Source organism: Saccoglossus kowalevskii, chromosome 11, assembly GCF_978046115.1.
Source record: "Saccoglossus kowalevskii chromosome 11, keSacKowa6.1, whole genome shotgun sequence".
NCBI lineage: Eukaryota > Metazoa > Hemichordata > Enteropneusta > Harrimaniidae > Saccoglossus > Saccoglossus kowalevskii.
In genome coordinates, this window is record NC_140651.1 from 12,010,955 (window position 1) to 12,132,190 (window position 121,236).

The 121,236-nt window shown below is 35.1% G+C and overlaps 2 protein-coding genes and 1 long non-coding RNA gene across 4 annotated transcripts; 1 reads left to right on the forward strand and 2 right to left on the reverse strand.

Moving 5' to 3' along the window:
* Positions 1-6,436: 6,436 nt before the first annotated feature.
* Positions 6,437-82,825, reverse strand: LOC100369360 (protein quaking-B-like). Of its 2 annotated transcripts, XM_085505764.1 has the most exons (8): positions 82,522-82,825; positions 56,782-56,915; positions 39,221-39,337; positions 33,317-33,460; positions 16,917-17,010; positions 15,857-16,108; positions 14,118-14,183; positions 6,437-10,762 (listed from the first exon to the last, which is right to left on the reverse strand). In XM_085505764.1, exons 1-8 carry the CDS (start codon positions 82,658-82,660, stop codon positions 10,746-10,748), a joined length of 963 nt encoding a protein of 320 aa, XP_085361890.1. In that variant the 5' UTR covers positions 82,661-82,825; the 3' UTR covers positions 6,437-10,745. The 2 variants fall into 2 exon arrangements, with proteins under 2 accessions (XP_085361890.1, XP_085361891.1); XM_085505765.1 differs by lacking the exon at positions 14,118-14,183.
* On the forward strand, positions 45,404-45,949 carry LOC144346733 (uncharacterized). Its single transcript, XR_013419566.1, has 3 exons — positions 45,404-45,449; positions 45,608-45,658; positions 45,824-45,949. It is a non-coding gene; the product is annotated as an uncharacterized LOC144346733 (long non-coding RNA).
* A 29,722-nt stretch (positions 82,826-112,547) lies between the features above and the next one.
* Positions 112,548-113,744, reverse strand: LOC144359219 (cell adhesion molecule 2-like). The gene has a single exon (XM_078012454.2). The coding sequence runs from the start codon at positions 113,742-113,744 to the stop codon at positions 112,548-112,550; it is 1,197 nt and encodes a 398-aa protein (XP_077868580.1).
* Positions 113,745-121,236: the final 7,492 nt, after the last annotated feature.

The following is a 121,236-nucleotide window of genomic DNA, read 5'->3' on the forward strand; positions in this document are numbered from 1 at the left end:
TTATGTAATTATGAAATTCTAAGATATCAACAATTTTTACTTTCTTTATTGTTCATTATGGTTATCTGGCACTAAACATACTAACAATTTCATTGATGTTTGATGGACATTTACACACAACATTAATATTTTTATTTTGAATTGTGACAAATAGATAAAAGTAATGTTGAATTTAATTTAATTTAATTAATGTGAGCATTTAAATTTAAAATATGATTATACATTGATTGGCCAATTTAATAGTTTACCTGCTATGTGCAATGAAGTATATCGCTTCAAAATAAAAGGATGCACGGTGACAATACAGCGGAAGTATCGACCGACGCGCAGCCAGTTTACAATTCTTGTAATGAGACAAGAACCAAGGACGTCAAGTCGTAAAAATAAGACTTGTTGCTTTTCATTTTTTTTCAGTGTTACACAAGATACCGATTGCGTTGAGCCAGGAGAAAATTCTATGTACATGAATATACTATATTCATCATAATTAATATGTAGTCACATAATTATTATGTAGTCCACCATCTTGATTCTAATTCCCAATAATATAATTATATGCACACCGAAAATTTGAACTAATTTGCCTTACTACAAATTATAGATGAAATCGTTTTCTCAATTTTTCACAACAGTAACTATGGTGTCATACTTTACCCACAATGCTTTGCTGAAGAATCAAGGTGGTGGACTACATAATACTGGTGAAAAGTTGAATATATCTAAAGAATGAAAAGTGAAATAGAAAAAGTTTAAATTACATTTTCCTACATTTTTAGATCTCTTTCATACAGGGACATTGTGTTGTTTGCCTTGACTACTATTTTAAACTATTTTGTGTCGGTGTTATCTCAATGGTTATCGAATGTTTATAATATATCAATAAAATATAGTTTAAAATAAAATGTATTTACTAAATGTGTATATTTTCGCTTTTGCAATTGGTGTCGTTTTCACGCATTAAATATGATGTAAATTTCAAGGTATAGAACGCCCCTCGATATTGTGGCCATAATTCGAAATGATTGACAGCATACCTCATCATTATAAGAGTGTATAATCTGCGAAACTAGTTATTCCGTGAAAAGGTTGTAGACCGTCTGGTAAATACGGAAAAATTCTGAAAACTGTCATCAGCAGTGAATGCTAACCTGATCAAGATGGCAAATAAATTTATGCAAGATTTATTCGTTAAACAGCTTCAATCATTATGCAAATTAAATATATTGTCTTTGGTCCGTAGCTCAGCCGGGTAACGTGAACGTGCGGCACAACGTTAGCTGTGTTTTTTGAGAATAATTTATCTTTTATTTAAAGCGGGAGTGTCGACACCTGCGCGCGCGCGGGAATTGAGTCCCAAGCGACGATAACAACACACACTAAAAACCCAAAGGCTCATGGGTAGCCGCTTGTTTGTAAACAATGACACGCTATGGCCATCTGACGCATGCGCAGGTGACGACTCCCCCGCTTTAACATTAAATACAAGGTTCCATAAGCATAAATAAATTTAACTTTTTTCCTGTTTCTTGTTACTACTTCCAATAATTGTTGTTGGAAATTTCACTTGCGGTAGATGAAAATCCGACTGGTGGCATTTTACTGGCGACATACTTCAGCCCGTTGGCATCGCCCTTAAGTTTGTAGGATATGAAAGTTATATTCACACATGAATTTAAATTGTTTTTATTTTATAACCATATAACTAACAGTTATATCTTCCCGGATACTGTACTAAGTAATCATAGTTAACGTACTGGCTGTTGTTCCATGCGCGTGTTCGAATTTCATGTAAATAAACAATGTATTTTACACGCGTTGTATACGTCGCTATGAGTCCCATATCGAACAGGACGCGGCACGACGACCGCCGCACTTTAAAAGCTTAGCCCGTACTACATTCGGTAGCCTAAATACGACTAAATGGTGATACTGGCGGAGACGAGACTCGTAGTAAGCATGAATCTTCGTATGTGTAAGATTTACTGGTGTGCATCCTGTTTCTAATTATATGTGCATATAATTGTATTGACCTATATTGGTTTCCTGTTGCTGTTGTTTATTACCATATTGCAACACGGCCTAAGTATTTTTCTAATTTTATAACTAACAATAATTGTATAACTAACAATAGTCCATCATATCCTGAAATAAACTTGGCACTGCGACTATTCCATACGTTAAAAGCTGATACGAATATAATCCCCGATGTGCATTTATTCTCAACAATTCATTACTCGTATCTATCAGTTCCATCTGTTGATATGCCTGTGTAGGCTGGCGCAGTCTGGGCGATTATTTTTTTTTTGTAGTTTCAATAAAATAAAAAAAAATCGCGAAATGGAGGTAATTATAATTATAAAATAGTGGTAATTATTATGTCGTGAACCGGTGCCGCATTGTCATTCGCATCGACTGCTGGTACTGCTTGTATGGGTGGCCCTGGGTCTGTTAATCCCTCAAATACTTCGTGTACCCTTTGACCGGCACAATGTAAGAACAACGTTTGTTTTGTGTAACCTTTTCCTACTGCTTTTGCTGCCACATATAACTCGAATCTTTTCCTCCATCGGCGTCATTTTGAAACGAGTGACGTTTCACTCCGGTCCAATCAAATGTGTCTTGCTTGAATTTTTACTTGTACTGCTGCCATAGGGAACTAGTGGGGGTATTTCTGCTTAATTGCCTGACTGATGGAGAAAGAAGAAACTGCAGTCAGCAAACTGGAGACCGTTTACCACGCATGCACAGTAATTACAAATGCTTGTGATATACATAACATTATGGTTTAATAATTTGAATATCAATATAACCATGAAGGTTTATTAATTTGCATACGAACAATGATCTGATCAAATGTCATATTCTGTTCAAACTTCTTCAAACGCCTTTGTGATTGTGACCAAACGTTATGAGCTCGGCTGCCGTTATATTATCTGGTCATTCGTTGTCGAGGGAGGGCGCGATGTTACATCCGTTATGCGCCCGCATGTAATTTCTCAGCAAGAAAATTCCCGGAAGACGGAGTCTGTTTATTCTAATATTTAGAATATTTAAATGAGGTTGAAACTAGGCAACCTGATTCAGCGTTTCAGGGATGAAAAAGTGAAGCCATCAATCGTACCAGTGTGAAGGACTTGGGGTGAAGCTTAAAGCGTGGCAGTCGTCGTGCCGCGTCTTGTTCAATATGGGACTCATAGCGACGTATACAACACGTGCAAAATATGTTTATTTACATGAAATTCGAACACGCGCTGCGCGACGACCACCGCGCTTTAAGCGACTGCTAGTATATCGAACGCTATTTCAGCGAACGCTGGAGAAGCTAGTGAACGCTATTTCAAATTCGACATAATACTCCGAAATTACAGTCAATTAAAACAATACATTGCTAATCTGGTTTATGAATATATAAAGATCAAAATATAAAGATAGCTGGTCAGAATAGAAAGACGATAGTGGATCCAAGACAATTACGTATTTCCATATAGATTTGGTCAAAGTTACTGTGTGAAAAGAGCACCATAATTACAGTCATTTACTTCGACTTGTTAACAATATTTTAGAATGTCGTAAATTTCATTCTATTTGAATCTTCGCAACAGGTATATTTAAAAAGTGATAAAATTGTATGCTAACATGTAAATGGTCTTTGTATCACATACGTCATCGGGATTCCAGGACACGACAGGTAATACATCCTCCGTGTACACAGATTTCAGAGTAAATTTGGGACCAAACACGCCGACAAACAGTGCATGCACCTCCCAATATTATTTTAGTAAAGGTACGTTACTGTTTAGGGACACTGACTACTTCGAGGGCACAAAAACAAATTATTTTGTAGATTAGAAACGTTACATACACGATATGCCGATGAGGGCAGGAGTTACTCTTCGTTTTATTAAGAGGGCGCTATCATATAACATTGTAAAATACCCTCCCCACAATAAACTAACCATCGGGGGGTTTGATGTTTGTTTAAATCAGTCAGATTCCGTTTATAATTGAGATCTGGGAGCTATTACTAAGTTCTACATACGAGAACTTCATGGCATTCACAATCCGCAGTGAAGAGCTTGATTTTGTTCCTGATAATCCTACACTTCACATCCCCCCCTCCGGTGGTAATCATGGACGGGTTCAAATAATCAACGCACCCAGAACTCCCTCTCTCACACATACCATCAAATCTTACACAGATAGCTGTACCCCCGGGGGCTACTCCTGCAATTTACCTTACGCGGATGTGGCGCCCTTTGGTGTGTGTTTTTTTCAGTCATCTGGTCTTAAATGGGATCCACAAAATTTAGGGATTTGGTCTAACATGGGTCTAAAAAGGGGGTTTATTTTTTCAAATACCATTTTAATTTTGTTTTGTGCATTTCGTGTTATTTTTCGGACTTTTCAAATGTTTTTGATAAACATATTATGCCGTGTGTGTCCCCTTTGACCTTACATTGCGTTCAGTATCTCCCATTTAGGCAACTGGAGACTTCCCTGTATTCAGCTACATTGTATCTATAGTTTTGATGGAATGTACCCAGAATGCAATACTTTTAATATGCCAAGACCAAAATGGGGTCTGCTGGACAAATGGCGGGTCTAAAATGGAGTCTACCAGACAACATTAGGGCTCATACCACTAATTGAATTTCCATAGACGACAATGTTAACATATGACGAGATTGCTATATGAAAATGACGAAGAAAGTTGAAAATATGGCTCAAAAATGGGAAATCAACATGCCAGTAATCAACCATATGAAAAAAACTAACATGTTGGCCAGCTCAAACTCTTGCAAATCTCAGGTAAACAAGACACACCTACTGTATTTGGATTGCACCACAGTCCCTCTAGATAGAGGGACTGTGATTGCACCAAGAGAAATCACTGGAAAAACACCAAGATTAGAACATCCATTAACACACAGAATAAACCCACAGGTACACAGCCGCTAAGTAGTAAACAAAAGACCACATGTTGGTCTCACCTCTGACCCAGGTGATTACGCCCTCAAACAGGGAGCACCTGAGAAAAATAATATTTAAAAAATTTCATTGGTTCTTGCTGGCCATTGGTTAATTAGTGGCATGAGACCATTATGGTCCAAGATGGGGGTATACATTTTGGTCCAATTTGGTCTTTTTTTTAGTAAATGCCCTCATCGTCAGGTTGTGTAAGTAAGGTATACCAACAAATATACCCATCAACATTTTTTTAGTAGTACTATAGTAACCACTAATTTCAGCTGACATTGATATTACAGATGTGGCGCACCCGTCATGCTATGAAGAAACAAACAAGGAGAGTGAAAATGCGCCCTCTAGTGATCAAATACTGCAACACAACAATGTTATTTTTCAAATTATCTTACGTTACTACTCCGAAATAGATATTTTATGTATACACATTCTCTCTACAGGAACTGGTTATTTGTATTCAAGGCACTATACACCGGGAAACATGATTTTTTTTTACACATACTAGATTGAAGCAGTCAAGCCTCTCCAATCTTGGCGAATTGCATTTCTGCTCTATATACCCAGGTCTGCAGCCTTTGTTAATAGCTATTCAGCACCAACAATATTACACACATCCCTCTTAATATGCATACATTTCTTGTTCGCAACTAAAAATAACTGTCGGCAACAGACTGCCAATGTATTTGCACAATCACTACTTTAACCAAATATTATTTTAGGGGTTCTCAAAAATATTGGTTTCGCAAAAAAAATGTGCGAGATCTTGTCAGGTCTGTCTGAAATTAGAGAAACTATTGTTATAAATAACTCAGCATGGTTCAAGGAGTAGTTTTCACTGCAATGTAACTATTTTTTACTATCCTATCCTACTCTCTATACACAATAACCCCTTATGGAATATCAAAATATTCAAGGGTTAACCAGAATTGAAAAGAAAATCATAGCATAAATTTACACACAATAAATGTATAAGGATACTCTTTGTGAATGACTATAAACTTACCTTGTAATGACCTGAATTAGTCTAATTTTTGTTATTCGAGCGGGGGTGGGGGGTGGGGGGTGGTCGGTGGGGGGTGGGTTGGGTTCAACATGAATTGTTCAGAATCTTGAATTGAAGCCATTTTGATCTGATCATACGAGTGGACGCACATTATATCCATTTAAACACTGAAAAACACTAAAAAAACTTTGAACACTATTAGGGGTAAAGTGACTTTTCTCAATCAGACATTGGTCTATCAGCGAAATTTTTAAGCAGGTGGTCACTAATCCAATTTTATTATTTCATTTAACGATCAGGCAACCTAAATCACCCAAATCTCGGACCTACTTTCATCCAGAAAATACATGCAGTCACCACCAATTTGAATATTCAAATTACAACTAATTTGAATTTAGCTGAAGACTGCACCTGAAGTAAATCAGAGCACCTGGGGTAAATAAAGACAACTTGTATATTCCTATCAAATCAATCAGATTTAATAATTGTATAAAAAACTACATGACTTACTACTTAGGAAAATAATACATGTACAATTTAATTTAATACAATGTTTTTGTTTTTTTCGTTTTGGTTTTGGAAGAACTCTAGAAATTATTAAGTACATATTTTTTTCAAGAAAAAGAAATTAAATGCATAAGATCAAACTCTGTATTGCAATGATTACCTTTTGTCAAATTTGAGACAAACTATTCATTTTTCGCTGATATTACAGACAAATTACGGGAATGCGTAGCAACGAAATAAAATGTACAAACAGCGGAGCTGAATGTAAAATGCGAAGGAAAACAGAATTCCCAGAATATCCAAATTCCACGAAATTGAATAGTCTGTGCCAATGTAGAGATCACTACAATATGTTGATATTATTGACATTTTGAAAATATCTTATCTTATTTATTGCTTGATTTTGAGAATTGTAAGAACCCAAGATTTGAGAGAAAATCTCTAATTTGTAAACCTGTAGTTTTTTCCCCAAGCTGTTTGGCTGCAAACCACAAAAAAAGTCATGGTAATTCTTGGAGGGGTGTTCCTCCCCTCCCACACTGGATAGCACCTCTGGTAACAGCCCATACATTTGCTGTAGACCACACATACCTACCCCATATGGTGCCCATTAGGAGACCACAACACAGGGCACGATATCAGCCATTTTATTGCTAAATATGATACACAAGAAAGTTGTAATAATTCATTACTATATCTACAAGAAACAACCGCCTCTGCCACTACAGAAATATACCTGCTCCAAAGACCACCCGCTAAACTACAATGTTCCCCCTCCCCCTAAGTAATATACAATTGTAAGAAATTCAGCCTAGTTTTCGTTGAATTCCAAAGCCAGAAAAATGTAGGCAGCAGTTTAATAACCAACAAAAAAAACTTAAGTAAAATGCACTCTTAAACTACCCAATTACGCAAACTACTGTTTCTACGGTAACATGGCTAAAATGCAGCCTGCAGCAAGCTGTATGTAGAATGGTTAATACATAAAGTTGATGGTAATATTGTAAGAATTATACAAAAATACAATATCGTTGCGTATTCAAAACTTTGCACTTCGTAAAGTGCATTCATTCAAAATTGCTATAGTAATTTCCAATGAAAGGCTGACATGACCTCACTATCAACAAAACTTAATACTGTTTATAATCAAAAAATATATATATATTTGAAAAAAAAAGTACTTCTACAAGCAAATTAAGTAACTGTCGCAGGATTTGGAAGTACATCAAATTGTCACCTTTTGGTGGCACTTTCATAATTCACCACTGGTGGAGCTCTTCACTGTACAAGTGGTGTTTGGGGTGTTAGGCTAATAGCAAAGAGTCTGACAACATCAAATTCTAGTACAACCACTAACTTCAAATAAAGCAAAAGTTGCTTGCACGGTGAAATAAATATCTAAAACAAATGCATAATACGTAAACAATTTGGAAATGCACGAAAATATATAAATAGGAGAGAAAAAAACCCCACAGGTTTTGACAGGAACAGGAAACAAGAATACACCAATTGTCATTAATTTATTATAGGATTAATTAACCGGAAGGCACAATTGTTCAGGCAATATATTGGCAGTTTAATGTTTACAATGCTCTGTGTACTGCCATGCACGATAATCCCAAAGTTGGCAAATAAATATTTCGAAGGCAAGACCAATATTTTCTCAGCACTTGCATCAAATGTATTCGCGAATATTTGGAGAAGTTTTTTGAGAAGAATTTCACTACAAACTCATTACCGAGAAAGCTGACGGCAGTTGACCTAAGTTAGTTAACGGGCCTCTTAATAGATGAAACACTGTACAACTTGTATTGAACGAGACGAGACTGACATATCCCCCGCAATGAGCGTGTGGTTCACAACATCTATTCATAATAGCACAGCTGACCTGGACCTATCCTATCATGTTGTCATGATAAACCTAATGTCAGGAAATTCTTGGTGTAATGGTTGATGCAGGGCTTTTGTACAAAATGGTGCTCTTTCCAATAGATAGCAAGGACAATTAACTTTATGAATTTCGCAAGTCAGGAAAATGTAGCAGTGAATATTTCACTGCGGCTTTTGAGACAACGAGTCCTTCGTACATTAATATCTTGTGCCCAAATTAAAGTATTGACTGTTAATATACTGCCGTAAATCTATGCTCAGAAGTTTGCTTCAATGAATTTCATTATAGAATGCATGCACAAAATCTGCCTGCTCTTGCCTACTGATCGTGTGGATAGGAGCACGGAATCAATCATTTGTCATGGGGGTTACGAAATGTACATAGAATATTAGGGTTTTCATGTAAATCGTCTAGCAACGTTGTACCCCTGTAAAATGGTTTGGCCCACAGAGCACATCCAATCAGAACAGTATTTTGCATAGCCTCAGCATTTTGTCCTAATTTGCATAAATTATGCTTAAATACCATCAGATAATAAAGACTTGGTGTGATATTGTGAAAAACGATTTGAGTGATGCTGTCATGGCAATGATGCAAAATAAAAACAATTGTAAATAGTAAAATAAACTAAAAATATGCTGCAGAGATTTAATATTTTGAAGAAATAGTTTGTCCGCATAAATATACTTGTAAGGGCGGGCAAAAACCACCATGTCTTTGAATTATCTGAAAGAATTTATGCAAAGAAGCACCTGCATGACCATATTTGGTAATCTCTACCATATTTGTGAAAGATAATTTGCATAGATAAATAAGACTTCCCCTGGGAAACAAGTGACCCCTCTGCCTAAACATCGGCAATCACTGGACAAAACCATTGACTGCAAGGTCAAGAAAAACGAAAGAAACAAGCATTAACAAATCAGCCTCAATTCCTACATCCACCTTAAATGGAAGTGTCTGTCAATAACAAAAAAAACAATATAGCGAGATTAAATACAAGAAGTGGCAAGAACTGTCACGAAACATACATTCTGATGTATTTGACAGTGAGCTTCAAACATGAAAAGTTGAAACAAAAATTACAATGCAATTATATTAGTGAAAATCTCATTAGGAATACGAAACAATCCATAAAGCAATCCAATTTCAGCAAAGTCAACCAGAAAATTATCACCTTTTTTATTTTATTTTTTTTTTACAGTGAAATATTGGCATCACATCCGGCACCAAAAAATGCATTTTCCTCTTCATAAGAAAATCACCTCTTGTCAGCCATTGTCATCACGGTCGTGAACATCTTAATGTTGTCATGGTAACTGCATCCACTAACCTTATTGCTGTTGGAATTCTTTCCCTGAGAGCTTCGTTGTCACTGCACAAGACGTACACACGTTGAGAAAAAAAATTTTCTTTCTCATAATACTTCAAAGTACCCTTTTTCTTTTCCTTGTGATGTCCAGAAGGCAGGGGGCAAGGACAGTCTAAACGTTTTGGCTGCTTATGATTTGCTGGCCAAATACAGTTTGGAGTTAACCAAACACTATGACCAGATTTTGGCACTTAATACACTTTCATTGAAGTCCAGATGTAAAAAAAAAAAGGGGCGGGGTGCAAATATGTTATAACATTCATACCTGCACAGTTTTGAGTTGAAGGGCATGGGGATTTTCTCTCTAATAATTACTCTGGTTTGAAAAATACCAAAATATGAAATCTGTTCTTTTTCATGTTTTTACAGCACAGTAAATAGTGTTGCCGATGCTTGACATTTCAAACCATCTTGAGAAAATAATCATGCCCATCTATCTCAGAGAGAGAAAAAAAATATTACATGAAGTTTTTAATGATGCTATTACATTAGCTATAAGCTCAAAGAGGGGTGGGACCATTTGTCAGTGGATTACAATAACAAAAGCCACAGGCTGGGCTAATTCTGTTACAAGTTAGTAAATGATAACATTTCACTGGATACATTGTTGAGAAGTTTACTTAGTTCTTAAGACATTCAATGAGGTAGTGTTTTTAATGATTTCTATAAACAAATGCAACAAGAACAACAACTCTTCACCCCCAGCCTCATCAGCAGCATCCAAAGGAGATATGTACAAGGAAGCCCATCACCTTACACAAGCATTCAATCCGTTGATCTGTTAGTACCACAGTGTTGAGATAGACATCTGCAGGGCGTCTAGGTATGAGTGGAGGAAGGTAGGCAAAAACTATGGAGATGGAGCTCACTCACGTGTAATGGAACGTACTGAGATGCATACCTCGCAGAGCGTTGATTACAATACATGGACTTTGACAGTAACATACGTGGAGAGTACTTGTGCAGTGATGCTTAGGTTAGTGGCTTTACTAGTTGCCAGTGGCAGCTGGGTTAATTAAACAAAAAAATCAGAGGAAAAAAAGAAAGAAAAAAATCTTGGTTAGTACCGACATAATGGCAAAATGAAAGACTTTGTAACAAGTCTGCTGGTAATATTGACTACTTTTATCCACTTGTAGATACACTTACTATAAAGCATGCAAGATGATGATCATGTGATAAATATGAACCAATCATGGCAGAGTATAGTAGAAGATATGAAGCTTTTATATGAAATGATTTTGCAAGCACACACGTTTTGCTATAATGGTGACCTTGTTGATAATATTGCATGTTGCAACAATAATGACATCAATGTTTTCACACGTTTTGCAATAATGACCTCAGTGTTGTCACATGTTGCAACAATAATCACCTCAGTGTTGATACATGCTGCAACAATAACGACCTCGAAGATATTGCACATTTTGCAATAACAATGACTTTGATGTTGTCACTAGATTTGCATGCAGTTTATTCACAATGCTGATGTATTGGTTTGAAGACAAGATCTAAAGAGATCTATCAGGTTGAACTGCTGCTGGTAGAAACTGTTCATCAGCTTTATCTGTGTTGGAGATATAGGCCATTAACATTGAAAGGTTGCTGGTGAAATCCACCAACAGTATACTGTTGAAAGCTGATGAAACCCATAAACAGCATGAAGTACTGTTCAGAGCCATATGGTTTCAGGAATGACAGAAATGTTCGATTCTAATGCACTCTTAACATTAAAATGGCCGCCATACAGCTATCCTGAATCCGACCATCGAATGAACACATGTGTATATGTGCGATGTAATGTAATGTATGCATGAAGTATAAATGCGATTGTCCAAGATACGAATCTGAAACCATTCATTAAAAAAAAAAAAAAATGACCACCAGCCAGCCCTTTTGTATTGGATCATGAAACAAATAAATGTGCATATTTGTATGTGAAGTTCAAATATGAACAGGCCAGGCATGTTCAAGATACAGGCAGAGACGCATGGATGGAGTTCACTCCACAAGTCCCGGTTTTCAGATTTCATCCAATTGGCAACTAATAAAAAATTGTGTTGAGTCCCATGTAGACAGCCAGAAACAAATTTGTTTTGTTTGATGTTGAAAAAATCTCTAACAGCATCAAACATAGTCAAGTGTTGTAGGTTTCACCCCCATAAAAGGTTGTACATCATGGGGGGAGAACAATTCACTAACAATGAAAAACTCAAAGTTGTGTACCTCAGAAAATATTATTTTTTATAATGGAAAAAATTGAGGTATAACATAATTGTAAATTAATGCGGCATATACTGGACAATACCATATAAGGGAATTATCATATAAGGGAATTACAGAGCCAACATTGTCAGAATCAACATTGAGCAAAACATGTGTGACACAAAATATTATTATAATCATTATACAAAGCAACTAATGATAAAACTACCTTAACACCCACACAAAATAAGACAGGAAAACATTTCTTTAAAAATATTAATTTGCTGAAGCAAGAGCAACAAACATTTTGAAAACACTGCCATGAAGGTTAATCGTACACAAAACTAATGAAATGTTAGTTTAATTAATATTAATAACCATACTAATTAATTATGACATGATACTATTACTTGGTTGTTGTTATTATTATTATTATTAAATATCAGTTTTAGAAGATTTTTGGTTAGCTTAATTAACATTTTTAGACACTGATCGAAACAAACTGAAATGAGACCTCAACATTTGTATACATTTTTTTTTCTTCTGGATACTTTATTCATTCAATTGGACCACAAAATACACAGAAAGTTCAAAAATATACATACATTTCATTCTCTTTTTTTTTTTTTTGCACCTTTTTCTTTTAAAAAAAAATTGATACTAATGGCTAGAAAAATGCCTACATTTCTTTTCAACATACCATTTACTAATTATGGAAATTACTTTCAGAATTATTGTGAAAGTTCATTGTCAACTTATTTTGCTTTCATTCAATTTGGTTTCAGGGGTGCAAAAAAATGACAAGGAGACTTCACACTTTAAAAGGATATCAAATTCATATACTAAACTGGCCTTTTAAAATAATGATTCAAATCACCATTGAACTTTGACCCACTAAATATTGAAAATTCTTTCTTTTTTCCCCAGCAACACAAAAAAGCGAAAGTTGTCTAAAATACTATTTATGAATATTGCTACACCCTGAAAAGCTTGATTGAAGTTTTGTTTTTGTTTTTAAAAAAAACAAAAAAACACACAAATGCTTTGATTTAATTTCTTTTCAATAGAAAGCAAATTTCCCTTAAGTTTTCCCCACTTTTGAATAAGAAAAATACAGAAACAAGACTTTAATAATAACCACAGTCATACACTAGATACTACATCAAAATAATTGCAATATACAACATGAATACAATCAATAACAGATAATCAATACTTCAATTGTAGTTCAACAAGAGCATATGTCCAAACAAGCCCAATAGTCATGACAACAAAACACTACCAACTACACAGTACAGTACACTACACGTATAATATCCTTTTTCTTCTATTTTTTTTATCATCTTCGTTTTGTTTGTTTTTAAATAAATTCCCTGCAATATATATTTCTTCTTTAAATAAGCTTGAAAAAAATCTTCTCTTTAAATATAGAGTAGATTGAAGTATAAAAAAAAGTTCCTTACAATATATATAGGTATGTCTATAAAAGTATTCACACTTATTGACACTGCTACAACTAAAACTACTTGGGCTTGCCTTGGACACTATGCTTAATCTGTATTCAATTTCAAAGGGAGGAAAAAAAAAATAACAAAAAAAAGAATGTAGAAAACAAAATACAACACAATGTGGAAGTGATTGTCCCTAGTCGTGAAGAGACAAGAAAAATTAGTTTTTGTTTGTTGTTGTTGCGAGGAATGAAATATGAGGATTAAGAAAGATTGACAGTTTTTTTAGATTTGGTAACACTACTTAAGTCCAAGCATTTCCACACAGTGCTAAATGTTATGATGTTGTTAAATGCAGAATAATGTATGGTGAGATGTTAATATACAAGATTTGAGGACTTGCGATATTTTGGTATGAACTGTATTTTAAGATATTGGTGATTTGTTTCCTTTTCAAAAAAAACAAACAAAAAAACTTAGATTAGTAATTTGTCAGTCAGCTTTAAAACTTATGGTGTTAACTCTATTAGAGTCTATCTAAGCAAATAAACGGCAATAACATTCAGAATATATATATAAAAAAAAAAATTCCCAGATCTCAATATTGCACGTCCGTTTGTTTGGGGCACCAAATAATCGCAAGCCTCATAGTCAGCAGTATATGTAAATGGATTTCCAAATAAGGTATGGTGAGAGAAGTTAACTAACCTCGTTCAAGGACTGCCCTCTGGTAAGGGTGGTCCCTGACAAAGCGCCTCGATTTTGGAACAGCACCTATAGAATATCGTCATGCCAACGATTAATGATAACGGTAAGAAACGAAAGCCCCATACGTCTCTCTCAGTGCAACCAAAAAGCCTAACAATGCCACAGTTTACAAGTTAGTTTTACCCACATATGGTGGAAGGGAATTGAATTTAAACATTTCCGAACTTTTTTTTCCAGAACATTTACAAGCAGCTAGCAGATCAAACCCAATCAGCCTTGCAAAAGATAAATGCTTACATAGAAGACCACTAAGGTATTATACATTTCTGATTGTTTTTTGTCTTTTCATATATAATAAAAGCCATTCTGGAATTAGTGTTATGATCCAAGATAAACTTTTCTTTATATATCGATTTCATCCGATTAGACAAAAAATCCTTTTATACAAGCTAACATGTAGAACAACTTTAGGAACTGATCTGCTTTAACAGGAATAAATAAAATGCACTTTTATGTTATTTCATATCAACATGTCATGGCCAATAAAAAAAAAAAAATCTAAAGCGATCAGCATAAGGTGGTCAAATGATGACATTTAAGACTGTCTATTGATTAACTCGTGCTAAGCTACCAATCAACATCTTCACCCTGTACACACATGCAAGCTCCTCAATTGGCCACTGTCAGTCACGTGACAAAATACAAGTCCATGATTGGTTATATTACCTGTCAGTCACCGGAATTCCCGAGAGGCTTGACTTTCAGAACAAAGCAAAGAAATTAATTTTGACAAGCACACAATTGAGTAAAAAACATGTATACTTGAAAAAAATAAGCGTAAAATTAAGCATGAACAGTTTCTACGCAAAAAAAAAAAGATGGGGGATGGGACAAAATTCAGAAAAAAAAAAAAAAAAGGCTGGAAAAAAAATACCAACAACAAGACAGAATGAAATGACAAGTGATAATTGCAATTATTTAAAAAAAAAAAAAGCAAAACATGAAATTAAAACTGTAAACTGTGTATTGTTAGGCTTGATTGATTGTACGACTTGTTATTCAAAACTGAAGAGAAAATTGCCACGTTAATCACGAGTGGGACGATAAAAAAATTGTTAGTTAGATATCACATGCGTTGGTTTGACGAGCAAGAGATGACAGGTAGCACAAATACTGAATAATTATTATTGCGTGATTGAAATTATAGAACCATTGAAGGTCTGACATGCAAAATGGCAGCAACAATCTGCTCCACTTAAAACCAGCGAGATAATGTTGTTGTTGTTGTTGTTTTTTTCGGAAAAAGTTAAAAACTCTCGCAGCAACATTCTTGTCCAAATAATAAGAACAAAAAAACCTGTTTCCCAAAACACAGCTTTCCCAGTATGTGGTCAAACTGTCAATAGCAACTTACGATTGAGCTTTTTTTTTCACACAAAATTGAATAACAATTGTAAATGTACAACTTTTTTTTTTTTTTTTTAAACTGATTACACAAATCACTGATTGTTGTTGCAAAATTGTACGTGGTCTCCTGAATCAGGAAGAGTACATGATCTGTGAGTTTGACCACTAGAGGGGGCTGTACAAAGTCCCTGATATAAAGTAAAAAAAAAAACAAAAAAAAAAAACACTGGTTTTGATTGTTCATTTGGTTTCACTGGTTGGCATCTCCTTCATTGGTGGCATGCAAGCAGAGAGAATTTCACTGCAGGATCAGCTGGTTGCCCAGTACTTACCAATGGTAGCTGCAGTTTCGACTGGATATTCAAGTAGCGCAGGCGACATTGCATAGGGATACGACTCGTAGTGCGGATAAGCAAGAGGAGAATCGTGTGGTAATAACGTCTGATGCAAACCATTAGCAATTAAGGCTTGACCGTTCATCATACGCGGCAGGAGTGCTGACGAAATCATATGTGGATGCATTGCCGGCGTTGGAGAGCGTAGGGCTTGTGGCATCATCGGCGTCTGTGGCATCATTGCAGGGACTAAAAGTATTGAAGAATACATTGGATATTAATAAACTTCATTGCAGTAATTCTAAATACATGTACCATATTTGTTCTATTAGATGCGTATACATTAACAGAAGTATGTCAGTGATAAAATTTGAATAATCTACCATGAAATAAACCAGTTTATTATTCTCAAAAAGACGTACACACTGTATCATTCATCCAGTCTCGTATACACGATTCTGTATTAGAATTTTTAACACTCAAATCCCCAGTCAACACTGGTTACGAGGGTCAAAAGAAACTTTCCAGCTTTCTCACATAGACACTTTTATTGGAGATAGGCAAGCTTCTAATAAATCAAACAAGGTATAGAGTGAAAAGTATAACCTGGTTGCCTCAAGGCACATTGATTTCAAAAGATTTTACCTCAATCCAGTAAATTTATAAGCTACACAACTGACATCTTCTACCGACTATTTAACAAAGTGTTTGGTTAGGAGGTCAAAGTAGCAGCAGTAAGCTTCGGGACATTTTCTCGATTCTAACCTTTACCCGAGAAAAAGCAGAAAACAAATTTTCCAAAGAGACATAGATCATTAACTTATTTGGGTTAGTATTTTTAAAGATGTTTATCCAATACTATGCCGAGCGCGACACCTCGTTACACAAACACAGCTAGACTACCAATTTTAAAATAAAGAAAGCAATATATGCATTTTGTTTATTTAATGGCAACCAATCAGAAAGCATTGCACATGTGCAACTGTTCCGCCCAAAAGACAAGGGATCTAATTGGTTGCAGAATAAGCAGAGTGAGGAAAATATTAAAAATACTCACCACCAGTTTGTACTGCGCCATTATCTCGAAATGTTCCGTTGAGTATCGCCAATTCCATAAGTTGTCCTTTCTTTAGAGGATCATCACCTTCTGCCTGTGATAAAATTAAGAAGAAAAAATATTTAAAATGTATGCATATTTAAAATGCAATGTAAACTAAAAAGACAAATAGTTATAAATGCGAGAATGGATTTAGTAAGGACAGGATCCACTTTTGAAACTTGGTATCTTGGAACACACGATAGCATGAAGCAGAAGTTTGATGGATCAATCAGACCTGATAATTCTGAGACAACATGCAGTGCGTGCAATTTTAAATTATTTCTAATTATGATAATTGAAAGCAAGCATGTAAAAAGGCAGAACCAATCATAACGTGTTTGTGCGCCTTGTAACAACACAAGGGACATACATATGTAAACAAAACAAAAGAGCTACTGAGGGCGCTATACCAATTGTAAAGCAAGCTAACAATTTCTTGTTTACTATTGCCACTCATTTTTTAAATCTTTACTCGGGGGGGGGGGGGGGGGGGGGCGCCAAAATTTATAATTCATCCTGTTAATATATACAGTGAAACTTACAAATAAGCAAGGTTTTTATTTTCGCTAATTGACCACAAAAGTGGCTTTCAAAACACGACCACTCTGTTAAGTGATATGTTAGTCACATGACCAAACATTTTAGCAATAAAGAGAGTTTACAAGAATCTTGAAATGTAAATTACGACTTCAAAAAAATAAGTAGTAATGAGTTTGTCAAACTAGAACGTCTTAAAGGTTTCACTACCGGATGGATAAAATCAATTACCAAGCACAACAGTCACATCACTCTTGGCTACAGAATTTTACAAAATTGAAAAGTGGGGAGTACCAGAACTGCAAGAATTGTGACTTATCGCAGGTTAAATGGCCTTGTTTTGGAACATCGCTCAGCCTGGGATGTTCATCATTTAAAAAAAAACAAAAAAAAACAAACAACCAACTATCCGTTGGGGTGCTCGATGGCATTTCATTGTAGGAAACGTTCCCATGGAGAAATGGGATGATAGAGCCCGGGACAAAAACTGAAAATAGGGGCAAATACATCATGATAAATCAACGCAGAGAATTAATGGCTCTCCCTACCCAGTCTCACATGACCAGTCGTCAAAAGAAGTCCCCTATTCGCCTTCATTGTTATGCATGCTTGTTTTGCCGACTTCCACTTTAACAACCGCAAAGCTTATGATCAGTATGACAATGCTGCCTGGTTTGTCCCACTTGTCTTGCGAGTGCAAAGCAGGTATAAAATAACACGCTATGGCTTTAGTTGTTCTATCTATTCAATACTGAATATGATCCCTGTGTATCCCCAAGTCTGCTAACTTTTGTTCAGGGTGTTATTCGACTAGGTAAAGTCCACAACTTGTTGTTCAGGTCGTTCCTTCAATCAGATCAATCACGCACAAGATAAAGCTTCTTTAACTCAGTGACAGACATGGAGCCAAAACATTGTCTCTTTTTGAGTGTTATCGCTCTCAATGGAGCCAAGCAAACTTGGGTAACATTGCCAATGTCTTGTGGGGGTACCATGACTGATAATTACAAATCTTTCACTTGCCGGGTGTCAGCAATGAAAAAAGAAATTCTAATGCAGGGTCTAAAATGTACTGTAACCAGCTTTAATTTTGTGAGAAATGTTTGCGAATCAGCGAAAATCACGTAATTATGCAGCGGCGAGAATCTCATAATGACACGCAGTGTCAGCGACTGTCGTGAAACTGCCTTCATGAATGTGATGAAAGCATCAAATCATGAGCATTTGCAGCAGTGAAAAATAAGCACTTTACAGTATTAGCATATGGTTTATCAAGGAAGATTGAAGGCAAGGCTGGCAATCCATGGGACCACAGCATAGAAACGTCTGTATTTTGCATTGTACTGAATTGATACGAGATTACGCTGGTTATGACAAAGTCATCATCGAGAAGCACTATCTATGGATAAATATACTCCAGGATCAAAGTTATAGTGATCGAGATTAATGGTGTAAATAATAACGTCTTAGAATTTATCATTGTTTAATAATAAATGTGACCCCACCCTGCCCTCATACAGTTTATCTAAATTGTCATTTAAAGACTATGTACTGTTTTATATATTTCAAAAGCGTACAACTTCCTTACACTACAAATGAAAGAGCTCAATCTTACCAGGGCATGAGATTTTTCTATTTTCAACTGCAAAATATGCTCTATTACTATTACTATTAGAACAGCATATGAGCTCATTTAATACTAAAAGAAAATACAGCAATGCATAAATCAAAATCAAGCGGCAGCGATTTTCAATGCAATTCCCTAGCATCTAGATTATTTTTTAGTTTTAGTTTAGACTCAAAATCAGTTTCAGTCTGATAAGTATTATGGGGTAGACAATTAAGGATACAATATTTTGCATACTATGCAAAAAAAAAAACATTCTTGAAAATCAATAGAGCTTGTCAAGATATGTCAAGGTGGTTGTCAACAAGAGATAATCTCAGGAGGAAGGAAGACAAATCCTGTCTTGCTTCGCTTCAATACAGCGTAATTTAGCCAAGGAATCTTAATGACCCACAGCAGCGTTCCAACTCAAGAAATAATCATGTAACCCAGTTTATACTGGAACGCAAGATTGGATTTAACACGTGTAACATAGACAGATCCAGGGGTGTTACTGGGTTTATATGGACCCCTACAATCTTTTATATGATTTTTTTTTTTTTAGAAATAAACATACCAGGAAAATACAATTGTATCCACCTCTTTCTTGATGTGGCAAATGCTAGAGACAATTTCTCGTTCATCAGCGAGTCTTCCAACAACAATAACCTCATTTTGAGTTTAGCTAACATTGAAGATACTGAGGACAATTCTGTACCTTGGCATTATCACTACATACGCACTGCTCCTGAACAAATCTGAGAGAGGTCCACATGTAGTACCTATATATGTAGTATCAAAGCAATTGCACTTGCGGTTTTTAACAAGAAGTCGAAAATATCAGTTTTTACCAAAAATGACAAAAATATTCACCATAATTAGAGAATTAAAGATATCAACATGAAATGAACAAACCTAAGAGAGGTCTACCCAAGGTACATATACACCAAGTATCAAAGCATTTAGGCTTGTAGTTTTCAAGAAGAAGTCGAAAAAGTAAAACATTGACACGGACGACGACGGACAATCACTCATATGATAAGCTCCGCTCGACAAAGTCGACAGCGGAGCTAAAAACTTGGGTATTTGTTTGCACACAAGAAAAAAAACAGTTTACTTGTACAAGATATTATTTTTTCAATAAAATAAATACACTAACGTATGTGGCATGCCTTATGGAGCTATGCTTGTGATTTTAAAAAAAAAATGTAAAAAGTGCCCAAAAAACTATTCCGCTACCTTAAATTTAGTTTCGCTGATTCATCCCTTTGGTACACAGTAAGAAAGGGGAACTTTACAATATTCCGATTATGTAAATTACTTTGATTCTTGACATCAGGGTGTGGATACTGTACTGGACAGGAACCATTGCAGATTAGACCACATTACATAGAGACTGCCCATATCAAATGACGACTTAGACCGGCCGCCCCACAACAGTTTTCATAAAGTTTAAACATAAAAACCACCTAAAGTCTATAAAGTTTTATATCTTCAAAAAGAGATTGAATTTAATCCAATTTTAATGAGAAGTAACTATAAATTGTACAGGGACATTCTCTTTAAGTGATTGAATAGAAAAACACTTCAGACAGGGCATAAAAAATGCGCGATTGTAATTTGTGTTTGAATGGTCCCTGTTCAATTTCATGTCTATTGTACCCTCATCAAACCTTTACGCCAAAAAGAAATGCACATCAGTGTTTCGAAATCATTGAAACTTAACGTATCCACTCGCTTATAATTAGATGTGATTTTTTACAATACTGCAAACTTAGTTATTTTTCAAGAAACAAACATTCAACAATTTTGCGAGTCTGGGAAAACCGTGAAAACATCTGCAGTAGGCATCATATCATTTTTTAGAAGTTTCACGGACGCTTTCAAATTATCGAACAGAGACAGTTTAGTGTGCCTGTTTGAAGATATGTTAAGGCTTGAAACTGGAGAAATTCCAGATGACACACTTTCACTGAAGTGTGATAATTATGCTAAAGCTATGGCAAACTGTTTATATAGTCAATGTCCCACCTGAGAATAACCTTTTGGATAACGCTTAAGTTATGCAGATGTCAGAAGCACATCTCAAACAGAAACGCATAGGTAAGCTGATAGGCTACCATGGCTATATCAGCAGCATATTTTTGCTGAGGAAAGTGATGAGCAAAAACAGTTCTATGACAAGTATGGTATGATTGGCATACTGTTAAAATGGCCAGTTAAGCTACCCTGTGATATTGACGATTCAAGATGCAGCCAATTCAATGGTAATCTAATTCTTATAATTCTAATTTCACTTATCCAGCTGATTTTTCAAAAATGACATATTGCTATTTCAACGAGTTTTATCATGACACCAGCAAAAATATTTTTGGCTGACAAGACTTGTCATCCTAATACAGGAAATGCATTATGTTTATTTAATGTGTGCATCCGGTAAAACTTCATAATACCATAGACGATTCATTTTTTCAGAAATGCTTACAGTTGTAGTTTTATTTATTTATTTCTACGACAGAAGTACAGAGCATTTGGACATCACAGATCAACACAGCAGTAGTCATGAAATTGCTTTCTAAGTTGTTGACTGAACTGAATTGGAAACCCTCTTTTTTTTTGGTTACATTGCCACCGGCTATTGTCATTAATGTACGCCATCATTCTTTTCTCCCCATTGTTATCACCGTGTACAAAAGACACCATCCCCTGTTGAATATGTGCAAACATGTGCAGTGCTGCATGAACCAATTTTATAATAGCTTCGTGAATGGATACTGCCGTTTACGCTAGTATAGCAGAAAAAAATAGAAGGTAGAGAAAAAGAATATTTTTTTTATAGTGTTTCTCACTCTGACTGAATGAACTTCAAATGAACACTGATAATGAGTACAGTCAGGTTTTCTTTTATTTTTGACTCTACTGTTGACTTTGCAGTTCCTTTGAAAGACGCGCTGCCGGGGTATGGTGGGAGGGGGGGGGGGGCAATCCCACAAATATCAAAAACGGTAATTTTACAACAAGATATCAGGGTCATGGACCTTGTTCACTGCAACAACATAGAAAAGCAGAAAAATAAGAAGTTGTTATTGAAACAATACGGGGTAGGATGAGATTCAACAGATAGACACATCTAGCTGAACTACAGCGCCTGAAGTACAGTGCTCTCGTTGTACTTGTGCTAGTTTTTAAACAAATTACAATAGACAAACCCCCGCAAAAAAAAAAAACTTTGGCTATGGCATTCTTGCTCCCAGAACCCATCAGTCAAACTTAAAACATCTAAAAAATGCATTCTGGTCACTGATTTGGCTCATGGCCAACCCACAACTTTTAACTACCACTGAAAGCCACCCCCAACTGACGTGCATTCCATGTGACGTTACCATGGGGTTTGTTTAAATGATCCCTACCTAAGATCTTCAGGTCTAGCAGCTCCTACTAAATCTACATTCATATATATTAATTAAGGTAGTGTAAGGCATTCTGGGAAATATTCTGTGACTTGGATACTACAAGTTAGCTACACTAGCACAAGGGATACATGCACTATAAAAGGGTACATGTACTATAAATGTGCAGGCAGGTGTATCGTTCCCCCACCCAAAAGCAGACTGCTTTAAATTATGTAATATAATAATTAATAAAGACCAAGGACAAGCAAAAAAATTACTACATAGAAAACATTTTTCAGGCCACACGATTATAAAAAGTACAATGACAGCAGCGTAAATCCATTAATCAATGCATAAGAGATCTCAGTGTTGCCACGGCACTTCCGACAACATCTAGCACTTGCAGTGCCGATATTCACATCAAGCATAATCGATGCATGTCGCCTAAGATGGCTGATGCATACACACACCTTAGGCAGATTGACTCACAAACTGACACAAAAATGTTAACCTGAGTGGTGTTAACGCAAATTTGAAATTGAATATTATATAAATGAGCAAACTGGTTAAGCCAGTCTTCACATCTACAGACAATATATATATATATATATATATATATATATATATATATATATATATATATATATATATATATATGATATAGCCTAACAAATATAGTTGTATGTGTAGATTGTGAAACCTATTGTAAACTGCTTTAATTTTGCACATGAAAAATATACACTAAGTTCATGAACCAGTGAAAATCATCCAATTTTGTAGCAGTGAATATTTCTCTGGGATCCCCCACGTATGACACAGCATCTGCAACTTTCATGAAATCATCAAATTGGAAAAATTAAGTGGTTTACACTACATGACACCAATGCTTAGATTCTTGTTGTTTCAAGCAGTCTCATTTTCAACATCAATCTAGGGCAATTAGGTTAGTGAAATTATATCTTTATTTTATTTCTGTGATCCACATAAATAGTATTATTGTGTCTTATCAAAATGTTGTTAAAACAGTAGAAAACAAAATCAGTATGCTGAACCTAATTAGTCTACGAGTCAATATGTTTTTTTTTTTAATTTACTGCATATCTTAAGATGATCGGTGGAAAAAAAAACTTGCGTTGTATTTAGGGAATGGTTGCTACTCACACTCAGGGTGCATCCAATATAATGCTGTGTCAGCAGTTACGAACACAACCCACGAACATTCAGATATTGTGATTTGTCATGAGCACTATTATAATACAAGAGTCAACAGCCATTCAACATAACATACGAGCCACTCGAAACAGTAAAAAAAAAATCTCTTCAATGTATATAATCTGTGCTTAGAAAAAGACTTGAAATCGGTTGGAAAACTTCACAAGAGTCATCCAGATACAGAGAGCTGAATAGACAATGATACTAAAGGGATTGGTAGGACGAAATACAAACGCACCCATTCATGCTGGAGAGTCCTTGCTGAGAGGTAGTCTTATTCAGCGACAATATAGTCATATTAATCACTGCGAAATCTATAATTAATGAATTTATAAACAAAACCCAGTGACACAGTGACCGAGTGTATCAAAGAACTCGTGCCCCATTAACAGACTTTAAGTCAAATTTCCGGCACTCTTATTAATGGCTGATGAATGGATGAAACAATTGCCTATTATGCTCGAAGTTTTTTTTAAAGAGGGGAAGAGGAGGTGGTGATATCGAATACATAGAATGGAGTTTTGTAATTTTATGACCACACCCTCTGGCCATTTTTTGGATAGGAGATGCACAACACATAGGAGAGAAGGTTAGAATATTGAGTGGTATTTTTAGTGTGCAGAGGAATCGGCATTATTAGACTGCAAATTCCGTTACCACAACTCCTAATATTACAACCAAGCGAATCATGGATTGGAGGATTGTCACCAAGTATCACGACGCATCAAAATGCCATCACAATGGTGGCTGAAGAACTGTCAGCGTGCCAGGCTCACAATGAACCTCCTCTGAACAAGCAATCACCTTGTTTCTTCTTTTTAATGAAACCAAGACTGCCATTGTGGTTTATGAAACAATTCCCCGTATCATTCTGCCCATGCCCACCAGTGACGAGCTGCATGTGGGTGGTGTATAACAGGTGCCAAAGCCGACTAGAATATTCCAATATACGAATAGCTACAATCATCTTTTCATTAGCTAGACCTATTATTCTAACAATTGCACCACCTCTAAATAATAATTATTAATATTATTAATATACATCTGTCACCGTACCGACATAAGTTACAGCGTGCCGTAATTTTGCGGGTATTTTCATCCTACCATATTAGGAAATTCCAAATATGGAATGATTACACGCACAAGTATCCTCTAATAATAAAAACAAACATGGCTGCCACCAGGGTTTGACCACACTCCACACAAAGAAGTTCACTGATTCTATTTTAAACTTTGGATTTCGGCAAAGATGTATAATAAGATAATTACGAGGATACCTCAAAGTATGAACGAGGAAGGTACGCATTGCGTGCCGGTCTATACTCCCTCTGTACTTTCTTCATGCATACTTTAAGGTATCCTCGTAATAATCTCATAAGTTTATGGTACAATTAATATAATGACTATTGATTATAATAGTTACAGTCCACAAGAAGTTTAACAACATCGTGCTAAACAATATAGAGGGTATTGATATTGTTTCACTAACAGTTGACACATGGTACATTATTTCTTGTAAACATAGCAATTACTCTTGTTGTCTCACTATGTATACAATATGTTTCCTTGCCTGGCCACCCAGCAGTCCAATTCCCAAAGATAATTTGGACATTCAAAGATTAATTATCATGATAATGTGATACTATACTTAGGGAGAAAATTAAGTCCATTGTGATAGTAAAAGTTTCAGCACTGACAGATAGTTCCTTCGGCTCAATAAAAAGTAACTGGTACAGGAGTTGGAATTCCCAATACAAATTTCACTTCATTACCAGTACATTTGTAACAGATCGATTATGAAGATACAAAAAAAAAGTAGCACATTTACAATTCAAATATGACAATATTCTGTGCAAATAAACAGACTTAAGCTTTGGAATTTCACTAACTAATAGTAAGGAGTGTATTTCACAATGGATGTTAACATGTTTTGATAAATTACGTTGTTGTTTTTTATGTTTTGAGCCAAATTGACTAAAATGGCATGTGTAACTATTACTTCTTGAAGTGTAATGACCCTTTTGAAGGATTTTAACTTTCACAATACAAGTCCACAAAACGTTTTTTCAACGAACTTGAAAACTGTAGCAGATTGTTAATAATATCTATTTGGTTCAAAATTTGAGAAGAAATTAAAGATAATATATAAAATGTTGCACCAACAATCTGGTGAGAAAAAAATGTTGAGTTAAACATGGTTCAAAGGCTCCGTCCAACAAGTACAAACCTGATGAACTTTATTACCTCGACTGTACACTTGGGGATAGTGCAACAAGACTAACTTAACCTTTTGTAATTACTAGACTACACAGAAACTAATACAGTGAAGATTCCCTCTGGCAAGAATTCAGCTATAGAGACAGCCTATAGTTGTGAGTCCATAGGAATGGTATTCACTCGTATTGCAACTTGATTACTTGTTGGTGATAGCACCACCTATCTGTTTCATACACCCAGAGTAAGGTCTCTGTCGCATGGTTTATATCACTGAACCCTCAGATGTTATGTGAGAATCCCTAGAAAGAGCTCATTGCATGAACAAGCATAAGGAGGCGAGGTTTCCTGTGTCTGGCGCAATTGTACTATGAACACATTTATTACTCACTAGATTTTAAGGTCAGAGTTCACTAATGACATCACAAATGATTAGGTCATATGAAGTGTGCAAGCACCAATGTCAATTTTTGGCACCAACTACAAAATGATTTTGTAGTGTCTGCTTCTCCCCTAACGGAATGTTGATAACAATTTATAAATCTTTTGATCAAAAACTAAAAGCAATATCTGAAACTCTCTGTATGGTCCAAAACGCTGATAAAATCTACTGAAAATTTTACAAAATGTGGAAACATTTGCACTGAATTTTATGCGAGAAAAATATCTGTCACTCGAAAGAATAACAGTCCCAAGCGGAGAAGGCTACACTATGGTTATCTTGAAATGTAAGCAACAGTTCAGGATCTCCATTAGTCCACTTATCTGAGGATACTCAAGTGGGTCTATCATCTAACTCCGATTTAATGTGTACATCTGGATTTTCAACGATCTTGGAAAGAGTTAAAAAACACCATCTCACCCTCTTGTATAATACTTTATTTGAGCTGGACGTGATGTTGTCTACAGCATGTATTTGGCGATTAGAGCAAAATTATGTATAGCACACGTTTAAACAAGGTTGTAAGCAGCGAAAAATTTCACACAAGAACTCTGGATAGTTGAGAAGAATTTGGATGAAATTTGGTTAAATTATAAGTCCCGTAAATTATGAAATCACAAGCACTGCCCAGTAGTGGGAATTTCAATCACCTTTCAACATTCCACAACGCAAGGTTGAGCTATTGATGAGAAAAGGAAGAAGCAATAATGCAATAACATACATACAGCTAGCTGTGTAGAACGAATATAAAGGAAACAATGCAACCAAAGTGATAATAACAGTATTCTATAAAGCACTAGAGACAATCAGATTATATTCTTTTTAAAAACTAGATCAAAAGGTGGAATGTACAGCTTCAAATCAATCGGGGGAGGGGGGGGGGGGAAAGAAGCCAAAGGTCATAGGGTCAAGACTGTACTTTCTAGTGATCAGAATGGAGTGGTTTTCTTGTGACCCAGTTCTGCATAGAGCTTTGCAATAACCGAATATTTGCAATGAATTAAAAGTTGTTTTTGTTTTTGGACGGGAGGTATTATACAAGTCCTGTTTATTTGGATCTGTTATGGTATGATAAAAAGCATGGTGTTTTTTTTTTAAATAATTTTACAAAGTACGTACATGACACAAAAGACTGGCACAGTTAACACCGACTAACTGCATTAACCAATCAGATTAACAAGACTCTAGCCATAGAAACACAGCAGGTTACACCAAATGACTGACTAAGACAAAGTCTTGTACGTGCATCTAGGAACGTGGGAAAACTGCCATAAATGGGGCGAGAGAAGTTATTTGAATTAATACTTCAAACTGGTCAGTTTTATGATTTTTATCGTCTTTCAAAAACGTGTCTTTTGTAAAATTTGAGTCAATTTTCTGTTTTGTCTCAATAAATTTGGCTATTTTTGTCTCAATCTTCTGAAGGATAGTGCCGACTATAAATGGGATTATTTTGTGAATCAAAGCAAGTAAATAAACAAAATTATTTTGTGGGTAGAACATGTCTAATTTGCATAAAACTAAAGTTCCAACAAAAATAAAGGTAAGTAAGATTTTTTTTTCCCCTCGACATTGTCTTTTCGGTTCTAATAAAATGTTTACCGATACAAAATTACGTAATTTCCCTGTAATTAAAACTGTGCCAAATATAATTTCAGTGAATGTATCTAAATTAAAATCATCCAGGAGTTCGCTAGCGAGACCAAGGCACATTAACATTCTATTTATTTGAAGGTAATGATGAGTAGAGAAAATAATAATAACATTTTATTTAGAATAAGTATTGTAAATTAACAATCAAGCACCCTGATCCAATTAAAATAAACACTTGTCATGAGACAGCATGTCAGATGTCTCTTACATAAACAATGATACAGCTATAGAATTACCATTGCTCAGCAATCAATAATTTATTCAGTGGCCATAGCAAGTTAACAGTTTGTTTAACATCAACTTAGAATTTGAAAATGTGTTTGATGAGCAGTAAATTCGAATGCCACATTTTCGTTCCTGCTGAATTTGAAAAACTAACATTTCGCTATAATATTAATGAAGATACTTTTTCCATTCATGTGCGTTAATTTTGTAAAAGATGACTAAGCTTACTTTGAGGGGAGGCAAGGGGGGTAGCTGGTACGGTTTTACGAGAAATAAAAAAGGCTTTTTACAATTTACAGTGTTAAAAAAAGGAACATTGAATGGTCCGAAGAGCTCTCCGGCTCAAATTCTCCGCCATTGCTGCGCCGTGTGTATAGATGCACGCGCATATTACCCTTGTAATGCTCTTCATTCGGTTAGAGGGCCTTTTACGTCTTGACATTCAATTTTGTAGTAAATTGTATCATCTAGTAGTTTTACAGTTTCTATAATGCAATCTCCCTGGATTATTCTTTACGATTTTTTTATTTGGATGTAAATTCTTGTACACACCGAGAAAAATTACAGTGTACGAAAAAAATATTTGATCGATTACGTTGTACGTCTAGCCTGTGATTACAGAATTACGGAATTTATTTTTTCAATTTACGTAGTACGAACAAAAAAATATTGCAATTACGTTGAACGAAAATAACCCTTGACCCCCCCTCTACTTTCATTTTTAACATGAAATCCACCAACTCTAATCTTGTTGCATTGGTTAATTAAGGTGTTTGGATTGTCCATGTGTTGTTTTCAGCTAAGTACCGAATATTTTAAGACACTACAAATGGTAACAGATAGAATCAGCCCCAAAATATAATGCTTTTATTTCTTGCCCTAAAAAAATTTGCATAACTAATAGTTAATTTAGTACGGGTCGAACAGCTGAGAATCACAATGGGATCAGAGACAAGTAGTAATTCTATCCACTAGGGGCAGCTCGGATTCAAGGATGATCGCTATGGTATGTTAGTTATTTCCTTTAATATGCCTACCATCTCAGATATGCAGTTACCCTTCTATCACCACAGCATATATATGGCAGGCAGCTGCCTAGCTATCATTTACTCCTCTGGCAAATTTGTAAATGTTTGCATCTTCTTCCATAAACATGTCTGTCTTTGCCATAACAAACGCCTACAGTAGTGGGCCCACTATATACGAGATGGTGTAAATCACTGACAATTGCAAGAGGAATGGACAGCTGCCTCCTGATACATTAAGTTAATGCAGATCAAGTAACAGGCCAGAGAGGACTAATAAACAGATCAGACACCAAGACCTGGTTTAGATTAGCTGTGGGGTCAGGAATAAGAGATGGGCTGGGAAAAGATATCAACCTGGATGCCAGGGATGGTTTTGAAAAGTAAAAGACGATTGCATGTTTTCATGAAAATTTCCCAAAATATTCATGAATATGGCTGTTGAAAGTGACAAGATGGAAAATTGATAAATCCTTCAAATTGAAATAATAAATTGAACAATTCTGAAATTTAGAGGTCAACTAATTGGTAGGAATCGTGTGAAACTTAAAACTTTGGATCATATCAAGTGATAATACCTACTAATTAACTAAATTTAAAGTTGATAATATTACATCCTGCAAACTGTGTATTGGTTCTAAGAGTTACTGGCTATACCAAAAATCCAGACAGACAGACAGACAGACAGACAGACAGACAGACAGACAGACAGACAGACAGACAGACAGACAGACAGACAGACAGACAGACAGACAGACAGACAGACAGACAGACAGACAGACAGACAGACAGACAGACAGACAGACAGACAGACAGACAGACAGACAGACAGACAGACAGACAGACAGACAGACAGACAGACAGACAGACAGACAGACAGACAGACAGACAGAAAACAAGGATTGTAAGGAAAGACGTCAAAAGATCGATGTCGGATAAAAAACTTATTTGCTTTAGTTTGGGAGTGGAGGGTTTTTGACCTCAAAAAGTTTGGAAAAAAAATAAAGAAATAAGTTTTTTATCAGACATCATTCTTTTGACGTTGTCTCTAACCTACTAGACAAATTACTGACTGTCAGGCTGAAGAAGTCTTACTTTATGATGTTAGTTTTTATTAATCACAGCTATTCAAATGACAATTACCTGATCAGCAGTCTACTTCCGTCAAAATGATTTTTTTTTTTTCAATTTTAAAATAAAAATGTTTATGTCATCATACCATCGATTGGAAATTATGTTCAATTGATCCAAAATTTAATGAAAAAGAAAAATATGTGAAATTAATAAAATGTGCAAAATGTTGCAACCAAACACTTTTTTTGGCGAAAAAAATTATGGCATTGGAATACTCAACAAAAATTACACAAATAGTAAAAAAAACTGGTTAAAATGGTTTGGCTTTTTATGTTTTTGTTATGCAATGATTCATTATTTAGTTTGCATCAAGTGAAACACCATTATTGTTGCCTTTGAAAAAGAAGAAAAGTTCCCCAGCAAATCCTGAATCTTATACATTGCCCTAACAAAGGCTGGCCTTGTAATGGAAGACTATCACACAGCAAGACTGGGCCAACAACTGTATTGCACCATGAATGAATGTAGAAATGTGTGGTGGCTACAGACAGCATGGGACTGCATGCAGAGAGCCACAAGGCCAATTTATACTGAATCTTATTTTCATAAATGAATAATACTGCAAACTGACAGAGCTAAGATTAGATTCCTGTAATTTGTCTGTTATTTTAAGGGGTTGGCCATTAGAATATCGGGGGTGGGGGGTGGGGAGAAGCACTGCCCAAGAAAAACAAAATATCATAATAAGCAATTTTTTCTTTCAGAGTTTCTAATGCTCCAACAAATTATGGTTCAACAGATCAGTAAGTGCAGTCGTTCTCACCCTCTTTTTATCACAAATTCAGAAATTAATCCTGTTTTTAGTCTGCACTTTTTGTCAGAAGATTGAGACCAAAATAGCCAAATTTTTTGAGTAAAAGCTGAAAAATGTACTCAAATTTTGACTGTTGGCTCCAAAATTAGGGTTCATTTCCAGAAATATTGGAGTATACAAGAAAAAAATTGAAAACACATTTTGGCGAGAAAGTCTGGTGTTGAAAACTAAGGATAAAGAGAGAAATGCATCAATTGAGGATAAAACAGAGGGTGTTTGTCAACATTTTATATCTGAACTCAGAATGAACTTTCTTGCATCCCAGGTCAAGTTCTCTCTTGTACACTGTAATAACACAGTTGGCAGTAGATGTTCACACTTGTCACTCTTTAAAAACCACCATATGGCATTAGATCTAAAGAAGACCGCACAGAGAATGCTCAGAATTCAGCATACTTCAGAAATATGCAAAATATGCTCAGAATGTGGTCAATTCAGTGAAATTTAGTTGCCTGTCTAGAAGCCAAATGATTAATGACTGACAGGTGAATGTCTGATGAAAGTAGCAGACAATAAACAATTTCTTGGAGCAGGAAGAGATTTAGTAGGTATATAGTAAGAACAGCCATATGTCTTTGACTAATTTGTTCCAGCAGAAATAAAAACAAGCAGCCTCTCGGCTGAGATAGCTCTGCTGTTAGCAATGCACATTTCAATTAAAGAACAGAAGATATCATTAAAAAATGAACAATATGCATAGTATCAATGCACGGGGACTTGCTGTTTTCAACAAGAATTCAAAAATATAATTTTTCACCATAAATGATTGTGGTTTTTAACAAGAATTCAAAAATATCACTTTTTACCAAAAATGACAAAAATATTCACCAAAATTAGAGAATTAAAGATATCATTACAAAATGAACAAATCTGAGAGAGGTCCACATGTAGTACCTATATATGTTATAATGTAATATCAAAGCAATTGGACTTGCGATTTTTAACAAGAAGTCAAAAATATCAGTTTTTACCAAAAATGACAAAAATATTCACCAAAATTAGAGAATTAAAGATATCATTACAAAATGAACAAATCTGAGAGAGGTCTACCCAAGGTACATATACACCAAGTATCAAAGCATTCAGGCTTGTAGTTTTCAAGAAGAAGTCAAAAATATCAAACATTGACATGGACGACGACTGACAATCACTCATATGATAAGCTCCGCTCGACAAACGGAGCTAACAGAGCTAAAAATAGCACACACAAAGATAAAATTGAAATTTCTCAAAAATCTTATCTGACACAAAAAGTGATAATTCTCCTTAAAATGTTGTAGGTTAGGGTGATCAAGCTGTTTGTAATATAGGTTCCAAACCATCATTACAAATTATAGCAATGTGTGAGGTCACATTGGCACATTTATTTTTTTCCGAGGGACCTCCAAACTTTTAAACGTTTTGTACTACTAAATATAATACCTGATTTTCCAGTGAAATTTTACTGAAATCCCACTATAATTTCAACATGCAAGAGTAATGCGTCTACAGGGCAGTGTTCACTGTTGAAAACAGTTTGATCTACGTCCATGGATCACACGAGATTTAACCTCTGCTCTGCTCTGATGTTTTTTTTATTCGTTAATTCTAACTTGACCTGGGTTAATTTAAAATTAAATAAACTCTCGGAAGCACAGACTGCCCTTGGCTATAGAGAGTGGCAAGGCAGCCAGTTAAAAAACAAATATCAGTAGACGTGTATGGAACATTAGCTTCAGCTTTTAAACTGATTTAAATTATAATTATATTGCAGAAGCACTAAGTGAGTACCCTAGCTATTCCATTCAAGACTCTAATATGATGAAAGTTCTTGTTACTCAATTCCTGAAATCATATGCAAATACAGTTACTATCGTTGTGCAGGAAATACTTGTAAGGATTTTGATTTTCTATTCTATAATATGAATGATCTTAGCTTATGCTTAGAGCAGGTGTTGTAAAACTAATGAGATTGTATTGACAGTGGCGAGGAGCACACAGGAAGAGAGGAACAAGATTAAATCAGCCGGATAAATGGAAAATACTCTCCAAGTTAAGAAGAAACTACAGCAGAACTAGGGGCAAATAAAGGATGGGGAGAAACTACCATGACATGTTTACTTACGGCTGGCACGAGCAACTTTCTAATTTCTTCAACCGCTCGCTTTAGTTTCATCTCAGCGCGATCTTTTGAATCTTCTACAACAATGAGTACATGAAGCTCATCATTCAAATGTTCCCAGTTTGGTTTTCCCCTGTTTTGTTCTTCCTAATAAGTGAAAAGACAGCAAGAAAAAAAAACAATGAATTAATAAGCTTTCAAGTTAATCACAAAATAATATTTATTTTTAATATTCACATCTTACTACAGCTGGGCCTGTCTGAAATGAAAGCTGTAAACTGAACCACATTTTCGTACTTGCATGACACAATTACATTTAACAAATTCACTATATTAGAGGCACATCTCCAATAGAAGCACATAAAACCCAAACATTACATCTATTGTGTCATTATTTTGACTATGGGCACACCTCTATTATTTACGTCAGCATATGTGCTAATATATGCAGATGCATGTGAGCATGAATAGATAATTATTACAAGGCTAAGTGGACTTGCTTGGTGACTTGCATATACCATGCCCTTAGCTGAAGAATAAATAGCTCAGTTTTCGTTGTTTTGTGATCGAGCAAGTTATCAACCCCCCCTCTCTTCACCAAAATATCAATGAAGGATGCAAGGAACTGACTTCAATATACAAATAGCATTAATGGCTGTGCCAATCTGTGTCTGTACATTTGATGAAGCTTTATTTTCCAACAGTGAAATCAAACTGCTTTAGATGAACTGAAATGGATATGATAATGTAATTCACTATCTCATGAGATACATTCAATATTTTGCTGTAATCACAAAACATGAAATAAGATATGTATATCAAAAACAAAAAATATGTATTATTCAGTGTCTCTCAAGTGATAACAAGAATGCCAAAGGGTCATCATTTCACAATACTTAACAAGAAAAGTCGGTGCATCCAAGATGTACATGATGGGAAACCTGTCTAAACTGAACCCTGTGTAGATTGGGAACCTGTCTAAACTGAACCCTGTGTAGACTAGAAACCTGTCTAAACTAAACCCTGTGTAGACTAGAAACCTGTCTAAACTAAACCCTGTGTAGACTAGAAACCTGTCTAAACTGAACCCTGTGTAGATTGGAAACCTGTCGAAACTAAACCCTGTGTAGACTAGAAACCTGTCTAAACTAAACCCTGTGTAGACTAGAAACCTGTCTAAACTGAACCCTGTGTAGATTGGGAACCTGTCTAAACTGAACCCTGTGTAGATTGGGAACCTGTCTAAACTAAACCCTGTGTAGACTAGAAACCTGTCTAAACTAAACCCTGTGTAGACTAGAAACCTGTCTAAACTGAACCCTGTGTAGACTAGAAACCTGTCTAAACTAAACCCTGTATAGACTAGAAACCTGTCTAAACTAAACCCTGTGTAGACTAGAAACCTGTCTAAACTGAACCCTGTGTAGATTGGGAACCTGTCTAAACTGAACCCTGTGTAGATTGGGAACCTGTCTAAACTAAACCCTGTGTAGATTGGGAACCTGTCTAAACTGAACCCTGTGAAGACTGGAAACCTGTCTAAACTGAACCCTGTGTAGATTGGGAACCTGTCTAAACTGAACCCTGTGTAGACTAGAAACCTGTCTAAACTAAACCCTGTGTAGACTAGAAACCTGTCTAAACTAAACCCTGTGTAGACTAGAAACCTGTCTAAACTGAACCCTGTGTAGATTGGGAACCTGTCTAAACTAAACCCTGTGTAGACTAGAAACCTGTCTAAACTAAACCCTGTGTAGATTGGGAACCTGTCTAAACTGAACCCTGTGAAGACTAGAAACCTGTCTAAACTGAACCCTGTGTAGATTGGGAACCTGTCTAAACTGAACCCTGTGTAGACTAGAAACCTGTCTAAACTGAACCATGTGTAGACTGGGAACCTGTCTAAACTGAACCCTGTGTAGACTAGAAACCTGTCTAAACTGAACCATGTGTAGACTGGGAACCTGTCTAAACTGAACCCTGTGTAGATTGGGAACCTGTCTAAACTGAACCCTGTGTAGACTAGAAACCTGTCTAAACTAAACCCTGTGTAGACTAGAAACCTGTCTAAACTAAACCCTGTGTAGACTAGAAACCTGTCTAAACTGAACCCTGTGTAGATTGGGAACCTGTCTAAACTAAACCCTGTGTAGACTAGAAACCTGTCTAAACTAAACCCTGTGTAGATTGGGAACCTGTCTAAACTGAACCCTGTGAAGACTAGAAACCTGTCTAAACTGAACCCTGTGTAGATTGGGAACCTGTCTAAACTGAACCCTGTGTAGATTGGGAACCTGTCTAAACTGAACCCTGTGTAGACTAGAAACCTGTCTAAACTAAACCCTGTGTAGACTAGAAACCTGTCTAAACTGAACCCTGTGTAGATTGGGAACCTGTCTAAACTGAACCCTGTGTAGATTGGGAACCTGTCTAAACTAAACCCTGTGTAGATTGGGAACCTGTCTAAACTAAACCCTGTGTAGATTGGGAACCTGTCTAAACTGAACCCTGTGTAGACTAGAAACCTGTCTAAACTAAACCCTGTATAGACTAGAAACCTGTCTAAACTAAACCCTGTGTAGATTGGGAACCTGTCTAAACTAAACCATGTGTAGATTGGGAACCTGTCTAAACTGAACCCTGTGAAGACTGGAAACCTGTCTAAACTGAATCCTGTGTAGATTGGGAACCTGTCTAAACTGAACCCTGTGAAGACTGGAAACCTGTCTAAACTAAACCCTGTGTAGATTGGGAACCTGTCTAAACTGAACCCTGTGAAGACTAGAAACCTGTCTAAACTGAACCCTGTGTAGATTGGGAACCTGTCTAAACTGAACCCTGTGTAGATTGGGAACCTGTCTAAACTGAACCCTGTGTAGACTAGAAACCTGTCTAAACTAAACCCTGTGTAGACTAGAAACCTGTCTAAACTGAACCCTGTGTAGATTGGGAACCTGTCTAAACTAAACCCTGTGTAGATTGGGAACCTGTCTAAACTAAACCCTGTGTAGATTGGGAACCTGTCTAAACTAAACCCTGTGTAGATTGGGAACCTGTCTAAACTGAACCCTGTGTAGACTAGAAACCTGTCTAAACTAAACCCTGTATAGACTAGAAACCTGTCTAAACTAAACCCTGTGTAGATTGGGAACCTGTCTAAACTAAACCATGTGTAGATTGGGAACCTGTCTAAACTGAACCCTGTGAAGACTGGAAACCTGTCTAAACTGAATCCTGTGTAGATTGGGAACCTGTCTAAACTGAACCCTGTGAAGACTGGAAACCTGTCTAAACTGAATCCTGTGTAGATTGGGAACCTGTCTAAACTGAACCCTGTGAAGACTGGAAACCTGTCTAAACTGAACCCTGAGCAAATAATGGTGATCATTTTTTGTGAGTAAAAAATTCACTACAAGAATAAAATGAGAATATTCAATTAATCTTTAAATTTTAATTTGACTGATGACCTAAAGACTTCAGTTAGTCACACAGGGTCTCACGATATCGTAATCAGCAATTCCAGAAAAGAAACTGAGCACTCCAGAAGATTGACAATTACTTTGACATCAGTACGGAATCAACCATTTTGTAACAACAGTGGGAGGGAAAGGGGAGAATTTGGCAGAAATCCATAAAGACAGGATTCTTTATAGCATGTGTAATAAATACAAACTAAAATCGTAAGTATCATTAATTTATTGTCACGAGACAGAAACATCAGCCCCCAGGGTTCTCCACGAGGGGTTTTTACAGGGCGCCGCGCCCTGTTATCTGAAATTGGCGCCCTGTTTAAATTGTCAGCGCCCTGTTATATTTCCTGTGCGCCCTGCATGGTCCCATACAAAGAATTGTTTACAAAACAGGCCAACACTCATTGTCTTCCGAAGATGATTCATCGTGCTCAGGGTAACTGGTTCATTGTTTTAAGGTGCAACTGTGAAAATTCCGGTTTGTTATCGTAGCAGGTCACCGTGAGGTGATAACACCACCAAACAAAAAGTTACAAGTTTTTTCAACACGATTAAAAATGAACATGTGGCCCAGAAAAGTGCATTACCGTACCCATATTTTTACTGCCAGGGTGACGTCAAATATATAAAATCGTTATCGGTAAAACCATTCGTTAAACATAAGGTCTATGGTTAAAACCAAGTTCACGTCGTGACTAGGTAGCGGCAACATCGTCACCGCCGAGTGGAACAAAGGCAGCAACCGGGCAGCTATGCACTTGCATGATCGGTAAACGACCAGCGCAGCCGACGTACCATCACAGACATTGCTGATCACCAAGAAGTCCACACGAATGCTTGCTTGAACATGTAAATGTTTACATTTAAATGTCACTATTTAAAGTTGAATTTTCTTTAAATCACGATTTAAAAACCCCGGTAAAACGGCCATGCTTTCAACTCGCATCATAAGTGGAAGAAATAAATTTACTTGTGTTCTTTTGGAACAAATATTCTGATTGGTTGTTTTTCGCGTCAATGCGTGGCTTTAGCCAATCAAAAGCATCGTTACATAGTATCAGGGTGCACGCAGTAAAATGAACTGTTTCCGGGTCATAGCTGTTTTCAACGAAGCAGACATCAACAAACTTTCGATTCGAATGAAAATTATTCTTTTAAATATGTATTTTGTTTTTTTTATACCTAATTCTATTATTTTTGATAGTAACTGTTAACTGCAGATCGAAAATCTTCTATTGTGTATATTTTATTTCGTTTGATCACCTTGATTTTTGGTGCCATTCATGCAAGTTTTTTAATGAACCAATTACGAACGTTTGCGCGACATATATTTTATTTTGCTTCGTCCAAATAAATATAAATCATCAATATAAATTTTTGCTAATAATTAAATAAAGCATGTATGTATCTATTTGGGAAAATAAATTAACAAACTTGTTACGTTTTTTTCTGGACGCGATCATTACTTGTAAACAACTGATGTCGCCGCTTGAGGAATCGTGCAGCTAAAATCAGATGATTGTACGTGCTGACGTTTACTTAATAATAGCTCTTCAAAATTCCTAATCATTTTGTAATAATAAATATATATTATGCATATGTAATAATATGTAGATTAATAGATTTTTTGTTTTCTATTTTTCAACATCCTTGCCAATGATGCACGTTACAAATGTGCCACGCCCACTTCACATTGGCGCGCCCTGTTTAATTTTCAAACCGTGGAGAACCCTGAGCCCCCCTCCCTCGATATAATACACCTCACCCTTAAGTAACTTAATTGCAATCCTTCTGCATTGAATTGCTTTATGGTATTGACCTCTATGACATACTTCAATTCTTATTGCTGATCCAAATATGTGTCTTAATATTTCTCATAATAACCATTTGCTGAGCATTTCCTATCAACTGTTTTCATTATTTTCCCCCCGACACCCATTCTGTCACTTTCAGTGTCTCAATAGCATGTCATCTCGCATTCATACAGACGCTGATTACACTCTAAGAAGTGAATTCAGTTTGATTACTTAAATCCCAGCTAGCTTTGAGACAGAATTGATTTTCGATAATTACACTGTCTCCACTAAGTTTGTAATTTATTAATTGCATTTTTTTGATGACACAATCTCCCATTAAAAGCAGACAAATGAGAAACAAGGCGGTTTACATGAACTCGTGCAAAAATATGAACAGGAAAACGGAGTAAATGAACAACAAAGAAAGACATAAACATAAAAAGACAGATTACAGATTCGTGACAAACTGTTTAAAATATAACCAGATGAAGCTATATATGACGGAAGGCAATAATGATGAGGAAAGGGTTGCCATGGTAACGCAATTACCATGCTTTTCCTCAGAAAGCAGCATTGATGATCTCAATCTAGTTGGCTCCAAGATGGAGAAACTGTGTCTCCATGGTAACTATAATACTTACTTTTTTCTTGTCGCGCATTGATCCCCTTCCTCTCACCATTATTTTGCAACCCGTTATCCTTTCAAGTTCTTGAGCTGTCTTTCCGCGTGGCCCGAGTATCCTCCCAACAAAGTTGTACTGGTGAGAAAGAAAGAACAACAATTAAGGCATGGAAAAAATACTACTACAGAAAATAAATCCAGACATGTTAACGCATAATAAGAGTTTCATGGCATATTATATTTTACATCAGCAGAAATGTTTTAACACTCTAGAGAATGAAGATTGTTTTTGAAACTTGTTTATTTTCATCTACAATCTAGAATTCACAGGGACTGTCCCCCAACTGAAGACTTATTATTGGTCTTCAGGAGTCTGTCTTACACTGTCTGCAAGTTGTAATTTCACTATAAACAATAAGCTGTTTTGATAGGATGGACTGCATACAAGCAGGCAGGCAGGCAGAGAATAACAACAATCCAGTATCTTATATGGGATATGCCCCACCTGATACTCAAACCTAGAAATCAGACTCCTTCAGAAAATCATTGACAACAACCTGCATCACTAGCAAACTTTAGTAAAAGTAAAAAACAAGCAGCCTCTCGACTGAGATAGCTCCGCTGTTAGCAATGCACATTTCAATTAAAGAACAGAAGATATCATTAGAAAATGAACAATATGTATAGTATCAAAGCAATGGGACTTGCTGTTTTCAACAAGAATTCAAAAATATCATTTTTCACCATAAATGATTGTGGTTTTTAACAAGAAGGAAATATCACTTTTTACCAAAAATGATAAAAATATTCATCAAAATTAGAGAATTTAAAATATCATAAAATAAACAAATTTGAGAGTGGTCCACATGTAGCACCTATATATGTAATATCAAAGCAATTGGACTTGTGATTTTTTACAAGAAGTCGAAAATATCACTTTTTACCAAAAATGACAAAAATATTCACCAAAATAAATAGAGAATTGAAGATATCATCACAAAACAAACAAATCTGAGAGAGGTCCACATGTAGTACCTATATATGTAATATCAAAGCAATCGGACTTGCGGTTTTTAACAAGAAGTCGAAAATATCACTTTTACCAAAAATGACAAAAATATTCACCAAAATTAGAGAATTGAAGATATCAACATGAAATGAACAAACCTAAGAGAGGTCTACCCAAGGTACATATACACCAAGTATCAAAGCATTCAGGCTTGTAGTTTTCAAGAAGTCGAAAAAGTAAAACATTGACACGGACGACGACGACGGACAATCATATGATAAGCTCCGCTTGACAAAGTCAACAGCGGAGCTAAAAATTGATACGTTTCATCGAGTCGTGCATTTATTTACATCCTTTGCAAGAAAAAACCATCACTAAGTTTGAAGGTGATGCGATTTTCCACTTACTCTAATCAATAGCACTTAAACAAAGACGAGTTCTGACATCTGCTTTTGAACAAAACTAAAAAGCATGCATCCTATACCTATTAACAACTAACAAGGAAGTACTTCATTACTGAAGAATGGAAGATAATTCAATGTAACCAAGACCCAGGGTTATCTGATTGTATCTAACATTCCATACAATAAAGTAGTGAAAATAGGAAACCATGACGTCACTGATAACAAAAATATCACCTGTCTGGCGTCAGTTATCTTGCTGCTAAAAATAATAAATTTCAACGACCTAATTTTTTTTTTATTAATTTACTCCGTTTGTGATGAGCAGTGATAAACAAGAAAAGAATCGTTAATTCTGCTGTAACTCTTTAAAAAAAAGAAGTTTTCTCAAATGACTTGAGTTAAGGATTTAAATTAGTCATGTGATATTTGTCTGAAACCTGATTGGTTGAAAAGCATCATTGGAATACAGGCAACTGGATTATTATTAAATACTCAAACCAGTGATTGGTCAAAACCAGCCATGTGATATGTTTAACCAAATGATCAAATTGAAAATAATTCTGTACACAAGTAAACTTGTTTGAAATTTTACAGAATGTCATCTTTATGAAATTGGCTATTCATGAAAATTGTGAAATTTTGTAGCAGTGTGGGGGGGGGGGGTGAAAATCTCTAGAATTGTTAGAATATGACATGAAAAATCGAGTTTGATTTAAATATGGAAACAAATATCAGATTACGGTAACATAGGATTTTTATCAATGAAAAGAATTATGGTAGACTTGTTTGATATGCCATTATTTTAAAGGGCGGTGGTCATCGCACTGCGCATGTGCAACATTTGTGTTGATAAACATTGATTTTCCCACAGTCCAATGCGTACTTATAATGAAAATTCAAAGTATGAGGTTTGAGCTGGGCTTGACTTGCACTAATTACCACCAGTGACACCTTCAGTACCTAAAAATAATACCTAATTAAAGCTTGATAACGACTCAGTTTGTACTCATTGACCTGCGCAACAGTCAGTCGCCATCTTTGTTTATACGAGACTTGAATATCGCATGACTACCACCCTTCAACTTTAACTAAGTCTTTCTTAAACATTTTAGTGTAGCTTTACAACACACTGCCATAATTTCAAAACACACAGAACATGTTTTCATTTTTTCTAGCAAAGTACTGGTGTCATTTTTATGGAGGACAATAGTAGAAATGACAAACAGGAGTGTGACCATGCGCAGTTGTCTAGTAATCAACAAAATTTGATAAATACCCAATGACTTAACTTTCAAAATGAACCACAGCATCATTTCCACTTCTACAACAATTTAAGAAACCCATTATGGAGATTTTCAAGAAACTGACTAACCCAGCAAAACTAATCATAATCATAATCCGAGTGCATCTATGCAACCATCTCAACGCAGAGATAATAATCTCACCAGAACTAAATGGAGCATAACTTGTTTTTCAAGCTTATCTGATGTGTTATTGAGTTTTGATGACTAAAAGGAACACCGAGTATGAAGAAAACTTGACCTTTTAAAACACTTAGCTTGGGAAATGGGAATTCCTATAATGTATGAAGGCAATTACAGTTTACTTAGTTATTTGGACAAGATGGATAGAAATGGAAACTAACTTAGTTGTCAGACATGTACCCCTCAAGTCAAATAAAGCTTAACAGAGAAACAAACTAAATTTACTGCCCGAGCTTTCTTTCCTAATGCATTGCATTGATGAAAGCTTTCATAGACATACCAAAAATCAATGGAGTTAGCAACAATGTGTTAAAACACTACGAATGCAGCGATAATCAAGAGAGGGATCCGATTCATTTATCACATTTTTATAAAACTCTTTGTTGCTGCATATAATGTCACCATGACTAAAAATCCAATCACGATGAATATTGTATCTGTTTATATATCTATAAACGAGAACAAATACAGGAATTCCAAGATAATGGCAAAGATAATTGATTTGTTAATCTATCTACTCAGATGAAAATTATGATGCATTTAACTTGTATGCAAATCAGCCAGTATGCATGACCATAGAAACGAAAAGGAAACAAGACAAAGCATGTCCATTCACCTCTTAGCATGGTCATTCACCTTCAGTTTCAAATTATGTGAACAAAACTGATCAAGTGCAGAAATGAGCAACACTTTCACTTTACAAGAAAATTACAGAATTACCAAACAAGATATAAATTAACCACTAGACATACACAGAGGGTTGGTTCAGAAACAACTTCCTTCAATACAAAGCATACTAGTAACTTGAATGTAAGTAACAGAACAATCGTAGATGAGCTTATAAAAAAAAAAAGAAAAAAAAAAGAAAAGGAAACCAAATCATTGTATACAATGCAACTATAAACCAATTATCCTATCTCTGGTGTTCTATTGAAACAAGCAACCAAGTGATACACAGCAAACATGTCATAATCTCCCCAACCCATCCCACCAAGGGTAGGTTGTTCATTGTTAACGCTGACAATTGGCCACAACGGTAGACTGCCTTTACAAGTCTATTGTACGAGACAGACTGTCAGTGTATAAATCTATTGTTCATTTCAAAACAGGTCCCAGTATTCTCAAGGACTGTATACGATGTTAATCTCAAGAAAAGAAGATACAACAATGTGTAACCTGTCAATTTGCTGCAGGGGCAAGATACTTTCCTGTTAACATTCAAATTTAATGAAATTGGATTTTTTTTTTCTACCCCTTTCTCAATGTCTACATCTAGTGCTTTTAAGATATTACACATAATACAATGTGATGAGGATTCCAAAGATCTTTTGATGGCAGGAAATTGTATAATTCCAGGGTTCGAGTGGTGAAGCTTATTAAAAAGAACAATTAGACTAAAAATAAAAATAATAATAAAGGCAGAAACTACCATAAGAAACCACAAGTTTGCAAGTTGAGTTGTTTACAGATAACAGCAACAACTTCGCTCTAGTTCTTCAGGCGAGTCAATGAATTTCCCTTAAAAAAATATACAGGTCTATCTAATTTTTATGATTAAAAACAACAAATATAAACCGAATGTTGAAACAGGGTTAATGAATTAATATTATTAAACATCCAGGTTCTGTTTATAAACAACAAATTATGACCGAGGAAAAAGTCACACATTTAAGACTTCCTTTTCAAAAGCAGATCTGTTTTATCCAAATATAATGGATACTAATCGGAAAGTAATCTATTTTCATGACACATCAAAAGCCATTAAAATTTGTAATCTGCTTATTTCCTGACAGTGACCCAGATCTGTTACACTAACCCCGGGGTCAATAAGATTACAGAACAAATCAGAATTACAAAATTATGTTTTAAGCATGTCATCTAATTACGCTGAGCACACATACTAATTTTCCAAATGCATAGTTTATTTTCTGATGTGCACTTATTCTCCTCTTCATCGTTGCTAGTCGTCGCGCCTAATGGACCCAAGCAATGATTGCTGCCTAAGAAGTACATTCACATCCTTTTTTCTAAGTAACAATTGATGTAATCAAGGATACTAAGACTAAGATTTTGACAGCTTTAGGGGCCGTCGGTAATTTAAACATGTGAAGAGCGACTATAAATTTCTACGTTTAACCTTAACTACCACCCAAAAAAAAAGTTTACCGGTACAAATGCAAAAAAAAAAAAAAAAAAAAACTCGTACAATTTTGGCACACAGTAATTGCAATCACCATTGTCACCCCCTCCCCAACAATGAAGAGATTATGTTCGCTGTATGCATTTTTTTAATTATCCACTACCCCTTAGAGATGCAAGGAAATTACACGCTGACCGCAGGTCACTGCTCTCCTGTCTTTTTGTTTTAAATGTACGAGATGTTTTGCCTCCTGACGTTTACTGTCACTCAAGACATTAACTTATTTAAACATCACTGACCTTCTCTAATGCTGTTGACAATTTTTATGTTGAATTTCAACTAAAAACCAGTTTGATGTTTCATTCATTATTATTAATAAACACAAAAGAAAACGTTATTACAACCAATTGATTTTGAGGTTAATTTACCGTACAAGATTCGTGAGAATACTGTATCACAATGTCACCTAAAAAAATATCAGAAGTCACAGGATGAAACAAGAATGACAATTCTACGTTTTTTTCTTTCATTTTTTTTTCAACTTTAAGTTGGTTCAACCATGGAGGTACCCCGTTTATACTTCCATGGTTCAACTTTTCCAATTTATAGCAAATTTTTGAAGGCAACATCACTCAAGGAACACTCAAATTATTTCAAATCCAGGGTCAAGCTCTATAATCGATTTTAATTTAATATAATTGCGATTTAATGCTTCATTGAAGGGGCGATGTGAATAAATTATATCTGACCACGTCTGAATAGTCATAGATATTTCATATCGGTGGGAGCAAGAAAGTACGAGTACATTGTATTGCGAATAAAAACATTGTTTTGGCAGCCAACTAGGTTTGCAAAGAATTAATGTAAATCCACACTGCCTGATTAAATGAATGGAAACAAAGTAGCATTCTGAACATAGAAACAGAGAAAGCCAATTTGATAATTTTAACACTTCAATGAACAATGGGATGGGAAGCTGACTAGTTCTGTTTACAGGAGGTGTATAATCCTCAGAATTCCATCATTTGAATTTTCTCCTTCATTTACTTCTGATATTATATCTTTAAATACACAAAAAGAGACTTGTGTTTCCAGCCAATCAAGCTTCATTTGACTGGGAGTCCTTATGGCAGAATAGCTTGACCTCTGACCTCTATAGTTAGAGCTCACTTTCCAGGTGAATGATTTGTCCCTTCCCATCATGCATAGAGGTAAATGGGTGGAGATTCTTATTCACTTGATATACTCGCGTTATCGTGGGTTTTTTTAAACCATAAGTGTATTTATTATTTACTCTGTTATAACTGACACATTCGATTATTCTCTATGGCGTATTCTCCTTGCAAATATTTTCAATTTTAATTTTCAGCAACTCCTGAACTCCCCCTCATTTTGGATTTGGAACGGAGCTATCTTTGTGGTGAGTGGGTAAATAAATTCAATTTAAGCACAATAATGTTGAGTCTGATTCGGGAAATATAGGATCCTTCGTTTATATATGACTAACTTCTTAGTTTTAACGATTGCACTGCAAGGCAGAATATCTTTACATCAACAAACTTAACTTTATTCTTAAACTCATTAGGTGTCACGTCTATCATGTGGGCTTCAAGCAACAAGCCGTCTAAAATGGACTGTCAACGATTTCCATAACCCGAGGCCAGTAAGTGTGATTACCATTCTAACCAAGTAAATGCAGCAAAAAAAAAAAAAAAAACCTGTCGGAATCCAGTGAAGCAAACAGACATTCTTGATAAAAGCATTCACCAGAGTGTCAATGTTATTGTAGAATTGCCAACCGAAGCAAACACAATTGCCAAAGTAATGCATGTGATCAGGATTCCAATATCCAAGAGTGAAATAGCCATGATTATGAAGCGAGATTCAAAGCTTTCAGAATTCCAGTTTGTTCATTACATAACATAATCAGGATGACATCATTTGGAAGAAGCAACTGTCTGACCTTCATTACTCTCTATACTTCATGTCTTATTATTCTACTTTGCGGTTTAATTCATTGCTGGTTATGTGACATCACTTCTGACTGACGGCTACACAAATTAAAATAATTTTTATCGTGAGAAAAATATACTAGACAAAGCTGATCTAGATACAATTTGTGAATGGGGAGGTATTATCTCACGAGGAGGAATGTTACAATCTGACGAGGAGGGATGATACAATCTCACGAGGAGGGATGGTACAATCTCACAAGGGGGGAAGGGGGCTACAATCATCACGCATATCTGTCACAGAAACGAGTCATGAAATCAACAGGAAGATTCTGAGATCGCAAGTTCAAATAATATTTCCTGCATGCCTGAGCACATGAAAAAATGCTACGTGCAGTTTTGAATAGGGTTTCATGTTACTAGTTTAACACGTGTATTATAATGGAGTTGAACTTCTAATATATGAAGTGCATTTAATTGACTCCATCCAACATATACCTTTTCATTTCGGTTGGTTGCTTCAGAATTCAGCATGGAGGACAACAGAAAGGTTTGCCTTTCCAGGAAATAGAAAAACCAGAAACGCATGGAACTAACAATATTTTATTTGAATCAAACACTTATTGAAGGTACTGAACTTGAAACACTGTTTAAAATGCACATCAACCAAAAAGTCAGAACTTAGAGGGGGCAGCCATAATTTACAATTAAATTAAAACGTGTATTTATGTATTGTAAATGTATAATATATGATATATTCTGTGCTCAGTCAATTAGAACTAAGTGAGACGTTCTATACATAGAACATGCAGCAAAATGATATTCAATAATGTGTAGCCACCCATAACACATAACACTGCATCCCACACTCTACGAACATCATATTTTTCATATTCCCAGCAAGCTTAATTTATGCATATATTTATTATGCACATTGTAATTTTCCCACGAAAGTACATTTTTCCCCCCATTTGATTATTAATTTTAGAAAGATCAAGAAAATACCTCAATTTCTATAATTCAATTATTTGTAGCCCCCTTGGTGCTTTTGAAAATTAGCTATGTCCACATACATTCAGCACGTGAATAACTAATCGCAATTTTTCATCTGGGTGTACGTGCGAGTATGTGTGTCGGCAAAAAGAAACATGTACATTTTATAATAGCATAATAGCTACAGGCAATTGTCAAAATGCTTCACATCTGAATTAGTTGCATCATCAATGAATCACCAACAACTAGATTTAATTAACTGTACTTCGTGCTAAACCCGGCTATAGGTAAAGCCACACTTAACACGCTAACCTAGAGGGAAGCATTTAATGGCTTTTGTAGAAAATTTAAAGCGCAAAAGAGAAAGAGGTATGAAAGCCAGTTATATAAAGAGAAACAAATCTTTCTATAGACAAAATTGAAGTACATATCAAACAATCAAATTAATCACATTAAACAACTTGTCTCAAGTTATGCTAGCACATACATTATTAATTTTAGTAGCTTCAGGCAAAAACATTTCACTCTTCCAAAGATGTAATGGTAATTGAATTTTTTTTTTAATACGTACAAAAATTATATCTTTGAACGAATCAGTGATGTAGAGAATGATTTTTTTCTCAACTCCAGTAATTTTCTAATACACATCTCCTTCAGACTCTATTCCTATACAACAGGATACTTAACATCACAGTAGTCAATAACAAACCTATGTTGCACATAGAATTCATGTTGCCAAATTACACATTTGATAGTGTTACTTAAATTATACCATGTTCAACAAGAAAGCTTAGATATTTTACATGTGCATACCAGCTAATTACACATGCACAGACCAGCTAACTATACATGCACAGTTCAGCTAACTATACATGCACAGTTCAGCTAATTATACATGCACAGTTCAGCTAACTATACATGCACAGTTCAGCTAACTATACATGCACAGACCAGCTAACTATACATGCACAGTTCAGCTAACTATACATGCACAGTTCAGCTAACTATACATGCACAGCTCAGCTAACTATACATGCACAGTTCAGCTAACTATACATGCACAGCTCAGCTAACTATACATGCACAGTTTAGCTAACTATACATGCACAGTTCAGCTAACTATACATGCAGACCAGCTAACTATACATGCACAGTTCAGCTAACTATACATGCACAGTTCAGCTAACTATACATGCACAGTTCAGCTAACTATACATGCACAGTTCAGCTAACTATACATGCACAGTTCAGCTAACTATACATGCACAGACCAGCTAACTATACATGTGCATACCAGCTAACTATACATGCACAGTTTAGCTAACTATACATGCACAGTTCAGCTAACTATACATGCACAGTTCAGCTAACTATACATGCACAGTTCAGCTAACTATACATGCACAGACCAGCTAACTATACATGTGCAGACCAGCTAACTATACATGCACAGTTCAGCTAACTATACATGCACAGACCAGCTAACTATACATGTGCAGACCAGCTAACTATACATGCACAGTTCAGCTAACTATACATGCACAGACCAGCTAACTATACATGCACAGTTCAGCTAACTATACATGCACAGCTCAGCTAACTATACATGCACAGACCAGCTAACTATACATGCACAGTTCAGCTAACTATACATGCACAGTTCAGCTAACTATACATGCACAGTTCAGCTAACTATACATGTGCAGACCAGCTAACTATACATGCACAGTTCAGCTAACTATACATGCACAGACCAGCTAACTATACATGCACAGTTCAGCTAACTATACATGCACAGCTCAGCTAACTATACATGCACAGACCAGCTAACTATACATGCACAGTTCAGCTAACTATACATGCACAGTTTAGCTAACTATACATGCACAGTTCAGCTAACTATACATGCACAGACCAGCTAACTATACATGCACAGTTCAGCTAACTATACATGCACAGTTCAGCTAACTATACATGCACAGTTTAGCTAACTATACATGCACAGACCAGCTAACTATACATGTGCAGACCAGCTAACTATACATGCACAGTTCAGCTAACTATACATGCACAGACCAGCTAACTATACATGCACAGTTCAGCTAACTATACATGCACAGCTCAGCTAACTATACATGCACAGACCAGCTAACTATACATGCACAGTTCAGCTAACTATACATGCACAGTTCAGCTAACTATACATGCACAGTTCAGCTAACTATACATGCACAGTTCAGCTAACTATACATGCACAGTTCAGCTAACTATACATGCACAGTTCAGCTAACTATACATGCACAGTTCAGCTAACTATACATGCACAGTTTAGCTAACTATACATGCAGACCAGCTAACTATACATGCACAGTTCAGCTAACTATACATGCACAGTTCAGCTAACTATACATGCACAGTTCAGCTAACTATACATGCACAGACCAGCTAACTATACATGCACAGACCAGCTAACTATACATGCACAGTTCAGCTAACTATACATGCACAGTTCAGCTAACTATACATGCACAGTTCAGCTAACTATACATGCACAGTTCAGCTAACTATACATGCACAGACCAGCTAACTATACATGTGCATACCAGCTAACTATACATGCACAGTTCAGCTAACTATACATGCACAGCTCAGCTAACTATACATGCACAGTTTAGCTAACTATACATGCACAGACCAGCTAACTATACATGTGCAGACCAGCTAACTATACATGCACAGTTCAGCTAACTATACATGCACAGTTTAGCTAACTATACATGCACAGACCAGCTAACTATACATGTGCAGACCAGCTAACTATACATGCACAGCTCAGCTAACTATACATGCACAGACCAGCTAACTATACATGTGCAGACCAGCTAACTATACATGCACAGTTCAGCTAACTATACATGCACAGTTTAGCTAACTATACATGTGCAGACCAGCTAACTATACATGCACAGTTCAGCTAACTATACATGCACAGTTCAGCTAACTATACATGTGCAGACCAGCTAACTATACATGCACAGTTCAGCTAACTATACATGCACAGTTTAGCTAACTATACATGCACAGACCAGCTAACTATACATGCAGACCAGCTAACTATACATGCACAGTTCAGCTAACTATACATGCAGACCAGCTAACTATACATGCACAGTTCAGCTAACTATACATGCACAGTTCAGCTAACTATACATGCACAGTTCAGCTAACTATACATGCACAGTTCAGCTAACTATACATGCACAGACCAGCTAACTATACATGTGCATACCAGCTAACTATACATGCACAGTTCAGCTAACTATACATGCACAGTTCAGCTAACTATACATGCACAGTTCAGCTAACTATACATGCACAGTTCAGCTAACTATACATGCACAGTTCAGCTAACTATACATGCACAGTTCAGCTAACTATACATGCACAGTTTAGCTAACTATACATGTGCAGACCAGCTAACTATACATGCACAGCTCAGCTAACTATACATGCACAGACCAGCTAACTATACATGTGCAGACCAGCTAACTATACATGCACAGTTCAGCTAACTATACATGCACAGTTTAGCTAACTATACATGTGCAGACCAGCTAACTATACATGCACAGTTCAGCTAACTATACATGCACAGTTCAGCTAACTATACATGTGCAGACCAGCTAACTATACATGCACAGTTCAGCTAACTATACATGCACAGTTTAGCTAACTATACATGCACAGACCAGCTAACTATACATGCAGACCAGCTAACTATACATGCACAGTTCAGCTAACTATACATGCACAGTTCAGCTAACTATACATGCACAGTTCAGCTAACTATACATGCACAGTTCAGCTAACTATACATGCACAGTTCAGCTAACTATACATGCACAGACCAGCTAACTATACATGTGCATACCAGCTAACTATACATGCACAGTTCAGCTAACTATACATGCACAGTTCAGCTAACTATACATGCACAGTTCAGCTAACTATACATGCACAGTTCAGCTAACTATACATGCACAGTTCAGCTAACTATACATGCACAGTTCAGCTAACTATACATGCACAGTTCAGCTAACTATACATGCACAGTTCAGCTAACTATACATGCACAGACCAGCTAACTATACATGCACAGACCAGCTAACTATACATGCACAGCTCAGCTAACTATACATGCACAGCTCAGCTAACTATACATGCACAGTTCAGCTAACTATACATGCACAGTTTAGCTAACTATACATGCACAGTTTAGCTAATTATACATGCGCAGACCAGCTAACTATACATGCACAGTTTAGCTAACTATACATGCACAGTTCAGCTAACTATACATGCAGACCAGCTAACTATACATGCACAGTTCAGCTAACTATACATGCACAGTTCAGCTAACTATACATGCACAGTTTAGCTAACTATACATGCACAGTTCAGCTAACTATACATGCACAGTTCAGCTAACTATACATGCACAGTTCAGCTAACTATACATGCACAGACCAGCTAACTATACATGCACAGTTCAGCTAACTATACATGCACAGACCAGCTAACTATACATGCACAGTTCAGCTAACTATACATGCACAGTTCAGCTAACTATACATGCACAGTTCAGCTAACTATACATGCACAGACCAGCTAACTATACATGCACAGTTCAGCTAACTATACATGCACAGTTCAGCTAATTATACATGCGCAGTTCAGCTAACTATACATGCACAGTTTAGCTAACTATACATGCACAGTTCAGCTAACTATACATGCACAGTTCAGCTAACTATACATGCACAGTTCAGCTAACTATACATGCACAGTTCAGCTAACTATACATGCACAGACCAGCTAACTATACATGCACAGTTCAGCTAACTATACATGCACAGTTCAGCTAATTATACATGCGCAGTTCAGCTAACTATACATGCACAGTTTAGCTAACTATACATGCACAGACCAGCTAACTATACATGCACAGACCAGCTAACTATACATGCACAGACCAGCTAACTATACATGCAGACCAGCTAACTATACATGCACAGTTCAGCTAACTATACATGCACAGTTCAGCTAACTATACATGCACAGTTTAGCTAACTATACATGCACAGTTTAGCTAACTATACATGCACAGTTCAGCTAACTATACATGCACAGTTCAGCTAACTATACATGCACAGTTCAGCTAATTACACATGCACAGACCAGCTAACTATACATGCACAGTTCAGCTAACTATACATGCACAGTTCAGCTAACTATACATGCACAGTTCAGCTAACTATACATGCACAGTTCAGCTAACTATACATGCACAGTTCAGCTAACTATACATGCACAGTTTAGCTAACTATACATGCACAGTTTAGCTAACTATACATGCACAGACCAGCTAATTACACATGCACAGACCAGCTAATTACACATGCACAGACCAGCTAATTACACATGCACAGACCAGCTAACTATACATACACAGTTCAGCTAATTACACATGCACAGACCAGCTAATTACACATGCACAGACCAGCTAATTACACATGCACAGACCAGCTAATTACACATGCACAGTTCAGCTAATTACACATGCACAGACCAGCTAATTACACATGCACAGACCAGCTAATTACACATGCACAGTTCAGCTAATTACACATGCACAGACCAACTAATTACACATGCACAGACCAGCTAATTACACATGCACAGTTCAGCTAATTACACATGCACAGTTCAGCTAATTACACATGCACAGACCAGCTAATTACACATGCACAGTTCAGCTAATTACACATGCACAGTTCAGCTAATTACACATGCACAGTTCAGCTAATTACACATACACAGACCAGCTAATTACACATACACAGACCAGCTAATTACACATACACAGACCAACTAATTACACACACATACATAGCCCAGATAAATATATACATGTATGTGTAAAAGGTTTACAACAGCAGCATGCCATATAAATCACTCACTCCAGGGGAGGTAAAAATGAAGAAAAGTTCAAGGCACAAAGTGATACATTGATAGTCGTCAGTCATTTGTATATTTTTCTAAGGGCAGTAAATTTCTACAGTGTATACACTGGATGGTTGTGAATAATGGTATTCCAATGTTGTTATCATAAATCCTCCCAAGTGATGAAGAAAGGATACCACACACATCTTCATATACCATAAAACTGCATCCATTATCAATTTTCTTATCAACATGATTTCATAAAAACAATACACCAATATATATTTCACCAAGCAGGAATATTACATTTCATAAAATTAATATGAATGCGAGGAATTTTTGGAAATTTTCAAAATTAATTTCTTAATGTCTTGTATGAACAATTGTGGGTATAGTTGTGTATATGGACCATACCATTTATATTGAAGGGGTGGGTTTCTACATCAATCGATTTGGAACATGACAGACAAAATGGTAAATTAAATACTGTGAAATACTTAAAATTAAACTGGAATTAATTTTCGGTAAAAATAAATTTTGTATGATGTTTATTTTCACTAATTCATCCTTTCAGCGAAAAAGTTATTTTCACCTGAAAATAAACTATTTAAATTTTAGCTGACAATAGCATTTCAGAATAAGTAAACAAAGTAAAATTCACTTCTGCATTCTTTTGGTGTTCTCAATCTGGAAGGCAAATGTCGTACTAATGAATACACGTTTGGAAAACTTCCCATTTATTATATAGGGAACAGAACAGTTGTAAAAAATCTTATTTATATCAACGAGGGTTTCGTTAAGAGCCGCTGCCGGCCATATGACCGGCTACACACCCAATTTGGTAGTTTTGAACTACGAAGAATTACACAAATTTTGACATTTTTCATTGCCCCCTTGATTTTTTTTTTCTATTTTCTGTAGCATTACGACATGGAACTTTAATTATAGTATGAAGAAAATTATATACAATCTTAAATTTTATACAACTTTCTATAATACAAATTTTATTTATTTGGCCATGGAGTAACAGTCCAAAATAAGGTCAACTGCAGTAGATTGCTGTAAATAAAATATAAAATATTGTTTGTTCAATTGAGTTCACTACTCATAAAAGCTGTTTACTGTCGCTTTGGGTATATCATAAATCAAACCAAGGTGGTCCACTCGGGTCCAGATCAAAGTTTAGTAATAACTTCTTTTTTTCTCCTGATGATGACCGTCAAATCATGGCCATCTTAACGTATTTTATTTTCTGTTAGGAGCACACAACACAACGCTGTTAATATAAAATTCAAACCATACGATTATGGCCCTTTAAACTTAACCATTTCACCACCACTTCCCCTCTTTTTATCACAAAATAGTCCAATTTATAGTCTGCACTTTCCTTTAGAAGATTAGGACTAAAAATAGCCAAATTTTTCGAGTAAAATCTGAAAATTTATTCAAATTTTTTTGTGAGTTCAAAATTGGAGTTCATTTCTAGAAATATTGAAGATATAAGAAAAAAGTCGAGAAAAAAACTGAGAAAGTCTGGTGGAGAAAAGGTTAATGCCTGGCAAAAACAATGACAGTGTTCAGTTGGATGTTTTTCATAACAAATGTGGGAAGTACAATGACAGTGTTCGGTTGGATGTTTTTCATAACAAATGTGGGAAGTACAATGACAGTGTTCGGTTGGATGTTTTTCATAACAAATGTGGGAAGTACCAACCCCTACCCAATATACACTACATAACATGTTGAGATTATGGATTAGTAACGAGATTATTGTAAAATATGAATTTAGGCTACTTAATAATTTGTTATCACATTGTAGTATGCAAGTCTAATGAATAGTACTCTCAAAATGATAGGCGTGGGAAGGTTCAGGGCGGAAGATCTATTTTTAATATTTTATATTTTATTAGCAAAAAAATTATTTTTACACATTTTTATGATTTTTTTTTTATGATCAGAAGTGATGTTTCACATAGCTGCTAAGTGGGAATCCAAATTTAAACAGGCCCTTACCTATTAATAGTATTTATAAATACTGAATATTAAATACACATATTGTAGTATTTTATTATAAATATCACAACTATAATAAATAGCCAGGATAGCAAGATTAATAAATAAGACAATACGCAAGAGGCCTATTCTTAGTTGGCATTTATGCACTTACTTTATTAACCCCAAAAGACCAATTAGTTTTGCTGACATGAATGAATCAGACAGTTTTATTTTTAAAATCAAACAGTGTACATTACATACACACAAGCGACCTAACTGTTGAAATACTCGTAGCTCTGATGTCTTCAACAAAGTTGATAATGTTCCGTATGATGAGATAACTATTTGCCATGGTTATTTGTGTTTCCACAATATTCTTGCCATATCACAACCATTCAGTAGGTAGTTGCCATAGCAATTGCAATTTTTCACCAAGTGTAAAAGCAAACGAGGTGGCAGATTTCAAGTAAAAGTCAAAAATTACATTTTTTACTAAAAAATATTCACTCAAAATCAGAGATTTTAAAATATTGTCACGAAATGAACAAATATGACTTTGTAGTTTCAAGAAAAAGTAGAAAATAAAATTGTAGACGGACGACCAACAATCACATATATAAACAGCTCTTATCTGTCATCTTTGATAATACGGGCAAGGTAATAGAATTAAGTAAATTTTAAAAGACTAAACACATAACTGTCAAAGTGGATATGATGAATATAATTGTTCAAATCAATAAACTTGTCAACTGATATATGTCGACTTACAAATGCTGGTAGAGAACTGTATTTTCAAGAGTTGCAAAGTAAACGGTGGCTACAGAATTATTTAATGTGCATACACAGCATATGATAGTGGTGTGGTGCCTGTTAATTTCAACAAACTTGAACTCAAGTTCAAGCCATTACACCAATGAGGCAACAATTCAACAGTGGTGGATAAGCATTAAATCTTTTGGGGGCTGAGTTGCCTAGCAACACTGTTTTTAATTTAGCATCTATACTGTTTTTTGTATATGTATAAGTAATAATTAAGGTAAAATTTACTCAATCTAAATATTTTAACAAATAGCAAATGCAAACAGATGAATGAGGTTAATTTTTCAGAAAAGTCACTTTTTTATAAAAAATTATAGTTCCCAAAGGCTACAACATTATAGATTATCATTTGTCTATCACCTTTGAACTTTGTGCGTTTGTTTGCACAAGTGAAAATAAAAATTCTCTGGTAAGTATGTCAGTAACTATAAACATATTTTTAATCGATGTAATGCTTAACCAAAACGTTGTGGTGATGAGATGGAAGGTGAAAAATTTGCCAATTTTGTTTTTATGTTGATGTAGTATTTATGTTTATACAGGTAGAACAGGTAGGCAGATAACGGTACTGTAAATGCATTAATTAATTGGTTTTTAATTTTGCTATTTTTTTCTGATACTAAAATCTGCTAAATTAAATCCACATGAACATGTGAAATAACAATAGAACTCACTGTTTTGAACTCAAGTTTGTGAAATTAAAAGCCAGTGAAATACTAGTAGCTCCAAACATCAAAATAGTTAAAATTAAATATCAGTGAAAATAAACTTTGTTACTTACTTCTGGGTATTCTTTTGATGGAACAAAAAGCTTTTCTGAAAGTTGTACTGGGGCTCCACTCACTTCTGGAAGTACTAACGAGTCTTGGACTCCACTGGTAACCTGAAAAAGTGTCGCTCTGACTCGGCTGATTTCTGTAAGAGAGCAGAAAAAATAATTTAATACAATTGTTGAATAAACAGAAATAAACTAATTTATAGATGAGGTGAATGCCAGAAGTAAATGTCTTCACTTGCTATAACTATTTGAAAAATCTTTAAAAAGACAGTATTCAAAACTGTACAGTAAACAATCCTGAATCACAGTCCTATATATACTGTAAAAAGATTAATTATTCACTGGGTTTTGATTTTGCTTATTTGTCTGACTTGAAAAAGTGCTAAATTAAAACACAGTGAATATGTAAAATTTAGCATAGAACACATTATCTAAATGACGAAACAGTGAATTTAAAACCCACTGAATTTGCCTGAAATGGTAAATCAGATAAATTTAAACCCAGTGAAAATTAGTAATTTTACAGTATGTTAACGCAAGAGTAGACAGTTAATTAGTGAAAGCCCGTCTCCCAATACAGTGCCTTTCTGGCCAATATCAAAGTACCGTAAAATCTGTATTAGAAGCCGCATCCCTAATAGAAGTCGCACCCATTCTTTTTGAATGTTTGAGAACCGAAAATTCATCATTTCTCATATGTGTAGATGCTCTAATAGAAGCCGCATCCCCTCTGTTGCATTGTACCATTTTAATAGAAGCCGCGGTTTCTAATACAGATTTTACAGTAGATATCAAGCGATGTGTTACACTATGCATACACAGTACTCATTCTGTTTGTACTTACATAGCCCAACTCAAGATTCTGACTGTCACCGACATAACATACAAACAAATGCAAATACTCAGTAACAAGTACATGCTCTCGACTATATAAATACTAAACACACAGCTGATCAATATTCTCATCCTTTACAAACAACTCACCTAATTGAACATTCACAACACACATTGAACTCTAAAATCTTATCTTTAATTACACGTGTAGTTGTAGTTGCGTCTCCAACACTTTCACAATTACATAACACTTTCGCAATACAGTTAGTGACAACAATATCATTTCTGATCATTAACTTAAATAAACTAATATTTAAGACACTTGTTTACAGTAAATGTATTCTTTCATAAAAGAATTATATAAACAACTTAAGGTAGCGAGAAGGTTTTGTGATGTTTTTAAATAAAACATTCTCTATCTGTTGTCTCGTTCAGAACAGTAATTTAGGTTATATATATCAAAAGACTGAGTATAGAGGTGCAAGTTCGCACAAACTGGACAGACATTGTTTACATAATTATCATGTGACATCAAAAATGGCGAACCTTGTAAAAATGACTAAGTACGCGATTGCGAGAGCACACTGCGGAATTTCCTGGTGAAATTTAAGTTATGCATTGTCCGTAATCAAGTCCATTGAAATGCGTCTCCGATAATCAAAAGACCTATTATTCCGATTTCAATGCAGGTTTGTTTTTTTGTCCCCAAATTATTTCATACTTGGCACCTTTAACAGACTATTATTCTGTGACAAAGCATTTTCTTTAAAAACCCAGACATATTTCGCACCATCATTATCTTTTGAACGATAACTGCGAGTTTGAATGTCCTAGTCCGAACGCACTTGATTTGGCGGCGGTCCCAATGAGTCGTTCTCGATCAAAACTTCAACTCGAGAAAAACGCGAAAAACAGTTTTGGTTAATAAAACACTGTAGATTTGCTGCATTATTATAAATATACACTAAAAATGGCCAAACATATTAACCACTGATATCATAGAACTCATAAAGAGTGTCAGATAATGAATAATTTCAAGCTCGAGCGCGAAAAATGAAGAAAACTGCTGGCATTTGAGTCCGTACTCCAGGAACGTTCGGGTTTTCCATTGTTATGCAAACGAACAACGAGGGATAATCCTCTGACAAACATTACTGTCCCACTGTACACGCTGGCAGTTTACAAACAAGCTAATCATTCAAGTGTCTCAGATAAGACATCTAATAAAACGGTTTTCATTGTGAAATAAAATTGCCGATGTTTGAAAAAAAATTGCTGTGTCAGAGTGCGACACTGAGTGGCAGATTTTTCTTTGCCTCGTCTGTCAACGCTTTCTTTCTTTTCTTCGCCATTGCGTTAGAAAAAAAATGTATTAGTAAAATAGAATATTGACTTGGAAAATAAAACGATTTAAAAGAAAGTTGTGCAAAGTTACAGTACTCCTTTCGCACAACCTCCCGCCCGCTTCCGCTTTCCAATCACCTTTTTCTCTCGCTTTTGCGACCGCTTGTTGAATTCGACCGGACAATTTCCGCTTTTTTTTCGACCGCGCAAACCCCGAAATATCACCGCCCACCTGCTCGCTCGCGCGCATTTAAAATTCGGACTAACAGAATAATTTCCGAGGTTCACGTTAGATAAACACGCATTGTTTGCAACTGGAAGCTTATCACCCGTTATATCAGAATCGTCAACAACAGAGTATACAGATAAGATGTTATCATTTAATTCCTTCCAAAGATAAACACTATGCAAATATCCACGAAACGGCAGTTGTAGTCTTTTCTGCTAGTGTTTTAAAACACTAATTTGAGCAACGTTATTGCGCAATTTCGATCTTTTGTAAACCTGGGGTGATGTATCAAGGTCTAAAGTAACCGTTTTATCAATTTTTGAAAAATCAAGAAAAAAGTGAAAATTTCCCTTCTCGCTACCTTAAGGGTGGGAGAGACTGATTTGTAAAGTCTCAGCAAAGTCTTTTTAGCAATACAAGGCAGTCAGCAGAAGTAGGCAATATACCCGGACTACATATCAATTCTACGTATCACATTTCATAAATTTTAACTCAACATGTTCATTTGATTTGTATAAAGTTTGATGGATTATTTGATAAGTACCGAGAAAGTGATTACTATTGATCGGCGCTCAAGTTCCAAGGCATCCTAGCTGGGTAATTGGGTTTCAACAATTTTTCCAGAGAAATTAATCCGATATTAAATTATGCAGATGTTAATTTTTTCTTTCTACTGCTTGTATTTTTGTCCCTATCACGAATGCTCATAATTTGTTATAAAAGCACACAATATTATGTAAATCAGTCTATCACAAATAAATTACATTAAATGGGTACCGGGCAACGAACTGTAGAAAGTCAGAACAGCAATCTGTTATATAATAAACTAAGGTCCATGATAGTAAACAAGTTTTTTTGAAATTCCTTCGGCGCCAAGAATTTTTAATAGTGGGGGAATCAATGAACGCATTTTTTTTTAGACAATGCTAAGCCTACTTGAAACCCTGATAATATGTGTGCAATCTTTATCGGTGGTTACTAAGGTACATATAAGTACACAGACTCTAAATACGAATGGAATTAGAAAATACAAAGATATTCAGAGCTAAGGGGTTTTCTCTATACAATGTGGCATTCCTATAGTCCGCACACTAACAAGATGGCCATTAAATTGGCTTCATATAATCGACGTTGTCAATGGATATATATTATTCAACAACCAATGTCAGTAGCGTTTCTGATTTGATATTTGGACATGGAACAGAGATCATTATGAGATGTCATTATTTGCGATAAAAATAAACCGAAATCGCAGACTTGCGTCATATCGTCACGCAACAGATTCTAAGCATACTAACCAGTAGTATTACAACTGAATAATAAAACAATTCCCATGGAAATAAGTTTGGTGACAGCTCTTGTTTTGCTTATTCACAAACCAAATTGACACATTTATTTCAGAAGTTATTCTGAAAAAAGATTATTTAAAATAAATTTTAATTTTCAAACAATCAAACGTCCATGCCCGATAATTTTACATGTTAACCTAATTTGATGAAGGTCACAGTGACTTATTTCTGAAGAAGCCAAAAGAAACCGTAACTAATGCATTTTTTTCATTTTTCCCAGCTCACGAGATTTTGGAAAAAGCGCCTGTGAAATTAAACTGGATTTCTCAAATATACACAGTAGTACTTTAGTAGCATGTTGACGAGGCGAGGCGACTATACAAACATGTTATTTTAATCAAATAGGTTCTACAAACGCTTATTTTTTGTGTCTACCATCAATGTTTGGGTCCATTCACCAACCAACATATTTGCACACGTCTGACCTTGCACTGACCGCCACTGCCTTAGGTCAAGGTAAAAAGATTTCTGGAGTATTGCACACCAACCATAAAAGTGCATAATAAGCCAACTCTTGAGTTTAATTGCCCAATTGGCAAGGAAACTAATACAATCCAACTACTTTGAAACAAAATACAACTTGCTTACACATGCAACCAACTGCTTGTACAATGGAACGGTAACATTTGGAAATTGTAATGAGAACATGGATGCATAACACTTAAGCTGCCAATAACAGGAATAAGTTCATTCAAAAATTACCAAGCGTGTCACCTCTAACAATTAAAATTGAATTACCGTATATGCTTCATTAGAAATGCCTGCATTAGATAATCCATGAGCAGCCATTTTTTTACATCACATAATTCAGTGACCTTTGTAGTTAGCAAATTGATAAGCCAGGTCACATGGTTTAAACTTATAATAGCATGCAAAACGCTAGAAATAAATTGGGATTATTTTTTAAATTTATTCTAATGAGCTGTAATGTACTTGACCCTTAAAAGGTCACACATTTTTTTTTTTTCCATGGGGGGGGGGGTGAGAATTTATTATGTCAAAAAATATAGATTGATGTAAAAACAAAACAAAAATTCACAAAATTTTGGAAACTTACAACAATACTAAAAGTGAATGCCAGGATGTGTGACCTTTAGGGGTCATTTTATAAGGTCTATTTTCACGTGAATTCCACACAAAAATTTGTAACTAGACTTCTAATTAAAAACATTAACATTTTCCATGAAGAATTCTGTAAAATTGACGCCATGATCCTCCTAAAAAAGTGCAATACATGACAAGTCAATCTGCCACTCAAAAGGGCCTTTTAACAAATGTGACAGTGTTATGGTCTAGAAAGTGGAAATTGATTGAATAGATTCTACATTTCTCTCGGGTTAATTAATCAATACTGCTCGAACAGCATCTTTTCAAAGAGTTGACAAAGAGGTGGGAAGAACGAGGAAGTGTTCCCTATATTTAAAACCTACATGCATCCTATCTATTATTTTACAGTCATAAAAAAAAAAAAGACGTAGACAATATTGTCACCATGGCAACTGCACCCTACCATTGGGTGAGCACGAGATTACAAATAATCTTAGACCAAGGTATTTCCTCCTATTGTAAAATCAGACAATTTTTTTAAATTTTAAGTACAATGTAAACGAACGATACACAAGAATTATTTTTGACAGATTCACAGAATGCAAAGCAGGTCGATAACGCCAAAGATCAATCAGCACAAATTACTTAATACTGTTTTTCTAAGCAGCAAAGCTGGTTTTCTTTCAGTCTAACTGGTGCCATTTCCTTTCAATTACACCAAAAAGCAATTTTCTAAACGCGCCCCATTATCGAGAGACTTGATTTGATGATTTTCTAAACTGACAGAGAAGTGGACATTATAAAGAAATACTCGACACAGTGTTGTAAGGGAAGTAAAGCTCTATAGACGTGATTATTAGAAATGAAATTCCTAATACAAATCTCTTTGGATAATTGAGCTATAGACGACAAATCCTGAATGCAGCTTTGCTACACGAACATGTATAAAAACTCAAATGCTTGGGCTTGGAGAAAAATATTTATGATTGGATTGATCCAAACATCACTGAGATTAGGTCCAGCAGACATAATTACAACTCGGATATGGATATATTTTCACAAGTGACTAATCTTATTGTAAATGCAGCATTGGTTGAAGCTAAACAAAGCCCCAAAGCTGACCAAATTGTTGAGAAAGTGATACAACTTCACAAAGCGTTCAATTCTGACCACTGATTGGAAAGTGATACAACTCCACAAAGCCCTTGATGTTTACCATTGTTTAGAGAATGATGCAACACAACCCGATCAGATTGGTATTTAAGACGTGTCATTTATATGATTTTTTTTTTTCAAAACAATCATTGAGCAATAAATATTCCTTCTAAATCACTCAACGAATCAAAAATATTTTTAGGGTTAGACCGAGATGAGATCTTGGAACTAGTAGGGTAAGTTCAAGGCACACACATCAAACTTTCCCACAGAAATAAGGACATTTGGAAAACAGTCCCACCAAGGTGTTAGTTGCACAATAGATAGACATATACACTGCATAGAAGTCAAAATCATTCAAGCTTAAAAAGTCGCACATTAAACACAGTACAGTTACAAGTTTGTACTTTATATACTTTTTATAGCTCCATTGTCTTATTTTGGCCTACCTAATGGTAAAGATAGGTATAGTGAAAAAGATTCTATAAGCTATTAAAGGCCCATGTAATTAAAGGCTTGCTCATCCATATTAATTTACCATACCATGTCCAGACATGTTACTAGTTTCAATGTATATTCTCTTTTTTTTAATAGGTTTATTGTGCATGATGCACTTGCGGGTTCACACTGGTTAACTATTAAATACAGCTTAGAAAAAAGATACCAGAGTTGTGAGTACTCAGGCATGCAAAAAATATTTAAAATTAATTACACATTCAAAAGAGACTGCTAAATAAATTTAAACTGTTTAACACATGGCAATTCTTCACAAAAAAGGGCATGTTGAACAATTTAAATCACATTTAGCCAGCAATTCCAAAAAACATTGTCAAACTCAAAATCAACTCAGACGGACAGACAGACGACAGACAACTCAAAATAGCCCAAAGTGTACAACTCAACACTTTAGAGTTAAGCATGTTTTGATGATTTTTTTTAATAAGGTTAAATTCAAGTATCTAAGGAAATGATATAATTTTATTACCAAGTCAATAAAACTAACCTTTTTTTTTTTGTTGATCGTCGATACAAACGCATTTTGTCTGTGTCGGCGGAAAAACACAAATGTTCAGTTATAAACACTGAACAATAACTCATGACCTGATGGTCAATGGATGAGGTCTTGGTCTCATCAACTGACCTTCAAATAATCAGGTTGCTGGGCAGAGAAAACTGGTTTCAGTCGCACATTTAGTTTTTTTTAAAAGAGGCAATAGCATATCAACCAACGATCTTTAAACATTAAAATAATTCTGCTTCATGTAGTTTCTATATAGGAACAATAATATGAGGTTATTACGAGGATACCTCAAAGTATGCACAAAGGCAGCGGAAGTATCGACCAAAGCGTAGCAGAGATCGATGCGACGGCGTACTGTCCGCGTGCATGCTCAGTGTATCTTCGTAATTAGCTCATATACATTTTTTTCCTTCCAAGGATACATCGTGGGAATTCCGAAATCCAAAAAGTTTAGAACAGAATCAGCGAATTTCTTTGTGTGGAGTCCGATGAAACCCTGGTGGCAGCACGTAAACATTCCATATTTGGAATTCGCATTTCCGAATATGGTAGGATGAAAATACCTCCGTGAAATACAGCAAAATTACAACATGCTGTAACTTATGGCGTTATAATACACTAAACCATATTCTTTATTTTCCAATAGACGTGCATAAACACCAACAATTGCATTAATTGTGTTGCTAAACCTAAGGCTAAATCTGTCATTTACTAAAGGAACAAATACAGTATGCGCATTTATGTATTTTATAAATACTAATACGTTTGCTGCTTAAACAATATTATTAATTTCACAATAAATCATACCTCATATTGCTCCTGTCAGGATAATAACAAAAATAGTTAAAACTCAAAAATAGCATAAATTGCACAGGAGCATATTTTCGTGAATTTCGCATAAACAGATAGTCAAGAAATTTTGTAGCAGTTAGAATTTCTGTAAGGTCATAGAACAAGGAGTGTCAGCCACTTTCCAAAATTTGGTCTTCATGACTGCCATAAAAACGAAAAGCAGTTATTCGTATAGCCCATTAAATTTAAATAAATAACGCATGACATCACTATAAAGTGAACAAGTCACTTTCTATCCTAAGGCAGTAACAGTAAGTACTGTAGAATACTTTACTTTATTTTCGCTTTTTTCTCTCTGAAGTCATGATTCCATGAAAATAAAATCCAGTGAATATACTTTTTTTCCTATATTTCCCATTTAACTCGTCAAAAAAAAAAAATCAGTAGAAATAAATTTCATACAAAATGCCCAGAAAGTCTTTTCAGCGAAACTTAATTCCAGCGAAAATAAAGTATTCCACAGTATATAAGATGCTTTTGACAAAACAACTGTAATATACCTTACATTAAAAGCATTAAATTTGAATTTATTTTTATTCCACTGGCAAATCATCAAATTGAAAACTCAGTGGCCTATGATTACTCTATTCTACATCTCCGCTGGCAATTCCCATGTGACAGAAAGGGTAATTTTTCACTTTCTGTAAAGTTGTAATTTTGCTACACTACGATCCCAGTGAAACTGAACTTATTAAGTTATTGCAGATGCATCTCGTCTTCTACTGCCGGATTACTGGCACAACAAACTCAGATTTTGTTTTTCCGATTATTAGACTGTCACTAGTGATGTTACAGAGGATTATTGTTGCTCGTCAGACAAGCATTTATAGAGATTTATCTATTCCCAAAGATTGTTTGCAAAGAAACCAATTTGATATTTTTATTTGCAAAAATTATTACCGGTAACAATGATTTAGACAGGATTTCAGTTATATTCAAATAAGTTGAATGATTTTATTTTAGTTTAAAGTGAGCCATTTTAATTTAAAGTGAAATAAACAAATTTGTTTAAAGTACCGGTACACTAAATTTAAGTTTCACTGATCCGCTTACGCCAACTGCATGCATCATTTAAAGGGAAACCTTCAGTTAAGCTGAATCTCACACTGACTTTACTTACTGTAAAATACTTCATTCTGGCTGTTTTGTATAAAGTTTATTTTCACCGACTTTTGATGAGTTGAATGTAAAATATAGGAGAAGGGGGATCTTAAATGGATAGCATTTCTACTGATTCATCAATTTAGCAAAAATAGTGAAAATAAATTCTAAATGAAAATAAAGTACTTCACAGTACTTGATACAATTTAAATGGACAACAAAAAAACAGATTAAAATGTAAATAACATCAAATAATGGTGTCCCAGGATTCCATGATCCCTGGGTTTGACACCTCCCCCTTGAATAGAGTAAACAAGATGGGGTATCCTACATTACATTTAATTTGCATGTGGTTGAAAAGAAGCATGTAATTGAAAGTATGGTATATTCACCAGTATACATACTTAACTGATTAATTTATTTCTAGGGAGACGATCTGAATCGCAATCAGAGTAAAAACAAACAATTCCATAGAACAATTGCGGGAACTGATCATACACTTGAAAACACTAACTTCAGTGAATTGGGAAACTTATGAATCTCAGACACTCGCCTCCGTCTCACCCCCTTCCTCCCCCAAATTACAGAAAAATGGTACAAGCCAGGAGTTTGAGCTTCACTTAAATAGATGTCAATGTGTTCATTGAATAGCTGTGAACAGGGGGAAAACAAGTTAAGGGTGGTTGTGTATGTCACAACTTGTTTGCAGTGTCCTGGAAAACGACAATGTTTGCACAATTGAGTACTAAACACTTTGCCTTTTACTTTTCAGAAGTTTACATTGCACTGGCTGTATTTCACTCTACAATACGCCAAAACATGCACAATTCTACTCCAGGCAGTTCTAAGCAGCATTTTAAGCTAATATATTGACAGCCACCGACTCCTCTCAACATGCTCCTCAATTACCAAGTATTCGATCAAAGCAAAGAACTTAATGTATTATATTGTTAAAGAGATATGCAGGATAATGCCAAGGTGCAATGCAAGGGACTGACTGTTTTTTCTTTTACCTAAAGTTCGTGGTAGTAATATTCATTTTCATAAATGCTGGTTTTTATTAGCTCCGCTGTCGACTTTGTCAAGCGGAGCTTATCATACGAGTGATTGTCCGTCGTCGTCCGTGTCAATGTTTTACTTTTTCGACTTCTTGAAAACTACAAGCGTGAATGTTTTGATACTTGGTGTATATGTACCTTGGGTAGACCTCTCTCAGATTTGTTCATTTCATGATGATATCTTCAATTCTCTAATTTTGGTGAATATTTTTGTCATTTTTGGTAAAAAGTGATATTTTCGACTTCTTGTTAAAAATTGCAAGTCCAATTGCTTTGATATTACATATATAGGTACTACATGTGGACCTCTCTCAGATTTGTTCATTTTGTAATGATATCTTTAATTCTCTAATTTTGGTGAATATTTTTGTCATTTATGGTGAAAAATGATATTTTTGAATTCTTGTTGAAAACAGCAAGTCCCATTGCTTTGATACTATACATATTGTTCATTTTCTAATGATATCTTCTGTTCTTTAATTGAAATGTGCATTGCTAACAGCGGAGCTATCTCAGCCGAGAGGCTGCTTGTTTTTCCTTTCTTGGTGCCCCTTAAAATCAGCGCAAGGATTACAAAGCATGATGGCTCAAGTATACATAATACGGTATTTGTTTTTTTAGCAGCACTTCTCATACAGGAGCCTACCACAGAAGCCTACCATATTAGCTCTTTTAGTAGAGAATGTGCTAATGTAAAAGAATGATAAAAACTAGTAATTTTATGCTAAATGATTAAAGCGGGGAGTCGTTACCTGCACATGCGTCAGATGGCCATAGCGCGTCATTGTTTACAAACAAGCGTCTACCCATGAGTCTTTGCATTTTTAGTGCGTGTTGTTATTGTTGATTGGGACTAATTTCCCGCGCATGCACAGGCGTCGACCCAAACGCTTTAAAATATTACTTATTTTGACCATAGAAATACCTTTGTTGCTTATATAAGCACATGTGCTACTAATAGAGCAAATATGGTAAAAATAAGTCACGTTTTAGTATGTAGTAAATGCAATTTTTACTTGTGTGTGCTTTTATCGCATAGGCTACTTTTGTAACATCAGTATATGCAAATCTGAAATGTGCATTTATTTTAAGGTAAACCCAACGCAAACCGATTTTTTAAATATAAATTGTCCTACCAGGGCATAAAAGAATGTGGATGTACTTTCGATGTAGCTTATACAGCAAGTATGACTGTTCCACTCATGCCATTTCCAGTCATATGCTGTACTAAATTATGTTTTCACGGAAAACCCATAATATGCGTGAATATGTAATAACATTAAAATAATACAACTTGCATTCCAATGATGACCTCACTACTTCTGGCAGATGTACCACCACAAAACAACCGACACTTGCCCATCACAATGAACTTCAAAAGAGGAAGTAACAACACAGCACAGGATATTGATCGTACTCGTTGATTTCTTGCATTGACGAGGCATCTAAAAGCAGCTGCCTTAGGACATTTTTAATGAATCCCAGCAGAATTTAAATGCAAATCCAAGTAAAGCAACTCCCTGCTCAATCATGTTAATATCAAAATAATGTCCACAGTAATAAGTCTCACTTAAAAAATAAAAAAACATCGCATAAAAATGACTCCCATTCGATACAGACATGTACTAATTTAAACCTGGTACTGTCGGCGTATATATATTTGAAAACTGTCGTTGAGAACTTCCTTGACTTGACAGCATTAGCATTATTCATAAACTGACAGGCTATTTCCATTATTTAATTAATCTTTTTCAGATATGTTCTAGACGCTGGTTGTCAATTAAAGGAAGCACATCAATGAAAGACTATAGTACTTAATTTCCATGTTCAGGTATTGATTGTTAAATCGATATCATCCACGACAAATATCAGAATACCACGGAGATGTAATTACCCACATTAATTCAGAGATATAATCTAAAATATTTCAAACACATAATATATTTTATACAACAATTAAATTTGATGGCAAATAATTATGTAATTATTAATATTAAAATTGACAACAATAAATTTGTGTCTAGTCTTAAATATATCTCAAGCACTGTGGAATGCTTTAATTTTGTAAGTCAAAACGTGAAATTTAGTAGCAACAAACATTTCATTGGCATCTTTAAATAAAACAGATAGTTGCAGTAACTACCACAAAATGTATACGACCGCCACAAAGCTATCATTGTATAAGTGTACAATAATAACAGCGGCAAAAATTAAGCATTTCACAGTACAAAGACATAACAATGAATCAATCATAGAATTGGGTGTAACATTATGAACAAATAAAGTCGTGATTGGAAGAAGCATATTAATGCAATCGAGAATGAATAGTATTCTGCATGATCAAATTGATTTTACTGTTGAATACCGTTGGGGATAGTTGGAGGAAACTCAACAGTAATCAAAATGAGTTTTTCGATACATTGTTTTAAAGTTTAGTTGATTCATGGCATAGTGATAATTCAGGCGAGTCAATAATATACAAATGTCAACATATTAAGATTTTTATGCGAGGGAGTTGCGTCTGTAGGCAGTCTGGGGAGTAAAGCATCCATTCGTTTTATCAATCGTCATGTAGCACATATTGCCATGCATTGCTACGCTTTGTAAAACAATATGCATCAGTCATCCACGGCCCTTTATGACCATATTTGGAGAACAACATTTACTAACAAGACGACGACAATATAGTTCTGTGTGGTAACCGACGTTCTACCGAGCTAGTGTATTTACTAAAGACAACAAGAGCGAGTGTTGTCAGATTGTAATAGTATGACATCATCCAGCTGTACCTGCTGTAAAATCATTAATTTTTCTGAGATGTCATTTCAATGTTTTGTTTTAAGCACATATTCACTGGGTTTTGAATTTATGGATCTCCAGTGAAATAATCTTAATCTTATTAAAATTTAGCAGATTTCACTTATCAGCAATATTACAACCCAGTGAAACATTAATGCATTTACAGTACACTTGTGCTTTTGCCTTAGTACCATGCACTGATCTACATCAGGAATGTAGGTGGAACACCCACCCATCTACTTTTAATACCCCCACACACATGTTTCTATTGGTTGAAACGTAAGAGGCATCAGAAGCGTCACTGACCAACCATGCCCATTTTCCATAGTGCTTTTAAAAAAATGATAAAAGATTTTCCTCGTGTCGTTTATTGCATATGTAGATGTCAAGGCGATTTTAATAAAATTTTGTTTTATCGTCTCACCATTCTATGAAGTTCAAACTATAGATTTTGCCAAATTATTTAGATACTCAAATATCAAAATAAAGACTAATTTGTTACACTAATTATATGCAAATTTCATTTCAAATTGAGAGAACAACTCAGTGTGCTACAGCACTATGGTAGGGGCGGATACTTCCTTCAGAAACAAGGATTCATTAAAATTAAATTAAGACTGTACTGTCCTGTTCCAGTAACGCATATTCCCAGGTTCCATCCATAAGTGGGTCAAGTATTAGACAAAACCCAGCAATCACAGTTGATTAATTCAGTGGTTACCTCTTAAGTGAAAGCAAACCTTGAAAGGTCAGAGAGGTCACGATTTGCTCACAGATTAAAATCCATTTTTCCTGACAAAAACATTGCCAACCAGCAAGGAGTGTATCCATGAATAACCCTTCAAGGCTATTCAGAAATCAATACATGTGATTTCCATTCAAAATTGATTGATTATACAAATGGTTTCACTACAGGTGGGCTAAGTGTGGCATTCATATACAGACACACACAATGATAAGAGAGAACAAATAAACAGATTTTATACAAACAGGAAGTAGCTAATCTAATTTAATTATTAGATTATGAGTGGAGTGTAATCCACAACAAACACAATTAATCCAACATCTGGTGTGTAAGAATTGAATGATTTAATTCCACACCTTATCACTCAACATGGAAGAGAACCACATGACATAAAGCCATATAAAGACAATGAGTAAAAAAGTTTCAACAGAAATTAGCTTTTTAAACAACTTGGTTGTTAAGTCAATGTTCAACACTTGTCAATTTAAACCTGAATAATCTTTCCAATCGTAAACAAATGTGAATAAAATTTGTAAAATGTTCAACTATATGACTGGAGAAATTCGGCCTGAGGGTTATAACCCTGTAACTTCATAATTTTTGTTCCTTCTAAATATTGGTACAACGATTATTCTATATTTCTTTACAATTTATTTGATAATTCCTATTTCCTACAGGTACTCATCAAATTTGTTAAAAGAACACAAAAGTGGATGTTAAAACTAGAATTGAATTGCACCTCCAATGAAAGTTTCCTAGAACCTCCCTACAATAGAATGGTCTAGTCCATAATTATGTAAACCATATGGCATGGATTAAAACTTCCAGGATACCATCAGGAATTGGTAATAATTCTACCACCCAGTGGGTTGAAATAAGGATAAGAAGACAGCCTGGTTGAATCAATTTTGTGTTAGACTTAGATATATCTTATTAAGCAATAGTGTCAAGGACGGTGTTATTGTCAGTAGTTCTTATTCAATATAAACACACCCAGGTAATTCAAAATGATCCGCAAAAAGTATTCACTGAGGAGATTCAATTGCTAATAGTTTATTGAATCTATGGACTACTTCAAAATTCAGACAAATTTGGCGAGACACTGGTAAAACTTTAGAGTTGAAGTTGTGACAAGTTACCTGGTTCCTTCAGGTAGGGGAAAAACAGCACAAATAACTAAAACCCATAGCAACCAAATTTGGGATTTGCAGACTTGCGAAATTCAATCTTTTTTAAAACAAAAATTGTTTATAATATATCCACAATTATTATCCTATCCCAGCCTTCTACATGCAAAAATTTAATACAAAGTTAATACAAACTAAATTATTCTAGATCAGAGAAAATGAGAAATATCTTCACAAGTTCTATTACACAGGAAGAAACCATTCAAGACGAGGGAGGTAGGATTGAATCAAGGTCATAAACTGTTCACTTCCTATTAAAATGCACACAATCAAGAATCTTCTAATAAAAATAAATTGGCTGATCATCAAACTGCATTTCTGGTTCATATTTTCTACTCCTATAAATATGTTTTCCCCTTTTTATCTATTCACAATAGTTCTTGCAAAGTAGGTTAATTGGATCTTAGATCTACTAATTAACAAGCTGTGAATCTCTTATCTTTCTAAGACAATTGATGAATTCCCCATGCAGTTTTTTTTTAAACACCTCTATGAAATATTAATTTATTTACAAAAGAGCTCTTTGAAATATCCCATCTAAGGCCCCAAGAATATCAAATACCAGCCAGCCAGCCAGCCAGCAAAAGCTAGGGAATTCATACAGCCTTTTTTGACAGTTCCTACCAGCTGTTCAGACATAATTCAACCCAAATACTAATACAATATAGCTACTTATTTCCTGAACTGCAATCAAATATTCTGACGAGCTGATCCGACTGTCATTTTTTTTTTAAATGTGACGTAGGCTTGAGGAGGGTCGGTATCGTGTGTTTTATTCTAATATTGAAATGAGAAATTTGTCTGCCAGGGTAGCCAGACTTGAACTGTGGAGGAAATGAGTTGGAAATTTGCTCTCACGCTAAGAACATCTTGACCACAATACCTGAATGCTAAAGAGAAATATGAATAATATAGAATGCGAAGCACACATTATTGAGACACTTCGTTATGCAAATATAGCTAGTGATGCAGGATGAAATGCACAGCAGAATCGCAATTAACATGTCCATGCGGGTATTTTTAAAACAATCAAATTTCATTCATTTGCATCGATTCCAAGATTTTCACTTTGATTGGTATTAATCAGGATTTCACGAACAAGTTACACATTTGTAAACAACATGTCATCAATCAAATGTAAAATTGTTCCATTCATAAAACACTGAATGTTAAATATTAAGTGATAAAGTTTTAATAATAGCCTTACTCACTCAACAACCCTTCAAATTACAGCTAACATGCTTACAGAAGTTATTGAAGCACACATTATGTGGAGAAGTCAAATTAATATACTGTAGAATATTTTATTTTCGCTGGAATTAATTTTCGCTGAAAAGGCTTATTGGGCGTTTTGTATGGAATTTATTTTCACTGATTTCTGAAGAGTTTAATGTGAAATATAGGAAAAAAAGTATATTCGCTGGAGTTTATTTTCACGGAGTCATCCCTTCAGCGAAATTAGCGAAAATAAATTCCAAGCGAAAATAAAGTATTCTACAGTAATACATTTCCGGAAACTTTAGTACTTGTACTAATTATCAGTGAATATTTCCGTGCATCATAAGAAAATTCTTAGCCCTGACACACAAAGTGACTAATGTCACAAACATTGTCAGCATTAATTACAAGATACCTTCTACCCTACCCAACCCACATCAAATGCAAAATTGTTAATATTCTTCTGTTCCAGCAGTAGAAAAGCCATACGGGTTAAATGAAGTCACACCTAGAGGTGTTTCAAGTCTAATATTAACAACCAGTGCTTAGCTACCAATATCAAAGAACAAACAATCTCCTTCCAATACAGTTCATTGCATGATAATTTATTTCAGTCTAAACAAATTAGGGTTAACCATTAAAAAAATGGAGGGGGGTTGGCAGAAAATCATCTTCCACTTTTACCTGCAATTTTTCATTCAAGGTCTTGCTGTAAACATTTCTTTCGGCTTTCCTTTATAAGATTGTTTGCAAGTTGAAAATTTGAAGCAGATTTTTTTTACAAATCCACCCTATGTTGACCCTTTACGACTGTGATTGAATAAAACTTGCAGGAGGCGTGTAGGGATGAAGCATCTGGGATACAACAGTAATGATCTATACAAGCACCAACACACAAAGAGGAGATCAGCAAACTGACAAGTATGGCATAAAATTACATTTTTCTTCAATCTAATTCAAATACATGTATGTCACTACTGAGCATGTTACATGCAATGCATTATGGGAGATAAACTTATCGTACTGAAAACTCAATTTTAAATCATATATCAAATTTTTAAAACATTTTAATAATTATTATGATTCAATACCGATATATAATTATTAATTCGTATATACTAATGAAACTTTTTCATGTCATTGAGCAAAAATTTGAGATATGAAAAAATAACACAGAAGCTAATCCAATTTTCATGACAGTATATTGACTCACCAACACATAATTGTCACATGTATCTACATGAAGCTCTGTAGATCGATAATATTAATAAATACAATAACAGTTGTTATTCAATTACTATTCAACTTAAACAGACCAGAGTATTGCATCAACTAAGTGATATCAGTCTGTACTTGGGCAATTATACATCAGAAAACCAATCAAACTTGGGAGAGGAAGCCCAACCTCCACCCCCTCCTTTTTTTATATCAAACAACCCATAATATACATGATCTGTTAATACCTTATGAAGGCCACTAAACATGATGATTACAATTTTGACAGTGCGAGCCTAACTAACCCTTGGAGACTCTGAATACCAGCCAGAGAAAAAAAATTATCACAACAATAACGTCTACTAAATAAAGGTGAAATGAGGAAAAAGGGGTTAGGTGAACTGGATGGTGATTCTCCTGGGTACTGTCTGTGGTATTGTTATACAGCTAAGAATTAAGGACAGGTTATTGTAGGAGGTGACAAAATGCAACAATACTGAGAGAAAAAGAACCAAATACAACATTATTGAGTATACGCTGAAGGAGCAATCACATTTTTTTTGATAATAGAGATGGTAATAGGCTAGCTGCGGTTGATGGACATCTGTCATAACGTGCCATTAACCGATCAGACACTGGAGACAACCAAGCAAATTGCATTTCAGAGTCAAGGGGAATCTATGCACGTACGAGTGTGCGTGCAAGTATGCTGGTTAATCAAGACTCGTTTTATTGCACAAAAACATTTTATCTGTCACACAAACAACTTTTTTTTTTAAAAGCTACGCTCTTATCAACGTTCAAAATGGCTGACAACATACATGTAATCTGTTATATACCTCAAGGAAGTAAAAAAAAAAAAATGTTTTGACTTTATCTATGATGTTATACCCCAGGATGATATTAAAAATTTAATAGTTGACATCAAGTTATTTTACCTTATATTACAATTTACATTAATAAACAGTTTTAGTAGGAATGGGGGAAGGGGTGCAAAATTATTCGTTTACCACTGCCTCGCAGAAGACAAAAGATGATATTGCATGGACAAAAGAAGTTTCTTGTGTTTTATGAACGTTTCATATAATGCTTCTACGTGATTAATCGCGCATCTTGAAATATAACAAATCACAAACACATCAGAAATCAACATTATTAGTCAAATGGTAGCCTAGCAACAAAATATGCATCAGTTTTTGCATACATTACAAGCTAGAAAATCAGGTCGGTCTGCATATTCTGCACAGCACACACAATGCTAGTCTCTGAGTTACAAGGACAATGACTTGAATAAGCAGTAAGCCGCATGCAAGGTACACAAGTAAACATTGCTGTATCCATTACAAGGAACAAGCTTTGTGATGCTTTTCAATCAGCAAACAAAGAAAACTACAACATCTTGAAACGAAAAATATACATCCATTAAAAAAGCACCAACGAGGCTTTCCACAAATATGTACCATTATAATTAACCACATATACAAGGCAGATTATGATCTCAGGCTCCTAGTAGATGATTTAAAAAAAAAAAAAAACAGACATTGGGCGGGCTATTATAACTTGCAGAAGAATGACTATTTCACCACTTAACGGTATATACGACAAACCGCTTAATATTTCACTTTTATACCAGTAGTTGTATATTGTCACAAGTTCTTTTGTAGTGAATCAAATTACTGCATATCCGTGGTATTGTGCACGTGCAGAAGAAGGCAACAAGAGAGAGAAAAATAATATTCTGGTCATGCTCATTGATATAACAAGAAATGTACATGCTTATAACAGATGCATGCATGACCCGGTAAAGAACTACGCCAAGGCCCTTGTTTAGGGTGGACATGTATACACAGTCACCACACAACACCAGAAGAAGGGACAAGTCGATCAATAGGAAAATTCTTGTACATTTCAATAGAGCCGGGTGAAAGCCAATTGTGCCTGCATACAGAGTCTGTCAATATATTACAATGTATTAACATGGGAGAACCAAGTGTATACAACTTCTGTCTGTCAGAGTGCATAAGCACTAGCATGGAGCCCAGCTGAATTTCACTATCTGCGACGGGCGGGCGTTATCTCTTGCATATCAAGCATAATGTCTTGCAGTGAATTTTAACTAAATAGGATTCATATCAAGACATTCTAGGGGCCAACGCAGGGTGTACTGATGTATGCGTGTCCTTGATTCAAGTTGCCCTCTCAGGAGGTGCATGCTTATGAAAGTTTAATCACAGTACAATAACAGTTGGGTAGGTTTTCTGCACCTATTATTACAAGCAGCTTGGCTGTTTGACTTCTATACGTTGTGTTCAGCACACAGCTTAAAAAAAAACATCGCAAAAACAAAAAGTTTCTAATTTGCTCCAGAATATAGAAGATGAAAATTGATTCACTCAGAAGTTCAATACATTGTACATTGTTTTGTGAGCATAGTGGATTTATAATTTAATTTTTTATTCTTTCTCACCAATCCTGTTACAATTTTCAACCAGCAAAAATAAAATTTTGCACATACAACACATACAAACCCCCCTCCAATCAGGGGCAATATACTGTGGAATACTTTATTTTCGCTGAAAAGGATTTTTGGACGTTTTGCTTGGAATTTATTTTCACTGATTTTTGACAAGTTTAATGTGAAATATAGGAAAAAAAGTATATTCGCTGGATTTTATTTTCACGGAATCATCCCTTCAGCGAAAATAAATTCCAAGCAAAAATAAAGTATTCTACAGTACTCTAATATTGATAAACAGAAGAGGTGAATCACCATAATGGATATAATTAATAAATTTTACGCAAATGAGCCACAACTCTGCTGAATTTATAATTCGGAGAAACCACCTACTATAAACTAAACTCAAACAGTCCTGAAGAGATCCTCCATTCTAACATCTCTTCAAATATGAACTCGAACCCTTGTAGTCGTACCCCGTACGAAGACTAATCCATTACAAGCTACACTTTCAGCTAAGCCCTAGAAGTGAAAGCGAGGTGAATACTAATTCCTTGATTCCATTTGCCAGCTACAATCCTGAAAAAGCACCTGAAGATCTATTGTAAATCTACCTCCTCGAGCTGCCTGCCCTTGCTGAACACAAATCCGTATGCACGTCTTTCAAAGCATGTACAAGAAAGTGGTAAATTATAAAAGCGTTTCATAGTCTCCTCTAGCTATAGTCAGTATATAACAGTCGTTTTTTTTTGTGATCCATCAAAATACAGTACGTCTCCGTAAGGTATGCATTGCAAGTTACTCAATAATAACTGTGGCTAATGTCATTAGGATCCATTTTATTAACATGCCCATGTGCATAATTTAATAGGAAACTATAACCATTACCAGGGATTTAGGATTGACAGGCAAGCTAGTGGAACAGAGGAGATTACAATAAAAGTAAAGATTATCACCAGTTCGTTACATAAGTACAACTCCAATAAAGTGCACATAAACCAAAAATTGCATTTATTGCATGAAAATAACTCATTTTGACCAGACATCGCTGTTTTTTGTTTTTTTTTCAAGCAAGCTCTACGGGAATACTGTAATTAAAACAAAGTTGTATTCGCTAAAGTGCATGACGATATGCTTGAATGCATAAAGTAACTTGAAATGCGTATTTTTAGCAAGCATGATGTACTAGCTGATTGCTTCCTTGTATTTTCACTAATTCAGCAAAAGAGTAAATTACACCGACTCTTTAAAGCAGAGCTAATGTAACTAGTGCAGAATGTATTGAAAAAAAAAACACTATTTCACAGTAATCTTCAAAAACGATAATTGCGAAAGATTTTAAAACTTGAAATAATTGCAATTTATTTTGTCTTTGAAAAAAAAAAAATACTGTAGTAAAAATGAACGCAAACTATGAAATTTATAAATGTCCAATGTAAATTTATAACTCCAGTGGGAGTAATCACTCACTCTATAAGATACATAATTATTAAAACAAACTCAATCAATAAACCTTCTCACTGACATTTTTTTTTTTAATTTCAAATGCATAACAATTCATTAGATTTAGTCCCTCGTTAATTAGTGAAATATATGACAAGGTACGTTTATTACATTCGACTAATTACCGACAAATATATTTAATCTCAGGCACTACCTAATTAATTAATAATAATTTCCTACATAATAATGTGTGAAATGGACAAAAAAACACAAGTGTACTGAGACCAAGTCACTGGGAACATGTTAATTTAATAAAAATTCATCTTGCTATATATATATATTATATTACCAGGTATAAGCAATTAGATTTTTAGATGGTAAAATTTTAATATCTATTAAATAATCATTATGGTAGAGTGGTAATTTGCTATCACCTGCTACCCATCCGATCATGGACTTCTGGCCAGCGAGAATCTCAATAATTTATGATACAGGACATTTACTTACACGACCTACTTTCTCTAAAATTTTCATTTCAATCATTTGTCATACCTGCCTTCACACAAGTTTCTATGGCAATGCTAAAGAGGATTTCTAACTTAAAATATTATCACATCAAGGATCTACAATTTAAATATCAGTCGGCGCACGAAAGTATAAAGCATAGCAAAACGAGCGTGATGTTGCAATGAACAGTACACAATGTTGAAAAACGAGACTCAAAACTGAGTGATACCTTTTCTCAATCAATCTTTTTACGTTGACTGAATTCATTGGTATATAAAAATAAAAAGGTTTAAACTTCTAGGTATCAGAATATTTCACTTTCAGCATGTATGCCATAAAAAGCAACAATAATGCATTGTGGGTAAAGTCATATACAAATAAATGAGGAGATGCAGTGAAATACTTTTTTTCAGGAAAAAAACTAACAATTAGTAAAAAAAGGTTTTGATTTTGAGCACATGCTCATTTCCAAATAAGTGAATAACTTTTCATGATAAGCATATAGATTTCGCTGATAGTCATAGCAAATATAATACACTGATGGAGGCTCAAGAGTGGATGGACAAGAAATATTGCACAAACATCGATAGCAATTATTGGTTGTACACAATTTATAACACTACTAACTTCAGGTCCGTACTCATCGTATATAATTCGTGATGCACTGAATGTTCAATAGACCAGCATGCTGTCTGTAGTTAGCAAACGAAATCAGCGCACAATTAATTTTATTGTCTGGGTCTTTGTATGGGGCCGTAAGTGCCTTAGTAGAACTCAAACGTAAAAATTATGAATAATTGAATTACAATACAGACATTTTGTATAATAGTAAGATTGAGCAGAGCAAACAGCGCAATGCTGCCGATGATCCAAATGACATTGCGTGCTGGAAAATAAATCCATGACTCATCAAGTAAATTACAAGAATATTCGATAGTTGGAGCAATTTACATCGTGACACAAATTATTTAGGGTTATTAAGGGTTTTTATAAAATTATTGAAATTGCAAAAGTCATAAAAACACGTCTATCTGGATCTTTGTTTGAAAAGTTTCAGAATCGGCCATCTTGTGATGTCTAACCAGCGAATGCATCCCGGTGACCTGAAAATCTTGACCTCAGAAGCATCAAAAGGAACAGCCTTTAACTGTTCAGTTTTAGCTTTTCCAAAAAGGTTCTGACCTCCCTCCTCCAGCAATGTTCATTTGTTTCTGTCTACCAGCAAGCTAAAGCATCTATGGCTGAAGTAAAGTTTAGCTGCTACCGTACTTTTGTTATTTACCTGAATTTATGTGCTACTAATAGAGCAAATACGGTGCATTTATATCTATGGTGAAAATAATTCATATTTTAATGATTAAGCGCATAATAAATGGCCATCCTTGGTGTATTTTAAAATACTTATTAAAATATTCTAGCTGGAAGTAATTTTTGCTGAAAAGACTTTTTGGCTGTTTTGTGTACAGAATTTATTTTCACTGTTTTTTTACGAGTCGATTGTAAAATATGGGAATAAAGTACATTTGCTGGATTTTATTTTTTTTGGAATCACTTTCATTAAAAGTAAACTCCAAGCGAAAATGAAAAATTTTACATTATGCATGCTAGTATTGGAGATGCGAGTCTAATGGGACAAATACGGTACCTTAACTTTGTGTAGATTTTAGCAAGCAAATTGAGTAGCAGGGCAAGAATTTTTTTGTTTTTTTTATATATATATTTTTCATATATTTTTTGAAAAATCATTTGTCCTTGGTAAAATAGAAAAAGAAAACCATGTTTGACTCAAATGCAAAGATGACATGCTGGATACCCAATGTAAATATTGGCAAAGACTTGTTTTTAAGATTCATGATATCAACACCCTACATGTATTTCTACATGTGTGCTGGGCAAATGGAACAAAAGTGGCATACCAACAAATTCAAATGAACTAGAAGCATTAGCCACTCGCTCCCCAGGCGAAAATTACAGTGCAGTCAGGAACAGCACTGACCTTTTCATTGGTAATGGTATGAATCTGCTTTGTTGCTTCCTGACAAACAACTTGAATTGCGCCTCCAGAACAGCTGATTTTGACAGTCCAAACTAAACAACTGTCAGTTCAATGTAACAAACACCTAACAAAGTAATCATCTTCAAAAATTCCCTAACACCCACTATGTACATCTTTACAAGCCGGCCAAAAGGGTTGGGTGGCGAATATACAGTACATGACTGTCAGTGGGAAATGTTACAAGCTTATAAGCTATGAGTATATTGATAAACCTTCCAGTTGGACACAATAGCAGCGTCAACGACACCATACACAACATCAAAACCACTAACTAATAATTAAAGAAAGGGGCAGTTATCAGTTTGTTTTACAATGGACAAGTTTTTTTTTTCTTAATTTATTCCTCGACCCTGGGAAATTGGTAACACATCATTAATCCAAGAATTTTAGGACACAAATTACCGTGGAAACCCAGTCAGCAAGTTGCTAAATAAGATGACACTGCCCCAGGGCCAAATGTATTCACAGTAACCAGGCATGCAAAACAGGTAGCAAGAAAACAAAAACAGTCAACAAGCAAGCATGCATGGCTGACCAGTGTGAATGCTAGACCATTGAATTTAGACAATCAAACCGTACTGTGGCAGAGTTTATGGGGAGAACATTAGAGAAAGGTATTCTTTAACAAGATAATAACCAACCTGCAATTCACAATTGCCTCTATATGCCGACAGTCATCGTAAATCTCTTCAGTTTTAATAAATTTTAGGATTAAGTTCTTAGCGTTTTTTTATTGCTATCTTTGAAACTGTTCAGCTGACAAGGTGGCTTATCGGATTGTAGTTTGCAATTTAAAATATAATGCTGTCGTAATGAGATCCCACACAAACCAACGTCTTAAAAAAATAAATTGCTATTTTTATATTTTCTTTACCATTAATTTGCATTATCAAAATAGCACTAATCTTAAAATGCATTAAAACATACCAGCAATTTATACAAACACATTTCTTGTGATCAGTTTCGATCTGCAAATATTAGCATCTCAAATTATAAACTTGTCAGCATACATTAGATACACATCCAATCCAACTGATGTGTATACTGTTAAAATGACAGGAACTCGCTGTTCGGGACTGATCGAGGTCACAGGACCCCTATAAAAAAACAGGCGATGACTGAGACAGACAGCCAGCACGATTGGTTGCACCCTACTGACATCGTCAACCAAACGACCACCGTCTCAATATCAAAATTGAACAGAGAATGGGGCTGGTTTAGGGGGAAACGATCGAGCTGCCAGAGCCAGAGAGAGGCCTGTTGTAGGGCGCTGTCTAAATAACACACCACAGGAAGTAGAAAGGCTGTTTAGGTCAGCTCGCTTGTCAAACATCAAATTTTCGTTGTCTGGAAGATCGATAACCGTCATAGACAGTAATTAACGTAATTTTGAATGAATTGCTATCAGATCCAAAATAAATTTCACCACAACGACTGACATGATTGAAAAACGTCAGTTACGCTAGTTTTCAGAGTTTTAGTGTACTTCAAAGACGACCTACGTCAAATTTCAAGAAAGCAAAATACTGCCTTGAAAAAATTCTTGAAATTTAACACAGTAACCCTTTTTTGATCATCTCATTCATATTAATCTTAAAACTATGTGTAATTCCATCCAAGCCGCGGGCTAGCAGTCACGTCAAAGTAGTTTTGAACGTCGTTTTACAGATGACCTTTCTAAACTAAATGCGTGAGAGTGTGCCGACTGTTGGCCTTTGCCAGCGAACATCAGATACAAGTATAGGAATGTCGCTACTTGCGACGAGTCTTGTAGGAAATAGCACTAAACGGAAGTAAAGTGGGTATTTACGACTACAATCCGACGGGTACCGCTTCAACGATCGTGAAATAAGTATGTTTACAATGGTTAGGGGCCACGTTTTCGATCAATCGCAACACTTCAATTCGTAAACTTTCATCCATTGTACAGACCTAACAAACGTCGCTGCTAACATGTCCCGGAACTCGAGTGTATACACCGGGACCTGATTTATACTAGACCGACCACCCTTAATGTAGGCTTCGTTTATGACACAATAAACGTGCCAGAAGACTGTTCAAGGTCCTAGCTAAGAATTCACAAGAACACCAGACATACAAATCGGCCTATGGGCCTCTCGGTACGTACCATCATCGAGTAACCGCTCAGCGTGCTGGAATAGACTTGGCATCGTTGCAATGGTCTTCTTGTCTTTCAAAAGTTGGGCCAAATACTCCGGCGTACTTTCAATCTTCTCCTTCTCCGGCATTATTATTGTTGTTGTCATTGTGTCTGATTAAGGCTTGAAGTAAAACACCCCTGAGTAAAAAAAAATGTGTGTTAACTAAGCGAGCATACAGCCCGAGTAAGTTAGTTACTGACTACCGATCACTGACGACGCTGCTCACTGAACACTACTCTTCGAAGACAGTGAAATTTGTTTATTAACACGTGCGATAAGAACGCATGCGCAACGAAGGAATTTCAAAAATTAGGGGAGTCCATTCGTCAAAGGTCGAGTGTCTTGAGTTTAAACCCTCCAAATACGTCACATAAAAAACGTTCCGCTCACTGTTTATATTAAACACTAACTTTAATTGCCGCTTCTGACAATTTTATGGTTATTGTAACTTAAGGCGGTACTGTGATATTGAACTAAGTTCTGCGTCCCCGCCGCGCTTGTATTTCTTGAAACCTGTAACTAAAATGGACGCTCCCAAGTCAGATTCCTTCACTCAAGCCAAGACCTCAATGGCAAGAGGGTTTGGTATTTCGATTTGACAATGGCATAATAGATTAAAGGGACACTGGAAGATCAAATGTATCAAACTGTCAAATAAATTATCTATGCGAGAACACGAGAAAAAACAGTTCTTCACATAGACGTACATTTAAAAATCAGTTTATTTCTTATCGTTTGCGTACGTTCGTTCTGACTTGTGTGAATAAAAAGGTACTTGGACGGGAAATTAAATCACATAATATAATTTCCGCTAGATTGTTAAAAAAAGTATGGATAAAATTGATGACACTGTTTTGAAGGGTCAGGGGAAATTGTAATGATTCATACTATCTCGAAATCATAATAGTAGCATTATAATTACATTTTTCGCGCTACCGTCGATAATAATTCTTCTGCACGAACTGGAAGTTGAGGATGAAAGGTGGAAAGACAAGGAGGGTTGAATTAATGCCTTCAACGTGCATCTCGAATCCTTTTTTAATTACATAAAAATGACGATAACAGTACGTTTGGTCTCAATTTCCACCCACAGTGGTATGCCCGGTCAATCGGGCACTGGTGTTGATTCCACACGGGCGTGGCAAAATTTGCATAAATCCGGGGCGATTTGCCTGAAACCGCCAATAACTGGAAACAAGCACACTGTTCTAAGCATGTTTAATTTCACTAAATGTCAACACACCAACAAACAGCCTTCCATCTGAAAATCTTTTTTGGAATATATTTCGACTGTTCAAGTTTTTGTCGTCGTGGTTGTTTTTTTACGGTCCGATGCCATATGAAACACCGAGAAGAAGAACAAATAAATAAACGCGCACGTAAAACGCCGAACCGCGACCTTAGCATACTAAATTGCAACAGGGGTCTTGGTTGTAAATCACCAAGACGTCTTGAAACGAAAAGTAGTTATTGTTGTCCACTGACAGAAGGCAATTTCTTCCACTACAGATTTATGTTGGGGGCGTGGTTCAAGTCAGAGTTTCAACTTGACAATACACGTTCTCCATGAGCGAGCATACACTCGATCGTCGAAAGTATGGCTGAATTCAAAAACATCGATTTAATAATCTTTCATCTTTTTTTTATAGATTATGATGTAAACACGTAAATCAGAGGTTCTGAAAAAAAAATACAATTTATATTAACAATTCTGAAAATGAAGATCTTCTTTTCAAACTACTTTTATAATATCACGAAAAGAGTGTCTCCCGGCAAGAATTATATTTATGATTTATATTATGATTTATACTGGCAATTAATAACATTGTAATCTCAGGTAACCCATCTTTTCGTACAATCAATTATTGACCTGCTGTCCACACCCCTGGCAATCCGAAACAGTTGGTCCAACTTAAGGATCATTGTGACGGAAACTCACGTGCCTAGATATTAATAACTAGTTTTTCTTGTCGGGGATCGCTTTATAGTGGCAAAATAAGCCTATTCACACAATCTGAAATTGACACAGATTGTGCCGACCACATTCAAGTTACGAACATGAGTCTTTTTATTCAGTCAACAACATAAAACAGATGGAAATAACTCGACGTAATTACTAAAATCGCTTTCAATCCTTCCGAGTGACAACGGCAACTGTGCCGTAACTGTATCTTTTCCCTTGTCAATGGCACATTCCGACGAAAAGAATGCCAGTAACTTGTACATTCCCCGAGTAAAAAACAATTGTTTGTGGGGAAGGGCTAAGCATAACTAAAATTGGATGGATCCTATGCAGTAGCCTAAAGATGGACCCACGTCACGGCGTCAGTTTGAAGGTCGGCGCCATACCGACAACGGACACGTATATAGGTCTCTCGTTACGGATGATTTCTGAAGACGCCTCAAACCAACGCAATATCCACCAATAGAATCACCAGAAAATAAACTAAAGCGTCACAAATCAATTTCACACGACCAGCTATGTCCCATAATCAACAACCAATCAAAATGAACTTCTAATCGAAATAACCTAGTCATAATATAAGGATTATGGCGGAATATTCAGTAATTATTCAAATTAGAACTTTGATAAACAGATTGTTGTTTGGCGACCACTCTTATATACTAGTAATCAACATGGCCATGTTGGCTGACTAGCTTCGATATGATACACGGCTATTGTTTTCGACGAGCGACCTCCACTAGCTGTTCAGTATTCAGAACCATGTCAAGAACGTATTGTAATTGTTTTTCTTTATGTTGTTAAACTGGAAAAACATTACATTGTTACGATAGAAGCCCATCAGTGTCTATTGTTGTCCCCTGCTTTTGTCTATAGCCGAGACCAACACGAAAAGACGTGTCCAAACTAGATGGAGGGACAATTCGAAGCAGTCAAAACTAGATAATAATATAAAAACATATCCATGGCTCGGGCCTCGTGTATATCAGTTTCCGCGTTACGTGTTTGTATGTTTTTTACTGATTTCACATATCTTGTCAGGCGACTGAATTTCAATGAGGGAATGGTCATTATAAAGACTGGATGGTGGAATTTTACAAAAACAATCGGCTCAGAAATAAAAATCGACATATATATATTTATAAAGATGTAGCCCAAAACTAGGTGAAGGAAATAAATGATTTGCACAGTAGTTTTTCCTCCCCGAAGTTCATAATGGCTAACACATAACGTGCGAAATATCATCACTTAACTTTGGTGGGGTGGGGGTATAGGGCAGGAGCATACAATTCGTTCTTATCACAAACCAACCCGCCGACATTACGCATCGAACTGTTCCTTCGCATTAGGCTAAAAATAACCGTTAAGATAAAGATGGCATTAAATGTAGTCTATTTATAAGAATTGTGTAAATAATGTATTTCTAAGGATTTCATCAATTCGTGCAGACCGGCATCTTCAGATTTATGAAAATATTCCAATGCACAGTGACCTACCCCAGAACATCTACTTGCATTATGCCTAATATGCAATCTACGATTTAACAGGTGTTTCCCAAGTCGTCCCACCATAAACTACAAACAAGACACACATAACACAGCGACTGTACAAATTATTACTTAGTATTCGCAGATCTCAATACACCCATTTATACTATATGGCGTGTACGTATACGATGATATACATTAATGCATGACATTCAAGACTGTCACATAGAATTAATGGCCTGTTGCGAGATTCGACAGATATGGTTAGCTAAATATAGATACAATATGCTACTGTGTATATGGTGATGCGCAAGGAGTCTTCCGTGTGATTTTGACGGTTACTCGAACCGAGAACATCTTAAACGGGCGTAAGCTCTACATAATCTTAAACGAGCTTAAACTATATAAATACGAACACGCCAGACTGTCTATAAGTGCTGGTTTTCTTTGGTACGACGCAAAAATGTTAAAACTGTACGTATTCTGTACGTGGATTGATTATTAATTTTATTTTATTATTTAAATAAACGAAAGTATAGGTAGAGAAACATATACACTAGTTAGACAGTTATAATATAGCGACAACAAAATTATAGTTAAACTGCATCAAATGTTAAATCAAATTAATAACTTTTCTGGCGTTTGAATGCTGGACGATAAACGGCATATATGTTGGTCAAAGACAACATGAAGTTAGTTTACGAATATTTGAAAATCACCCAATGACAATAGATGATTTTCGGGTTTCAAGTGCATGATCACAAGTTTGTGTATGACACATCGCAGCTGTACACGGCCACTTGACATTTTCAGGAGTTCGCGGCACTATAAGTTAAACATTTACCTGCAAACACTTGGTGTTATTAAAGACACTGTGCAATTGACATTACATCAAATGAATGCAGGATTTCTTTTATTTGTTTTATAAAAATCAACTACGAACGAGGACGACAAAATGGTGGATAATCAGGACGTTCTCGGACAAAAGATACCACGTGACATTAAAACCCCCACAACCCGTTTATTTTATGGAATACTTTTACGTTTCTTTTCTGCAGCATCGCATTTAACGACTGTGTACCCCGGTTTCAGGAAGAATTGTATGCGGTCAAGTGAGTGACACTGTTAATCCTCCCGAAATCATGTTTAAATTCCGCGTTGTAGCAATTATAATTCACGCGAGAAAAATGCATTTCGTTTGGATGACCCACCGTACTTGCCCCGCCATGTGCGCATGACGGGTTTGTGTAAATGTTTGTTGTAGTCTCTTCCTGTCAGTGAATCTCGTAATATTGAGATAAATAGTCAATTACATAGTGCATTGTGTTTCTGATAACAGGTGAATCAATTGTGTGTATTTTGTTGAGTAAAGTATCAAATAAACGATATAACGAGATAAATAATACTAGATTTACACGTCATTTGAAGACAGGAACACGGGAGCTCGAAATATACACTGATTATTTAAGAGTACATACAAAAACGTAAAAACCCACGTGTTTAAATGACCCACAGGTTGTGTTTAACTTAATTCCACCCGTTGTTTAACGCTGAAATCTAAATAATTATTTTCACATTAACTCAGGATATTTCGCCCGATTCGAACGGTTTCGTTAAAGCCGGTCTTCCATGGCCGCCTCTATGAACGTGGAGCGACGGCCGAATAGATGAACCTTGGCTGGCGAAGATGTTCTTGATAAAAACAATAGTTCTTAATATTCGGAGCGCATTATGCTGTATCGTGTGCCACATCATGCAAAGGTCCTGGCAGAACTCTGCAACTTTTCACTTCTCCCTTCCTTTATCAGGTATACATATATACAGAATGTTATTACTCAGCGATTACTACCCAATATGTTCATTAATTAATCACTACGACTATCACTGCACAACGTATTGTGGTGATACAGAGCTGTAGTGTGTAAACAGAACTTACCATAGAATCGCACGTTCTCATAGTTTTCAACAAGTTTGGAAACGTGTTTAACTGATGGGACTAAAAACAAATCTCAAACAATCAGGAAAAAAGTCGAAAAGTACTACTGTCGCTTCAAAATCAGTGTTAGGGTGACCTATCTATCCTAAACATTCGCAGTATATTACTGTTCTGTTTTATTTTAATATACTGTCACATCTTTTTTTAGTGTTGTTTGTTTATGAAATTGACACAGTCGTTATACTGTGTATGTTTCATAAACTGATGTTTTATCGTAGCTTCTATGTACTATCTTTGAATACCAAGCCTGTTTGATTCACGCTTCGAAAACAGTGTCTAGAATTAATCGGTCGTTACATGGGCGAGGTTTGACATTGTGGAAAAAAACAGAGCGCCTCGTGAACTCATTGAGGTACTAATGGAGTACATTTTGCCGCAAAGGTTCATCCACAATTGACAGTGACATCTTTGTGCGATTTATCACAACAAATGGTCCGATGTATGAATAGTTTGCAACATATTTGTAAGTTTAATGTCAGTGCTTTCACTACTCCGGTTACACATGGATACATTCGGAATGAAGCAAAGCGTCCTTAAAGTGAGTGATAGCTGTGGGGTTGGTTATAAATCGTAGAAGATAACGACAGGGCGAGGACTACGGGCCAGCCCACTCGTGACCTTTGAGGAAGCCAGGGTGATTTCACCTCGACTGGAAATTGTTTAGAAGATAATAGTGTCTTTAAAATCGACTCTTTGTAAAGTATATTTACAACCAGCAAACGTGGAGGTAAACAAGTACGTCGTGCATCAGGGTAAAGCTGTTACGGTGCATGGTGGTCGAATTAGGCAATTGCGTGGTATGTGGTAACACACGTACGCCTTTATATGCGCAATAGGCATCGTAAACAGGACGAATCTCCTCTGTAAGTGAACATAGAACAGAAACAAATACTATGAAATAAAATGTGTCCTTTAGTTTTCTCCTTCAATTAAATGACTGAATCGCACTGACCCTGTACTCGAGTGTTTTCTATGCTACTCCCATTGTTTAGCCGTGGTTCTGGAAGAGTGGTTTTGTTAAATACGAGATGGGGGTGTGGATGTGTTGGTATTTAATTGTATTTGCCACTTGTCACATAAACCTGCACTCGAGTTATAATTTTCACCCAAAAAGAGTACCAGGCAAGAAGGTAAGCCAACCTTATCTCCAACAACAGTTGCGGCGAAGTCCTAAAACAACAAATCGGTTGCTCATAACTCAAGACAACCAAATGTCGTGAAATATCTTCATTCTATTATTGATGTCACGTGCGATGGGGTTATTTTAATTGCATGGGTCAACTGTTGGGTACACAATTTAGTGGGCAGAACGCCAGATTGTCTGGCAGTCGTGATAATACGAGTAATCGTAAATTTCCCCAATTTCGGAGTGATAGCATTATACAACAAGTCGGGGAGAAAGAATTTTAAAAAGTTCATTTTGTTATGGTCACTAGAGGGCGCAATTTTTCGCGATTCTCCTTGATTCAGCACGGTTACTAAAAAGAACCGTGTATTCAAGATGTTCTCACAAGATACCGGGTAGGGCAAAATAAGTGTACTATCGAGCAAACTGAGCCACGTGACATAAGTCTCATTATCCCTGAATTTATATGGTATTAGTAACGACTTTCCAAAACAAAATAAGCAAATTAAAAAAATTCAAACCGTTACCAGCTAAATATACAACTGGGACATCCAGGCAAAATGAAAATTTATTTCATGTGTACATATGTATAAAACTATAAAATTATATATTTCAATAATAATAGTGATAATATTTGTGATTTAACAGTTATTTATTTAATAACAACAACTACAACTAAAACCGTCAGGAAGATAAGACGTAAAAAGTGGTTTGACAATGACTACTGATCAACTAGGAATACATTTTAAAATGCACTAAATTGTTTCCACTAGATCCAATAATTCGTGGTAATTATTTCAAAATTAAAAAAAATCAGTTGAACAACTAATAAAAAATAAAGAAAAAGTAATTTAAACAATTATCAATGATTGAATACCAGTCAGTGAACCACCTAAATTTTGGAAATTATTGAGAGAAATCGATGAAACATGCTCAATTAAACCGAGTGATTTAGTGGATAACTGAGATACTTTACAAAGTTGTTAAACAAAATTCCTTCATATTAAACACTGAGTAATAACAAAGTACATGACATTTCAAAAAAAAATTATATTAATGAATCGATTACTGATTACTAATCTTAGTTCAGCATATTAAAGATGCAATTAAGAAATAAAAAAAAAAAAATCACCTGACGAGGATAAGTATGTAATGATACATTTAAATAAGGGAATATTAAATTATTGAAGCTCTACACAACATTTTTAACAAAACCCATGACTCTGGAAAAAATCCAAAATTCTGGAACACAAGTCTTATTGCTCAGACACATTAAACCCAAAAGCAGTCCGGGAATACAGCAGACTCGTTAAAGTAACAATAGAATTAAAAAGAAAGATTTATGCTTATTTATCCGAGTAAACAATTTGACAGTCACGACGTTTGGCACAATGGCCTCTATTTAAAACTTATAAAGAATGAAATTTCGGGCAAATGTATTATCATCAAAGATATGTATTTCAAGACTTAAAGCGGGAGGGTCATCACCTGCGCACGCGCGGGAATTGAGTCCCAAGCGACGATAACAACACACGCTAAAACGCAAAGGCTCATGGGTAGACGATATGGCCATCTGCCATCAAAATGGTGTCTCGAAAGTAAATATTGAGAAAATACTTGATATTATTTTTAATAGATCAATTATGAATCTAAATAACAAAACAGTTTTCTTTGAAGGAAAGGAAATTAATATTGTCAATGAAATTAATTACCTTGGCCTAACTATTAGTTCAAATAGTAGATTTAAAGGAGGTTTAAACAACCTAAAAAGAAAAGAAAAAAAAACTATAATTTCCTTGAAAATAAAGTACTCATAACAATAATACTTTTATGTCACTTTTTGATAAGTTTATAAGACGAGTTTATTACATATGGCAGTGGTGTTTAGGGTGATGAAAGTACATGTACTATAAAATCAGCATTTGAGGATGTACATCATTCATTCTGCTGATTTGTACTTGGCATCCCATCAAAAATGGCAATATGTCTTGTTGATTATTTAAACAAAAATTATTAAATCATTTAATAAATTCAACAACTCATCAAATACATAATCGAAGGATGTCTACACTGTCAATAAAACAAATTATATCTGCAAGTGAGATTGAAACTAACAGACAAAAACAGATTGCTATTAATTCTAGAAAGTATGACCAATGTATACAAAACAAAATTGAAGATGTTATGAATTGCGCAGCATACAGAACACATAGACTGCATTTATTTAACAAAGCAGAAATTCATATAAATAATTTTAGAACCAGTAGTGAAAGTGATAAATTTATTTCCATTATGAGCAACATACATATATCACTTTCCATAACTCAATTCATTAAGACCAGTCTTAATACCAGACAGTGACTGTGTTTTGAGTGAGTTTGGAGCTTTATGTATGTTTTTTTTTACCTTTTCTTTTCTTTTGTATCTTATAGATTTAATAAATACTATTAAGTATTTCAAACCACGCACACAAGCATGTGATTCATGTTACACAATTTGTTTCTTCGTATTTTTCTGTAAGCATGTTGGCAGTTAATATTTCCTTCCACAGATATTGTGAGCAGAAACGGGTATACATAACGCACATAATACAATAATACGCCCTCTGTCGAGCAATCCTGTGCAAATGATCATAACGTAGATGGCGCAGTACACGAAACGCCAACTTTGTTCTCAATTGATTGAAATAGACAATAAATAATGTAATGTTACGTACATTCAAATATAAAAAAAAAAAAAAAACATTTTTAAGGGGAAAATCCAATATTTACTAAATCATGGATTCCTGTTTTTTTTTTTCACGTATCTACGTTTCCTAACAAAACTCTGATTTGATTGTCAGATTTTGTTCAATTTGGAGGTTTTTCAGTTCAAAATCGCGGCCAAAGTGAAGTAAAACGTAATGGGAGAAGCCACAAACTCAGGTTCTCATGGAAACAATTGTAATATAATTCCTATTATTTACGCATTCATTATTGGCTAGATATTCATGATTGGTCAGAGAAAAATATTTATAGCTGGCCCCCTCTACGCAGGGATTAAATGTATTAAAATGTATTTTGAAAAGAAGTTAATGATGTTTTTTTCTCGAAATGGTGTTATTTTTCATGAGAAATGACTGTACTATGCTCTCCCATGCATTCCCGTATTTTAACCCATAATCAAGATGAATGATGCACTCTATTTTTGAAAATGAAATCGGTGATAACTTGGTCAGATCAAAGAAAATCCCCAGTGCAAACTAATAAAAAGCTCACATTGCGTCAGAGGTTTTCGTTTCAGTTCGTATTCCGATACGAGCTGTGACTGCGCTGTAGGATTGATACCCAATAAATTGTTGTATGCGTAGTATCCTATATTACATTGACAGATAATAAAATGTTACCCCTTTTTACGAGACTAATGTTCAGTTTTTAAGATTTACTTTATTTGTAACTGAGTATAAATATCTTGTGATTTACCAACCAGTGGTTGATAGTTATTTTCATCTTTATTTGGTAGTCGTGTTATGTTATTGACTTCCACGTAATCTGCTGCTTCAGTTGCCATATTGATATATTCTGAGTCGGTGTTTTGACGAGATTCGTCTATTGGTGTCAGATGTCCTGTCGGTGACATCTCAGCTTTTGTTGTAACCGGAGACATATCAACGTCCTGATGATGACACTTTCTCTCACGTTTTTCTTTAACAAGACATATTGTAACTATGACAACGATCACTGCTAATATGCAACTAACTGTAGCACCAATAGCACCACAGACCGTACAGTCATTCAATGGTTGTACTATGACATCATGTACTATCGGCTTAGTGTTCATGATCGCTGACTTTGCATAATCAGTGATGGGTCCCGATGGGATAGGAGCAACTGTAGAGAGCGGTGTAATATTAACTTGTATCGTGATAGTTTCACTCGTTGTGTTACCGATTTCATTTATACCAATACATGTTATATAATGTGGTCCATTATTCTCAACGGCCAGTCGCTGGATAGCGAGAATTGCGTGGTTATTTTCAAAATGAAAGTTGTCATTACTGGTAATCACCCCATTGTCCCATGTCCACACGTAATCGTCTACACTAGGATTCCCTGTACTGTTACACAGTATGACGGTCACCCGGTGTTTGTCGTTAATTTCTATTTGAGTTGGTATCACGTTTACAATGGGTGCATACTTTATATTGAATGGACCAACCTGACATGTTCTATCGGGTTTATTTTGAATTCGATGTGTACAAGTAAATGTCAGACCTTGCTCCCCTCGTTCAGGATGCCAGTTACTATCTCTCGATTGTAAACCATCTAATTGTGTGACGTCATTTAGTGGTAAATCTTCCATGACATCATCTCTCCTCCACATCATAATATCCCCAGGAATTGGTGTACTAGAATACTTGCACCTACAGGACAGCCCAACAGTCTCTCCTTCCAACACATCAACATTGTCAACATTACCTTCAGCGTTGTCGTAATACAAACTGGTTCCGTAATCAACAACACACAGTGGACTGGTGTGTATATTGATGTCTGCAGTGCGAGACTTTTCAATCACAGTCTTGTTGGATGAATACAATAACGCACAGTAGTATTGTCCTGTATCGAATGTTACGTAGTCGTCATCGGTCATAATCTGGAGTTTGTACATTCCGGTTAAACCCCAACTTGTCATATAATACCGTGATGTATCCACCAACGCACTGATGTCTTGAGTGAACAAGTAACCATCTGAAATGATGATGTCATTTTTGAACCAAGATACCTGCATGGATTGATCATCATAGTCCGATACTCTGCAATCAAGGCTGACATATGTCGGTGACGTACCATATTGCAGTACTACTCTTTGATCATCTGGCTGTATAACTAAACTAGGATCTGTAGCAATAGTTACGTAACAGACCAAAAGACACGACACACATCTGAAGGAAAATGCACCATCCATATTTACCTTCACCTGGATTTAGTTTATATTACTTATGCATATTTCCGGGTTCATGGCATGTCCCAGTGAATGTGTATTGCTTGTGTCACTTGACATGGTGTCTTCGTCAAGGTGACCTCGCCTTGATAAACAGACGCTCACAGGTACATGAATTTTCAACATTCGATGTATTACTACTGTTACACTACGAATACTATCATGCAAACAGTAATATTTAATTTCATTTCGACTTTATATGTTTTACGGGGTGTTGGGATATAATTCAGCCCTGTTTTGCTGTCACAGAAGACGTTAGTTACTCAGTACGATACGAATAGTGTGATACCACTATAGCCAAGACTTTTTGGATAATAAAAGCAAAAAAAATATATATATATATCACTCCCAAGTTCCCACGAACCAAAATATATACCTTTATAGCCATTTAATGGCCAAGCGAAATTTGGAAAAGTCCCTTTTCCTAGACGATCCAGTGACCGTTTCAGACGCTATAAAGTTGCAAGGCCTACCTGACAGTTAATCAAAACATCATACGCGGTATGACTATATGGTAAATCATAGTTTGATGTAACCTTGCTGTACGCGTACGTGTACTGTTATGTATTGAACACTGCGAGATCCCGCGATATGATAGGTATAGAACTTAAAAACAGTACAACGAGTCGAATATAAAACATGGCCGACACCGCGCTGCCAACTTATAATTTTCATACTGCGATACCATTATATTCGTTCAGACAATAAATACACTATTTATAGACGAATTTGCATTATTTAGACCTTTTACATTATAAATAATCTTAGCGTGAATGCGGTTTGTAATTCGTATATTTGTAAAAAAAAATGTCTAGTTTTTTATTTCGTGACTAGTGAGTAAAGTATGTGTTTATTATGGCGTACACTAAAATCGATATCAATTACGACGGTAACCATTACATCACCCGTCTCTTTCGAATTCCGATACGCGAATTAGTTGCTGAGCGAAAGTGTCAACGTGTTGTTGACAACCGTGCCCGTCAATAAAAAATAGCAAACACGTTCAAGATGCGAACTCTCAAGATTGCGGTCTTTCAACGGCAATGATTAACACCTGAATCGCGCCATTAAATGGTTTAGGTTCGTAAATTACCGATCACAATCAAACTTATTTAGATTAATATCCTCAGCATTAAACGGAGACTGGCCCAGTTGGCTGAACCTCTCTCGTTGACCATAATTTAACAAAACATATATAAAATTTCCACTTTTCAAAATTTCTCTTGGCCGGTCTATATAACTATTGAGTCATTTCCCATCGTACCACAGTAAATTTAGTACGTTCGATCCCGACATTCAAATTATTGAATAGTCGGTATACTCGTACTGTTCGTAAGAACGAAAAAAAGAAATAATGACTCGGTTAACCTTGAACATGGGCATTGCTTCTCGCTTAAATTCTTTCTGTCGTCGGCTCCATATATTCAGCACTGAAAACAAGTTTTATAGCTAGGTTTCATTTATCGTATTAAAACAAAAGAATCGGTCGCACACGCAGACTTGATCAAAACAGCATCTGCGCATGCGGGTCCCGCAGAACCTACACGCAGATCAACACGCAGACATCAGAAAACTGATGTTAGTTTATCATTGAATTGCAAATCCGGGTTTGGAATGTTCAGTAAATGTACAAAGAAAGAATGAAAAAGTATCAACAAAGTTGAGTAAACATTGGATTGTTAAGCATGATGTCATTAAACATACTGCACATGTACATACAATCTAATGACGTAATGTTTGCCTAAATATGCGATAAATGTATTTCAAAATTCCCGGTCATGGGATTTGTGTTTTGCATCGATTGTGTGACAATTGGACCATTTTTGACTATTTTCAAATAGGTTAGTTAAATTAACTACGTTTGATGACTTGTGCATGCGTTCATTCATACTCTTTGCAATTTTGGAGAATGCAATGGAGGCAAACTATTTTTATTCAATAATGTACGATTCTGAGCAAGAAAATCTTTCAGACTTTGTTGTACTGACAAACAGGAAAGCAAAGTTATTGTCTGTAGTGTTCATTGTGTTCCCCTAATCGTGTAAACACTTCAGGGGTAGGCCATTAGAACCTATCGGGCGATCACAGAATTGAAAAAAAATGCACACACAAAACAATAACAGAAGGGAACGTCTGCATGCCTATGTCTTGGGAAAAAAACATTGCACAAAGAAGAAATAAAATTACAGCGAATTAAAATTCTGTCATCACCTCCAGAGTGATCCAAACCTTTTGAAATGAACAGCAAATGAATCCCGGGCAGCAGTATGTTTAGCGTGAATTCCGTACGCGTTGTCCAGGATGATGCTAAAAAAAGTCTAAAGAAAGAGGTCACCCTCTGCCTTTTTCTTCAGAAATATACGGCCTGCTACCGGGGGAGGCAAGTCGTCAGCAAATTTGGTCATCAGTAAATTTCATCGAGCAACTTCTTTATTGATATATCTCTGAATAGGGTGTACATTCAAGACAATCAATTAAAGGTTCATTCGATTTTAACGATCGTAATTATGATTCGTTTCACGCCATTACCTATATCAAGGTTCTTAATAAAACACGTACATAATCATAATTGTTACGATGGTAGTTTGTTAATTACATTCATAATTCGGCGAAACAAACATCACACCCGCCGAACACCAAATATACACATGGGATTCATGTAACACAACTTGTTTCGTCATATTCTGCTGTAAACAAGTTGACAGTTAAGATTTTAGTATATATTGTTTCACATAGTTCATTGTAAATAGACACGATGTTGGAATAAACAAAACATACGAATTAAAGTAATGCGCCCCCTGCCGACAAATTCCGTACTAAGATTCGAACAATACATACACTATGTTAGAGACCTATACTACTAATAATTTTAAAAAAAACATTGTACGTTGACGAGGTGGAAAGTCAATATTTGTTAATGCATGTATCCTTTTTTTTAAACGTTGAAAAATATGCTTTCCTACATATCATCGAATTCGAATATGTTTTTTTTCAATTCAAATTGGTGGCCACAGTGCAGTAAAAATTCATGGAAGATGTCACATACTTGTTGTTGCCATCATGTTTATATTATGCATATTATATACAATACAGGGATAAACATGACGTAATCTACAATTTAATTTATATACACCACGAATACATGTCAATATCTTACATTACATGGTAATTTATACATGGTGTATAATAAACTAGTAATATTTTTATATTATGCATATTATAAACAATATAAAAATGACGTAAGTTACAATTTAATTTATATACACCACGAATGCATGTCAATATCTTACACTACATGGTAATTTATACATGGTGTATAATATACTAGTAATATTTTTACATTATGCATATTATAAACAATAAAAACATGACGTAAGCTACAATTTAATTTATGTACATCACGAATGCATGTCAATATTGTTAGGATAAACTTAATTTGTTCACTTTGTACACGTCATATAATACTAGATGTGATTTCTGATTGGCTGAGGAGATGATGTCATGTATAATTAATGAGTTGTACCACAATTCCTTGCGTTGTGTTCTTCAGTGTTATCTGTTAATAAAGTACTCGCATAGATCACTTCGATTCATTGTCTAGCCTTGTATTTTACAAGATGGATCAACGATGTCCAACAGGTTATGGGCCCAGGACGCGGTTGCTGTTTGACGGTGATGAATCGAAGTATGAACTTTGGGAGGTGAAATTCCTCGGGCATATGCGCCTACAAAAATTGGATGAAGTGATTGCACCAGCCCAAGATGGCGCCGAAGAACCAGAAGCGGGTAAAAATAAGGATGCGTATGCCGAGCTTGTGCAGTGCCTCGATGATAAGAGTTTATCGTTAGTTATAAGGGAAGCACACAACGACGGACGAAAGGCTCTCAAAGTTTTACGCGAACATTACGTTGGGCAAAGCAAACCTCGAGTTATCGCTTTATACAATGAGCTGACGACACTGTTGATGAAAGACAGCGAGGATGTGACCGACTATATAATCAGAGCCGAAAGTGCCGCTACGTCACTCAAGGCTGCAGGTGAGGTGATCAGTGACAGTCTTTTAATCGCCATGATGTTGAAGGGACTCCCCCCGCAATTCAGAACATTTGTTGCCGTCATAACTCAGAGGGAGAAGCAGCAAACATTTTCAAATTTTAAAGTAGCGTTAAAGAGCTACGAGGAGACCGATAAATGCGGCCAGCAGCGGGAAAACGTACCCGTGCAAGATGGTGTGATGAAGGTCACGCAAAGCCAAAATTTTTCAAACAGAGAGCGGGCACGCCAGTTTCCTTCACAGACGGGAACAAAATGTTACCGATGTGGCAAGATGGGGCATAAAATAGCAGATTGCTGGGCAAAGCCTAAGAAGTGGTGCGACGTCTGCAAATCCACGACTCACGTGACAAAAGAGTGCAGACGAAAAGATGCGGTCAAAAGCAGTAATGACGAAAATGAACACTCATTTTGTTTTGCGCTCAGTCATGATAATTTTTGTAACTCTGTAACTAAACAGCACAGCTTGTTGGTTGATTGTGGGGCAACTACACACATTGTAAATGATAAAGCAAAATTTGTGAGTTTTGATAGAGATTTTGACACGAAAAGCCATGTGATAGAGCTGGCTGATGGCAGCCGTACAAATAATGTAGTTTATGGCAGGGGCAATGCCTGTGTTGTATTATATGATGTAAATGGTCATGCTCATGATGTTATTTTAGAAAATACTCTATATGTACCATCTTACAAGCAGGATATTTTTTCTGTTCAGGCTGCTACAAGTAAAGGAGTATCAGTAAATTTTTATCCAAATGGTGCCAATATGAAAGCCAGAGATGGTACAATTTTTGATGTAGAAAAGGATGGTAGATTATATTTTTTAAACAAAGTTTCCTGTACATCTGTTTCCAAAACATTAGAAGAGTGGCACAACATTTTGGGACACTGTAATGTCAAAGATATTATTAAATTAGAGAGTGTAGTTGATGGGTTAAAAATAACTGATAAACAAGATTTCAACTGTGACACCTGTATTTTGGGGAAAATGGTTCAAACCTTCAATAGAGAAGCTGATAAACGGGCTACAAAGCCAATGGAGTTTGTCCACTGTGACCTAGCGGGGCCAATTGAGCCTATTGCTAGAGATTGTTTTAAATATGCTATTTGTTTTACTGATGATTATTCAGGTGCTGTTTTTGTATATTTTCTTGTTAGTAAGAGCGATACTGTTGCAGCAACAGAAAGGTTTTTGGCTGATAGTGCACCCTATGGTGTAATTAAGAGGTTAAGATGTGATAATGGTACTGAATTTACCTCCGAGAAATTTAGGTCCTTAATGATCAAAAATAAAATTAGTCAAGAGTTTTCAGCTCCATACTCACCCCATCAAAATGGCACTGTTGAGCGCAGTTGGCGAACATTGTTTGAAATGGGCAGGTGTATTTTATTTGAGTCCAAACTACCTAAACAGTTTTGGACTTATGCAGTTATGGCTTCGGCTTACACTCGTAATAGATGTTATAATCCACGGACAAATCAGACTCCATTTCAATGTTTAACAGGGAAAAGACCCAACTTGAGTAACTTGAATATGTTTGGATCTGTGTGTTACGCCTATGTTCAGGTAAAGACAAAGCTTGACCCTCGGTGTACCAGGGGTATATTTGTAGGGTATGACAAGGAAAGTCCCGCCTATTTGGTGTATTTCAAGGAAATTAATAAGATCAGAAGGGTCAGATGTGTAAAATTTGTAAACGAGTTTGAACATGATGTAAACACTAGTGATGTACTTCATGATAACGATTTTCTCCTCAGAAAAAATGATATTATAAATGATAAAAATGAACCTCAAGCTGGTGAGCTTGAATGTGAGCAAAATGCCACGAAAAGTGAAGGGGAAGTGAGAGTTAGACCAAAACGATTGTATAGAAGGCCAGAGTATCTTAAGGACTATGTCACAGTCACTGATGACAATGAAAATAATTGTGTTGACTATTGTTATAGAGTCTGTAATGTACCAAACACTTATCAGGAAGCTATTGAATCGCCTGACAAATGCAAGTGGCAAAAGGCTATGAAAGAGGAAATGTCAGCTCTTGAGGAAAATGATACATTTGATTTGGTTACCTTACCTAAAGGCCAAAATGTAGTTGGTGGTAAATGGGTTTTTAATTTGAAGGTGAGCCCAGATGGTGTTGAGAAACATAAAGCCAGATATGTTGCTAGAGGTTTTTCCCAAAGGCAGGACATTGATTACCATGAGACTTTTGCCCCAACAGCACGTATGACGTCAGTGCGAATGTTAATGCAGTTAGCATTGTATGAGAATTTTATTATACATCAGATGGATGTAAAAACAGCATATTTACATGCCCCGCTTGATTGTGTTATTTATATGCAACAACCAGAGGGTTTTATTGTAACAGGTGAAAATAATGAAAATTTGGTGCTTAAGCTCAACAAGTCTATCTATGGCTTGAAACAAAGCGGGAGAATGTGGAATCAGATGTTGCATACATTTTTGATGAGTGAGGATTTTGAGCAATCTTTAGTCGATTATTGTGTGTATACAAAATGTATTGGTGATTGTAAAGTGGTAATGATTGTTTGGGTTGATGACATTATAATAGCAGCAAATAGTGAGACTGTTTTAATGAACATCAAACAATCACTCAGTCATAAGTTTAAAATGAAGGATTTAGGTGTTTTGTCATGGTTTCTGGGTATTGAATTTGATTGCCGTGAGGACACTATAACAATGAAACAAACAAAATATGTGGAAAACATGCTAGACAGATTTGACATGAGTGATTGTAAGCCAAAACCCACTCCATGTGATATGGGAGCTTGCAAAGCTATAAATGATCAGTCATCTCCACTATCAAATGATAAAATTTACCGAGAGATAGTTGGCAGTTTAATTTATTTGATGACTGCAACTAGACCAGATATTTCATTTATTGTTACCAAGTTGTCTCAGTTTATGTCTAAGCCTTTACAGAAACACTTGTGTATGGCTAAACATGTATTAAGGTACTTAAAGGGAACACAGCATTTAGGGCTAAGGTACAGTCGTTTAGACTCTGAGCCAAGTTTATTTGGATACTGTGACTCAGACTGGGCAGGCTCTGATGACAGAAAAAGTATTTCTGGCTATGGGTTTTTGTTAAGTGAAAGCGGGCCACTCATTTCATGGAAAAGCTGTAAACAGCAGTGTGTTGCCTTATCCACCTGTGAAGCAGAATATATTGCATTGGCCAGTGCTGTTCAAGAAATAAAGTTCTTGAAACAGTTGTTTTCTGACATGGGTGGACAGTCAGTCGGAAGGCCGGTTTTGTTTGTTGATAACCAGAGTGCCATTGCTTTAGCTAAAAACCCAGTGTGTCATAAACGATCAAAGCACATAGACATAAAGTATCATTTTTTGAGATCTGAAGTTCAAAATGATAATGTTGAACTTATTTATGTTGAAACCAGTAATAATATAGCTGATGTATTTACTAAACCAGTATCAAAGGCCAAGTTGAATGTTTTGAACTTAGAGCCAATTTAAGTTTAAGAGGGGGTGTTAGAATAAACTTAATTTGTTCACTTTGTACACGTCATATAATACTAGATGTGATTTCTGATTGGCTGAGGAGATGATGTCATGTATAATTAATGAGTTGTACCACAATTCCTTGCGTTGTGTTCTTCAGTGTTATCTGTTAATAAAGTACTCGCATAGATCACTTCGATTCATTGTCTAGCCTTGTATTTTACAAGATGGATCAACGATGTCCAACAAATATCTTACATTACATGGTAATTTATACATGGTGTATAATATACTAGTAATATATTTTATATTATGCATATTATAAACAATAAAAACATGACGTAAGCTACAATTTAATTTATGTACACCACGAATACATGTCAATATCTTACACTACATGGTAATTTATACATGGTGTATAATATACTAATAATATTTTTATATTATGCATATTATAAACAATATAAAAATGACGTAAGCTACAATTTAATTTATGTACACCACGAATGCATGTCAATATCTTACACTACTTAGTAATTTATACATGGTGTATAATATACTATTAATATTTTTAAATTATGCACATTATAAAAAATATAAAAATGACGAAATCTACAATTTAATTTATACACACCACGAATGCATGTCAATATCTTACATGACTTGGTAATTTATACATGGTGTATAATATACTAGTAATATTTTAAAATTATGCATATTATATACAATATAACAATGACGTAAGCTACAATTTAATTTATGTACATCACGAAGGCATGTCAATATCTTACACTACTTGGTAATTTATACATGGTGTATAATATACTAGTAATATTTTTAAATTATGCATATTATAGACAATATAAAAATGAGGAAAGCTACAATTTATTTTATGTACACCACGAATGCATGTCAATATCTTACACTACATGGTAATTTATACATGGTGTATAATATACTAGTAATATTTTGGTATTATGTATATTATAAACAATATAAAAATGACGAAAGCTACAAGTTAATTTATATAAACCACGATAGCATGTCAATATCTTACATTACATGGTAATTTATACATGGTGTATAATATACTAGAAATATTTTTAAATTATGCATATTATAAATAATATAAAAATGACGTAAGCTACAATTTAATTTATGTACACCACGAATGCATGTCAATATCTTACACTACTTGGTAATTTATACATGGTGTATAATATACTAGTAATATTTTTATATTATGCATATTATAAACAATATAAAAATGACGTAAGCTACAATTTAATTTATATACATCACGGATGCATGTCAATATCTTACATTACATGGTAATTTATACATGGTGTATAATATACTAGTAATATTTTTTATATTATGCATATTATAGACAATATAAAAATGACGTAAGTTACAATTTAATTTATGTACACCACGAATGCATGTCAATATCTAACACTACATGGTAATTTATACATGGTGTATAATATACTAGTAATATCTTTATATTATACATATTATAAACAATATAAATATGACGTAAGCTACAATTTAATTTATGTACACCACGAACGCATGTTGATATCTTACATTATGTGGTAATTTATACATGGTGCATAATATACTAGTAATATTTTTATATTATGCATATTATAAACAATATAAAAATGACGTAAGCTACAATTTAATTTATGTACACCACGAACGCATGTTGATATCTTACATTACATGGTAATTTATACATGGTGTATAATATACTAGTATTATTTTTATATTATGCATATTATAAACAATAAAAACATGACGTAAGCTACAATTTAATTTATGTACACCACGAACGCATGTTGATATCTTACATTACATGGTAATTTATACATGGTGTATAATATACTAGTAATACTTTTAAATTATGCATACTATAAACAATATAAAAATGACGTAAGCTACAATATAATTTTTGTACACTACGAATGCATGTCAATATCTTACACTACATGGTAATTTATACATGGTGTATAATATACTAGTAATATTTTTAAATTATGCATATTATAAACAATATAAACATGACGTAAGCTACAATATAATTTTTGTACACTACGAATGCATGTCAATATCTTACACTACATGGTAATTTATACATGGTGTATAATATACTAATAATACTTTTAAATTATGCATACTATAAACAATATAAAAATGACGTAAGCTACAATATAATTTATATACACCGCGAATGCATGTCAATATCTAACTCTACTTGGTAATTTATACATGGTGTATAATATACCAGTAATATGTTTAAATTATGCATATTATAAACAATATAAAAATGACGTAAGCTACAATTTAATTTATGTACACCACGAATGCATTTCAATATCTTACATTACATGATACTTTACACGTGGTGTATAATATACTAGTAATATTTTTAAATTATGCATATTATAAACAATATAAACATGACGAAGACTACAATTTAATTTATGTACACCACGAACGCATGTTGATATCTTACATTACATGGTAATTTATACATGGTGCATAATATACTAGTAATATTTTTATATTATGCATATTATAAGTAATATAAACATGACGTAAGCTACAATTTAATTTATATACACCACGAATGCATGTCAATATCTTACACTACCTGGTAATTTATACATGGTGTATAATATACTAGTAATATGTTTAAATTATGCATATTATAAACAATATCAAAATGACGTAAGCTACAATGTAATTTATATACACCGCGAATGCATGTCAATATCTTACTCTACTTGGTAATTTATACATGGTGTATAATATACCAGTAATATGTTTAAATTATGCATATTATAAACAATATAAAAATGACGTAAGCTACAATTTAATTTATGTACACCACGAATGCATGTCAATATCTTACATTACATGATACTTTACACGTGGTGTATAATATACTAGTAATATTTTTAAATTATGCATATTATAAACAATATAAACATGACGAAGACTACAATTTAATTTATGTACACCACGAACGCATGTTGATATCTTACATTACATGGTAATTTATACATGGTGCATAATATACTAGTAATATTTTTATATTATGCATATTATAAGTAATATAAACATGACGTAAGCTACAATTTAATTTATGTACACCACGAATGCATGTCAATATCTTACACTACTTGGTAATTTATACATGGTGTATAATATACTAGTAATATTTTTTAATTATGCATATTATAAACAATATGAAAATGACGTAAGTTACAATTTAAATTATGTACACCACGAACGCATGTTGATATCTTACATTACATGGTAATTTATACATGGTGTATAAAATACTAGTAATATGTTTAAATTATGCATATTATAAACAATATAAAAATGACGTAAGCTACAATATAATTTATATACACCACAAATGCATGTCAATATCTTACACTACATGGTAATTTATACATGGTGTATAATATACTAATAATACTTTTAAATTATGCATACTATAAACAATATAAAAATGACGTAAGCTACAATATAATTTATATACACCGCGAATGCATGTCAATATCTTACTCTACTTGGTAATTTATACATGGTGTATAATATACTAGTAATATGTTTAAATTATGCATATTATAAACAATATAAAAATGACAAAGCTACAATTTAATTTATATACACCACGAATATACTAGTAATATTTTTTAAATTATGCATATTATAAACAATATAAACATGACGTAAGCTACAATATAATTTATATACACCGCGAATGCATGTCAATATCTTACATTACATGATACTTTACACGTGGTGTATAATATACTAGTAATATTTTTAAATTATGCATATTATAAACAATATAAAAATGACGTAAGCTACAATTTAATTTATGTACACCACGAATGCATGTCAATATCTTACATTACATGATACTTTACACGTGGTGTATAATATACTAGTAATATTTTTAAATTATGCATATTATAAACAATATAAACATGACGAAGACTACAATTTAATTTATGTACACCACGAATGCATGTCAATATCTTACACTACTTGGTAATTTATACATGGTGTATAATATACTTGTAATATTTTTAAATTATGCAAATTATAAACAATATAAACATGACGAAGACTACAATTTAATTTATGTACACCACGAATGCATATCAATATCTTACACTACTTGGTAATTTATACATGGTGTATAAAATACGAATAAAATAAACAACACGAACGCTAACCGATGTCTATCAACCAATTGCTGTATCACAGCACAGTGTAATGCGTTTTTCCTGTGTCCTATATTACCTTAATGATATCTGTGGGTTTTATGTTCAATGTAAATACTTACTTTATTTGTAATTGAGTATAAATATCCTGTGTTCTGCCAGCCAGTGATTGATAGTTATCTTCATCTTTATTTGGTATTCTGTTTACGTCATTCACATCGACGTAATCTGTAGTGATTCCTACGTTAGTCACCATATTGATATATTCTGTGTCAGTGTTTTGACGAGATTCGTCTGTTAGTGTCGGATGTCCTACAGGTGACTGTTCAGCTTTTGTTGTAATCGGAGACATACCAACGTTCTGATGATGACTGTTTCTCAAACGTTTTTCTTTAACTAGACATATTGTAACCATGACAACGACCACTGCCAATATGCAACTAACTGTAGCACCAATAGCACTACTGACTGTACAGTCATTTAATGGTTGCACTATGACATCATGTACTATCGGCTCAGTGTTCATGATCGCTGACTTTGCATAATCAGTGATAGGTCCCGATGGGGTAGGAGTAACTGTAGAGGGTGGTGTAATATTAACATGTATCGTGACAGTTTCACTTGTTGTATTACCAATTTCATTTATACCGATACACGTTATGTTATGTGGTCCATTGTTCTCAACGGTCAGTCCCTGAATAGCGAGAATTGCGTGGTTATCTTCAAAATGAAAGTTGTTATTACTGCTAATCACCTCATTGTCCCATGTCCACATGTAATAGCGTACACGAGGATTCCCTGTACTGTTACAAAGCAACGTAACCCGCTGAATCGTATAGATTTCCATTTGATTTGCTATCACGTTTACTATGGGTGCATACTTTATATTGAAAGGACCAACCTGACATGTTCTATCGGTTTTACCAGGAATTCGATGTACAATGTATACAAGTGAATGTTATACCTTGCTCCCCTCTTTCGGGATACCAGTTAGTACCTCTTGCTAGAAAATCGTCAAAAGGTACGATAGGTATTAGTGATATATTCACCATAACGTTATCTGTACTCCAAGTCATAATATCCTCTGCAGATGTACCTATATACTTACACCTACAGGAAAGTCTAACAATATCTCCTTCCAACACATCAACATTGCCAACATCACCTTCAGCGTTGCCGTAATACAAACTGGTTCCGTAATCAACAACACACAGTGGACTGGTGTGTATATTGATGTCTGCAGTGCGAGACTTTTCAATCACAGTCTTGTTGGATGAATACAATAACGCACAGTAGTATTGTCCTGTATCGAATGTTACGTAGTCGTCATCGGTCTGTATCTGGAGTCTGTGCTTTCCGAGTATACCTCCGCTTATAGAATACCGTGATGTATCCACCAACTCACTGACGTTTCGCATAAACAGGGAGTTATATGAGATGATGAGCTCATTTTTGAACCATGATACCTGCATGGATTGATAATCATAGTCCGATGCTTTGCAATCAAGGTGGACATATATCGGTGACCAACCATATTGCAACACTACTCTCTGATCATCTGGCTGTGTAACTAAACTAGGACCTGTAGCAATAGTTACGTAACAGAGCAGCAAACACGACACATATCTGAGTGAATGTGTTCCATCCATATTTACCTTCACCTGGTTTTAGTTTACATTACTTCTTCATATTTCCGGGTTCATAGAAGGTCATAGTGAATTTGTATGGTATGTGTTGCAAGACATTGTGTCAAGGTAACCTTGGGTTGATAAGGGCTATACTTGTATTACTCAGCCTTCAACAAGTTTCGACCTTCTGAGTCGTACTACTGATACTATAATACAAACAGTATTATTTAATTTCATTTAGATTTCATTTCTATGTTTGAAAACATCACCATGTTTCACGGGACTCATTTTGATGGTACACTTCATCCCTGCGTTCCTGTCACACAGTAGAAATTTGTTACTCAATACAATACGAATACTGTGATAGCTATAGCCATGTAATAAAAGAATGGTAATTGCATATTAACAGTGAAATATACGAAATAAATCATCGTTACCAGTAATTGGTTGTGACAGAAATTGAATTGTCTTAAGCCACATACAAAAGAGTTTCTACCAGAAATATGTATTTAGAAAGTGTTTATCATCGCAACAAGTACTGAATATTGATAAGTGATCGTAACAGAGACACATTCTAAAATGTTTTTACACTGATAACATGGTAAAAAATCATTAATTATATCATTTTTGAAAACAAAATATATCAAATGATGCGTTTCTTAATGAGGCACTTTGCACTATTGTACAGTAATCATGACAAACGATAAACAAATCACATAATCAAGTAAGAATGTATTCCTAAACATAAACATTAATAAGGTAAGTTCGAATGTAACATTTAAAAAAAAACATGTATAATTGTTGATATTATCAATCGCATGAAGAAGTGTCCTTAACTTATGTGCAGCTGAATAATATGTTTACTGAAATTTAAACCTTTCGTGAAACTGTAGATACAATGTTTGTGAAAAATTTACACATTAATACAGATGAGTAATTAACTGAAACGAACAATTATATCTTTGAACCCTTTCCTCACTGACATAAATGAAATAGCCCAATCTATTCCCATGCTGTATTGTTGGTGTGGCGCAGTCCCCTCAGACACATCAAATTCATGGGTAAAAATAGTGGGACATCATTAATTTCATTTATTGAGACCCAGGTTTGGCAAACAACCTAAACACACTCTACACGCCATTTCCGTCATTTTGTTTTTCAAGGTACCGCGCAATGTTACAAAGCGTCTGATTGAGCGCCTTTCCAACAGGCGCACCCAATCAAACATGGCAATTTGTTTAACATAAAAGACGCATTTACCCAGGCTTATCTCAGACGGGTTGTTGGAGTCAACAATTAGTCGACACCAACAGACCTAAACTGGCAAAGTTAGGACTTCATTTTTGTTTTACAAAAGGAAATAATTAATTGTTCTTTTAGTCGGGATTTTTTTTGTAGTTACGCCAGTTTTCGCGATTACGTTAAAAAGGATAAATTGACAATTAATTATATTTTTTGTATTTTAATATTTTAATATTTTTTATTGAAGTTATCCAATCCAAAACAAAAAAAAATAATCTATTCCACGAATGTCAAAAAGCTAAGATGGGAGATAAGAAAATTACCCTTTACATGATAATAGTAGTGACTTAAAACAATAATTAAGTATTGTGAGGAATCTAGAAACTTAATAAATATAACATGGTTTGACGGAAATAATGTGATAACAAAACCTACAATGCAACCTTGGCTTTTCATGTATTATTAGCCCCCCCCCCCCACACCCGGACAAAGGGAGGGGACTTGCTCGTAGTTTTGCCTTCGTCAGTCCGTCAGTCCGTCCGGAGTGATTTCTCGGAAATGGCTGGACCAATTTTTTGGTACAAAGACAAAGTGCACGTCAATTTATTTTCCGATTCGATCAAATATGGCCGACTGGCGGTCATTTTTAATGCCGAAAATCAGTCAAATTCGGTTGTGTGTCCATCGTCATTTCTCGGAGATGGCTTGACCGATTTTTTTAAAACTTAGTACACAGACATAGTGCACGTCAATTTTTTTTCCCGAATCGATCAAATATGGCCGACTGGCGGCCATCTTTAATGCCAAAATTCAGTCAAATTCGGTTGTGTGTTTATTGTCATTTCTCAGAGATGGCTTGACTGATTTTGTTGAGACTAGTTAAAAAGACAAAGGGACCATTCATATAGATGCACGTTGTTTTACTTATTTGTAATGATCAAATATGGTCGACCGGCAGCCATTTTGATTGTTAATCATGGGTTTTGTCTGTCCATTGATATTTCTCAGTGATGCCTTGACTGATTTCAATAATACTAGGTACAAATGCACAGTAAAGAGGTATACATATTCACATGGATTTATTTCCTGATTTGATCAAATATGGCTGCCTGGCGGCCATTTTGAATGTCGAAATCCTGTAAAATCCCATTTTTTGGGTGTGTCCATCATTATTTCTCGGAAATTACTGGACTGATTTTGCTGAGACTAGGTATAAATACAGAGTGACCACTGGTACAGATGCACATTGATTTATTTTTTTCAAGGAAAAAATAAATGAGCTTATTTGCATATATAACTATTAATTTGATTTTTTGTTGATATCTTGTAACCTAATTGTCCAAATGAGACCAAAGTTGGTATAGACTTACTTGATCTGTCAATATAAGATGTGTGCTATACAATATAGACTTTCAACTTAATTTGAGCTAATTTGAATATTTAACTAATTTTGAATTTGTGTTAATATCTTGTGAACTAATATAATAGTTCATGTATTTGCTAGTTAATATGGACTCAATTGAATTTACATATTCAATTGATTGTGAATTTTTGTTAAAATTGATGCACATTTTTCCAAATTTAGTAGAGATGTCCTTGCTGTTTATATTGAGTAACATACTTTTGATTTTCACCTTAATCTTCCTAGCCGATTTTATACATATACATTCAAACGTTATAATTCAAAGCCAACTATAAACACATCTGACAAGTGGGGCGGTGTCATCTTTAGATGACTTGTTCAATGGGATATTGACAGCGATATATGATGGATATCTAATGAATTATTAAACCAGTGTATGAGGAACATATGAATAAAACATGAAAATTACTGTACACGTTTAATAAATCTGATATCATGGATCCGAAATACTAATGTTATATTTATGACTCACTGTGTGTGTGAATTCTAGGCTTGTAGCGCGTCCAATTCAGTTGCATAGAATAACTTTGGACTCGATTGGCGGTAACACTATTTCCCCCAAATCCTTCCAAATTAATTGTAACTTTTCATTACAGATTTTTTTCTTAATATTCTTTAAGTTAATGTATTTTTGCCAATTATTGTCATTTCGTGACGTTCGTTCTCTTGCTGTATTCAAATGCACATCATAGAAAAACAGTCAAAATTAAATAAAATGTGTCATGTATTTTCATTCAATGACTGTTCAATGCTCTAAACCTGGACTCGTATATTTTTTGTGTTTGTTTGGCCGTGGTTAAAAACGGCGTGATTGTAGATGTGCTTAATTGTATTTGCCACTTGTTACCTGAAGGCTGAACCTGCACTTGAGTTATAAATTTCAACCAAAGACGGAGAGGAGCAGGCGGGAAGGTAAGTCTCAAACAGCAGTTACAGTCTTACAAACAATGGAACGGTTGCTCATAATTCAAGACAAACAAATGTCGTGAAATATCTTCATTCTATTATTGATGTCACGTGCGCAGAGGTTATTTTAATTGCATGGGTCAACTGTTGGGCACACAATTAAGTGGACATAACGCCAGATTGTCCGACAATCGTGATAATGCGGGGATAATATCACAGTAATCTTAATCTTCCTCAATTTGAAATGATAGTATTTATACAACGAGTCTTAATACATTATGCCAAGGTACGATAGAGGGCGCATTTACATTTTATAAGCAAACGACTTTCTAAACCGCTATTGGTATTACTGATAATTGAATTTGGTCCACAATAAATCTAATCGAGCACCCTCTCTATCGGCATATCTCTGGATAGGGTGTACTATCAAGTCAACCAGTTCGGGGTTCATTCGATTTGCACGATCGTGATTATTTGACATCATTACCTATATTAATGTTCACAACAAAAATATAATGATGACTGTTGTTTTTCCTCACACTTTCATTTAATTCTACAACATGACATATATATATTAATATATATATATATTAATATATATATATATTAAAAATTGTTAGGCGAAATGTGTTTCCATGTCGCTATCTATTAAAATTACAAACTTTTTAAAGATAATTGCAATCCATTAATTACAGAGGTATCTGTTGTCTGGGAGCTACCTTGAATCACGACGATTCGACAAAACAAACATGAGTAACACCTACACGACACCATACATACACACACATTTGTTTCTTGAACATTAAGATTTTATTAAACAGAGATTTTATTTTATTAAAAAGAGGTCACTGTAAACACACGGTATTGGAATAAACAAAACATACATGTACCTATTATAGTAAGGCGCCCTCCACCGACATATTCCGTATTAAGGATTCGAACTGAGAGGGCGGAGTACACACAAAAATCCGCCACTTTGTTCTCAATTCATGCAACGAACAATACATACATTGTGATAGTGAGGTATACTCAAATTAATATTATATATTATATTATGTATGTGTATGGTTCTATATATAGTATGAGTAGTGTCCTATATTATTCTCGTAAGCAATAATATGTTACCCCAATTTACCAGTTTTATGTTGAGTTCTGAATATTTACTTTGTTTGTAACTGAGTATAAATATCCTGTGATTTACCAACCAGTGGTTGATAGTTATTTTCATCTTTATTTGGTATATTAATTCCATCATTAAGCTCCACGTAATCTTTCGTGATTTTTTCTTCAGTCGCCATACTGATGTATTCTGTGTCAGTGTTTTGACGAGATTCGTCTGTTAGTGTCCAATGTCCAGTAAGAGACTGTTCAGCATTTATTGTAATCGGAGACATATCAACGTCCTGCTTCTGTCTCATCCCCTATCGTTTCTCATTAACACGACATATTGTAACTATGACAATGACCACTGCCAATATGCAACTAACTGTGGCACCAATAGTACTACTGAAAGTACAGTCACACAGTCACCGTCAGTGTTCATGGTCGCTGATTTGGCATAATTAGTAACTGCATAGATAGGTAAACTTGTATACTGTATATTTACTTGTATCGTGACAGTATTACTTGTTGTATTACCGACTTCATTTATACCAGTACAGGTTATGTCATGTGGTCCATTGTTCTCAACGGTCAGTCCCTGGATAGCAAGAATTGTGCGGTTATCTTCAAAATGAAAGTTGTCATTACTGGTAATCACCTCATTGTCCCATGTCCACGCGTAACCGTGTACAATAGGATTCCCTGTACTGTTACAAAGCAAGGTAACCCGCTGACTGGTATAGATTTCCATTTGATTTGCTATCACGTTTACAGTGGGTGCATACTTTATATTGAAAGGACCAACCTGACATGTTCTATCGGGTTTATTAGGAATTCGATGTGTACAAGTAAATGTCAGACCTTGCTCTTCTCTTTTTGGACACAAGTCAGCACCTCTAAGCAGTAAACCGTCAGTCTCAGTGATGGAATCTAGTGTCAGATTTGTGATTACGTCATCACTATTCCACACCATGATATCTTCAGGAACGAATGTCTCTGTATACTTACACCTACAAGTAAGTCCCACAATATCTCCTTCCATCACATCAACATTGCCAACATCACCTTCAGCGTTGCCGTAATACAAACTGGTTCCGTAATCAACAACACACAGTGGACTGGTGTGTATATTGATGTCTGCAGTGCGAGACTTGTCAATCACAGTCTTGTTGGATGAATACAATAACGCACAGTAGTATTGTCCTGTATCAAATGTTACGTAGTCGTCATGAGTGTGAAACTGGAGTCTGTAACGTCCGGGTAAACCTCCACTTATAGAATACCGTGATATATCCACCAACTCATTGACGTCTTGCATGAACACGTAGTTAGTTGAGATGATGACGTCATTTTTGAACCAAGATACCTGCATGGATTGACCATCATAGTCCGATGCTTTGCAATCAAGGTAGACAAATATCGGTGACACACCATATTGCAGAACTACTCTTTGATCATCTGGCTGTATAACTAAACTAGGATCTGTAGCTATAGTCACGTAACAGACCAACAAACACGACACACATCTGAGTAAAAGTGTACCATCCATATTTACTTTCACCTGGTTTTAGTTTATATTACTTATGCATATTTCCGGGTTCATAGAAGGTCGTAGTGAATTTGTATGGCATGTGTTGCAAGACATTGTGTCAAGGTAACCTTGGGTTGATAAGGCGTATATTTGTATTACTCAGCCTTCAACAAGTCTCGGCCTTCTAAGTCGTACTACTGACACTATAATGCAAACAGTATTATTTAATTTCATTTAGACTTCATTTCTATGTTTGACAACATACCCATGTTTCACGGGACCCATTTTGATGGTACACGTCCGCCCTGCGTTTCTGTCACACAGTAGAAGTCTGCTTTTCAATACGACACGAATACTGTGATAGCTATAGCTATCTACATAATAATGGGAAATAAAATAAATGGAATATAGGAAATAAATCATTGTTAACAGTAATTGTTTGTGACATGAGTCGATATAAGGGTCAACGTAACACCTTTCAATAATCAGAATGGTCAAATCAAACATTTTTCTTAAAAACAGAATTGTCTTAAACCACATACAAATAAATAACTTATGAAAATCAAAACTTCACACTAATTAAATATCGATATTACTTTAAATGCAACCTTAATGCTCTAGCAAATGCGAAGTAAATATGTACTGTGAACGAATTAGAAAGAGTTTTATTTTTTTTTTGAAAATTGTATAATAAAACGATTTTGCAAATTTGAAATGATTCTGTAAATTCCGTATTCAGCGACAAATCAAAGTTTTAGATTTTGTAGTCATGGAAACAATGCTGTTATGTCGAACTACTACGTGATATCAGCCTAGACTGAATAAGGAAAATTAAATTACCTGTTATCTTTGCTAAGTGTAGAGAAACGTGAACGGCACATTCTGACTAATAGACCTACAACAAATGTAATTTTCGAGGCACCAGTAATACCACGCACATATTTACCAGATAAAATATATATCAATTATATCGAATATCTATGATCCACATTTATTATATTTAGAGCAATTACAAATCTGTTATGTTAATTTATCAGTGATTAAGAGTTAAAAAAAGAGAATGAAATAATGTCAACAGAGTTTAGTAGTCATAAACATTCCATCATTATACACACTGCGTATGTGCACAAAACTTAATGACGTAATAGTTGCAAATGAAATTTTCTGCACATAATAAAATGCGATAAATGTATTTCAACATTCTCACTCATGGGGATTTGAGTTCTGCATCGATTGTGAGACACTTGAGTCATTTTTTGTTTGTTTTCAAATAGATTAGTTAAATTAAGTACGATCGATGGCTTATACATGAGGTCATCGATACTCGTTTTGGAGAGCATTAGAGGCGAAGTATTTTTTCCAATAATTTTTGTTTGGGGGCATGAGATGTCACAAAACGCTTTTTGACCTTGTGGCATATTTTAGTGCCTGGGAGCCAAATATTCGTACGTATTATTTTAATTTTGACCTAGAAACTTGAAGGTCGTCTGTGCTTAACTCGTCGAGCCTGTGAATCTACACTGTTGTTATACAAATGACTGACATGCGACAATTCTGAAATACAATCTCTAACAATCGTCGTAATTAGATTCATTTCCGTCAATTTTCAGTTGTATTTCTGTCGCCACTTCGTTTCCGCACACAAAAGCACTGTTATTGTTTGCAATGTTCAATCACGTGTATTACCCAGAGTACATTCGGCTGGTCGGATGTGGTCGTACGGAGAAATTCACGTGATATCATCGCAACACGTTTGTGGCCTCAACCAGGGCTACGCATCAATTGAGATTTTTATCGGTGGAAATGGGCAGATTTCGACTTGGGAATCATTTTCAAACAAAATTTACTACTGATGGCGTCATGGACATACCAAGTGTGATGATATCATGTTTTGGGGGAAAGGTAAATGTTTTTGTTGGTTCAATATGACGCATTCAAATGGCGACCAAAAAATTCACGAGAATCTTGAAAAAATAATTTAGGGTACGTTTACTACCCCGAGAGAATAGGTTTATGTCACACATATTCATACAAATCGTAAATGGCAAATGGATTTTTTGTTTCTTCCAAAAATGTGACCAATGTTAAAACATGCAGTAAAAAGTAGATGATTGGTAAGTGATTAGAATGTGCATTGGTTACTGGTAGCATAGGGGTTGTTGCATCAGACTCATGATCAGTAGTTCATACCCTACCTTAGGCTGAACATCGAAATCGGTCGACCCCTACCATTGTAGGCCAATTCCACTTGCCGAGATTCATTCACTAACTTTGGGGGAACATTGATTATGATCCGCAGGTGCTTGTGTTCGACAGAGTCTGGTTGACGCCAGGATAGCGCATTAAATTGCAATTTCATAGAGAGATGGCCGCACAGCCCTTTCATGTAGTCCCAAACACGAATATGACTTCTGTGGCAAAAAGGCACTATGTGTCAGTTCTAGCAATTTACACATATTAGGATGTTCTACTTGTAGTTTTACTTGTAGTACATATTCGTGTGAGTTATTAGTAACCATGGCAATGAGAGTAAAATTAAATGAATAAGTTTAATAAATAAATAATACACAATCAAGAAATGTATGCATCACTTTCAGCTCATAAAGATTGAAGAAAATAATAATTTGATAGATTTAAAAATTGCGTATAAATAGACTAATCATGCAGCCTTTCTTATCCCAAAGATTGTTTAATAAAACACATACAAAAATAGATTCGAGACCGACTAGTTATGAGCAAAATTATACATGTGCACAATATTTATAAAAGTTATGAGGGAACGTATTCAGAAGCAAAAATCCAAAAAAAACATAAACATAATCTACTCCACTAATGTTTGGAGAAAATTACCTTTTTCGTGTTAATTGGAGTGACTTAGAATAATAATTAAGTATTTTGTGAATCTATGAACTTATTAAATATAACATGGTTTCACAGAAATAATGTGCTCACAAAACCTGCAATGTAACTTTGAAAACATTTGACAGTCATATGCAGAGGATATCTAAAGAATTATTAAACGAGTGTATGAGGAACATATGAATAAAACATGAAAATTACTGTACCTGTTTAATAAATCTGATATTATGGATCTGAAATTATGATATTCTATTGTCATTGTAGTTTTTTTCTTAATGTATTACTGTTACGTCCCCGGGACAAGGTCTAGTAGTCAAATAGAACCAAGCACCTGAAACTAACGTATGGTACGAGCCCCCACTTCCGGTATGGAAGAATGACACAATAAAATGCTACAAAATTAGATTTATTGTACTAGTCCAATCAGTAGTGGCAGTAATAACAGTGAGCATAGACCAGGGTTGATAAATATTAACATTACAAAGAATACCTAGTAGTTTAATATGACAGGTGGACGTTTTCAATAATAACAATCACTACAAAAATATATTCAACTATGAGCATGTCTCTAAATCAGTGCCAGTTCGTTGGGTTAACAATTCGGCGAGAGTCTGTGGTCTTGACGAGGTGTATTGTACTCGCAGTTCGACGAGAAACGACGTTTTGATTAGCAAATAATAAGTATCTTCCGAATTCTTGAATTCACTCGTCAGCCAGTCATAAGACTCCACAAAGAAGAGCACAACCACGTTATCGCAACAGCAAAACGGATCCGGCGTACAGCAAGGGCAGCAACCACGTGCGAGGACTCCTTTCATAACACTGCAGCTCGTCTCGTGCTCTGCAACTCCTTTTAAGCTCTGCAATTCTCTGTTTTACGTAGTCAAATCGGACCTCTCAGGTCGATCATGGTTCAGACCCTTGCATGACGTATCTACTCCCTAGCTTGGAGGTAATTTATATGTCATACGTAACGCAGTTCCCAACTCTTAACTTAGCAGCTATTCAAAACCTGCACAATATATATGCTCAACCAAATTACAATATATTTTAACTTAAATATCTCCATACTCAATCGGTAAAACACAAAAATTGCAAATCACCACGCCCTCATCTAGCGAGCATTCAACCTTTTGTCCACAAGCCATATTAATTTAATACAAACACTATGAAATCAATCTCTACAAGTCTCATAAAATTACAGGTACGTAACAATTACAGAATTTTAAAAAAATGCCAACCATTGTTATTTCGTGACAAGTTTGTTCTCTAGTTGTATACATGTGTCTTTTTATATTTTATTTTCTGTCGTGGGTCTGAAACAGTGTTTTTGGTAAATAAGTTACGGAGTATTGAAGAAATAGATATTAAATTATTGCAACTTAAAAATGGTGTAAGTTTGAAAAATGAAAAAAACTGTGACTAGTGCACCCCCTTCATCGGAGCATTCGCTATAGCCGAAACATTAAGTTGCTAGCGTGAACTCGAGTGAACCAATAGTAACTGCTTTCTGACTCGCTGTTGAATTTTGCTTAAGCTTAGTCGAACATGAATCCACAACAAACTTCTTGATCATCCTTGACAATGTTGTTGTTAATATATATGCATAGAAACTGTAATTAACATTGTCATCTCCCACTAGATGACATACTCGTATCAGATGTCAAGGCTGTTGAAACAGTTGAATATTTAGCCGGAAAATCTAGTACAGAATGGCTGCTCTGTGTTACTGTCATAATCACTCTCTCCGAAGTGTTTCCACGGCCCTGGATATACATACAGACTTTACTGGTAGGCAGTCCTATCAATTTGTGTCAATGCTAAATATGTAAAGGATGATTTTTGATCTGTTCGTGTGCATGAATTCCTAAGAAGAAAATTAACAGCTGGACTTTTTAAACTGTAGGTAGCTATATGTGCATATGTAAATTATTTATGAACTTTAAAATGTATAAATCTATATCCATGAAATACACATATATATTCATTTGAGTAATTTGCATAATGGATTCTGGTCATCTCAGGTAATCTTTGCGACTCATTTGGTAATCAGTTTGGCACCACTGTGCTAATTTACATGGCAAATTCCTAAGTATCAGTGCATTTCACGATGGACGTTGTGGCCCGTGAACCGAAACATTGTGGTCTATGAGCAACAACATTGAACCAGAAGACAGAACCCTGTGGGTACAGCATAGAAGAAAAAACTACCATAAAGAAAAAAAACTTATTTTAAATGAAGACAACTAAATGTTGTCAAATTTCTTCTTATTATTGTTGCTAAGGGCTATTGTTATTACGTTCGATTGCTTTCATTTGCTCAATCGAGATAGATTATGATTTTGTTGACGTAATTACTTAAATTGAGGATATTAACAAAATACGCATATAATCAAGATTGTTGTTATTTTATTAACACTTTCATTCAGTTTCACAATATGATAAAAAAGTAAGACAAGTGAGAAATAAGACAAAATTAGTAGTGTTATCATAGTTTATATATGTTTTCATGCCACTAGCTACTAACAATTACAAACTTTTAGAAGATATTTGCAACACGTTCATTACCCGATTACCGCTTGTCGTCTGGCTACCATCGTCAAACACGATAATCACGCTGTAGATGTGATGATATGATTACAATTGACGATCGTGATTGAGCGTAATTGTACGCAGCTACAATCATAATTTGTTAATTACAATCGTAATTCGACAAAACAAACATAGGTATATACACACATGGGATTCATGTAACACAATTTATTCCTTCGTATTTTGCTGCAAACAAGCTGAAAGTTAAGATTTTATTATTTTATTCCACAGAGTTCATTGGAAACAAACACAGTGTTAGAATATACATAGCAAAATATTAGAGTAATGCGCCCTCTAACGATCAATACGGTGCGAAGGATTCCTACTGAGAGGGCGAATTAAACAAAAATCCGCTCTTAGTTTTCAATTCATTTCAACAAACAAAATGTTTGTGACGTATACTCGAATATATGTACGATACAACATTCTACATTTCCGAGTAAAAAAGAATCAATATTTTCTTAAAAAGTTTTTTATTTGACAGTCAGATTTTGTAGGATTTAGATGTTTTTTAATTCAAAATCGTGGCCGGTGTGCAGTACAACGTTATGAGAAAATCTCAGCCTTTGCGTTATCGAGGCTACAATCACGTGTAAATTAACCTCCTTGCTTATTTACGAATTGGCACATACATAATGCAAGATGTTGTTAAGAGTACAATATTGTAAGCCCGTATACAGAATGAAATAGAGAACTTAAATTGATTTTTATATGACCATGGAAAAAATATTAGAATAAATTATTAGAGACTAACATTATGTCAAAGGCAAAAAGATAAAAGGGAAAGTCGATAAGTCGCAAAGTATAGGAACTATCTTATAACAACACATTAAATGAAAATTCTGAAAATCTCTTGTGGGGCAATATCCATCCCATCTTAGTATGTACTCATAACATTCTTAAAAAAATAACAAATCCTTAAAAGACTTCAAAAACTATGTGTTGCAAATTCTTATCTACTGAGAAATGTTTAAATTTACCATCATAAAGGACCTCAGTAATTATTTCATCGCCGTTGATCCCTGCATGAGAATATTTGTTATACTATGTTACCTCTGTAAAGGTCTATGTTCGTTACTTTAAGAGGGCGTTTTTCCTGCATAATATACTAATATTGTATTGTACTTCTCACAGTTTCTGCTTGGCGTAGCTTCTTTCTCTGCGTCTGTTGAGTCTTTACAGTGCTTTACCAGCTTTATAATTAGTTCTGAATGTTTACTTAGTTTGTAACTGAGTATAAATATCCTGTGATTTGTCAATCAATGGTTGATAGTTATATTCATCCTTATTTGATATTCTGGTCACGTCATTGACTTCCACGTAATCTGCCGTGATTTTTTCTTCAGTCGCCATATCGATATATTTTGTTTTGGTGTTTAGGGGAGATTCGTCTGTTGATGTCAGATGTCCTGCAGGTGACTGCTCAGCATATGTTGCAACCAGAGATATATCAACGTCCTGCTGATGACTCTCTCTGTGACGTTTTTTTAACAAGACATATTGTAAGTATGACAACGACCACTGCCAATATACAACTAACTGTAGCGCAAATAGCACAAATGACTGTACAGATAATATCGCTACTGATTTTACAGTCACACACTGACTGCATGGTTCCATTGCGTGTTATTTGTTCAGTAAACATGGCTGTTTATGTTGAATAGTCATTGCATTGATGTGTTCTGGGAGTGTTGGGGGAATATTACCATGTATCTTGACAGTTTCACTTGTTGTATTACACCAGTACACGTTATGTCATATGATCCATTGCTCTCAACGGTCAGCCCTGGATAGCAAGAATGGTGTGGTTATTTTCAAAATGAAATTTGTTGTCACTCATTGTCCCATGTCCACATGTAATCGTGAACGCTAGGATTCGCTGTACTGTTACATAGCAAGTTGAACCGCTGATTGTCGTTAACCTCTATTTGTGTTGGCATCACATTCACAATGTGTTCATACTTTATATTGAAAGGACCAACCTGACATGTTCTATCGGGTTTATTAGGAATTCGATGTGTACACGTGATTGTCACACCTTGTTCCCTTCTTTCAAGGT

Excerpts from the sequence above, each read along its gene's own strand:
- LOC100369360 (XM_085505764.1), bottom strand. The coding sequence starts at position 82,660 with ATGACAACAACAATAATAATGCCGGAGAAGGAGAAGATTGAAAGTACG. Across the intron at positions 56,916-82,521 it reads TGAGCGGTTACTCGATGATG|AAATCAGCCGAGTCAGAGCG; the intron begins GTACGTACCGAG and ends GCTCTCTTACAG. Across the intron at positions 33,461-39,220 it reads CAATGCGCGACAAGAAAAAA|GAAGAACAAAACAGGGGAAA; the intron begins GTAAGTATTATA and ends TTCACTTATTAG.
- LOC144359219 (XM_078012454.2), bottom strand. The coding sequence starts at position 113,744 with ATGGATGGTACACTTTTACTCAGATGTGTGTCGTGTTTGTTGGTCTGT.